Genomic DNA, 120,667 nt, shown 5'->3' with positions numbered 1-120,667 from the left:
CCTGGGAGCGGGGCAATCTTCCTGCCAAGGTCCCCGGCCCCCTAGCTGCAGCCGACGGGCTGTCCCGCCAACCCCCTGCCCTGCAAGGCCCCCGCCCTCGCTGCAGTAGGGCAAGGGGCCTGAGCCCCCCCGCCTCAGCCCTCCAGCCAGGGGCTTGAGGGCAGCTGGGGAGAGGTTATTCGCTCTCTGCTAGCCCTTGTGCTTGCTGTAGCATTAGATTAAGCCACGTTTTAAATGGACATTTCCTTGGAAAGCCTCGTCTAATTTTGACTAGACTACAGCCCGAGGTAACAAGGGTCACCACTGATAGCTAGCTTGGAGTTTGTTCTACAGCCGTTCAGGGATTAGCGGCCTAAATTTCCATCTGCCAGCAGATGGAGACGACAGCTCAAGTTTATATATGCAAACCTGTAGGATGGGTAGGCAACCTATGGCACATTTCCAGGGGCCCTCACACTGCCCGTGTCTTGGCCAGCAGTCCAGGGGACTCTGCATTTTAAATTTAATTTTAAATGAAGCCTCTTAAACATTTTAAAAACCTTATTTACTTCACCTACAACAATAGTTTAGTTATATGTTAAAGACTTATAGAAAGAGACCTTCTAAAAACATTAATGTATTATTGGCACACAATCTTAAATTAGAGTGAATAAATTAAGCCTCGGCACGCCACTTCTGAAAGGTTGCCGACCCCTGCTGTAGGAGAACATTTCAACCTTCCTGGACACACAACAGCAGATTTAAAGGTAGCCATCCTGCAGCAAAAAAACGTCAGGACCAGGCTTCAAAGAGAAACTGCTGAGCTTCAGTTCATTTGCAAATTTGACACCATCAGCTCAGGATTAAACAAAGACTGCGAATGGCTCGCCAACTACAAAAGCAGTTTCTTCACTCTTGGTGTTCACACCTCAGCTGCTAGAAGAGGGCCTCATCCTCCCTGATTGAACTAAACTCGTTATCCATAGCCTGATTCTCGCTTGCATATTTATACCTGCCTCTGGAAATTTCCACTACATGCATCCGACGAAGTGGGTATTCACCCATGAAAGCTTTTGCTCCAATACGTCTGTTAGTCTACAAAGTGCCACAGGTCTCTTTGCTGCTATTCCTCCACCAGCATACAATCGTGGGGGGTTGATTATTTCAAAGCAGGAATAATCAAAATCAAAACAGGTAAAACCTTTTTTCTCCTATCCCTGTCCAGATGCTTTGGATTTCCTATATGTTTGAGTGGCAGCCGTGTTAGTCTGTATCAGCAGAAAGAGCGAGGAGGACTTGTGGCACCTTAGAGACGAACAAATTTGTTTGAGCATAAGCTTTTGTGGGCTAAAGCCCATTTCATTAGATGCATGCAGTGGAAAATACAGTAGGAATATATATATTATATATATATATATATATATATATATATGCATACACACACAGAGAACATGAAAAAATGGGGCTTGCCATACCAACTTTTAACGAGACCAATCAATTAAGGTGGGCTATTATCAGTAGAAGAAAAAAAACTTTTGTAGTGATAATCAGGATAATACGTTTCTGTGGCCTATGGTTATACAGGAGGCAAAATGATGATAATGGGCCCTTCTAACCTTAACATCTTTGAATCTATATCAATACAAAACATTTGCTAGGAAGAGACATCATCTAAACCATCATCCCTCCATGTACACACCACAGCGATCAGATTAAAATTCTATTTCTTCGGTCTCACAGAATCAGTTCTTGTGCTAAGAGAAGAAAAATGCCCCAAAATCTGGAATAAAGAAAGTTCATGTTCTTACCAAATTGCAGTCCCCTTAAGGATATAGTTGCAATTGCTGGAAACTAAAACAAAAAGGTTTCAGAGTGGCAGCCATGTTAGTCCGTATTCGCAAAAAGAAAAGGAGGACTTGTGGCACCTTAGAGACTAACCAATTTATTTGAGCATAAGCTTTTGTGAGCTACAGCTCACTTCATCGCACGAAAGCTTATGCTCAAATAAATTGGTTAGTCTCTAAGGTGCCGCATGTGCTCCTTTTCTTAAAACAAAAAGGTTTATGAACAGGCAAACTCCTTTGATATAGGTAGTCAATCTTGACTGCTTTTCTCCTCTTGCTGTCATGAAGGAGCTATAGCCAACCATCTGGACTGATATAGAAGACAGTCAAATCCATAACAAAAAAACAAGTTTCTTAGAGATGTCCAATCCACTACCAACAGTGTTTGTGCCTTCTGTGGGTTTCTGCTAGGGGTTCTCAAACTTCATTGCAATGTGATCCTCCTTCTGACAACAAAAGTTACTACACAACCCCAAAGCCAGAGCCCCACCGCCCCAGGTGGGTAGGCTAAAGACAAAGCTCAAGGGCTTCAGCCCCAGACAGGATGCCTGTAACCTGAGCCCTGCCATTCAGGGCTGAAGTCCTTAGGCTTTGGCCCCGGGCAGTGAGGTTTGGGGTTTGGCCCCAGCAAGTCTAACACCAGCTCTGGCGACCACATTAAAAAGGGTTCGTGACCCACTTTGGGGTCCTGACCCATATTTCCACTGTGCTAGTGTAATGCTGCTGTGCCTCAATTCTGCTCTCCATAAGGAATGCTTTGGAATAAATAAGAATCCAGTCAAAATCGTTTTACATTTTGGTGTAATTTATTGGCACAAAAATATTCAAATACAACATGGCATCTAAACATGGCTACACTTCGTATTTTGTGCATTTTCTTTTATTAATAAATCATAACTTTATTTACCTTTACCCTCATGTTTAATATCCATTATTCTCCATTTCCAGGTATAATCAGTTCTCCTCCCTTCCGCTTTTTGTGCTGAGTATTCAGGTTTCCCTAATTATTTCCCAATACTGCTCTTCGGTCCGTCAGTGTGGGAAGCTTCCAAGTGGTATTCTGAGTTTACCCTGCATCCTCCTTGCCATAGATCAACCCTCTTTGAGAGGCTCTGCTTTGACTGGCTCAGAGTCTTTGATCCTGGATCTACGCCTATATCCAGATCTAGTCTGAAATGTGCTAGTTACATCTCCACTGGAGTCAAACACAAACCTTTCAACTACAATCCCCTCCCTCTGATTTTGGGTGAGTGTACAGAGGTTTGGGACAGGTGAGATACAGGCAGAAAAACTCTGCTTCTTTCTTCTTGCTCTCTACCCTCCAGCTCTGTCCCCACACTTAAATGAGGATTCTTGCATGAGTGCACTGCGTTCACTGCACCCACACCAACAGGACTGACCAGGGCAATGATTCATCTGCATATAGTTTAGTATAGTTACATTGTAAGTTATGTCAAAACCCGTATTTTGTTATTTGTAATGGGTCACCAGTTCCCCAAAGACCAAGTGAACCATGTATTTGTGGTCTAGTCAGTCTTCATTGTTCTGGAAACCCAAATCAAGTCTTATGTTTCAGACAACTTGTGTTTTTCAACAGCAGCTATGAATTGGCTTAAACCAACTTTTAATATACAATAACTCTTAATTTACATTTCAAAATATTTGACAGGCTGTATTTCAGTCCAAGATTTCAGTTTGTAGAAGAATATATCTGGAGCGCAAAAGCCTCCAATAAAGGCTGTGGATACTCTGGAATCTTCCGTTACCAAAAAGGACACCTAAAGATGGCAAAAGCAATACTTCAATAGTGCAGTCTTACCCATCGCTTCATAAAAACAGACTATGTTAAGAAGGACTGAGGTCCCCTAATGTCCAGAAGCCTTTCTATAATCACAAGGATGGGAAAGACCCATGCCTGAGCCTACTTCTTGATCCCTGATCAACACTCCTAATGTCTGAACCCCGCCCCCAAATCTTCTGGTTCCTTGAATACAATCTGCAGTTAAGAAGTCTTAAAAAGATGAAGGCATTATAAAAGTGTGCTTGTTGACAGAGTATGTAATTTCCCTATCATAACTATCAATTAGTGATATACATACAATTGGAGCATCTTATTTCAAATGAGTAAAACCTCTGAGTTGATCCTGATTTAAATAATCCCCTTTTCTAGTTATAACAGATAGGTTACCTTAGGCACTGCCCTGTAAGCAAGCAAACAAAATGGTCACAAAATTACAAGCTTAGACACAATGTCTACTCAGGCATCCTCAGCATGCTTCCTGAGGTAAGAGTAATGATATTTTACTTGACTGTTCTCCATTTGGAAGGCTAGTTTAAAGACAAACTCACCATCCAATGTAGCACTGGCAGAGATTCTCATGGGAAGTAGCTTGCTTAATAAGCAATTCTACTTGTGTGGGTACATCCAAAGTTTCATCATGAGAGAAGTCTCGACCTTTACAATTCAAGTGAAAGAAACAATGAGCAAGGCCGTAAGCCAAATTACATAGCTTGGTTTGGTTGGCAAGTTATGGAGCAATGTGAAGATGACTCTCTCTCCTCTTATAATATATATTTAGCACAGAACTGTTCAAAGAGAAAACCTCAAAAGCCACACTGAGTCTATTTTGAATCCTTTAGGACACAAGTGTTTTCGATGACCCATCAACGTCTTCTCTATCCCCACCCCCTCCTTCAAACAACAGACAAAAGTAATGTACTGTACTCCAGTGTACTGTACCTAGTCGAAGGAATCCACTGCCTAGCTACATTAAGTACCTAATTTGAGTGGTTCTTATATACATCATTAAGAGTGTAAAATGTCACATCTAAATTTTTCCAGTTGTGAAGCCAGTAAAAAGGAATCCGGTTGCTGGATATTTGATTTAGAATCATCACCTAAAAGATGAACTGATCAAATCTGATCCACATTAATTAAAATTACCTCTACATTTTCCAAATAAGATTGCCTTCCAGAATACAACTTACAAAGCCCAAATATATTAAATGGCTCTGCCCAATTAAGAAACAGGATAATTTGAAATAAAATTGATGAAGAACTAGCACAAAACTGAAATAGGATAGTGCCAGGCAAGCACTTAAACCTGAACATAATTCTAATATCTGTATTACTTTTACAATATTTTATTTTAGAAAGTATACACTTACCAGTGAGTTTATCTCGAACCCTGTTAATAATTTGAATAGCCTTCTTATTGAGAGCCTCTGGCTTCACTAACCCATCCCCTACTAGAAGACAGAAGTGCAAACAACATTTAGACTTTATTTAGACAACAATGATCAGAACACTTTGTGATGCAGTTACTTTTTTGCCATGAATAGTTGACACGCAAACTGCTGTTAGCTACTGGGTTTAATTAGAGAAGAGAGCAAAGACAGTTAACAAGTTCTTATCTATGCTGACAGAGAACCCTTTTTGCCCCACCTGGCATAGCTCTCATCTGTAGAACACTGAACGTGCTGATTGAGGAACTAGTTGCCCATAATGTAAAATGTATGAACTTTGCACAGGAACTTACTGAAGGAATGAATAGATTCAGGCACTGTGGTCCCAGTTTTCTTATGGGCTGTCTCACCCAGCTCCACATTATCCAACATTTCTAATGAGAGAGGGGAGAATATCAATACAGTCATCAAATACAAAGAAGATTGACATTTGTTTGCTTTTCAGGAGATTCTCCTGCACAGCACTTTGAACAGTGTAAAAACGTTGATTTTAAAGGAAAATTATGGCAGTATAAATATGAAGCCCAAAGGCAGATAAAGTAACATTTTTTAAGGTTCAGTTTGTAGCACAAAAAAACCTTACACTCAAGCTCAAGTATGTTGTGTAAAGCTTCTGGTTTACGTGCAGTTCTTACCACCAGGAAGTTATGTGATGGGCAACTGCACTTTTAAACTTTTTTTTATGCCAGGTCACTGCTACAACATTTGCAGAAAACAATACTTCAACTGGTCTAGACTGTACAAAAGAAAGAAGTTCTCCAATAGCATCTAAGATTACAGAAAATAAATTCTTCAATTGCCAACATGCAAGTGAATTTATTTAAAGCACTTGTTGGTGTATGTGTGTTTGAATGAGAGCTAGGAGCATCATGAGATTAAATATAACATGTTGAGCAAAATGCCTTTTTAGGACTATGCTAAAATATTTAAGTTTTCATTAAAACTGACACACAAGGAAATGGAGCATTAAATTGGCCACTGTACTTCAGTATTGCACGAGACTCAGAATATCATACTCTATATAGCATTTACCAATAACCCTTCCTCCCTCAAAGTCTTATTGGTGACTTGGATTGACTGACTTATTTTTGAAGAGCTTACTAAATTGGGGCAAAGTGTGCTGAATGCCCCCATTGCTCTGATTAAAGGGATTATAACTCAAACAGGAAAAGTATGTTTCAATCTTATGTGCTGAAAGCTGCAGTTAACCTTAAAGTACCCTTCCGTACATTTTGCTTGTTGAAAGATATTTTAAAAAGACGCACAATTAACTTAAAATAGTAGCCAAGTAACTAAGTTATTGAAACCCTACTATTTTAAACATTATAGTAGATGCTTTCCTTTAACATTTCTCCTACAGGTCCATTAGCAATGAGCTGCTAGGATTTTGTGTAACATTTGTACCACTATGTTGCTATGTGAAACGTCACTGAGCTTACTGCAGCATTACTATGCAAAACCAAGTACAGTACACATCACAGGTCATAATTACTCTGTGGGTTGCATCAACTTTTAGGTATTCCACAAAAATCCTGATGCCACATTACAATGTGAATATGACTACAAAGCAGTGGCTGCTATTCAAGCTGAGGTAGCTCAGCGGTAAATTATATACATATGTAATTATGAGAGTAAGAGGCACCAGTCAAAACTAATACTTGGTGCCTTGAAACCTAGTTTCAATAAGCAGTTTTTCCACTGTGCTTTTGGGGAAAAAAAAACAAAACAAAAAAAAAACAACTCCAATTAAAAATGATCCAAATGAATTAAATGAAATACAGTAAAACGTTATACACACCTACTGACTGACTAGCTGAATAGGAGTCTGTCCTTGTTCGTGATCGTTTATTGCCTTTTGTATTTGCTGCAAAGAAAATAAAATGCTTAAGAGTTTTTATCTTTGAACTATAGACTTTGGAAAGATCAGCTTCTCAAAGTGAATCAGTCTTTCTCTGAATGACACAGGGTTAAGTGTCCAATTGCTTCAGGCAAATGAACATCTGTGTGTGGCTTTTCAAAATAAAGATGTTGAAAAATAATTCAAAAGGACTCCAATAATTTTGCTTTTAATTGAGTTTTAAGGGCAAATGGGATTTCATCTCTGTGTTTCTTTATATTAGGGCTCTTGAACACAGTCCTGTTAACATTACTGTGTGTGCATAGACTGCAGATTTAAACCACCAAGGCCTGAGTTTGAACAGACATTTGATTTTGTGCTCCTGAATGTCTTACATTTATACAGTTTACTCTGATTTACTTCTCTCTCCAGTTCTGTTTCCCCAGATAACTTACTGTCCATCAGCCTCCAGTTCAGTAAGGGGTCATACACAAAAGCCTCTAGCACAGCCATGACACTATCTTTATGTTCTCGCAGGACTTCCATCACAGTGTGACAAGTGATTCTGTAATTACCATCTAGGCCCGTCACCTTCAGAACAGAAAGAACTGAATCAACAGTGGGGCTCCTTTTACCTTCTGACTCCAGCCCTAATCACTCCCATGGCAGGACATGCCTTATCTTGACCAGAATCCCCTTACACCATTTTCCATTTATTAAAAGAAGATACAGGTTCATTACAAGTTTAAGAGGCCCCATTATTCTGATTTACTGCCCGCTGGTGACATGGAAATGAGGTCCAGGTAACACTCATCTTGAAGCACTGTGCTACTGGGCTGTGGTTTGGTTCATGGCCAATATTTGGGATGAGAAAATATGGAGAGGCCTGGGAAATTGCAGGACCGTGTTTCCTTTTAATCAATGAAGAGTTGTTTCCATATTGTAAAGGTCACATGGGAAATCTATTTAAAGGAAAATGCAGCTGAAATATTAGCACCTCGGCTCCTTATGGAACTGGAGAGATTCAACTACAGTAGCACACACATGGATAGCTGGAAAACCGCTGACATCTTCTTCGGAACAGTCCCCTTTCCCTTTAGAAAGGTGGCTGCTAACTACCACCTACCTCCATAGCATTTGTCAACATCCTTGTAAGTCTAAATGGAATCTTTTCAGGGAACTTCTCTCTTGTCATTGCAACCTGAATATGCAAAAGAAGAGAATCAGTTAACTAATATACTAACTTTGCAGATATTTCCTTCTCCTCCTCCTTGAAAAAGCAGTTTGTTAATAAGTAAGGGACTAACTTGCCTGCTATAACTCTGAATGTTGTGGTTATAAAAAGGAAAGAAAGTGTGTGGAGGAACCAAAACGATAAAAGGTTTAGAAAACCTGACCTATGAGGAAATGTTAAAAAAACAAAAACTGGCTATGTTTAGTCTTGAGGAAAGACAACTGAGGGGGACCTGATAACAGTCTTCACATATGTTAAGGATTCTTATAAAGATAACTGTGATCAATTGTTCTCCATATCATCTGAATGTAAGACAAGAAGTTAATGGGCTTAATCTGACACAAGGGAGATTTAGGTTAGATATTAGGAAAACCTTTCTAGCCATAAGGGTAGTTAGCACTAGAACAGGCTTTCAAGGAGGTCTGTGGAATCCCAATCTTCGGAGGTTTCTAAGAACAGGTTGGACAAATACGGGTCAGGTATGGTCTAGGTTTATTTGGTCCTGTCTCTGTACAGAGGGCTGGACTTGATGACTTCTCAAGGTCTCTTCCAGCCCTACTTTTCTAAGATTCTCTAGTTGTTGGAATTTTTTTTGAGGGAAGCTGTAAACATTACTAGATAAAAGAATGTAAGAATCAAACAAAGAGTCTGTGTCTGTGCTGTTGGTATAGAGTAATGTACTCCATATTTCAATCACAAATTGGTGTAAGGATTTGTGTGAAAACCACCACTGATACTTAGCACTCAATGTCTGTAAAACAACTGTATAACTAATCTCAACATTCTGGTGAGGTAGGTGTGCATTCTCTCCATTTTACTGACAGGTAAAGTGAGGCACAGAGTAGTTATGTGATGTGCCACAAGACCATGCTGAAAGTCAGTGTCAGAGCTAAAATAATAACTCAGGAGTTCCTGAATCCTAGTTCTGCCTTTGCTGTACTAGATAACAGGGTCTTTCTGAAATATAAAAATAAACATTTTTTTTAAACAACACATTTTTAGTACAAAAGCTCACCTCAAAACAGTCCCCAAAGTCAATATGCAGGATCTTTCCACTCAGCCTGTCTAGCATCAGGTTGGAAGGGTGTCTTTGTGAAAGGAACAGGAGAGAAGCCAGAGTGACAGATCATTAGAGAGTTACAGAAAAATGTATCAAAAAATAAATCATGGCTTTGGTCTAGGACGACATTTATCTTTGCAAGTCAGAAGACAGCCAGTGATTGGAGACTTCTGATAGGGAAGCTATCTCATGATAAATAGCTTTCCTGAAGCACTTCCATCATGGTGTGATTAGCTTCTGTAATTACAACTCAGGAGTTTTCAGAAATCCTCTTGATTTTGAAGATAAATGTCCTATTAGACCAGACACTATATCACTATATTTTTGGATATGCACATTTTGGTTACATTCCTTTTATATTTAGGGTTGATATTCCACTCATTTTATAACGACTTTACATTTTTACAGCATAGGGAAATTTAATGAGCGTATTGCAAGTAAAGAGAGGAACTCAGGCTGTTATCAGAGGCAATCTTAGACTAGGAAGATGCTGGGTATTATAGTACTGTCTTTTATGCTGTTGTATTCCAGTTTTTATTTTAACCCCCACGTTTCACGGGTTTATAATTTAATTATCAAAAGTTCTAAGCGCAAGAGCAATTGATTTTATTACAAAAATGTTGCAGAAAGGTTTAGTTGTTATGTTACAGACCTCTAGTATAAAAATACCAGTTTCAGATGGATTTTTAAAGGAGTTATTCGGGCCTACTGGGACAGTAATCCACATACTAAAGAGGAAGTTTAGATTATCTTTGACTGGTTCATTGTAGTCTTCAGTTGACATACATATTTAAGTGACACCCCAATATGCGTTTGAACAACAGACTAGGAGCAGTTAGTATGAGGAAAATAATTTATGTTTTAAATATTATCTACATACATATTTAATCATATACTTCCTAGGTAGTATTTATGGACAAGAAAATCAGAATTAAGTGACACAAAGGAAACTGTATTAAAGACCTTGCTAAAAATCCATTAATATGAAGCACCTGTTTTCCCCCCAGATACGATGCCTCAAGGGAAAGAGGCACACTAGATTGATGCTGTGTGAAAGTTGTGATGGCAGCAGTGAGCTACACTTCCTGTAGCAGCTGTGATACAAGATATACTTAGGTTTAAAAAGTATTCCTCTTTAAAAAGGAAATATTGAGTGCTGTCAGTATGAATGCTCACAATCTACCAAGCACTGCACAAACAGTCATTTATCCTCTCGGAGTAACAACACTGGGAGGTTACCTCTTTTTGACAGATGGGGTAAACTGGTTAAGTGATTTATTCAAGGCCACTCAGTGAGCGTGTGGTAGGTCTGGAATTAGAACACTCAGCTCCTTAGTTGTGTGCGTATTCCTCTCAACCACACTGCCTCTTGAAAGAGAAGACACTCCTGTCATGCACTCAAGAGACGTACAAACCCTAGGGCCTGATCCTGGAACACTGAAGTAAATGGGAATAGCAGCAGGCCCTGAAAGGTGATATAATTTGGAGTTTGGAATAGCCAAAATGAAAGTGGTTATCACAAGAGAATATCCAGAATGAGCTGATGGGAGCATGACAACTATTTCAGAATGGAATCTATAAATCCTTGTAATCTGCACTTATTTCAAAGAAACTATTCCAATTTCACTTACCTGTCCCCAAGGCCCAAAATGTACCCAACCATTGACATCACAGCTAGCGAGCGGGTGTAATTAGTTCTTCTGTCAAACCACACCTGAAAAATAAGAGATGAAATTAAACAGTTCTGATTGAACTGGGTGTGCCTCAAACAAATTCAGAAAATGCATACAAGGGCACAGGCACTGGAGCTGGTTAATTATGCTAATTCAGTTTACATTTCACCATTTTAATTTCGCTAACAGTAAATTAAATCTTAGTCTTTCACCCATGAATTTTTTATCATCATATACAAAAAAATATATCAGATGCAACCCTTAGGGATCAAGGGAATAATATGCATTCAGTTGTATACCTATAAACAAAGACATGCATTTACATGCTGTGGGTACTCCATTCACAGAGAGGGCAACATATTTAGCTGTCTGCAAGAGTCATTAGTCGTGACTGAAGGTGAACATACCTCAGAGCTGGGACTTTTTAGCCACAGCAGTTTGGCCAGATCATCACCAGCAGTATTATTGACAGCATGTTCAAACACCTCCACCTTCTGCATCAAAGTCAGATGGTCGTAGTCTGGAGCCATCTAAAATAGAGAAATGTCATTCAGCAGCCACCAAGTTTTTCATAACAATTCTGAAACAACCGCAGTATGAGGAATGTGTCAATCTCTACTAGTTTACAGAGTAAAACGATGAGAAAGTGATTAAATGACCATTAATTGCTCTGCAGCACAAACCAATTCATTTTCAGGAAACTCAGCCAGAAGTCATTTGAAATGCAATACCCCACGGTGTGGCCACAAACATTCCAACAGCTACTTTTATTGTTAAGAAAAGAGCTGAGAGAGAATTTTAGTTCTGGAAAAAGATTAAGTCTTCTGGGTTATGATACCCACTCTGTTTACTGACAGAGCCAACAGTACAAGCTTCCCTATACCTCCCCCACCAATGTGCAATTTTCAGGCTCTGCCTATGCTCGTAAATATCAGCTGCAGTGGGACTGTTTGTGATGTGGACACATCTGCTGGGAGCCAGACTAATCTCTACCAACCTCATTTTAGCTGCAAGAACTTGTGGTCACTATCAACATGGAAAGTGAGAGACGAATAACTCCAAAGCCTGTCACTAATTTATGCGTGCTTTTGAATATTCTAGCATTTTTATTTTATATTAGTGCATAGTTAGAGTAATTTTAATATGAAAAGGGATCAAAAGACAGGTAAATAAATGGGAACAAGAGAGCTTGTCCCATTACTTTCACTACTCAGAGGGATATTAGCGATCTAACAGAGCAGCTAATTGTGTGCTGTCGCGCCCTTTACCCGCAGCATGATGCGATGTTCGATATTGAGAAGGATCTTTTTCTTTTCCCTGTAGTCTCGGATGAGCGCGTGCAGAGTGTCACAGTGGGGAACCCAGCCTATCAGGCCAGAGTTTGTAGACAGTGGAATAACGGCATATCTCTGGATGCTAGGGGGAGGGGGAGAGAGAGAAAAAAAAATCACGGCTCAAATTGCTGGACATTAGGAATTGGTGTATTTTCATGATGTTCAAAATCTACCAATCTAGAGCAACCCACCACCTAAATCTGGGGAATGTGATGTATCCAATTCATTACTTTATCACCCAGTCTTTTTTCAAATTAACTGGCGAACACTTCTTGATAGAGTACTACTGTTTATTCTTAAGAATAATTTTAAGCAGTTTATGTTAAGCTCACTGAGAGCTCACTTTCTGAAGCTTTGTGGTAAATGACCCACAACAATCTATTAATTGCAGAAGGCATTCTGCTCGATGTGTGTTAACATGTGAAAAACAAGGGTGCAGAACTACAGTCAGTGGCTACTTAAATTGAGCACCAGTGAGAGTATGCACTGGGTATTTTAAAATCTTCTTGCCCAGAATCCACCATTTCACAAGATTATATGTACCTCCCAAAGTAGGATTATAAACCACATTACAATATGAACAGAACAGTCACTGGACTCTCCTAAGCGAGCAAGGTTATTAAGGCTCTCAGGCTCCAGAGCCAATAACAGAAATGCCTTGAATTGCAATCATCTTGAAGATGATGAAACTCCAACGAAAGGGGTTTATTTAAAACAAAAACAAACATAAAAAAACCCTCCTTTCGACAGACATTATCTCCAGCTATTTGTTACCTAAATGTTGCATTTTGTGTTGTGTTACTGGATTTTCCATTTCTTCATCAGCTAGCAGAAAGTGTAGTGGTGTTAGGTGCATCGGCATTAATGAATAAGAAGATCCTACCAAATACCTGAGGTTTTTACGCAGAGATGTCGGGTCATTGGCCAGCAGAGTGTTGACTAGTCCAAAGAGCTGCATCACTCTCTCATCCTGGCGAAGGTCCTCATGGCCCTTCAAAAGGAATACAAACTCATGCCCATTGCTTCCTGCAAGAGAAGATACAGGGGGGTGGTGAGGTGGAGTGCAGTATCTTACATGAACAATCAGATGAAGTCTGAATCACATTTAAATGGACAGAATGACAGCAAGATTCAGAATGTTGGGTAGATATATTTTATAAACTTCCTTCTGCAAGTGGAAATTCGCTTGTTAAGGAATTATGCAACAAAACAAGGCTTGATTTCTTGGTATTCATTAAAGAAAGGTCACCAAGACTCCACTCTTTAGAAGGAGATGCAATGCTAAGATAAATAAGACAACAGGACACTGACATGACAAAATGACAAAAACTCTACTGCTTTCGCGCATTTTTGCTGTCACCTTTTGCATCTCTCTCCACACTCTCACACACAACCTCCACATCACTGTGTTCAGCCCTTCATATACACTGTAAATCAAACCCTAATCCAGTCCTCCACCCGCTTTCTTGGTCTGTATACCCCTCTTCCTTTAAGTTCTTTTTGCTCTTCCAAACTGTGTAGCCAAAGGAACTAAACTGGTGGCTTAAACATCAGTCTTATAACAACATTACTCCCTGCAGCCATGGGTTTGACTCCTGTTAAGGTCGATAGAGCCTTTCACTCTGCTGGGTTAAAGGAGTTGAGTACAATGCATTTTACTAAATGTTTTTTCAGAGAGAACATAAAAATCCAAGGGCCTGTTTGTTTGGAACATAAAATCGAAGATATTATGCTCATTATATAATTTCCCTTCCTTTCCACTTTTGCGTAGCATGCCATGGGCCAGTTGGCTGACAGCCTCCATCCCAGAGATGGCTATGGCTCAGTGTTACTTTAGCTACGTAACTGAAGCACTCTGGGATGAAAGGCACTCTATAAAAGTATTTCCCTTATCTTCCAGTTCCATGCTTGCTTCTTGATGATGAGGAGCTAGGGAGAGAGCACATATTGATATTTCCAGAAATAGGAAAGTAGGGCAATCTGAGCAGCTGGCTTGTCCTGAAAATCATTTACAGAAAGTGAAAAATCCACTTTCTAAAGGGACTTTAGTGAAGACTTTCCTGAAAAGGTATACAGTCTGAGCTAAACTCAACTTGCATTTCTCACCCATTAATGTCAATTTCCTGGGCCTCTGCTTGGACGTGATGACCTGCAGTGATGGTGCAATGGATTGAATGCGGATGATTGGCTGGTTGGGATCATATGTTCCTGGCACCGCTAATTCCAAATCCCGGCACATGAGGAGTTTTGGTGACACATACTGTAGTTCTAAGGAAGTGAGCTGCCAGCAAGAAAAAAACAAACAAAGCCAAAGTTTTATATACGTCTATGTGTCTGTCTATTTCATACCACTGAAATATGAAAAAAGCTGATGTTAGGGAGGGCATAGAACAGTTCACAGGCAACCATCAATATTTCAGTTACTTGCAAAAAGCACTGCATAAAGGTGTAAGCCAGCAGCAGGTATTTCTGGAATACCCTTGTTGAGTATTTTGGATAAACACATATGGGTATTGACAGCTTACACTGTAAAACCCTGAACTGTACCTCCCCCCTCACCTGAGGCAGCTGCTTAGAGATCCGCCTGAACACATGGTAATAGAGATCCCAGGCCTGGGTGAGGTCCTTGACATTTCCTGATTTCATGTACTTCCTGCACCATTCCTGAGCCTCCATTAAGTCTCTGCCATATGCCTGGGGAGGAAGAAGAAAAATGAACCCTTACTACAGTCTACAGAGGAACAAATGAAAAGTAAATACTTATCACTTACAAAGAGCTTCATTTATTTAATCTCAAAATCCTGTACAATCATTAACCGTTCCCAAGGTTACAAGGCAAATCAGTGGCAGGACCAAGATTAGAATGCAAGTATTTCTGGCTGTGTTGACTCTATTAGACAATGCTGCCCCACACAGATTTCACCCCCAAAAGAAACCAGAAAAGGCAGAAATACCCTTTAATGGTGGAGCTGTGGGGCTAAAGCAACAGTCACAAATTCAAATAAGCTGCTATGCTGACCGGTGGCAGCATTGACGCGGACGGTGAAGCAGTGTAACTGAGACAGAGGAAATCACTTCAAAGGAGGAGGCACTCACTCTCATAGATGCCTTTGGTGGGTATATTTTACAAAGCCCACGTAACATCTGTTAGACACTAGACTCCAAGTGCCATTTGTTTGATCAGATTACGCCCAGGTAGAATTAGAGTCCCCAAAGATCAAGAATGCAGAAATAAGTGTCGTGGAACGAAGCTAGTATAAATTATCTCAAGAGCCTCACCCTTAGCTCAATTGGTGGGATAACCCCCCACCTCTGTTTCAGAGTCTAGAACTGGGTTTGAAGCATGTTCACTCCCTGAAGCACTCTTCATTCTCAACATGCTCCTCAATCTGATTGAAAGGATGCAAACAAACAGTGAGACTGTCAAAACTCCTCCCAGGGGCCTAGAATTGGGACTCTTTGGAGGTCGGCTTTACTGTACAGCAGAGCAGTCACTCTGTCAAGCTTCCACAGTGAAAAACTGGAGTTAAAGGAAGCTTGAGAGAGAGAGAGACACATGCGCCATCCACAGCAGCCTTCCATCCAATAATAAAAAATCCATTGCCTTTTCTACTACCTTGATAAAAGGTACTGGGAATGGTTTTGAGGCAGGGTGTTCTGTTTTTTGGGGCTACAGGAAGCTCAGACTGCACTCTACTAGCAGCTACCTGATTGAAAGACGTTTCCTTGAGAGTCTGGGGCCCACGCTCCATCATAGCATGAAGTGGCTCCAGCACCTCAAACATTCCCTTCACATTCCTCTCTCCAAAGTACAGACGGGATGCCTCTTCCAGCCCTTCATGCCACATCTCATGCCAGAGGATGGCTACACGGATCAGCTCTTCACTCACCTGGATTAGGATAGGGAAGATAATAAATTCCTATGGGGGAAAAAAACTGCATGAACGCAGAGAGGCTTAAAAGTATTAGACTACTTTCACCTTGAGAATGGTTTCACCTACTCCCTGCTAGTGGCTAGAGGAAGCCACACGAATTTTTCCCAATTGTCTACTTGATAAACTTTCTCCTGTGAGTACCCCACTGGACTACTATAAACTGATTTGCCCACCTGCCAATATGTTTGCAATCACATGAAGTTTGCCTCATAATATATTCCTGCCTTTCAGTTATTCATTAAGAATTTAGCAAATCAAGATAAACCGGCCCCTTCCCCCAAAACAAGTCAGACTTGGGATGTCCTGTTTCCCTTTCTCATTAAATTAAAGTTTCTCTTTTTGGGGTCAATGATTCCCTTTCCCCATTCTCCTCACCTCCTCAGGTTCATCTGTGACAAACATCACAACCCCAATATTTAAAGGTTATGGTCCCATCACACTAGAAAGTCTCCTTGAGACTGTGTACTCTAACACTATCATTCCTTCCCAACAAATTAATCACACTCAGAATCAACTAATCTAACATTTTTAAAAACTAACATTTTTCTTTGGTTTAATGGGAGAAAATACTGCTACAAGAACAGACCAAAAAACCCCTTAATATGGCTGGTACATCAGTCCATGGAATGATTCTTTATTGACCATACACAGAGCACTCACCATCATTGCCTGCTGTACCAGAGTGTTACTGTGCTCACACATGTTTTTCAGAATCTTATTGGCAGCATTGTGGCGTGCAGTTGTGGTGGATTTAGAGGCCACAGTCAAGGGATAGATCAAAGCCTATGACACACATCACACAGTAATAATTTATAACTGCACACACATAACAGGGGCGGCATAGATCAAGAGACTAACAAGACTAAAACAAAACAAGTCCAAGTACATAGAAACCAGGTGACAAGCCTGGTTCAATATCATTCTACTAAGAAATGACAGTTTTGCGGCAGAAAAAGTAACTCATTTATTGAAATGGATAACTGAAGGATTAAACATATTTGTTTTTCCAACAGAAAGTAACATTATCTGAAACGCTTGGATTTTCACCGATCAGGTAGCAGGATAATTCCAGTGGTGACGAACTGGTGCCAAAAACTTCTAGAGGAACAGAAAATTCTCCTCCCCAGCATGCTAGGACAGATTCTCTACACCAAGGTAGGAAATGCAGCTCGTATGTTAGCAGCAGCTACTGTTCATTAACAGTAATAATTACTTAATGGAGTTAGATTTAAGGAAGCAATTTTCACCATCAGGTGTCCCAACAGACAGAGAAGACGACTTTAAATTCTGCCTGATCTCTATGCTGCATGTCCCATCTGCCCCTCATTTCCATCTTTCCTGTGAGGGGGCTGAGGGAATAAATCTTTCGGGGAATGAGTAAGCTATTCAGGAGAGGAAGCAGTAATAAAGCTCTTTTGATATAAACTATAACCAGTCCTGTGCCAGCATCTGCTCCTCACACCTTCACTCCCTAGTCACTCTCATTATAAACATCTAATAGAATAAGGAAGCTTTACTTGACCAAGACTCTATTGAGAATCTTCCTCAAGGCCACAGCTTACCTGCGGGTGATATCTTCCAATATCTGTGAGGAGCTGGTGAATAAGGCGCCCCACTAAAGGCCGAGGGGTATCGATTCTTGCAATGAGCTGAGGGATCACCTGATAGCAAAGGTGAGAAAATAAAAATCCCTGTCACACTCGCATGTATAGTTCACAAGCTGCTCAGTCCAACCAATCTCCTCAGAGATCTCTAAGGCTCTGTTTGTCCACTGCAAAGTAGCCAGAGATCCCAGCACGCATTCTACCAACTAGATACAAAGATCCAAATGGTGATATCAGAGGGACAGAACAGCTATGTGAGATGACGACTATCATGTGCAACCAGTCCCTTGTGGTAGATGTTAATTCTTGCACACAGTGATGGGTGATACCCCCGTTCCAAACTGTTGCAGGCTTCTCCCACACCTTGAACAAGGGTAAATGTAAAGCAAATAAAAAGTGGAGCCTCTTGTATGAAGTGCAGTCTATAAAGTCATCCTGAAATGGACTGAGGGTCTGGATCACAGAAGAGTAGCACATCACTGCACGTTATCTCTAACTTTAAAATCCCTCATCCTTTCTCTCTCTCTGGCACTAATCAGCTCAGACAGTCACCTGGGAATGCTGCTCCAGTTTCTGCCCAAGGTGCTTATTAAAAGAGTTACAATTCCTGCTGTGAGCACCCTGCTCTCATCAGATCACGTACAAAGGTTCCTTCGGCAGGGTGCCATTTGGGATATTACAGTCATTGAGATTCCAAAGGGCTAGGTAAGACAAAGTTAGGTCAGAAGTGGAATCTACCCCAACCCCTCCCACGCCTTACCTGCAGCCAGGTGTCTATTTGGATTGCCTTGACCCCTTCAACCAGAGCTTCATTGACATCAGGCCAGTGACCATAGTCAAACCATAGAGTAAGAACCCTGAAGAAAGAAAAAAACAGGACATTCCAGTGTCTTGTTTTCAGAACCCACAGCAGTCTCTTCTTCCCCCCAACCAAGAGCATGTAGTTATAAACAAGCTCGGACTGAATGTTCAGTCTTCAACTTGTTTAGCTGTACGTGAAAAGAGCAGGAACATGTTACAGGGAGTCCTAAAGCGAGTGAGTTCTGGATATCACTAGCAGCTTGATTTTGTTTGGTATGTGCTTTACTAGGTACCTGAGAGTATCCTGTAGATTGTTGCCTCGAGACAGAGAGATAGAGCGGAAGAAACCCTGGACAGCAGGGACTGTATACAGCAAGAGGGTCTTGGACAAATCCTGTGGGAATGAAAATAGCTGCCTTAGTTCTACAAAAGCATCTGAGGGTGAAGGATGGAGTTCCCCATGTTCTTTCCTCACCACCTCCCCTGCAGTGCAACAGCAGCTAGGGTTCTTATTATACTTGAATGTATGGGCAAAAGTTATAAAACACGAAGAAGAACTAAAACTTTCTGCTTCAAATTATACTTCCTATAATGTGTGTCAAAGGTCCTATAATGTGTGCTTCAAATTATACCTCCTATGATGTGTGTCATTAGAGACTTCCCAGACAGGAAAGTTGCTTGATATGCCTTTGAAACAATGCACCCATCAAGTGGTGCCACTCATCCCCAGCAGGCAGGCAGGGAGGGCCGTACCTCCGTGACTTTCTTTTGCACAGGAGATGGAAGGGGACTGTTCTCTGTGCTCTCTGCCTCGCTGTCGCTGTTGCTGCCCTCCGTGTTGGCACTGGTGATGCTGGTTCCACTGACATGACGCAGCTTCTTCTTCTCATCTCTGGCCTGGTTCTGATGCTTATAGTGAAGCACAGCCTCAAAGTTCATCACTGCCCAAGCGTGCCAGGCCTGACGATGGGAGAGCAGAATATCAATAGGAATCCCCAAAACGATGAAGCCTCTACGCAGGCCCCACTTTCTAGTGATTAAAGGATCCCTGCTGCAGCAGAATTAAATCATGCCCCATTCCCCACCTCATCAAAGATCAAACTGAAGAGCTAAAATTCAAGACAAGGGGAAGTATGAGGAAATGAAATATAAGGAGAGGACAATGAGGGAGAGACAGAAGGGTAGGTGCTGAGGAGCAGGCTGCCCAAGGGGCTATCTGGTCTCAAATGTATAGGAACTCCTCAAAGGAGCTTCTGGCTTCACAGTGGAAATCCTATAGAATTACAACACTTTGTGGAGCAAGTTTAAACACTTCCCCATAGATTAATTTCCGTCATTTACCTAAGGAGCCATAATTAACCCACAAGAGAGAAGATCCCAAATGTGACAGCACGGGTTGAACTGCAGTCCCGTTCCACTGGTCTGCAAACATCAGCAGTTGCATTTTGACCTGAGCTGCAGGGTCACTTACACTGGGGTCAGTGATATACCAGTGTCTAAGCTATTTTAAGAGGGCAGAAGGTTATATGGGCCGCACAATGTTGTATTGCATTGCGCTGTATTTTGGGATACAGCGCTCGTTATATTGCCTCCGCAGTTTAGTAATGAGTTCTCTCCATGGCTACCTTGTACCAGTTGCGGTCGTGCTCAGTTGAGGCACTGTAGTACTGCAGGACTTTGGGGATAGTGCTTTCATTGATGCCTTGCAGATTAAGCTGCCACTCTCCCAGTTTCAGGAAACACCTGAAAAAGCCAGGGAAATGATTAACCCTAAAACAGAACAAGCACTAAGAAATCAGACTGTCGGTTTAAAATGCAGAATTCTAGTCCAAGCTCTGAAAAGAATAATCTGGAAACCCATTCGATAAGCCACCGTTAAACACAGATGGGGAAGAGCTACACTGTAGTTAAGTAGCTCACAAGGGTCAAGACTCCAAAGGTTCCGTTTCTAAACTCTGCCACTAACTTGCTTTGATTCTGGCCAAGTCACGAACTCTCTGCACCTTAGTATACCCAGTTATACGATGAAGCTAGCAAGTGTCCACAGGGGCATCAGGAGGCTTAATTAATGTTCATAAAATGTTCTGAAAGCCTCATATGAAACTCGCAGTACAGGGGACACTGTCACCATATGAGGTGCCTGACATAATGTACTGAATGGCCGCAGATACAAGCATCACATAACCCACCCACCGCCAGCAGGCCCTGAAGGAAAGCACTATGAAAACCAGTCACTAGGGGGCATGGAGACTGGTCTTGGCCAGAGCCAAGAATCACTGTTCACTCCTGCCCTGAGGACAGGAACTAAAATATATTCATTGCAAAAGGAGGGATGCTCTGAAAGGTTTAATGCTTAGGTCCCTTGGGAAGCTTTAAGTGTCACAGTAATGCAGCCGAGTCCTTTCTACCGCTTTCGATTTTCAGTGAGTGTTACACAGGAAAAATTCAGTGCTGAACTCATCAGCACTTGCCTTTCAAGCTAGATCATGACAGGTGGTCTAGGAAGAGAATGGCTGTTATAGACCTCTCATTCTGGAAAAAAGATACAGTTAAGAAAAAATACAGGTCCTTTTTAAAGTTCCCTTCAGCAGTAAAACATCATCATCTTTTGATCATTCAGTTTCTTACTCGGACAGGAAATGATAGAATCTCCAGGCCCCAAGAACTCAGAAGGGAAACTGACATTTTTACTAGATGTATTTTTAACGTAACACTATTTTTTAAGAGGCTACCTCAAGCTGGGCACCCAATAGTCAGAAGCACAGCTGCACCGAGTGCCTGAGCTGCCAAAAGCTTGGATGCGGCCAGGCTGAGTCAGCCATGTGGAAAGTGTTTCTTTACTGCTGACTGGAACCCCCCAAAAACAAAGAATTAGTCATGCTGGGACCTCTGGCTTCTTCAATCAATCAGCCACACTGCAGGAAATATACAACCAGCTGCCTGAGACAAACACAAGCTTGCTTAAATGGTGTCTCAGTGTCATTAACCTCTGTCATTCAGCAGAGCCTCTGAATTCGCAGAAGGTTTAGCTGCTGGAATTACACACTGGACAGGCATGTGACATAACACAACTGGCCTCTATCGGCAAAATGAAGACAACTCTGGCCCTCCCCATTCTAAGTGGAATTGCTGTTCTTGTATTTTCTGCAAGGATTCTGCAACCTCAGAATCTGTGCTGGTGGCAATAACCAGGAACTGGACCTCAAAGGACACGGTACTAACCGTGCCATGAGTTTGTGGAGTTCCTGCTTGTGCTGCTGGTCTTCGGTTGCGATGGCATGCTGTGCTTGTTGCTGCATTGTCTGCACAAAGTGCTGCATATGCTGGAAGGCATCGATCTGCAATCGGATGTCGACAGTATGAATGTATGAGTTAAATACAGCTTCACAAGGGAGAAGGCTATCCATTAGAAATAAAGGTATTAATGGGAGCCAAAGCAGATCTTCATTTTCCCCTCAATGCCCTCTAACCATTTACACCCATATGGAGTAACTTTGCTTTATATGATGGATGTATAAATGGATTTATTCTATATTCTTTCATGGCACCTATCAGTCTTTAGCATGTATGAACCTTGAATCGCCACCTCACAAATTTGGCAACTGAACTGCTACTCAGGACTTAACTTCAGGGGACTCACCTTCATCTCATACATTCAGCCAAAAGCCTGGCTGTAGAGACATGCCCTAGCACTATGTTGTTAAGGCCAACAAACCCTGACTCTGGCGACCTGAAAAAGTCAACTCTACAAATGAGAACCTTTAACTGAGAAGGTCTACTGCTGGGCCTGGAAAATTTGATTTTAGGAACTGAACAAAAGCCTCTCTACTGATTTACCATAGGACATTGGGGCAAATCCCAGATTATCCAGGACGTCAATGAATGTAACCAGCACCTTGAAATTCACTTGGAAGCAAAGAGGTGGCTAATGCAGAGCACACATTCTTACGTAATCTGGTGGCCCACCAAATTTAGGAGGGATTTTGTAATCTGTAAATATGTCAGAATGGCAAGCAGATTGATGGTACCAGAGATTACGGGAAGCCCATCTAAAACACACTTTGCTTGAGAAAACTGGTTTGAGGGAAAACTGCCTAAGGAAACTCGCATCTTTTTGGGCTTCCCTGTTCTCCCCTTAGACTCCAGGCCTGGCTCATAGTGCCAGTCCTGAAGTATTGTAGATCTTTAACTAGTTGAAAGGTCCAGACTTGTCTGCAGGTTGTTTTGGAAGCCTCATAGAACAGCATATGGCTCTTTTGCTGAAGGGTTAGAGAGAGTTTAGTGCGGAAGCAACTCCTGATAGCAAGATTTGGGAAAAAATACTTTCAACTCAATGAAAAAAAATTAAAAGTACGAAAAATTGAAGTTAAAAGTCAAAAGAGGTATCTGCGCTCCACTGGAAGCAATTAAACCTAAAGCCCTTGAAATCTAAAAGGTCTCTTCAGGTCAGGAACTGCACAATGGGCTATTAAGAGGCCAATTTGTTTCTCTTCTGTCTATGGGAATGAGCATTTTTCTCATTAACGGAGCTATTTAAGAGGATGAGACAGGAGCCACCTGAATTGGAATGACTCATCAGCTCAGTGCAAATGTCAACCTTACTTTACAGCATGCTGAATTCAATCAACCATCAGGAAAAAGGGTTTTAACTGAGAGGCAGAACCTGGAAAATTGTCATGCTGCTAATCCGAACACAGGGAGAGCAGAGGGATCTTTATGTGGCTAATAAGATACCCATCCCCATCAAGTATCTGCCAGTAAAATGGTAGTACTCTTCTGCTGAATGTAATTAAGGTTTATCTAAAATGGGTGAAGACATACTTTTAAAAATCTGATGCTCCCACCTCCCATTACTACCCATGCCTGGCAATCTGCTTCCCCTGGTCACCATATAGAATAAAACTCTTCTGTTTCAATTGACATGAATTCTGAGGCAATGTACTCCAGAGTATCAAAGTGAGCAGTTTATTTAAACACGTGGATTTATAAATCAATGTGCAGTTTTGTAGTGGGAGGAATCTCTTTGTCCTGCAGTGGCTGGCAAAAGTCTTTGCTAGGAGAGGTTTTGTGGGGTTTATTCTCTCACTACACCCCCTCTCAGAGAAAAGCTAATATTAGTCTATAGGTGCTGAGTGGAAGGTCACCATCTAGACCTCATTTTGTCTTTCAGTGGATTTGGGAAGTGTCAAGTTAGAAGCAGACAGCTAACAACAGAGCAAGTTTCAGGCAAGTTATGACTTATTCCAAACCTGAGTGTGGCAGGAGAAAACTCAGCCGTCTACGACTACAGATCTGCACTAAAAGTCATACAGCCACATCGAGGTTACATGCCTGGCCACATAACATTCTACAAACAGCCATATGTCTGCATGTGTTCTATTTCATAGATTCATAACAAAAAAACAACCACCACCATTTGATCAGTTAGTCCATCCCCCAGCAATACAAGAATGTTCCCACATTTTCAGTGTTTTGTCCAGATAAACACAGGCATCCAAATTTTCTAGACTGCAGTCCCTGTCACATTGTAATCTGGCTTCTGCTAGGACAGTGCTGCAGCTGTAGCCTGCATTTCAAAAATCAAGCACTTACATTTAAAGGTGTGCAAAGAGCCTATTTAATAGTCATGGGTCTATGTCTCCAAACAGAACAGAGCTCACAACCAATGCTGAAACTTACATGCAGTTCGAATACTGTTCTTGGGATGGGGTATTGCTTACACAGCACTATAAATATACACAGAGCTTTACAAACTAGAAACAGAGAGGCATAGCCCCTGCACCAAAGAGGCTATATAATGCAATAAAGAGAGAGAACAGTTCAGGTATTGGAGGGGGTATCTCTGACCCTGTCCTCCCTCTCCTTCAGTCTTCACTGTCTTCTTCTATTGTGTCATACTGAAGCACCTTGCTCTCATAACCCTGCGTAATCTTGTCTCAGCCTCTTCCTGTCTGCTCATGCCCTCTTTCATACGCCACACAATCCTTTCTCTAGCTGCTTCTTTTACTCTCTGCACACCTTCTTTCATGCTGCTCTCTACAACTGTCCCTCACACCGTGCCTACCAAGCACCTTCTTTCGCCATCACAGATCAAGTAGAAGACTTGAAAGCATTAATCAGAGGTCCCCTTTCCCTTACATAGGCAGTCAGTGGAGATGAGACATACCTGGAGGTATGACCGAGAATGATACCATGGAAATACCTCATGGCATTTATTGAATAGAGTAGGAGACCGCTCTGGTGCAAAAGTGAGTTGCACTCTGTTCTACACATAGGCAGCTCCTTCTGCTTTTTACATTTAACGGAAGGGTGGTGAGACTAAGTGCTTGCAAATGGCACAGTCCCAGAGCTGGCAAGCCCAAAGACAGAAAAAATGAAAAAGACGTGGTAGAACATTTGAGAATAAACAGAGGCTCTAATGTATATTAAAATAAGATAAGTCATCCAGTCTAGAGCTTACTGGATTTGAGTATGTAAACTCTCTGTGTTGCAACGTTAGAACATTCATCCCAGGCTCCTCACAACCAAGTTATTCTCCTGACAAAGCCCTCGGTACTTTCCAGCTGTCTCTTGGTTGGATGTTTTCATCTGTTGAATGTTTTAATCCATACCCATCACAAAAATCTATTTTGCCTTTTCTTTATTGAGGCTGCAACCATTTTTCTTGTTTTTTTTTACTGGCCCTCACCATGGGGGTATGTGTGTGACTGACAGACCAAGAGTCCGGGGCCGCTTGTGGTGAGTGGAAAGGATTCTGAGGCTGTAAATAAGAACACGTACCTTGCGGGCACTCTTCCACATGTGTTTCATGTAGGCATACGTCACTTGGGGATGAACAGTTGGCAACGGGTGATCCAGCTGTCGAGATGGGTCTACTCCCAGGAGCAGTACAAGTGTCTTGTGGGCCAAAGCCTTGAAAGAATGACAAATCAAAAACCAGGTTACAACAAACTTGCTTTCACCTCCACACGCCCTTGTTCATAACAGTCTCTAATGACAACCACTTAAAGTGACATTGCTTCTCTGTACTAAGGCAGACATAGGCAGGTCACATCATGCAGAAAGTGCAGCTGTGCCCTGGAACATGTGCAAGGCTACACTTCCACGGTATGCCCATGTGAGTTTCATATATTGTGACAAAGTTTCTGCTCTACCTTCGTGGGTCTTGCGCTTATTGGTGGATTTGCTTGCCTTGGAGCTTCACGGCAGCCCTCAGCTTGGCTGTTTTTCTGAATTCACAGTCCAGGTCGACTCCTCCTGGTGTCTGATGATGCTTGTACACCTCAGTCCTCCAACAGTCCACGTTCTCACTCTCAGCTCCTCACACGCACACCACAAACTGAAGTGAGCTCCTTTTCAAAACCCAGGTGCCCTGATTAGCCTGCCTTAATTGATTCTAGCAGGTTCTTGATTGGCTGCAGGTGTTCTAATCAGCCTGTCTTAATTGTCTCCAGAAGGCTCCTGATTGTTCTGGAACCTTCCCTGTTACCTTACCCAGGGAAAAGGGACCTACTTAGCCTGGGGATTATATATCTGCCTTCTGTTATTCTCCTATAGCCATCTGGCCCAACCCTGTCACAATATATAACGTCTGATTTAACAATTCTGCATGGTCACTGTGGAGAAGTATCCCCAGGTCACAGAGTCTCTCCCCGTACCTGGTGTTAGTATTTCATGATTTACACCAACATTCTCAGTACAGAACCCAGTTTACAATAACTGTCAAACTAGAGGTTATGGATTGCGGCAGAGAACAGTGGCTCTGAAGCAATTTAGAACAAGCTTCTGTGCTCAAAGGCCACCTGGGACATGGAACAAGTTGTCAGAAAGTAGTAAGCAACTGTATCAATACACAGGGGAGAGGGATGTGGTTTGGTAAAACATGAGAGAGAAATGGTACCGCTGTTATCTGTATTGAGGGTTATGGAGAGATACACACTCCAGCATCCGGATTACTATTTCCTGTATTTACAAGGATAACCGCCCCATCCCCACAACAGACCATATATTTTCTCCTGGCCCTAGATGTTATGTTTTCAAGTCAGTAGCCAATAAAGAGTGGGAATTCTTTGTGGTTTATGTTTCTTTTTGGTAATAAATAGTATTGAGGTTACTGCCCAAACTAGGAGCGTAACAAGGATACTAACATAACTATTTACATAGGACTGAAAGTGCAATGTAAGAGCCACGTGTTACTAATACTAATACTATATTACATTAAAGTTTTCAGACCCAGCATGGGAACAGAACTTGGCTGTAAGTCTCTCTTAGGATGACTATTTGTCCCCTGATGACAGTGGTTTCCCACAGACTTCCGACTCACCAGTCTCCCACTCTTGCCACAGAGGCTGGCATACTTGAGCCAAGTTCTCATGTCCTCGTGAGGGTTGACAACGAGAGACCGGACCATAAGTATTCTCTGCCAGTCCTCTACAATCCGCTGGCAGCCCTGGGAAAAGAAGTGCAGACAGAACCTATTAATGTTCTCTTTTCCACAGGGACCATTCCTCCATAACCAAAGATCTGAAGAGCCTGTCCCCAAGATTAGAATGACTGCTGTACCCATATTTCACAGCAGACAGACACCTGGCACTAACTGGCTGCATTCTTAACGGCTATGTGTGAATGAGGATAAGTCCCTGAGCCTCATACTCAATAGTCAACCTCATTAGATGCCAGCTGGTTGCTCCAAGTCTAATGACATTCTCTAATGGAAAAAGGAGAGACCTTTTACAGTAGAAGCAGATCCAAAAGCAGAGCTGTTACTTCTGCACTGTCAAAACAACAAGGCAAGGATTTCACAACATTTCCGAACCCAGCTTCAAACTTTATTTTTGGTTTCAACAGTGACTAGTTCCAACATGAGAAGGTACAAAAACAAAAAAGTTCTGAAAGCTGCAAAGAGATATTTTTGTTATTGACCTTTTCCTTCCCCTAATTGCTGCTGGGTTTTTTTTTTTTTTTTTTTTTTTACAGACGCTGAAGTGATTTTGACGACACTCTGCCAGAAATTGCATTGCCAACTGCTAAAGCAGGCGTTGTCTGGTTACTGTCTACCTGTGCTGAGTGCCACAATAGCTTCAAGTCCAACAGAGCAGATAAGACAGGATCTGGCCCTGAAGTTGAAGGGTGCATGGATGCGTCCAGAGAGTTAAGTCTTGTCTACACTACAAAATTAAGGCGACCTAAATTAGGTCCAAGTACAGCCACCACAGTGGTTCATGTCCATACTTTGTTCCCTCTGTCAGCTCACAGTTGGAGCCTTCTTGCCCTGGGGCTGCCAGGCTCTTGCTGTGAGCCCCAGGGTGGTGAGAAGGGGACCTCTAGCTGAGCCCTGCACGAGGCTGACAGCCACTAGGTGACGTAAGTAACGCACTGTGTTGCACTAACTATATCGACCTACGCACTATGCCTCTTGTGGCGGTGGAGTTATTAGGTTGGCCTCGTGGGCGACTTACATCGGTGGGAGCAACGTTGCACTGTAGACACTTACAAAGTTCGGCCGATGTAAGCTGCCTTACACCGACCTAACTCTGTAGTGTAGACCAAGCCTCAGATGCAAAACTGCGGGTGGCAGTGCACTGGCCACCCACTGGGGCTTGGGCTGACTGGGTTGATCAAGTTCTTAAGGGTGGGATAGATAAGCTTTAAGAGGCCTCTAAGTCTTTATGAAGCCTCTGAAGTTTAGATGGATGCAGGACTGACTTAGACTTAATCCATCCCAGAGATCTACGGTAGACTGTGCCCACTGGAGACAAGCACAAATTTTGTAACAGCAAGGGATTCTATCTGGAAGCAGCAACACAAATCTGCTTCTTTGCAGGCAAGTCAAATGCTCAATCAGCATGTGATCTTGAAGGGAAAATCTCATACCAAGGGAAAAAAGAAAGTCTTCTCATCTCTGATTAAATAGCTAAGTACCCCACTGACTTTTCAAAACTGGGTGCACGCAAATTAGACAGAAAAGCCTGTTCCTTGCAGCCCTCCCTAATGCCCAAATCAACCTTCCACCAAATCATCTAACAGGCATTTTATAATTATTACTAAGACACAATAAAATGTACAAGAACTGTATGTACTGTTCTCAGGACCATAAACAGCTTTACTCATAGACATTACTCTCCCCATCACACTCAGCCTCTCCTCTCCAGAGGAATGTTCTCAGCTTTTCCAGACAAGAATGCAGTTTGGAAGCAAAAAGCATTGTCACAGCTCCCTAAATAGTTGAAATGTTCACAGTAGCAACAGGTAAACACCCTTCAGTGTGGGGGCCCATATAGCAGTGAGAATTCTCCCTCCAGAAGGAACACTGAAGTCCAATGCAGTTTATACACTTCATTCTGACTATAATTTCCCCCCTGAGAGGAACATCTCTCTGGACATGCTAGAAGGTACTGTATGTGTTACTTCATGTACAGGCCCACCCTCTCACAGAAAAGCTCCCTCCAGAAAGGATACCCACTCAAAATATTTAGGTGGTCTTAAATCCTAGCACGTGTCTTGGGCTTATGCTCTCTAGGCAAAAGACGCATTAGCTTTCCAGTGGAACTGGCGAAAGTTCCCTTGCTTGGGGCACTTAAAAAGGTGGACAGGACAAATCAGTGGAGAATAATAGAGGAACAATCCTGCACTGCCCAGGTGGGGTGGATAAGGTGACCTAAAATGCTAGGAAATTTCTATTAGCAAGACAAGGTGAGTGAGGTAATATCCCAGCAACGGATATTACCTCACTTCACCTTGTCTATCTAACATACTGGGACCAACACGGCTGCAACACCACTGCATACAGGACATTTCTATGACTCTTTGCACACTGATGCAGCGTCTTTTTTCTCAGTATTACTCATCCCAATCATTCCATCATGTGGCATAAACAGAATATTCATTTATATTTAACATGCAAACATGAAAATGAAAGAAGAGGAGTGGACAAGTGTAATATTCTAGCACCCGAAAGCTAGACAGAAAGTTTGTACAAGCAGCCCTGCAGGTTTCACTGAAACCTCTACTCCACTCAGATCTCTTTAGAACCTGCTTTGGAGCAGGCAAATTTGAAAGATCCTGTGCCAGGCTTTAAAATGAGCACATACACCATGGCGGTGGCCAGAGGCATTAAATACATGCTGAGGACACGTCTGTAAAGAAGAGAGAGAGCAGATTGTTATGCTGTGGGGGGACGCAGAGTCTGATTGTCAGAAGTGCTGAGCACTCACAACTCTAGCAGACATCAATGGAAGCTGTGGGTGCGCACTGCCTGAGCATCTGTGCCATCGGCAGGAGGTATACAGAGGTTTATAGCAGTCTCTGGTAGATTTACCTGCAGTCTCTCCCACCATATCTGGCGGATGATCTCGCGTCGTTCTGGTACAAGTTTATACTGGATAACCTCTTCCAGCTCTGATAGCATCTGGCAGGATACCATAGCCTGAACGAAACAATCACATTCCATCCCAATCAATGCACAGTGAATCCAGGACTAAAGATCAGCACTTGGCCTAAAAACCTTGGTGTTATCTACTGACCAAGAGGGAAAGAACAGGCAGTTGCCATTCAGGTACCTTGATAATCCACTGTCTTCTAGGTTTCCTCAAACTGCTGCAACAAAACCCCCAATTCTGATTCAAGTGAAGATTCATCTCCATCTTCACTTGAGCCTGAGCCTCCCCCACAATGCTTCTAAACGTTGACCTTAAGGATGACTTTCCACTGGGGTGTGAAAGCTGAGCTTTTCCACCCGGAGACAGAACTAACCACAAAACTTGACCAGGGCAGAGGTAAGGGTTGGTAGTGGGGTGCTGAATCCCAGTGTTCAGTCACATTTTTCTCTCTCTACTTCTCAGTGGATTCAGACCCTTTTCCAAAAAGCCACAATCCCCACATACAAGAGCCATTTAGTCTGTGGGTCCGCGTGGCCTGCATAGGCCTTTGTATTTGATACACAAAAACAGTCAGGAAGCTCTGAGCTTACATAAATAGCCTAAACTAACATGAAGGCTGCAGGTCAGATACTCACCCCATAGGCCCGACTGTAACTCTCTCCTGCCATGGCGGTCAGCTCAGCATCTAGCAGGTCTCTGGCCTTGTCAATGCACTGAAACGGAAGCTGAGACTTCAGGGGTGTGCCTTGTCCACAGACAGTAACAGTTCATACTAACGCTCAACTGTCCACTCTCTATTTTCCCACAAGGAAGGTTGGAGCCACCCCAAACTCCATCAGGCACCAGAAAAGGAGTGTCACCTATAGGGAGAATTAGCTCTAAAATGGAAACTAACAGAAAACTGGAGAATCCAACGGCGAGTATGGGGGAAAAATTGGGACTTGCATTTATAATCTAAACATGTGTCCTGTCTATGGAAGTTTGGATTTGCTAAAGCCCCTCAGACATAGACTGCGTCACCAGTGTTTGCCGTGCTTTTGACCCCAGTGTCCTTGCAAAGCCCAACTATAACATTTATAAGGGAAGGAGGAGTTGGAATTTTGGTAATAAGTGTGAAAGAACCAGTTACAGAAAAGCCTCAGGAGCTTTGTTTCTTTGATAGCGTGCAGGTATCTAAGGCCATGTCTACATTTACAAGCTTCCAGCGGCACAGCTGTATCAGTACAGCTGTATCACTGTATCAGTACAGCTGTGCCACTGTAAGAACACTTGTGTAGCCGCATGATGCTGACGGGAGAGAGCTCTCCCATTGACATAACAAAACAGCTCGACAAGTGGCAGGAGAACGTCTCCCGCCGACATAGCACTGTGCACACAAGGGTTTATGCCGGCAAAACTTGTCTCACTCAGGGAGGTGTTTTTTTCACACTCCTGAGCAACAAAAGTTTTGTTGACATAAGTGCTAGTGGAGACCTGGACTTAGATGGACTTCACAGCTCTACACGCCCCAGTAACGTCTTATGAATGTTCTAGACCCTGAAAACCCCACATCTCTCAGTACAAAGAAGACACTCTGAGTGCATGAAACAAGGCCCTGCTCTGGTGCCATTAATTATATAATCTCTCATCTGTAACTTTTCCCTTTCAAAATGTTAAAGGTTAATTACAAACCTTCATCCATTAAACACTAGGCCCGTTTTCTTGTGCATAACACTCAAGATATGTACGTGTTCTGCCAAGGCAGATTGGACCATTCCTTTATCTCATTCTGCAAGTCAGCACAGAATTCTGAGAAATACTACACAAGTTTCCTTGGAAAGTAATCTACATGCTTCACACCTGCAAAGGGAAGACGTTCCCCGTGAATTATGTCTGTCAAAGATGCACTCAGACAAACATGGCTCTGTTCAGCAGACTCTTTCCTTCCCCTTATGCCAAGTCTCAATCTAAGGGTACAGGTACATGACAATCAAAGTTGCAGCTGCAGACTGTGCAGACATAGCAAAGCTAGCTTTGATCTAGCTAGCTCAAACAACAATAGCAGGGAAGCCACAGCAGCACGGTGGCAGAATGGGTTGTATAACCCCACCCAGAGTTATGTACTCAAGTGGCTAGCCCACAGGTTCACTGCTATTGTTACTGGAGCTAGCTAGTTCAAAACTAGATTATGTACGTCTCCACTTGCTGCAGTCACACCTCTAATTGCAGTGTAGACGTACCCTCAGGATTACAAAGACTTCTCACTGCTGCAAGGAAGATCAGGTACAGGAGATGCACAAGAAGGTAAAGATGGGCCATGCACCTAAACCAAAAAGTATGGGGTCCGTTACAGCATCTGGCATTCATTAACACTACTCTGAAAAGGCTTGGCAAACACAAGAATGCACAGACTGACAAGGAGATACTGTTGTTCACGTCTCTAGCCATCAGTGCCCTTCACCGAATGCTGTCTTTTGCAGAACAATTTCCCAGACGGGATGTGTCCCATGACTTCCCTCCAGCTGCCAAGAGGACACAATAAAATAGAAACCTGAGTATGACTAAGACAACTCTTGGGCTAACGTGTCTCTACACAACTAGTGCAGTATTCCTGGAAGCACGCAACAAACTGAGCAGTCAGGGATAAGAGTTTCCACTTGAGAGAAGTTATTAGCAGTTATGGCCAACTGCTTTCAAATCGGCTCCATTGCTGCCAGGAAGGACACACAATCTCAGCGTGGGATTTACAGAAGCAAAATCATGAAGGAAGATGCTTACTTGTTGAGCCAATGAGAAGAGGTCTTGATGCAGTGCCAGCACGGCCCTGTAGAAGGCACCATCATGGGTGTCCCTTGGGATCATGCAAGTATATTCCTCCATGCTATCCCACTGACCTGAAGAGACATGGACACACTTGCTGATGCCATAGCCCTCTCTGAAACACTGCTAGAACTAGACTCCAGTGTTAAGCACGAGTACAGTGGTTAGATTCACAGTGCTATTGGATTCTGGCCAAGAGACTAATTTGGAGTCCAAAAGCACCATGTGAGGTTTCATCTACTGTTCTTTAAAGTAGCTGCCTTGAGATGGCTGAGGGAACTACAGAAAAACCTCACTTACCTGAAATCCCCTATTACCTGAAATCCCCTATTATCCAGAACTCACTTATATTTCCTCTGCCCCCATGTAGCGTTTGCATTGAAAAGTTTGAACCAACTTGATGTTCCCCTTTAATATAGATGAAGAGGATTCTATTCCAATGAGTGGCACAGAGCAGGCCAGGTGGGCAGTCATTTACCCTATCCCATAACACAAGAACAAAATAGTTGAAGAAATTAAAAAGGTAAAAAATCTAAAAGATTTAAAGGATTTTTTTAATGCACCGTGCAATTAACCCGAGGAACCTGCTACTCCAGGATACTGTTAATCAGCCTAGCAAACTTTTTAATGTATTCATCTATATGAATAAGAATACCATCTATATTAGACTAACAAGGAAAAATTACAAGAGCTATCAGTTCTGCTTCAAGGAATGAAATGATCAGAAGCTATTTCTCCCATTGTGTAATATTACACAAATAGAGATATCACAGGGGTTCTAAGACTTCCTCTGAAGCATCTGGCACTGGTTACAAATAGAGACAGGACACTGGATTAGATGGACCACCAGGCTCTTCCATGAAGGCAGATTTGTTGTTGAGAGCTAGAGGTGACTGCTTTAGGGGCTCAGCATTAATGAAATGGAGGACCCACTCGTGGCACAATGCTCCATGGTGTTTTTCTATACAGGCATCAAGTAGTGCAGTTGCTTCACAGAGATAATTTTTCACTTCTCCCCCAGTGAAAATACCGACATCAAAGCAAGCACTATGGTAATCTGTCTTCAGAAGGGACAACCAACTTCATTTACAGGTTCAGCAAACTGTAACGTGGGTGGTTTTACAAGGCAAGGTTTCATTTTGGTAGGCAAAGTTCTCGTATTCTTTGTGATAAAACAGCTGCAACATTAACATTGGGCTCTTGTGGAGGAAACTTTTTCTGGAAAGTGTGGCTGCACTTTGGTATTTCACAAAAGGGGAAGATTACTCTCATTGGATGGAGCTAGGCAGACAGCAGGCATATGCTATGCAAACTATCCCCACCTCTTTCCACTGACGCATCTCAAACAGGACTTATTTACAGAACTGTTCCACTCAGGGGCTTCTCATTAGATAACATCCTGTCAAAATAGTTAAGGGATGGATGGCTTTGCAGTTTGTGAACAACAGAAAAACTAGTAAAATCACATCAAGTTCATTTCATGTACAAATTACATTAGATTTGAAACTTAAGAACATAAGAATGGCCATACTGGGTCAGACCCAGTATCCTGTCTTCTGACAGTGGCCAATGCCAGGTGCCCCAGAGGGAATGAACAGATAATCATCAAGTGATCCATTCCTTGTCACTCATTCCCAGCTTCTGGCAGACAGAGGCTAGGGACACCATCCCTGCCCATCCTGGCTAAGAGCCATTGATGGACCTATCCTCCATGAATTTATCTAGTTCTTTTTTGAACCCTGTTATAGTCAGCAGAGGTCAAACAGTACTATATTAATCCATCTCTTTATTATTATTCAACCCTCAAAAGGTACCTTTTCATTACCTAAGGGTGCATTGGCAGCTTTTGCATAAAAGGTTACACATTATGGGCTTGAACATTAAATGACCTTTATTATTTCATGTAACCCTATAAATAAGCTTGCTCTATGTGTTTTCTCTTATCTTGTGATTCAGACTTCTTAAAAGATGTAAATTACACCCCTGAACTCTCTCCTCAATTGCTGTCTTACACCGTCCCCCAAGCACAGCTGGAAGACATACATTACCTAAGCCCCAAGCAGCAGCAGCAGCCATCCTAGCCATCTTGGCTTGAGTTTCGTTATTTACCAGCATCCACTTTTCACAGCATTGCTGATGAAGCTGCCCCCTGGGAGGAATAATTCACAGTTTCAGGTTAGTGAAAACCTCCTCAAAGGGTTCGCTGTGTGTGACAGCCACCTTCCAAGGTGTCCCTTGTACTGAGGGATCAAAGACGTTCTAAATGTCCCTTGTGTTAAGCAGGCGGGTCGTGTTTTCTGGATTTAATCTAATACCCTGTTCTAGGACGGCGCTGCCAGCTCAGTTTTTTAAATGTTTAATAGTTTCTAGGGAATAAGAACAATTTCACACCTAGATTTTTTTTTTTTTTTTTACAGGCCTAGCCCCATCAATCCTCTTTTACATAGAGGAGAAGAAGTGGGTTTACCACTTCCCTTTTGGCAAATCCACAGACATAATGTGGTTTGGTCAATGAGGAGTTATTTAGCCTCAGAACATTTCAAGAACATCTAAACCAAACCAGTGAAAAATTATTTTAAAAACGGAGCTGTCAGTTTCAGCCTAGAACAGGGTATTACATTAAATCCAGAATTCATAACCCGCATACTTAAAGCAAGGGACATTTAGCACTTTTTTGGAAACATCAGTAAAAAGGACACCTATGATGAATGGGTTCTGAACAGTTCCTGGCTCCCAGCTTTGTCAAACATTTTGGATAAACACACTATGGGGTCTGCATGCTTCAAAAAGATGAAGCTACACAGTCACAGTTACAACAAATAAGGATGAGGACTTGTCTCAATAGGTTCTTAAAGGGGATTCGCTAATCTTCACCTCTAGTAGAGAGGAACCTCCAAGATGCTTTCATCAACCTTGAATGTGTTACCTTAGAGACTAACCAATTTATTTGAGCATAAGCTTTCGTGAGCTACAACTCACTTCATCGGATGCATACTGTGGAAAATACAGAAGATGTTTTTATACACACAGACCATGAAAAAATGGGTGTTTATCACTACAAAAGGTTTTCTCTCCCCCCACAATAAATAAATTGGTTAGTCTCTAAGGTGCCACAGGTACTTCTTTTCTTTTTGCGAATACAGACTAACACGGCTGCTACTCTGAAACTTGAATGTGTTGTTGATCACATCAATTAATCTGGGTGTTGCAAGTTCAGTATTTTTCAGCCTGGAAAGTCTGTAGCAGCAAAGCAGCTGTTAACTATGAGGGAGACCAACTTGCCTTCTCATTGCTAGTCTCTAGTCCCCGTGAGGAAGATAAATTAGTCAACACGAGAATGGATGAGCTGCCACAGGCAGGACAGTCATACTGACAGCTTAATGGTCCAGGAAAAAACAGCAGCAGCGAATCAGTACCCAATATGAGCTAACACAGAAGCATGGCTCTCGCAGACATAATTATACCAGGAGACAAGTGGCTAGGTCTGCCCTGGCTGCACTTTCAAACGTCCACTGCACAGCATGCTGAGAACAGCAGCATGGTGCAGCAGCACCAATTCCAGAGGAAATGTCAGTTACTGTCAAGCACAAACAAGCAACACAAATAGTACAACACTACGGCAGAAGACAGACAGCAGGCCAAGTTGACTAAGGCACTAAATTCTCAACCTTGGGATTGACATATTATGGTCAGTGGGAAGGAGGTGGTCACATGACTGTGGCACTATTGGGTTACATGAAATATTTACTTTGTTTGATAGTGACCTAGGTGCGTTTTACCTAGAGAGCGTGCTAACTTCACTCATGGATACGGGAACATTCCTTCTGGGTAACTAGGAGCGCAATTCTGCAGTGGCATACATAGCCAACCTTGTGAAACCAACTTCCTGGATATTCTGCCACAGGAACAAAGTCTGTTTACTTTTTTCTTTGCCATAAGATCATTAACTTCTGCACTGTGACTGCATTCAGATTCAGAACCTCAGTGCTGTCCTGATGCAGGGTTTTGCTTTCGAAGATATAAATGTACAAGCTACAGCTATATTTACATTTCAAATCGTACACAGAGCGAGTCCATTCAATTTCAACATTCCATCTGAGCTCTGGAGTGGGTGTCTATCCTGCAGCAGCTGATTTATCACAAATATAAGACACCAAGAAAGGTGGGAAAATGCTCCCTACTGTGTTTATTTTATTTCAACAACAATAAAAAATAATCAGATTGTTGCTAAGTCCTTAGGCCCCAGCTTGTCCTGCGGATCACCTTGACGTGTATCCCGCAGACAGACGGCTACGATCCCATGTCTAGGTAGGTGATAAGAGGACTACAGAAAGACACGATATATAGTATCCATAGGAAGACTAGCCCTCTAGACTCCTTGGTCTCTTCCCTGCTCCATCTGCTGAAGTCTCTCTAAAGGAAGCTATATCAGGACAAAAAGGATAAAAGCTCCCTCCCTGATGCAGAAATAGTGTCCTGTTGTTTCCTTCCCAGCAGACCTTGCGAAGTTAAAAGAAATGTAGCTGCAAACTGCATTGTTTAGGAGAAATCTCACTCAGCAGAAGTAGACGTGTATAGCCAGGAAAGAAGATGGGCAATAGGAGCTGTTCTAAATTGTGAACAGGAACACACTATGATTTTATTTACTGTTCTTTAGTAAGGAAATAAAACAAAGCAGTGATCTCACACAGCCAAATGCAACCACATGATGATGCTGAAATTTCTCTAGACTTTTATCGGACGCTAAAAAAGTACCAACTGTGGAGGTGTTGCCATTCATAGATATTTAGGTCAGAAAGGACCATTATAATCATCTAGTCCGACCTCCTGCACGACGCAGGCCACAGAATCTCACCCACCACTCCTGCAAAAAACCTCTCACCTATGTCTGTGCTATTGAAGTCCTCAAATTGTGGTTTAAAGACTTCAAGGAGCAGAGAATCCTCAAGCAAGTGACCCGTGCCCCATGCTATAGAGGAAGGCGAAAAACCTCCAGGGCCTCTTCCAATCTGCCCTGGAGGAAAATTTCTTCCCGACCCCAAATATGGCGATCAGCTAAACCCTGAACATATGGGCAAGATTCATCAGCCATATCTCTGTGCATCTTGCTTCAGTGTAGTCAATTACACAGAAGAGAATCATTTTTGATTCCGGAGAACTAGATCATAGAATGACCTGGCTCTTGCTATTACATCTTCTGCAGGAACACTGTTTCCTCCCATATCTCTCCAGCACTAAAGTCTTCAAATATTGGGTCTCACTTCCCTCCCGCACCTCTCTGCCAAAACAGCAACAGTAAGGGGAGAATTACTTAAGCAGCCATGTGAAATGTAACTATAGGACAGAATGGCTGGGATGCCTGCATATCAATGGGCCGCAAGGCATTTCCTGTGCTGTCAGGACACCCAGTACACATATCGAACATTATCTGGATAGAGGGTTGGTCTCTTGTACATCAGGAAAGGGTTGAATGCAAGTCAGAACACTGGGATTCCCTCCCTTCCTACAGAATATGTCAACAGATATAGGGGTTTATAGCTTCTATAGAAAAACAAAATATTTCAGAAGAAATCTCTCCCAAATGCAGGGAAGCAGATGATTAATCAGAAAGGATGATTTTTACAGGAGGGAGAAATCCCATCAACCCCTGGTGGGAACTGCCTACTCCTTGCAAGGACAAATAAGAGACTGTCCACCAGGAGGCTCCATTCTTCCTGCTGCAAAAACTGAGGACGTAGGAGGAGAAAAATGCTGTTTGGATTTTGGACTTCTCGGCAGCCCAGCACAGTTTCCAGGCAGCTCAGTTTATGCAGCAGTGCAATGACCTCAACGGAGAGGAATCTTCTTCCTGTGTGCCGTTACATGGGTTCCTGTCAGGACTCATCAGCACACAGGCCTAGTGAGAGGAGAAGCTCAGCAGAGAGGCAGGACGTGCACAGATTTGCTGTGCCTGGAGGCAGAACTGCACACTACAGCGCACAGGGCCTGTCTTCTCTGCTTAGCCTCTTGATTCAAGGTGAGCATGGGAAACACCATAATCTGAAAATTCCAGATCATTAATGGGTCTCTCTCTGGTGGAAACAAACTCCGATGTTGTGATGTATGTGCCAAAGACCTGGACGTAATGTGGTTTCCATCAGCAAATGCCAAAAAAGACAAAAACTAATAAATGCTAAAAACAGTCAAGATGAGAAACTCGGACATCTGCAGCAGACTTGATGAAGTGGGTTTAAAATGAAAGATTTATCTGGCATAATCTCATTCAGATTGTTACCGGGAAGTAGGAAACGTTGTTGACATCTGCATAAAAAGGTCCACACGCTCCAGACAGGCATGTGAATAACGCTGAATAGGCGAGTAAAGCTAAATGAGTCATCATGGAAGAGTCTCACTTTTTGGTGGTAGTTTTGAACCATGCTGCCTAGTTATGTGTTCGCAGAACTCCTCTCTATTAATATTCTCTCTCGCTACTACGGGTGGAACAGAACTGATCAGCTGCACGTCCCCTTTCAGGTGGAACTTGGCTAATCAGATGGCTCCATCTGAAAAGACTCAGACAGGGTTGTCTAACACCTGCAACAACATGCTGCCTTGATGTGCAGGGTGAGCAGCAACTTGATATCTTCTAAATGTTAGGAAAGTACAAATAAATGGGAATTCAGGGAAGACATTTTCATCTGACAAGTAGCACGAATGGCATAATTCACCAGGTGAATAGGAAGCAGATTTCAGAAATAGCTTGCCATATTTCTGGAGCAAAATGAAACAGAGAAATAGCAAAACAGGAGAAGGCTGGGTCTGATATCAACTGAAATAGGAAAAGCTGTTTGAGGTCAACAGACTTTTCTGGATGATCCATTCTGAATTCTCTTCTTACCATTCTCCAAGTGCTTCCAGGCAACGCATACGTCCCAGCATCAGCTCAGGATCATCCTTGTTTGTGTCCATCTTCTTGTCATAGGCCACAAGGGCATCCTCCCACTCATGGAGCTTCTCATACCAGGTTGCTTGGATTTCCTGTAGGGTGGCGAAAGATCAGAAGACGCATCAGTGTTTTCTCTCTTTCTCTCTCTCACCTCTCCCCTGCCCTCCCATGACAGCTACCGTAGCTTTTCCTGGAACATGCTATCCACCTGAAATTGAAGAAATCTACACACTGTCTCCCAAAGAGTACTAGCTCTTGTTGATAGTAACACACAGGCTGTTCAGAAGGTTAGATATTAACCAGTCTTCAGTTTTTAGGTCAACTAATGCGACTCTGGATGTATGTTAGTCTTTACTCTCTTTACCTGTGCTGTTAGTTTAATAGCATTCAAGGACTTAGATCAGTGATACTCAGACTGTGGCTCGTGAGCTGCAAGTGAGTCTTTAATTTGTTTCCTGTGGCTCTTTGCAGCACATGATATTAGAATACCGTGTCATTTAATTATTAACGAATCTAAGTTACTAACCAATCAGGATGCTTTTACTATGTTATTACCCGATTAAGTTATCAACTTGCATTAAATTAACAACTTATTTGCTCTGAGAACTAAATATTGCCATCGCACTGTTTAAATATGAATAGTACTATAGTAAATGAGACAATGAATTCACATGACTGTGGCTCTTTTGGGTAATGTTGATCGTTAATCTGGCTCCTGAACCACTGAGGTCTGAGTATCACTGACTTAGATGCATGGATATACAGGAGAGTTTCCAGGTCCCAGGTAGTTGGACTGAACCTATTTTGCATACATAAATTATTGAAATTACACGCCATTATGTTTATTGTGGTTGGTAAATTGAGATCAGATTTCTTACTTGCTGGGCAAAGGGGAAAGGCAAGAAGTGCAGGTATTGAATATATACACATCAGCAGCAGTACCAGATACCTAAGAATTTTGCATCACAGGAACTCACTATGATGTCTGTACATCCATCATCTCAGCATGGCTAGTTCAGATTTGCTACCAGTTCCAGGAGAAACCGGATACAGGATATTTATCCACAGGGATCTAAATAGGCATGTCTATGGGTGGTTAAAGTGCTTATAGAGAATTCCTAACAAGACCACCAAAGACATTCAGTCTCTGGTTTGCAAGTTCCAACCTAAAATGTTTCCTCTGCCCTTAAAGATTCAAGCTTGCTAATTCTCATGGAAGTTGAATTAGTTGTTTGTCCAGCTCTGCTCGTTACACCCAGCCTTTTGTCCATATTGAATATCAGCACAAACTCTGCTATGACAGATGGAAGCTCACTTTGTGCTAGTGAGAAAGCTGTAATCCTGTATACCTGACAAACCTGCAAGACAGGAGCTAAATGCATTCGGTATGTCAGTGGGATGAATTCCAGATTTTCTTCCCACTGATTTCTACTGAAATACTAATATGAATAGTTTGGGGAGTGGGCAGAGGGGAAGCAGAAATTCCACATGGATGAATTTAAGCAAGAGGAGAAGTACTATAACCAAGAATGAAGCAGCTAACCACAAAATCTACAACTGTGCAGAATGCAGTTGGGTTGGTGCTGGGCCGTTTCGCAGCAGGGGAAGATTCTTGAGCGATGGTCTGGTCTAACCCCTACCCTTAAGGAGAAAGATTGTGGTTTGCTACGCAGGCTATAGAAACAAACCAACTGCTGAGCGTTATCTACTGCACAAACTTTTCTTCAACCTCTTGTTTCTTTATGGATTTTAATTTTCAGGAAATAAAAGTCTGCTTTGAATTCCTTGAGATTTTTTCCACACCGGATTCCCTGCCAATGTTCTTTTCTGCTCAGCCCTTGGCAGCTCTTGCTCTGGCATACGCCAAAAATGGATTTTTTTTTTACATCCATGTGGGCTGTGGGTAGGATAAACTAGACACTGCACTTCAGTGCCCTCCACGTGAGACACTAAGGCCTGTGCCTTGCCCTAGTTCGCTGTGGGTCTCCAGCTCACAACCAACTGCTTCAAGACCCATTAAAGAGCAAGAGGGAACCTCTTCTCTAGATTTATATGTTTAAAGAGATCTCATCTGAAATGTCCTCTTCACTCCTTCCCACCCCTAATCTTGAGCACTCAGGCCCACCCATTCTTTCTAGAAATTTCAGTTACAAGGACATAACAGAATGAGGCAACCTGGGGCTCTGCTCCCTCCACAAAGCAGGTACTTCAGGAAGCAAGAACAACTGTCGGGATATTCTAAAATCAGTTCTCCTCCAACACTGGGCCCCTTTTCCTATCTAGGGCCAAACTTTACATAGCGCCTCCAAAAGAGTTCGACCTAAATCAATCCCATCACTGCTGTGCTTACACCTGACCTGTATCCCATTCCCAATGGTCCCCACTAGAGGAGTCTATTTAAAAGGGGAACATGGTCCATTGCATTTCTGCTGCCGCCTCCCCTTTTGTGAAGAAAGTTGCCTTTCAGACTTCTTCCTCTGTACCAGATTAGAATGGGTGGAGGGGAGATTCCTGAATGCAAGTGAAGAGGAGAGTGTGTGTGTGTCAGTCAAACTAACTGACTGATTGAGCTGCCATTTTGAAGGGCCATTACCAAGATGCACCAGCTATTGGGTAAGCTCTTGTGCTCACTTGGGTGAAGGGAAGGTTAGAGGTACAACCCTTATTAAAATCTCTCTAGGTACATATGTTGCCCTGTCACTGCAGTAGCTGAGTGCCTACCAAAAATGTAACAGGAAAAACAACAATATATCTATCTCCATTCTGTCAAAGGAACAGACATCCAAATAAAATGGCTTGTCATTCAGAGTTCCTGAACACCTACAGTTCCCACAGATGTCAATGGCAGCTACAGGAGGTGGGTTCTTCTAAAAGACAGGTCACTTATGTAGGTGCCTAAGTGTGGATTTAAGTGCCTAATTTTAGGCACACAAGTTTGACAACTTTGGCTTTAGCCCCCACCCTGTAGGTTAGCAGTCTTCCATTTAGCCATTAGATCAAGCCCACCTACAGAAACTTGGGGGATTAGTTCAGATGGGGGCTTCCCCTGCTGCCTTTGCCTGGGTAAGTACTTCCATTGGTACCTGGTCAGGCAGCTGAGCCCAAAGCACCTATACCCACAAGCATCACCTGAATCACCCATACCTCCATAGCTGTGAAAAAACTTGGAATACTGTAAATGCAGCTAGGAGAGTGAATCCCTTCTTTGTGGGATGTGCATACTTGTAGCCAGACAGCCAGCCCCCCCCCTCAGACCAGCATTGCTGGAAACACAGGAGGAAGCCGGAACAGGGCACTTAACATATATTCCAGCACAGCCTTTGAAGCTGTGAAAGCACAGGTGTGCTGCTACAATGTGCCTCTGGGAACAGATACAACGATTAAGCTCACAGCAGGCAGAGGCCCTGTGACAGACATGGCTCTTAGCCCCTACTAAATAGCGTGATGCACACACACCAACATCCTAGGTGGGAAAATATTTACCCTGATAAAAGAAATGTCCAGTAGTCGAAACTTATTGTTTCTCTCCCTTGCAAGTGTAAACTACTCTTGCGAAAGCTGGCGTCACCCCGACAGACCAGCCTCAATTTGGCATAAGAAAGGAGAAAGAGAATAAAGGAGTACAGAGGTATAAGTCGGGGACCTACAGCACCATGATTTTTGAGTGCTTTTCACTATCTATCTGCTGGTCAGATAAGTGACAGCCTCCCAAGGCTTCTGCAGCTAAGAGGGTCCCTAAGCCTTGTCCCTTATTCGTCTTTCCGTGGAATTGAGTGACCGATCCTGGCTTGGCACCGCTGGAATCGAGAGATGCAAGGAGGGTAAGAAGCACCCACACCTGATCTCCTATCTTTAGTAAAAAGAAAAGGAGTACTTGTGGCACCTTAGAGACTAACCAATTTATTTGAGCATGAGCTTTCGTGAGCTACAGCTCACTTCAAATAAATTGGTTAGTCTCTAAGGTGCCACAAGTACTCCTTTTCTTTTTGCGAATACAGACTAACACGGCTGTTCCTCTGAAACCTATCTTTAGTGTACACATATTTTGAAATAGAGCTCTATACTTTGTTTTCTTTCTTTGGGATTGTGGCTTCAGTTTTGTAACTTGTTTGTGTGTGTAACATCTCTACATTTAAATAAGTAGGCACTAGCAATTTTGCAACCACATGATTAGAATCTAGCTTAATAAATTTTGGTAACCATTTATGCATAAGCCTGACTTGTTTTCTCTGGTTTACTGTAAAGCAGCCAACACAATTAAAGAACCTCAGCCGTTTTGGCTCTAAAGCCTGGCCATTAGGTGAGAGTACTAAGAGCCTAGCGTTGAGTTGTGCCGCCTCCACGGGGCAAACTCTTGGGGCACCTGTCAGTCAATCCTGGCTGCCCACTGCGAAGGAGCTCTGAGCTCTAGCAGTTAAAGTCACGGGTGGTTAGGACCTTGGGGCATCCGTCAGCCTAGCCCGGGCTGCCCGCCGCGAAGGGACAGTGCGTCCTAGCGGTTAAAGTCACGGATGGTATAAACAGGTATAGCTGGCACCTCACCAAACATCCTTGGCCGTCGGCTAACAATACTCCCACCGTTCTCCTTTTTATGAGGAGCATTAAAAACAAACAAACAAACGAACCAGAATAGGCCAGGATTTCTGTCTAAGAGCTTCACAGTAAGATTGTACTGCACTAATTCAGTACACTAGACAGCAGTTGACTCTCCTTTCCTTTCCCTCTGTGCTGGACAATCATGTCTGCAGTCACCCACAGACCTGGCAGATATCCTCTGTTTTCTACTTCATCACTTCTGGCATTTCATTAAAACGTGTCAGGACAAGCAGAGAGAGAGAGAACCTCAGGCTACTCTTCAGAGGCTTATTATGCTTTAATGCAAAACCCATGAGAGTTGAAGGACTGTTCTCCTGCCCACACACCCTCCTCAGCAACTAAAGAGTGAGCGGCATCATTCAGAGTAGTCACGACAGGCGAAACTCTATGTTGGTTACAAAACATGTGAAAAGTGAATGTGATGCTTTTATAATAGCACCCTTCATTCAAACAGTGATTTTCTTACAGGGAAGCAGCCAAGGAAATTCTCCCTGTAAACATTCCCTAGTTCCCAGCTACAAGTAGGTTTCCTGCCTAACCTTCCTGTTTGTTATAATTTTCTGGAGCTTGCCTTATCCTTTGATAAATATATTACAATCGTGTTCTTTACCTTGGTCTGGAGCTTTGAGACTTACATATGGCTTCTCTTGCTCTAGGAATTTCACAGATTCATAGAGTTTAAGGCCAGCGATCATCTAGTCTGACTTCCTGTATAATACAGGCCATTCAGTTTCACCCAGGTGTTCTTGTATTGAGCCCAATCATTGTCACAAACATATTGCTACAGTTCCAAAGTGCTTGGCACATTATAAGAAGGTTTTAACAGAACGGTATCACTTCACCTGCCACTGAAATATAGCCACCTTTGGAGCGGAACATAGCAGCTGATTAACAAGGTATGGCAACACTAGATGAGTATTTAGGACAGGGAGTGACCTGAAATTGCACATTGAAGGAGTCACATTTACAGGGACATGAGCTAAAGGTATTTCACAGTGAAGAGCAGAAATATGACAGAACGGGTATATGCCCACAGGGGAAACACTGAAAACATTGAGACGCTTTGGAACAGGACTATCCAAGTATCTAGACAGACTCACCAGCTCCCCAAAGTGCTTCATGGCATACTCAAGGACCCCAGCAGCTGCCTCGGGCTGCTGCAGCTTATTGTTAATGCTAGAAAGGAAAAGGAGAGAAAAAGGACATTTAGCATAGTCACTGATGTTTGGGGACCAGCACAAAATTCTCCCCAACTTTGAGAACAAATTGTGTCAGTTACAACTGCTAATGGAACACCTTCCCCGCCTTTTTTAATTTAATTTTTTTTAATTCAAAAGCTTCTTGAGTTGCTGAAAATAACAGGTATTGGACTGTGTAAGAGACACATTAACACCACATACACAAGCCAGACAATAGGTACAGCACAAACAATATACACAGTCTCAAGGTCCCTTACACAAGTGGCAATTGCATAACACTGCTGATTCTAAAAAGCAACCTACATAGAGGGGAGGAGGACAGTTGGCAACTGTTCATGAGCTAACATTTTCTCCTCTCCTCTTAAAGTACATCCTCTCAAGACTCAGAAATCCATATAGCTCCATAGAATTCAGACTCTTTGTTCAGCGCCTAAACCACACAATGGGGCTGCACTGACTGAGAATGGCTGCAATAATTCCATCACTCCCTCCTTTCTCTGCAAAAGTTCCATTCTCTCGCTTCTCCATGCAAGAGGAATCCCACACAAGCTCACAACTCGTAGGCTGAGACCCTATCTCCCACTCCAGCAGCAGGCCTGGAGGAGAGGAGACTAACTGCTCCCCTTCCTCAAGTGAGAATGGAAGCTGAATCAACAACTCATGACCCTAGTACTTCCCCATCACCTAGGAGCTTAAGACTGGTCCTGGATTGCAGAGCTCTGAATTGCACTGATTACATGCAAGGGGGGGAGGTTTAGATTGGATATTAGGAAAAACTTTTTCATTAGGAGGGTGGTGAAACACTGGAATGCGTTACCTAGGGAGGTGGTAGAAGCTCCTTCCTTAGAGGTTTTTAAGGTCAGGCTTGACAAAGCCCTGGCTGGGATGATTTAACTGGGAATTGGCCCTGCTTCGAGCAGGGGGTTGGACTAGATGACCTTCTGGGGTCCCTTCCAACCCTGATATTCTATGATTCTAAGGTATTGGCAGTTCTCAGCAGGCCAGATGGCACCTATGAACCCCACTGAATAAGATTGTGACTTGCAGGTTTAAGTCTTCATGGCTGCCTTCACTAGAACCATTTGTGGAACTGTCACACAATTAACAATGAGCCACTGTTTTGGCTTTTAAATGTCAAGAGATTGTAATGAGCAATGTTTTAAAATTTTATTTTGACATTTTTAATGAATTTCTCTGTAATGGATATGAGGCCTGACTAAAATAGGCAAAATTAGCTAAAAACAAATGGACAGGAAATACCTAAAGAGTCATATGGCACAACCTGAAAACATGCTGATGACCTGTGGGATGGCTGGTGTGCACAAGAGCTTACTGTAGGGGTTTATCAGAGGACATCTCAGTGAGGGCTCTTTTAGTTGTAACTGTGTGTTTGTGGTTGTAACTAACCTTCTGGATTCAGTGTAGGAAAAGAACCAGATCACAGGAACCCCACATTACTGCATACCTTCTTGCATTTTCAAATCACAGTTAGAGACTCCTAGAAGCATGTGTGTTCCCGAGCAGTGTTGGTAATACCAGAGTGTAACTGACTATAACCACATGGCGACTGTGCCATAAAATGTATTGCAATAAAATTGGAGTTAGCAGATTATAGCAACCGCAGGAAGGAGGGAGGGGTGGGGAAGACATATTTTCCAATATCTGTTGCTGCCTATATTCAGAATCGGGAAGTGTATTTAAAATGACTTGTCCTCCCACATTGTCCAAGATAACTGCTCACATTTTAAATTCTGGTGCTGGTAGCTTTTTAAGCTACCAATTGCCCAATTTCCCATGGTAGAGAAAGTTGACTGAAGCGGGAAACAAAAGGAAAGTCTGCAGAGACCCAAAGCCCAGTGCTAATGCTCACAGCTGCCACCTCCATGTGGGATGCTGGACGAAGACACAGCTACTCAGCTGCAGTGTTTTCACTAATGGCGAAACTCAATCAAACCCCTATTCAATGAGCAAGGGGAGACAGAAGCACAAGGAATATAGTTGTGTGCATTTTTCATATAACAAATACATTTGCAAATCAATGTGGCCTTGGCTTGGTGTTGCAAGGCTAGGATATCACTGAGTGCATGTGATTACAAATATATCTGTGGAGGAAAAGCCTGCTCCATCTGTAAAGAATCAGTGCTGTGAATGCTGGAAAGGACACTTCTGGTTTTTTGCTTCATTTAGTTCCCAGACCACCAGTTTTTCCCTCTGTTGCCACTAGATTTAGGGATTCAAATTAGATTTAGCGTAGTGACCAGCAAGAGACTTAAGCACAACTCATGTTTCTGCTTGCATATTCTATTTCTTCATTTTAATTTCCTCTGATTCACTCTGTCTTAAGCTAGGACTTTCTCTCTGGCCTTTTTCCTCTGATCCTCCTCCACATATGCAAGACCCTTTTGCCATCAAGCACCAGCTGCAGACATTCAGAGCTCCCGAGTGATTGCTGACTTTAAAAAACAAAACAAAACAAAAAAACCCAGGACCACCGATCCCTTTGAAGAACTGGATTAGCAATATGTACCAAAGAATAATCTGCTCCATAGGAACAGAGGAGAAATAATTTTATCATGTATGCACCCTTATGGGTTTTGGTGCTAGCCTGTCAAATAGGCTCTTGCCATTGCAAATATGCCCACCCTATTTTCAACTCCATCGCTTCTGTAAGCCCTTGTCTGTCTTTTCATTCACAGACTTTCAAAAGTATGAACCAGCCTTCACTAAGGAGGCTGCCACTACAGAGCGCAATGATACTGTAGTAGCAGTATGATCGCACCATATAACAGAGCAGCATCGTGTCTGTATTCTGATGGCCACTGGGCCAGGGCAACCAAAGCTGCTCATGAGCCTGGCTCTCCAGCCTAGCATGGTGCCCTTTGAAATGTTTCTATTATGTTGATTTTATAAGCTTGCAGACAGAGGGCTCAGTCAGCGCATGGGCTTTTGGTGCTCACACTGTGTGCGCCTTTGCTTAAACTCCCGTCAGGAGGAATTCATGTTTTATGGAACTCCTGGGATTTTATGAAGCCCATTTTATGAATGGTCTCTGGATCACTACTCTTTTCTTATTAATGTGGGAGATCTTATAAAGTGCAAATTGTTCAAAGCAAAGGCTCAACAGCTGAGCATTTTACAGAACACAACCCAGACCAATATTAATTCCAGCCCATGGTTGGAATGGCAGACGCATAATGTAAGAAAACCATAGAAGCCAAGAGCAAAAGAAAGACAGACCTACTAAAAGGTTCTACACGTTCTTCTCTGTTCAGACACATGGGCAACAGGCAGCATTCAGAAATGCACCCACCACCCATTACCCACAAAACAGAGCCAGGCACCTCTTCCCACTTAAAAGGCTTTCTGAATCAGCGAGGGGACAGAGAAACTAAGAGACAGGTAATAGGCCCAGCAGTGCAGGAGCAAAGACACCTGCAGAAGAAAAGAGACATGTTTCCAACTAAATGGATTTTTCTTCCACGGAAATGTCTATTTCTGTCCTTCATGAAATAGTAAATTCCCCAAAAGGATGTGATTTAACAGCACTGCAGGGCAGAACAGGCGTTTATAGGACAGCCTAGTACAAGACAAAAAAAAAAAATCGCTGTCTGTGGAAGATAAAGAAAAATAGTCCCATGCAGGGGGACGAGGGCAAGAAGAAATGGAAAGGGACATCCATTTTTCAATGGGTGGGTGTTACATACAGAGAAGTGGAAAAGCCATAGTCTGTTTCCAGACACTAGTTCCCATAGCAGTGGTTCTCTTGCAAGCCAAGGAAGTTGCAAAGTCTCAGCATTCAGCGAGATCGGGCTTGGGGAGAAGAACATAATACCTACATTGAGCATAATTTACATTCAAGCTTCCTCCAGCCCTCTCACTTAAACACTACAGTAAACAAACTAGTTAATGCAAAACTGCCTTAGACCTTCCTTGTGTGTGGCAAGAACAGCACTGGCCCTAAATAAGCCAAGCCAGTGACCACTTGGAGTCTCTTCTCTTCTGGAGCCCTATTATCCACAGTCTGCAACTCAGGGGCAGTCCTTCCTTCTCTGGCTGTGGGATTAGAAGGAAAAGCAACTCCACTGACATCTGTCTTGAGGATGGACTGGGGCCCTAGGCTTGCTACAAATCATAAATTGTACCGATGGCACATCATCACATCAAACTAACTAAAGGGGAAGAAAAAAAACCAACCTGAGTAGGAGATTCTGGTCATTCAACTGACAGCTAATCCTGGCAGCTAGAATTCTTCATGCTTAAACCTTTACCAGCAAACACTCATCTCACCAACATGTTCACTGAACTTCCATAATGGAGGTGGTTGGAAATGACTAAAATTGCCAATTCAGAGTAAAGATGGCTCCAAGTAGTACAATGTCATACACATTTATGCAGTGCTTTTAAAGTCAGTGTCCAAGCCCGTTAGAAGCATTAATTCTTACCACGTACCATCAGGAACCGAGGTGGCATATCTATTTTACAGATCAGGAAAACGAGGTACAGACACAGCACATTTTTAAATGCATCTTTCTAAATAAAATATGCATTTTAGAAGACACGAGTTGTACAGTTACCCGACCATAATGAAAGTGGGAAGCTACGTTTTCTTTTGTCTCTTTTACCAGCAGAAGAACTAATTTCAAAGACCAAAGCCATCGCCAGCCTCTCTCAGTGCTCCATGCCTCTCCCACTAAGGATTGTTTTTTTTCCCTTCAATTACAACACCCCATGAAATACAGATGTATAATGAGAATACCGAGAGAGCCTTCAGCTGAAGTGGCATTGTTCACACTAGCTGAGCTAAGGAGGCATGGGGTGACAAAGAAATGTTTCAGTAGCCTTCTTAGTGGTATAATAATTTTATTATTGAAATTTCTTTTGTGGGGAAATCTCTTTTGTGGCTAAGCCACCAGGCTCAGAGTCCGGAGGTCTGGGTTCCAGCTCTGCTTTTCCTGGCTTCATCTATAATCCTGGACCCTACATAATCTAGCCTTCGTCTTTTTGCCACTGAAATCAAACCAGTGCATCTATTTTGTAGATAAATGCTGCCAGAGAAGTCCACAATCAAAACACAGGTCCCCCTGCTGTCAGATCTGACGAGCTCCTTTCTTGTATATTATTGAAGTCCAGGTGTTCTCAATGGCTCTTCAGTAGTTAATATCCACATGCCTTCCCGGGTCTATGTACAATTTAGAGTTTCAAGGTCCATGCATGAAGCCTACTTACACCACAACCCTTAATCTGCATCATGTGTATCATGTTTCCTACACAATGAGAACTCTGTGCACCCTATGGAGCACATAGAGCCCATCTACAAGGATACCTTGGACTTCTCTACAGGCTGGTCAGACTGTTCATGCCACAGTCTAGCCTTGTAATGCTGACTCAGGAACACTACAAGAGCCGTGAAAAAGACAGGGCCTGGAATGTTTCATGCCGTTGCATACTTGAGATAGGAAGAACCCCTTTCCTAATCCCCACATTTCCAAAACACCATTAATGGGCACCAGAGAGAAATAGGTGCAAGCTTAATTCATGCTGCTCTACAGAGACCCAGCTCTGTGTCAGAGAGATAACAAATAGCGGTGCTTTATCCCCTGCCCTAGCACAGGAGAAAACCAGAAAACCAGCAGGTTGGCTCCTGTTTTGTTTGTTTTTTTAAATCCTCTACAAAGCAGTCTCCTGTGGGGCTTCTGGATGCCCAAATGGTCCAAGACCCTCCCTTCCTGCTACAGTGATTTGAAAGGGAAACATTGCAACGTAAAGCACTTGAGACAGACATTTTGGTACCATGAATGAGATTGTCACCCTCAACTTGTCCCTTATCAATTTAAGTCAGTGCAAGGCAAGGGACGGGAGATATAATCCTATACTTAATTCAGAGACGCACAAATAGCTGGGAAAGGACTCCTGGGTTCTTTTCTTGACAGTCATCGACTTCCACTATGGCCTAGGGCAAGTCAGAATGTGTCATTTAAGCTATCTGTAAAAATTGAGATCCTGAGACTTAAGCCTGATGACACAACAGTGTGGCAGATTATTGAATTAATGGCTGTGATATGCTGTGGGTGCTTTGCAAAAAGACACCAGCAGAAGTGTGAAATATTAGTGTAACGTTGTCATGGGCTCCTGATTTAGTTCTCTCACCCTGAACTCTTTCCAGCCTGGTTAAATTAGCCCAAGCTTCCGCAATGCATTTCAGATATCTAAGGAGCACACCAGATGGAGTAAAAGGTATGCCGGCCTAGTGAAGATGAGCTCAAAATGCACTGAGCTGAATTAGACACTATTGGGCTCCGTATGCACAGCTGACCACACTTCCCAGAGTTCGTCATCAAGACAGGCCAGGTTAGGAATACACCCACGTCTCAGTGGGGACAATCAAAGAACATACTGCCTCCACACTTCCCAAGCAGGAGCTAGTCAGTGCTGCATCATAAAAGTGATAAATTTCTGCCACATTTCATAGCCTGATGATTTAGAGAGCCATTGGCAGACACATCACTCCCAGCACGTAAGACAGTTAATTACTTCCAACTTTATCTTTCTTGTCAACGCTTGCTGACAAATTGGCCATTATCTTTTATTCTTTAGCAATTAGCATAGCTCCTTCGTTGACAGCGCTTGGTACGTTTTTTTTTCTTTTTTCTGTGCACGCTTCCCCTTTGCTGTCCAGAGTAGAATGAAATGTTCTGCATTCCAGACAAGCCTTAACAAGGCACAATTTGCTCTTAGCTTGAGAGGTGGGGGAGGGAGGGAGGGAGGAAAGACCTTGTTTTAGAAGTGATAAAAATTCTGGCCCACGTACGAAACAAGGGCTAAAATGGGTGGTCTTTAAAAACAAAGCTGTCAGTCAACCCAGATTACTCCTTTCTATTCATCCTCCAGGGAGGTTCTGGAACGCACTGTGGAAGGTGCTCAGGCCTGCGAGTCTATATTGGAGGTTCACTTGGCAGGAAGAAATAGAGAGGCAACCCCACGGGTCCTTCTCCCACAACTGCCCAGATGTAGACGATCCCCCCCTCCCCCAGGTGAGACTTTCCTATGGACACTAGTACAGGATGAAGTTCTAACTGAAAGGGCTCTAAGAGTGAACACTCTCAGTGCAGAATCCAGATTACTGGCATGTGCAGCCCAGGAGCATTAGCAGTGAAATAAAAACACAAAGCCTATTAAAACTAGAGGTTCATACGTGGAGAGTTTCTATGTGCTCTCTCTTTTTGTTATCCATTGCAGAAGAGAGGGGTTTCTTAAATTTAAGAGGTGACCTCTCCTCCTCATCCTCCAAAAAAGGAAATATTTCATTATTTGTTTGTTTTTTTTAATCAAGCATTTTCTCCTATAAGAATTAGTGCGATGAGAATTCCTTAAATCCAACCTGTGTGCTCAGTTGGCAAAAGCTACTAACCAAAATGTTTTCTTTACTAGAGCAGCAGACAATATTCTCATTATTTGTAATGACACCTGTTGTCACAGGACCTGGCCATCTTACATTTGTTCAAAAACAAAGACAGACCCAATTCTGATTATTTTGGATGAACAAGCAGGAAAATACGACAGAGGAATGAATGGTTCAGTTTCCAAAAATACCTTCAACTATTAGCCATTTGGGAAGGAAAAAAAGTCAAAAATATCTTTTAATTTTATTTTTATTTGAATGATTCACAGGAGAACAAAACAGGAACTCAGAGGTGTACTAAGTACAAATCAATTCTGGGCATTAAATAAAAGAGTCAAATATTACTTTGTAACATGTCCTTGGAATAATCCCAAAAGAGGAGCCTAGCTCAGATGTCATTTATATGACTGTAATGCCCAGAAGACCCAATCAGGATTAAAGTTCTGTAGTGCTAGGTGACGTAGATACAGTCCCTACCCCAAAGAGATACTGACAAGCAACAAAAGAGCAGGGGAAAGGGAGGCAGTCAGATATACAATTTTTATATATAAATAAATATGATCGGTATGAAATTACATCCTGTCTCAAAATATCTACTTCCCCATCGGACTCTCGGCCTAGCCAGCATAGGTTTGCTCATATCTTGTAGGAATTAAAACAGAAGTGGGTCTTTGGCAGGGACCCACTTGCCAAGCATGCATTGGTAGGGCCCTAGCAAATTCGTGGTCCATTATGGTCAATTTCACAGCCATAGGATTTGAAAATTGGTAAATTTCACATTTTCAGATGTTTTCATCTGAAATTTCACAGTGTTGTAACTGTGGGGGTCCCGACCCAAAAGGAGATGGCGGAGGGGTGTCGCAAACCTGTTGTAGTGAGGTAATGGGATTGCCACCCTCAGAGCTGGACAGAGTGGGGAAGAGGGGGTGCGGATCTATCTGCAGCCAGGAGAGATACCCAAGAGCAGCCCTGCAGGTAAAGAGCAAGTCTTGTCCTGCCCCAGCCCTGCCCAACTAGCAGCTAGGAGCTCCCTTTGCTGGGGTGCTCCCAGCAGCACAAGGAAGATCAGATCCAACTCCACAAGCCTCCCCCATCTGCAGGAACCGCTGGCGCTGCTGCCCAGCCCCAGAGCATCCTGCAGCAGGGGGAGGCACCCGGAGGTGGGTGTGGTCCCCCACCCCCAGTGGCTGTGCAGGGGATGGACAAGTCCTGTACCTCCCCAGCCCAGCTAGAGGTAGGAGCCCCCTTTGCTGAGGGACTCCTAGGGACAAGGGGACATTGGATTTCATGGGGAAGGGCTTATTTCATGGTCCGTGATGAGTTTTTCACAGCCGTGAAATTGGTAGGGCATTGGACAGAACAAATGTCCACAGCTTAGTGGGGAGGCTGGGCTGCATTGCTGGTGATGTGGGCTTCACCCAGAGCTGCTGTCTGGCTCTTTGGATACAGCGTCTCTTGGGAATAAAGTGGTCTCTGCACTGCTGTCTGGCAGTATCACAAAGGGAGGACAATGCTGCACTGAAGGAATGACCAAGGAAAAACAGGAAGAGAACCAGGAGAGGACTGAGTCACAAAACCTAAGGGAGGACAGAATCTTAAAGCAGGTGTCACTGAGCATCAAAAGGAGCAGAGGGTTCAAGAAAGTTGAGCATATAGTAAAGGTCCTGAGACTTACCCAGGAAAAGGTAACTGGGAGAGCTCAGTGAGATAGCAGCTTCGATGGAGCAAAGGGGGCAGAAGCCAGGCTGGAGGGGTTTCAAGATGAAGTTGATGGATAGGAATTCGAAGAACAGTTGAAAATGGTATGTCTGATGGATTCAGAGGTGAAGGCACAAAGGAAAAGGGATGGGTAGCTGGTTGGGTTTAATTGCAGGTTTGCTGACGACTGGGGAAAGCAGAATATCTTTGTATTTTGAGGGGAACAGCTGTGCCAGGATTGATGGGGCAGGTTTGCAGTAGAAGTGAGGGACAAAAGAGGCATCCAGAGGAGTTGGAGAAATATGCTAGCTATATAAATGTACTGATTATTTTATCACAATAGTGTCGGAAAGCCCAGTCAGGATCAGGATCAAGACCCCATTGTGGCAGATGCCATATAGACATATGAACACAATGACCACTGTCCCAGAGAGACTACAATTTAAGATGACAAGTGACTCATGAAGGGTAGGATAGAGGGATACAATTTTTATAGAAATAGAGATGCAAAATTTTAATTGTTAGATAAATAAGAGTGCAGCCTGGTCTTGCCCGCCTCCCAACCCATCATCATCAATTTCTTGCAGATAATATGGCCAAGGTGGGTCTCGAGGAGAGAGCTGAAGGGCTAGCTGTTTATGGATAAATGCAGGAAGGATGAACCAAGTTAGTGGGCAGCATGGAAGAAGGTGCAAAGGCATTTGTGAGAGAAGCTGGTCAAGCAGACATTCCCCACTGCATGCTTCCACCATTTCTCTTCAGTGGACAGCTCCCAAAAATGCAACACACTTACTGTGTTACTGACTTTCTGTTAAACGTTACCTAAGTATAAATAGAGGCTTTTAACCACAAAAACCTCCAACGAGGCAGGAAAAACTCACATTAATGGTGGGAGGCGGAGCAGGGGGATCCACGGGGGAGTTTCTGAGCACTGTAAGTTTGCATACTGTTCTCATTTTTGCATGCAATAGGGGATTATATGCACTGGCAGAGAAATGGAGTCGATGATTCCCATTGGTCTTTTTCATCCCTATTATGTATGACAAAGAGTAAAACAAATCCCCATAAATCATCGTGTTCCCTTTGTTAAACTGACAGGTGTAGTTTGAGTAATACATGTTACAGTTCATATTATTCTGCAGAGCATTCAATATGCTATTTCTTAAGAGCAATGAACTCTAAGCACTCTGCTATTAAATCTTACGTAGGTGAGTGGAAAATGCTCTTGTGTGTGTGGGGATAAATGGGGTTCGGCCCTATCCTGTTTGAGTCTGAGTTTCTTGTTTATTAGATGGATTTCTGCCTTCTCTCCTCCGTTGGATTCAGCTTTTCACTCACCGATTATTGAAGGCATATTGACAGCTCATGAAATCACCATTACCATAGCTGACTGGAATGTGTTTTCAAAGGGAAACGAGTCATTTAAAAACAGACTCACGCCTCTTTGGAGACTAGCTCTTTTGAGGCTGGGGGGACAGACTGTGCTTTTCCTGGAAGCCACACAGTAACATTAAAAGCAGCAGTGTCAACACCTTCAAAATGTAATTTTAAAATTAATACCAATGGAGTATTTTCTTTCCCCTCAGATTTCAAAGACTTACTGCTCTTACCCCTCTTCAGGCAGGTTCAGAGGGCCTGAGGCACTTGCCATTAATTCATTGCTCAGACACAATCTTCTAAAATTCTATTACATTCTTAAGGAATGACAAGCCTGGTTTCCAGTTATCGCTGCCTGGGACTGGACAGAGAACGAACAGCGCTAAAGCATTCAGGCACACACAGAATCCCGAGGGACTAATGTTCCAGTCAGGCAGAGCCATCAGTAGCTTTTAGTCAGTGTTGTGACTGGGATTCATAGCAATTTACTGGACTAGAATCAGATGGATATTTTCCTCGTAGTTTCCAGAGAAAGATGATCTGCAAATCTTCCAGAATAAAAAGGTGGGGAAACATGCCCGAAGGCAGAAATGGCTTTGCTGACCAACCTCAGCAGAAAGCAAGTCCCCTATTTAGCCCTCCTCTCAACAGGTCAAACGAAAACATAATACCACTATAGAAATCCATGGTACGCCCACACCGTAAATACTGCGTGCAATTCTGATTGCCCTATCTCAAAAAAACGATTAGAGGTATGGAATAGCTTCCACAGACAGATTAAAAAGTGCAGGACTATGCAGTTTACAGAAGAGATGATTGGGGGAGGGAGGTTATGATAGAAATTTAAAATCATGAACGGTGTGGAGAAAAAGTGTAGTTTACCCCCTCTACATAACACAAGAACTAGGTCACCCAGATAAATTCATAGGGAGCAGGTTTAAAACAAACATAAGGAAATGTTTCTTCACACAATGCAGACAACCTGCGGAACTTTGTGCCATGGGACACCGGGAAAGCCAAAAGTATACCTAGGTTCAAAAAAAGAATTAAATAACTTTGTGGAGGATAGCTATTAGCCTAGATGCCCAGGGATGCAACCCTATGCTCTGGGTGTCCCTAAACCTCTGACTGCCAGAACCTGGGACTGGATGATAGCAGATGGATCACTCAATTGCCCTGTTCTGTTCATTCTTTCTGAAGCATCTGGCGCTGGCCAGTGTCAGAAGACAGGATAATGGGCTAGACGGATCATTCGTCTGGCCCAGTATGGCTGTTCTTATGTCTTCACTCTGGGAAAAAAAAAAAAAAGGTACGCTCTTAATGCAAGATGTCTTCACTAGGATTTCAGCATGAGGTAGATAAGACAGTCTGTAGTTTTCACACCAGTGAGCAGGCAGACCCATCTTTTTTCATAGTGAAGACAACGCCAAGCCCATGTTAACTTTGCCTATAAAGACAGACTCAGTGGTGCATTCAATATCGGCAAAAGATTAGTGCCTTATACTCACTGCTTGTCAAGGTAAAACAGTTTGCAAATAGATCTCTGAAATTAGACTCCACCAGAGTCTTGTGTTGGTTCACTCAAATTACAGAGAAAACTCCATTAGCAATGGCCAAGTTTCTAGTATACATTGTGTTAATCTTCAGCCCGTTGAACTCAACTGAAACCTACTTCTCCTTCCTCCTTAACGTCCTCTGTATTGCAGGAGTTGTTTTGTTTTGTTTTCAAAGTGCTGATTAATCAGTTAAGTTAATAAATAACATCTGCAATGCATTTTACCAACTTCCAGTTTCCAAATTTAAATTATTTTATTTTCAGAAGAATGGCCACCATTTACATTTTCTTGAGGTTTTCTTTGAAAAAGGATGCTGCCAAGGTCCAAATTATCTTTTTTATGTGAGGGTTTCAATAGCTTGATCCAAAGTGAAAAGCAAGACAAAATAATTCCTAATTATATTTTTAATCCTATACAATTTTTTTTAAAAGTAAGGAGGAGCTGGCTCCATTATCAGCTGATTACAAGCATCATGAGGGGAGATCAAAGCTGCAGTCAGACATGGGGAGCAGCAGGAAATTTCTACAGCTCTTTTAAGGTAAGTTCTGTATTTTGTTTTAGTGTGAACATCTATGGAATTCTTCTATTTCTTACTTTAAAAGAACTCTGGAAATCTCCCACTGTTCTCTCTCTGGTAGCATTGCTGTCTTCCTGTCTGGATACATATCATTAAAATGGCAGCCCGCAGCAGGAACACAATTTGGCAATTCATAGCAATGGAAGGGATTTGATATATGTTATTTTAAAATAATGCTCTGATTTCTCTAATTTCCACAATCTGATTTCATATTTTATATGGCAATCTAAGGCAGCAGTAAAAACCACGGCTTTTTAAAATACAGACTGGAACAGTGTTTCGGTCACCACGGTTCAGAACAATTTAGATCCATTTGTGGCACCGGCTAGAATCACAGAAAAGAATGAAAACTGAGGCTAAGTGTCATCAGAAGGTGATTTCACCCTATGCGGTCTGCATACATAATCCTTAGCAGCCAGGTAAGAGCAATGAGTTTGGCAAAGAAAATCATGGATTAGTCATGGCACATTTTGATAAAGTCTAGGTTTTAATCCATGTTTCTGATTTGGCCTTGATTGTGACTGTGCAGACTCCTTCCTTCCACCCCAGTCCTGTTTGACCAGGCATCCCGGAAAGCAATTCCCTTTCTTCACACTTGTGCATAGTAGCCAGGGTGGTTATTACAAGAACTGACCAGCTAATGTAACAAGACAGAGGTTACGGGGAGGAGGCAGTGGGGCAGAATCAGTAGTCTCAAAAACTGATGCCCATGACAAATTCACTGTCCCAATGAGCAAGGACTAAATACTCAAGTCTTCAGCAAATTGTTTTTAGTGTTCCTTAAAAGATAATGCAACTAATGTTAGGTTATGAATGCATCAAACAGACACGGTATAAGAAAGCAACTTCTGTATTGTAAAGGCTTTTCAAAAAGAAATCAGACAAGGATTGGGAGTGAAAAAAACAAACCTATCAACAAAGCTGCTTCCACCAGAAGGAAAAGCACTCAAATGCTGGGCTTTCTTCTCCTCTTAGGTTCTCCTGCATACCTAATACTCAATAGAAAGATTCTCTCTCATATGCCCCTGGTAGCTTTCAAGTGCTTCCTGTTCTCTGAAGGTCACCAACAATATTGTCTGTCATTCAAAATTTATAAGACCTTTGAGAACTCAGAAGGTTAAGTGAAAGCAGACAGGATCCCTCCCTTACCTTCTCACAAGAAAAACATAAGCTTTGCTTTAACAGAAATCTTTCAGAAGGCCCAAAAATTAATCTCCCTCAGTGAGTGGAGAACACACACTTGCCATCTTGCATCAGCCAGAAAAGGTTTCAAAAGCTTGGTAGGAAAGGCACATTGCTGCATTAATGCGGATGCTCAGAGGCTATGCAAGATTAGGGAGTCATACTGAGGTCAGAGCCCTCTTCTCCTCTCCCCACCCATTGAAAGGCTCCCTTTCCCATTGTTCTGAAAGTTTCACCCATCTAAATCAAATTTATTTTTCCCTGTGCAGAAGTGCGGGGAGCTCTCCTCTGGGATTAGAAGCTGAGGGCTGAGGCTTTGTGGAAGCTTTGGGGAACACATAATCTTCTGACACAGGGAGTTGCCTTTGCTGGCCAGTTTCTCCAATTCTATGGTTTATTTGTGTTCAAACATCCCTGAATCCTTGATTCAACAAACTTTTGAAAAAAAAACCACCACAAAACATCTCCACCAAGCCACTAAAAATTATTCCCATGCTTGGGAAAAAATGTTTGTGGAAACCAATGTCAGCAAAGAGTTGTTTTCAATAATCATTGCAGTGATTGACTGTTCAGAGCCCATGCCAATCCCCCTTCATCTTTCCAGTGAAGTCTCACCGCATTGCTTACAGGCCCTGAAGTTGGCTGGATTCCCAGTGTTGATATAAAAGCCTGCACACAGCTTCCTGCTGATGTAGGGAGACGCCGTGGAAACCATAACAGAATTCTCAGCCAACCCGGTTGGATATGCTGCAGAAAGTCTCCATCTCGCTATCTTCTGCCCTTTAATAAGTGAGATTTAATAAAGGTAGAGAAGGAAAATAGCAAGGGGAAACATCTAGGGGAAAAAGGCAAGACCAGAGATACAGAGTTTTTAGGCATCAGATATGCAAGGAAAGAACACTGCCAAGGTAGTATAAATATCACATGCCATTCCAGGAGTTATACCAATGATCTTTTAAAAATCAGATCTCCCCTCACATACTTTAGTAATTAAAGCTAATAAAGGCAGTAAGTCTTTCCACATCTTAGTTTTTATTCTTAGGAACTGCATTTCTATTGTGCTGCTTTGTTTTTGCAACCATAATAATGGAATATATTTACTGGCTGAAGCAACAAAGACTGTTGAGGTATCTGTCCTTACTCATCATCAGTAAAATCAGGATGCAGTAATGGGAATAGATTTGTATCTCCCTGAAATAATTCTTCCATCAGTTTTGTGACTCCAGCCTGGAGGTCTGCAGTAGTCTATTCTCTCCTCTATTGGATACATTCTCTATTATGAGTTACGTAACCAAATCACTCCGACAGTCAACAATTCTATTTGACTTTAATAAGAAATCAGTTACTAATTGTGAGCTGCTGAGTTAAAAACAATGAACATGAGCATACTACATACAGACTTATTATACATCTGGAGGAAATACACACATCCCTAAGGATCCTTTGCTAGGGATAGATTTCCTGGAATTTGCCAGCAGTGAAGAATCTAATAAGCACCTTGTCAATCACGGTAGGCAACAACAGTGGGTTAGGTCCCTAAAAGCATTTACCAGCTGCATGTTATGTGCTCTGCAGTGACTGACTACCAATTAGCCACGGGGCACTGAGTTTGCCTTCTAGTCTTAGCTTCACCCATTTTGAACTTGTACACCTGCTAGAACAGCTCCCCAGAGGAAGGAGTAGCTTAAGCCCAACACTGATTTAATCTATCCCACCAGGTACAGGAGATAGCTACTTCTAATTAGAAAACACTAATATACTCCTAATTATGTAACACTAGCTAGTGATATAAGCCCTGTTTGCATAGGGAATGGCACCAGGCCAGATATAACCATATTCAGAATCAATTGTGGCTAACAGGATTCCAGTGTTATTTCCCTATCTGGTGTGGAAAGGGATTGGTCATCTGCTGGGCACATGGTACAGCATCATGGTATTGAATACCAGGGAAAGGGGACTGGATGGGTTAATTTACAACATGGTTTGGCTAGCAAAGATCCCTAAAACAAGCAAGCAAGCAATGCAGGGTCTATACATGTCAAGGAAATCATGCAAGAACCATGCTAGCAACAGCTACGTTTAAGCACAGCTGTAGCTAGAACATTTCTGATCACAGCGATCACAGGTGTTCTGGTCCTAGGTAAGAATTCAGGGAAAGCAAGATCAAAGCCTGAGACATGCTAAAAGCCAAATGCTTTTTTGCCCATCTGTTCAGATCTCTGCAGAAATTCTGAAGTAATTTTCTTCCTTTCATGGCTCTTTAATCTCCAGGTGATAAGGCACTAAGAACACGAAAAGTCAAGAAAGCAGAAAAAGCCAGTGATGGGAAAATTAACATTTCTGCACAAGAAGGGGATGAATACACACAGTTTGCATCAAGACCGCCCTCAGAAAAGTTGTATGTCTGAGAAGAACCCATATATCCCTCTCTCAGCTCTGAGCCTGTGTCACATGCTCTAATTATTAACTGCACTGCAGCACCAGTGAAACATGCCCAAGACCTCACTTTCCCATAGTGGAAGCTAAATATTTTTAGGAGAAAAAAATACACAGCGATCCTGTTATTCCTAACCACAAAGCACTGCCAGGTAGAACTCTCCTGAGATGGGGCCATCAGCTGGGAGTTTAGTTCTCAAGACCCTGGTTATTCTCATAGTAGGCTCACTGCATCTCCAGACATTTGCCAAAAGCCCCCACCTCTCAAGCACACAGATCTACATGCCTGACTTGTGCTTTTCTTTCATTCAAAGTACATTCAATCAATGGCTGATTCTGTTATGGGGCTTGTGCATTATCTCCTTCCGTAATCTAACCAATTAAAGGGCCATACACAAGGGCTTCTCTACAAACCAACATTTGCAGTGAAAAGGAATCCTGCTAGGAGTGTTCTTTTATGACCCGTTCTGCTAAGAGGAGGAAAAAAGGGGAAAAACCCAGTTTTAGATAAACAGATTCTCAATTCCAGTGTGAAATCTTTTCATTTTGGAAAAGAGAAAAGAATGCAACAGAACAAAGAAAATAAACCTGGAAACCGCCCAGGAGTTTGGAGAAGAGCTCCCCTCACTCATGAGTTGTACCCAGTACACTCCACACTTCCAATATACAGACCGTCTCCTCTTTATGGGATTCTCCAATAAGTGATAGTGGTACCAGCCTCTAATATACAGGATACCCCCTTGGCACTGAGCAGCAGCAGCTGCCGCTGCTTTAGAGATTGCTACTCAGTTTTTCAAACTCGTCTTTCAAATATTTACTAAGAAAGCAAGCCCAAGTAAAGTTAAGAACTGAGCTTCTCCCCTAAAAGCTCACAACTCCTGTCTAAATCTCCCTCAGATGTAATGAAGGCAATTTTCCTAGGATTGCCCTCTTCTCTGTTCTTGTCTACCAAGACTTGTTCCTTATTAGCTCCTGTACAGCATAGACACCAAAGTGCTTTAGCAAACGCAGTATCACCCCCATTTAAAGACAGGGAAACGGAATCAAAAGAGTGATGAAGTAACTTGCCACAGAGGGGAGAGCCCTGGGGCAGGACCAGAAATAAACCTAGGTCTCCTGTCTTCTAGTCTAATGCCTTCACACTGGATCAGTTTCTCCTCTGTATTAGAACTCCTGACTGAAGGCAAGAATTTGTCCGAACATTGGGTCCTTTTATTACTTCAATGCTGAAAGCAGGAGGATGTATTTCAGTGTCCCTTGGGGACTGCAAGTGCCCCTCCACTGCCTATACCCTGTCCCCAGTTTTTGAGATACATATACTGTGGTGGCCATAAAGATGTAGTCAGGAGCTAAGAGCATTTGAAAATGAAAATGAACTTCAGGGAGGCAGAACAGCAGCAAAGGTGGGCCATGTCCCTTTGTCAGAGGGTAGCACATCACTGACAGGCCTCACTTCTATTTTCAGACTGACCACCCCGATCAGCTTTCAAAACTGCTTAGAAAAAATAAAAGGCTGTTAGAATTCCAAAAGAACGCCAAGGGTTTGACCACAGCAGGGACACACGTGGGAGTGTGCTTTTTTTTTGTGTGTGTGGAGGGAGAGAGAGAGAAACAAGAACTCAGCTTACTCCACTATTGGTCTCTGCTTTTGACAAAAACGATTCTCATCACACACAGCCTGACAAGAATTTGCCCCCGGGGAAAGACAGAAGCTCTGGCTAGAAGAGGGCTCAGACAGGATTACATGCAGAACAAAAAAGTCAGGCTTTTGGTCTGCATGTGGGGCACATGCTCGTTTGTGGTATACAACACAATTTTGCTATGGAAGGCTCTTGAAATGCCAGCAACAGAAAACAAGCAACAGCCAACACACTCATGAGGAGAGGGAGCCGCTGTACTTTCAAAGAAAAATACCTGTCACTCCCAACTGACAGAGTCTGGTGTCATCTCAGGTCACTGGAAACATGTGGGAGCCTTGCCTGCTGATGCCTCAGGTGGCAGGGGTGTGCCCTGAGCACAGCACACAAAAGGGGTCAGCCACCAAGATACCCATGCTACTTGCTCAGAGATCTTTACCCCTGCTCTCGGGCGTCTGCAGCAATGTGTCACCATGCTTCATCTCTGCAAACGCTCTGATGCTTTCATCTTCCCACTTTCTGAGCCCTGCCAGGACACCATTGCTGCTTTGCTGAAAAGTTACTAGCTGGCTGGGACGTTCATCCATCCCTACAAACAAAACCTCTAGCAGTAAGTTTAACAAGGCTGAGAAGTAAAAGCTGAGTGCTGGAGCAAGTTACGTTTCCATAGGTCCAAGATGCATCAGGGACTAGTAAGGTTTTACTTAGGATAATTGCTTTATCACCATGTATCCTAGCTCTTTCTTAGACCAGCGACAGGTTTCAGAGTAGCAGCTGTGTTAGTCTGTTTCCGTAAAAAGAAAAGGAGTACTTGTGGCACCTTAGAGACTAACAGTGAGTGTCTTCCACGTGGGACAAGATGGCTCAATTGTGTCTTTCACACTTTCTTCCTACCAAGCAAAAGCGAGACTAATCTAATCGCCTTCTATGATGAGATTACTGGTTCTGTGGATGAAGGGAAAGCAGTGGATGTATTGTATCTTGACTTTAGCAAAGCTTTTGACACTGTCTCCCACAGTATTCTTGTCAGCAAGTTAAAGAAGTACGGGCTGGATGAATGCACTATAAGGTGGGTAGAAAGTTGGCTAGATTGTCGGGCTCAACGGGTAGTGATCAATGGCTCCATGTCTAGTTGGCAGCCGGTGTCAAGTGGAGTGCCCCAGGGGTCGGTCCTGGGGCTCGTTTTGTTCAATATCTTCATAAATGATCTGGAGGATGGTGTGGATTGCACTCTCAGCAAATTTGCGGATGATACTAAACTGGGAGGAGTGGTAGATACGCTGGAGGGTAGGGATAGGATACAGAGGGACCTAGACAAATTGGAGGATTGGGCCAAAAGAAATCTGATGAGGTTCAATAAGGATAAGTGCAGGGTCCTGCACTTAGGACGGAAGAACCCAATGCACCACTACAGACTAGGGACCGAATGGCTAGGCAGCAGTTCTGCGGAAAAGGACCTAGGGGTGACAGTGGACGAGAGGCTGGATATGGGTCAGCAGTGTGCCCTTGTTGCCAAGAAGGCCAATGGCATTTTGGGATGTATAAATAGGGGCATAGCGAGCAGATCGAGGGACGTGATCGTCCCCCTCTATTCGACATTGGTGAGGCCTCATCTGGAGTACTGTGTCCAGTTTTGGGCCCCACACTACAAGAAGGATGTGGATAAATTGGAAAGAGTCCAGCAAAGGGCAACAAAAATGATTAGGGGTCTGGAACACATGATTTATGAGGAGAGGCTGAGGGAACTGGGATTGTTTAGTCTGCAGAAGAGAAGAATGAGGGGGGATTTGATAGCTGCTTTCAACTACCTGAGAGGTGGTTCCAGAGAGGATGGTTCTAGACTATTCTCAGTGGTGGAAGAGGACAGGACAAGGAGTAATGGTCTCAAGTTGCAGTGGGGGAGGTTTAGGTTGGATATTAAGAAAAACTTTTTCACTAGGAGGGTGGTGAAACACTGGAACGCGTTGCCTAGGGAGGTGGTGGAATCTCCTTCCTTAGAAGTTTTTAAGGTCAGGCTTGACAAAGCCCTGGCTGGGATGATTTAATTGGGGATGGGTCCTGCTTTTGAGCAGGGGGTTGGACTAGATGACCTCCTGAGGTCCCTTCCAACCCTGATATTCTATGATTGTATGATTGATTGATATTTTTAAAAAACAGGCATCCATTGGAGCAGCCAGACTGAATCAACCGCGTGCTCCATCTATTCCGTTATCCTGCCTCCGACAGCAGCCAGGACAGATGCTTCAGAGGAAGGAGTAACAATCCTTGTGGACGACAATTATGGAATAATCTGTCGTAGGGAAAGTTTCTTCCTAATCCCAACAGCTAATGCGTGGTTTACATCCTGAACTATGAGGGTTTAATACGATTATTTTTAATCCTATATTATATATAAAACTTTGGATGCTCTACTTCTCCACATAAATGTCTAATTCTTTTTCAAAAACCTGATCGAATTCTGGCCTCAATATCAGCTCACTGGGTTAATCATATGTTGGGTAAAAAGGGAATTCCTTTTGTCATTGTTATATTTGCTGCTTTTCAATGTCTCAGAATGTCCCATGTTCTTGTATTATGAGAAAGGGTAAAAAGAGGCACATGATTTTCCTGCTCTATACAGTTATCATTCTATACACCCTCTTAGTCATCTCCTCTCTAAAGTGAACAGTTCCAAATCCTACAAGACACATACTCCAGGAATGACAGATCCTCTGGAGAGAGGAGGATTAGCTGTTTACGGGATAAAATGGCTAAAATGGTCTCTGCACCAAACCAAAATGGAAACGCACCCAAGAGATACAGCTCATGTGGAATACTTTAAATATGACTGTCAAACTAGGAGCATTCCCCACGAGAGTCACCTTGTTCAAACTGCTACAAAATCATACCTGCTAGAAAGCCCTCTCATGTCCTGGACCTCCAAGGCTGTTATGTTCTCTGACATGCCAGACTTAGTCACCGAAAGGGCTAAAACCCAAATGGAAACTCCCATGAATTCCTAGCCCTCTCACCCCACAGGGCAGAGGTGAGTGGAGGGAAGTCTCCCCCCAACCTCTTTTTTGGCCTAAGTCTGTGTTGATTTCAGCCGGTAGGCACTTGATATGAACAGATTAGCTGGGAGGGGCTAGAATGCTGTGTACAGCTGCAGGGGGGTGGAGGTACACAGGAGAAAAGATATTTAAGATGCTGAGAGATAGAGACTTCCAGAGTGCAGAGACTCCTACAGGAAAGGGCTGCAGAAGTCCCCTTTAGACTCCACCTTCACTGAGAGAGACGGGGAGAGAAACAGAGTTAGGGCACCAGCGTGCTGCAGCACTTTCTGTGTCCCTGCTGCGCTCACAGCCTCTGCAGTGGACTCAGTCAGAGAACTCCAGAATTCTCACTGCAGAGAGGGAAAATGCCAGTGAAAGTCACTATGCAACTGGCATGGCTCTGTTTTATCACCTTGTCCTTGGCCATCTACCCAGCGTGGCTGCAGAAGCCTCCCAAGAGGAGAACGACCAACGGGAACACCCAGCTCAAAATGATGGGCTGCTGCAATGAGATGAAAGAGCTCAAGCTGCAGATAGCCAATCTGAGCACCATGCTGGGGGCGCTGAGCAAGAAGCAGGAAGACGACTGGGTGAATATGGTTATGCAGGTAATGAAGCTGGAAGGGAGCACCAAGCAGATGGAGACCCGGCTTATTGATGCCGAGAGCAAATACTCCGAAATTAACAGCCAGATAGACATCATGCAGCTGCAGGCAGCCCAGATGGTCACACAAACCTCAGCTGGTAAGGATGGAGCCTCTAAGCTCCCAGATGCGCCTCTTAATGCAGAACTCCAACTAACCACCAACTTTTAACCTATGTTAGCATGTCCCATTAACACAGCTGGCGACTGTGCCTACTGACTGCCAATCTACCCAGTGCGCTTCTGCAGACACAGCAGCGCAAAAAGATGCCAGGTTTATTTGGCCAGAAATCCACAGATCCAGTTATCAGTTTGATATCAGATCTGCTCTCTGTCAAGGGTTGGGGGAGCAGAACAGATCCTGCAATTGCAGCGGGATGGACTCATTTAATACATCTCTCCCGCCAGTCCCAATCTGAACAGGCAGGCAGTCAGTTTGTGTGGGAAAGCCTCTGGCAATAATATGCCCATGTCATCCAGAACACTGGTAGGGGATTAGGGGTTAGTTAAACAACTGGAGACACTTTTAACCACCCCTGCAGATGCAATACCATCTTTACGCCTGTCTGAGCCGGAAGCAAATAAAAAAAAAAAAGACATCTTTTGAATAATAATTCTCAGAAATCCAAGGTTGTAGATTATGCAAAATCCCCGATATAACACATTTCAATGGCTTAAAATTTTCCCTCCTTCCCTGGTATAGCGACGCAGGAAAGTTTCACAGCACATTTGCTTTGGATATCCTGAGGAAAGTCTACTCCAAAGGGAGACCATTCCAACAAGGCTAAACTTCCCTATAAAGACGGCTATTGCCTGGGGTGATCGTATGTACTAAACACTTTCATTCTGGGTCTGTTTTGCAACGGGAAAAAAAAATAAATCTTAAACCATCAGCGTTTACTAAGTTCTGCTTAAGGAAAAGGTTTAACGTCGTTTGTTTGGAAACATTGCTCACTATTTATATTGTCTTAAATAAACGGAAAGGTTTTACCGTAATGAGTCTCATCAGGGGTATAGTAACGCCGCAATGTGATTCTGTAAAATAAAGCAGCACACAGAGAAAGCCAGCCAAGCAGGGACTTGAGCAGCCAGATGCAGGGAATTCATGTCACCAGGTGAAAGTCATTCACCCTGCAATATACTGAAAAAACTGTCAGGAGGGATAAAAATCCTTACCCCGGCTAGCTTCTCTCCCCTCCCATAAAAGCAGCTGTGTACACCACCTGCCCTCAATCAGCTCCTATCCAGAGAGGAAGGGGGGCTGGCAAGACTGAGATTCAATTGAGCTAAATGCCACCCCTCCGCCCCCATCGCAAACCGTGATACAGAAACTATTGTGCAATGTGTTTTATTCACAAACTTAGCTAATCTGCCCCATCACATGGTCAGAGCAGGCAGCTGGCCTGGCCATTCTGTCAGATAGGGACCTGTGTATGAAGGGGCAACGAATGTACACGCTCATTCCCCAGCATGGAACTTTTATTCACACACTGGTAATTTTAATAGAAAATAGAAATGGCTGTGAAGGCTGGAGCTTTGTGTACTACAGTAAGAGGTTAGGAGACTATGAAGGTAACAGGCAATGGATACTGTTTTGATTCTGCTAGTTATACATACAAGCCATTAGTTTCCTGTACAGCACAGCATCTCTGTCCTTTACGCTTAGCTCTTTCCTCCCCAGATCCATAATAGAGCTTTTCAGAGCTCCCCATTTTAGTCTCCCTCACCCTACCATCATCTGGGCCCCGAGGCTGTGGCCTCCACGCAAGGGCTTCAGGCACAAGGAGCCCCCCCCGATTCACTTTGGGGCAGGCCAGAGGGGTCGCTATTGAGCGCCTGACACTTCCTCCCTCTCAGAAGTGCTGCTTTCAAAGTACCCCCACTGCCTGATGGTTGGGAGAAGAAAAAGGCAAGACTGCAAGCTGTAAAGTGTGACCGCTGCCCCCCAGAGCCAAGCACAAAGCCACTTCCTTGTATATTTTATAACCAAGACAGAGATGACTAAATTACATTCAGCATTCTTTCCGGTGTGCTAGAATTAATACCATACCTAGCCCTATACATGGGGCTTTGCAATTTGCTTCAAGGCCTCATAACCACCCATCCAACACCAGCCTGACCATCTCTCTCATTTTTAACAAGTGCAGTCTCATTTCATGGGCTTTCGAGTTCCTATGAGGAGTATTTTCTGTTTGGGGGCTGAAGACAAAAGGCTTAGCAATCCCACAGAAAACACCTCACGTCCCAACGCTGCCACCTCTCTGTCTCACATGCAAACCTGACCAGCACCAATACTGAGGCCATACAGCTCATCGATAGGTGAGCTGAGCTGTTCCATGCACACATCACACCCCAGGCAGATTCTTCTCCACTCTTTCGCAATTCACTGGAGATGCAACAAAATGGCCCCTTTGAATGTTTATCTCAAGAACTGCGTTAAAGCCTTTGAGGACACACATCCGCAGTAGGTGGTCCTTCTCCTGTTCAGCATCTTACTTCCTGTGTTTGATTCAAGCAGATGCTGTCTATGACTGCTCATCTCTTTACCAGAAGAATTACAGAATCTCCGGGGTTTACAAGCTGCCACCTGATGAATTCTTGGGGAGCCCCGACCTAGAGGTGAGGATGCCATGCATACAAAGTGCACGCCTTTGGTTCTAACAGAGCTTCTTCAATACTGTACATTCTGAAAACACTTATACTGAAGTCCAGTTTTTATAGTGTCGGAGGGAGGGAGATGGCATATTACATTTAAAGTCCCTACAGGATCTTATATTGTAGGGATGGAGAGGGTATATTAGAGAGAAAGGTTCAGAGCAAATCAGTTTTTCGGGACTCTTTGCACAGGCCAACAAACTCCCTTGACAGATGGGGTTTGGTGCAGAGAGTGTCCTGCCCCGCTTCGTGATCTTGTATACAGTGAAATTGGAAGTGGGACCCTGTAACCCTTGTGACTGGTTAGCACTGCATCCTCTCTTGCTCCAGGTGCACTGCGACATGGAGACAGACGGTGGTGGCTGGACCATCATCCAGAGGCGCAAAGTTGGCCTGATCTCTTTCAACAGAGATTGGAAACAATACAAGGAAGGATTTGGCAACATCCGGGGAGATTTCTGGCTAGGGAATGAAAATATCTATCGGCTCTCCAGACGCCCGACCATGCTGCGAGTAGAGCTGGAGGTAATTCACAGGTTCTCACTTCCAGCAGTAAAAGCTTCTAGTGCACAGTGGTTCTTTGATAGAAAGTACAATCTCCTAACAGCAATGGAGGGCTATAGGATTCGCATATTTAGATTAGAGAGACTAATGCGAGAGAGACCCGACACAACAGAAGCATATTCCCCAGTGTTTACTATTGGTGTAATAGAACCTTCATGGGGCTACAGATTGGATCTTGGGTGAGCCACAGACTCTAAAGGATTCTCAGATGAATTTTGCCCATCACTGAGGTGAACAAGGGTCATAGCCCAGGGCACAGGGATTATGCTGCTGACCATTTTATAGGGATATCCAACTACAGATTGGAGGGACTCAAGCTCACTCCTTTGGGCAGGAGTGCTCCTGAGACGGCACATGGGGAGGAAGGAGTGCTTTGCATTAACCAACAGCAACTTCTCCTGTCTATTAATGGCTGGTGAGTTAGTAATCAGGCCAGGTCATGGCTGGAAGAATGGCAGCTGTAAGCATAGGGCCTTGGGAGATGGGCATGGGGTAATCGACAAAACGGTGGTTTGTGGGGCTTCCATAGAATCTAAACTCCACTTCCTGAGGGAGGAAAAACCAACTTGAGTTAGCCCACATTTAAGATAAGGCTGTTGGATAGAAGGGAAGCGTATCAGATTTCTGCATATAGAACTTAATGTCAATGCAGACCACCTAGCAAACATGATGCCTTGGTAATTCACCAGCCTGCTATGCTAAGTGAAAATTTGTTTATTCCAGTTTGCCTTAGTCGAGTTCCTGCAGTCTAGTCTGTAGTCTCTATTTTAAGAGAGACATTACCGTTGAAAACTCAGCTAACATTCCTGTCCGGAGAAGAGGCATGCATCCCAGGTAAACACAGCTGCCAAAGTCTGCCTAGCACCCTTTTTTTAAAAAACAATCTGTTTCCTCTTCACCCCTCTAATCCCCTGTGGCAGGACTGGGAAGGCAACATCCGCTACGCACAATATAACCACTTCACCCTGAGCAATGAGTTGAATAGCTACCGCCTTTTCCTGGGGAACTACACCGGCAACACAGGGCACGACTCCCTAAGGTACCACAACAACACAGCCTTCAGCACCAAGGACAAGGACAACGACAAGTGCGTGGATCACTGTGCCAAGTTCCGTAAAGGTAAGGCGCAGATTCCTCCTCTACAAGTGTTTGAATGAACCACGCTATGCAACATATGGATGGCGTCATGGTTACAGAGTGAGACTAATCAATTGTTTTAAGTTGTTAACATTCTGATGGCAGATCAGTGAACTGATGACTGTTTCTGGAATATGCATATGTCAGTTACCTGGCCAATTGGAGAATTGAAATGGGATCTACTCAGAGCCACAATGTGTGTTATAGACATTAGTGGTCCCATTGCACTTTCCACAGGAATCAGGGTTTGCCCTGGTGTTTTTGGCCAATATTTGATCTACCTACACAGTTACGTGTACTGTGCATCAATTATCTGCTTGGCTATCCCAGAGGTGGGTGAAATTATCCCTGTGTATTTTTTATATTCAGTTACAGATGGAAGGTACTAAATAAATGTAAGATTATATATAAAATATGGCTGCAGTGACTTGTAGAATTATTTTTATCTGGAGGTTCATGCACCTTGAGCTCTACTCCGTTTATGTTGTAATGAGAGTCTCTAGATGGAATATTCTATTCAGCTTTTTATATTGTGCTCATCACCAAGGTAACTGAGTGCTTTTGAACTCACTGCAACTCACTCTTTTATTTTAAATGTCTTAATACAGCCCCAATATATAGAGGGATGAGCTTCACCTCTGTAGGCTGTATGGTGAAGCAATTATAGCCCCTAAGGGAAATGTTTCTGAATTCAGCTGTTATACTTTACTGTTGCTTCAGTTGCAAAGTAAACCCTCAGACAAATTGCATTCAGATGCATACCAGAGCCAACCAGCTAAGAACACTGAACAGTGTCCTCTGCTGACCTTTTGTTTTCAAAAAGGGAGAGAGGGAAGAAATGGAGAGGAAACTTTCAAAGGTGCATCAAGTGCCTCAGATAAGAACTTTAACAAAGAGACACTGGGCTTATTTGGCTACATCACCTTGGTGATTTGCCCTGTTCACTGCATGTCTGAATTCTTCAAAGAAGTGCTCACCAGTCAGTGTGTCTTGAATTTAGCTCCTTTCCCAATGTAATGAGAGCTGCCAAGGGCACAGGCTCCCAGAATGAATTCCGCACCTGGCCCCTCTCCCACTCCTTCCCTGCAGAGGGACAATTGTTCACATCATGAACACAGAATACCAGCATGAACTAAATGGTGGACAAAGGCTTTCTCTGTTTGTTTCCTGCAAGGTGGATACTGGTACAACTGCTGCACAGACTCCAACCTGAATGGGGTTTACTACCGCAAAGGGGAAAATACCAAAAACACGGATGGAATCACCTGGTATGGCTGGCACGGCTCAACCTACTCCCTGAAAAGAGTCGAGATGAAGATCCGGCCAGAGGATTTCAAACCCTAGGGGGAACCAACACTCAATTGTAAAGCTACGGTGACACTGCTGCCCTGAGGGGAAACAGCCTGGAATCTCAAAACCAGCCACTGAAATGGTTTACTTCATGTAGAAAGTGTGCGAATGCAAGGGCTATATACTCTGACTATGCATCACACATTAGTTCTGAGGCAGACATGGGAGAGAGGAAAGGCACCAACATTACCATAGCTCAGCCCAGTTCTGTTCTCTTGAGGCACTCTCTCCTCAACAGGATTCACGCAATGTTAGAATAGGCACATCCTGCAGTAGCAGCATCTTCAGGAAGGAGATGTTGTGGTTACACTAGCACCGGGACTTACCGTGCCTTATTGATTGACCAGTTAGAGTTTAGGAAAAATGCAGCTTTTACCCTCCTTTTTGCCATCTCTGTAGCGTTTAGATTCATTGAGGGTGAATACAAATCTTGCCAAGGAAGATAGTTTCCATTAAGACCCAAGAAACAGAGGAAAGGGGCTTTTATGTCAGACCCTTCAAACAACGTAGAAATATCCACAATGAGATGTTCCTCCACTGCATGTTAATTGCCCCGTTCTCCCCATACAGGAAAAGCTAGGTTGAAGCTTTAGGCAATTGCATGTTGCTCCTGCCCTTTCCTCAAGTCTCATCACCACCTTCTGGCCACTAGTCACAGGAAAACACCCATGCAAGACTATACTCCCAGGAAGAGTGCTTTCTGGGAGAGACCTCAAGTCCCATCTGCTCTAGGCTATGTGGAGGTAGGAGATCTATACTAGAAAGCACATGAGGGACTGGGATGCAACTCTCTGAGTTGCAATGAACTGATTTTCAACTTTACTAGTGTTCCTCTTGGAACACAGAAGGGCCATTTTGTGCCACCTCATCATACTATCAGCAAGACCAGGAGCGAACAGGGAGCAAACATAGCCAGAAGCTTTTTAACATTGACACTGTAGTCCAAAACACAAGTGGGGGGGAGGGGAAGGGTCTTTTAATGTTTAATTGGAAAAAGGCATGTTAATGGAAGTGCTAATAAACAAGGGATCAAATAATAGAGATTATGTGTGGCTCTAACACAGCAAAGGATCCTGGAGAATATTATGCACTAAGAGAAGCAATCTCGAGTGGTTTGTGTTGTCACTGGGACTCAAGTTGTATTTAAAAGCTTTACTCCATCGAATCTCTATTTTATGATGCTTGATCCTGCACCTCCAGATGCTTTTAACTTTCTGTTTTTACTTAAAGAGAAGCCAGATGTGGGAAATATTTAACACTCTGCTTTATGGTTTACAAGCATAGGATTATTCACCTTAGATCAGACTGCTAGTCCATGAAGAACACAGTATTGCCACTAGCTTTGACCAGTATTCGATGCTTTAGAGAAAGGCAAAATACACCAGAAGAGGCACCTAGTAAAATTTACAGCGCTGCCCACATGTCAGGGGTGGGGTGGGAGAGAAGGAGCACATTATTCCTTTCATTACAGTATTGAATTACAGTGCGGGGGAGGGATAGCTCAGTAGTTTGAGCATTGGCCTGCTAAACCCAGGGTTGTGAGTTCAATCCTTGAGGGGGCCATTTAGGGAACTGGGGCAAAAATTGGGGATTGGTCCTGCTTTCAGCAGGGGGTTAGGCTAGATGACCTCCTGAGGTCCCTTCCAACCCCGATATTCTATGATTCTATGAAAGTTCAAAGGAATGCATCTGGGAGCAGAGCTCTAAGGGAAGCCAGAGAATCCTCAAGTGCCAAGGGAAATTAGAAATGTACAAAACCCCACACTTGCTGGTGGGATGCCATACCCGGGAATTTCCAGGTGTGTTTTGTAGGGTTATTTTTTTGTAAGCACTGCCTAAAAGTTCCACATTGAAAATCAGCACATTCCATTTGCTTACCTAAGAGTGTCTTGAAAAAGATGGTTAAAAAAGGGCAGCCACACCATTGCTTGAATATGTAGAAAAAGATGGTTATAGTTAATATATCTATTTTTATTCACTTTAAAAAAACAGAGCTTGAGCCTAATTTAAAATTTTCTGTTTTATGCGGAACAGGAGATAAAGGTTTCCTGGGAAATGCCTTATATATGTTGACTATTCATACTGCACATTGGAACAGCATTGTATACAAATATGCAGTCTGTGTAATGGATTTTTTTTATACCAAATTTTCCATATCTGTAATAGACTCATTTTTAAACCTGTTTTCTTCAAGTCTTGCTCTTTAACTTGCTGTTTGATACAAACACTCTTACAGACAGAGGGATTAAGGTCAGGAAAGGGGAACTGAAGTTCTGAAGCATCCTAGGGGATGCAAGAGAGGCGAAGGGATGAAAGCAGATTGCAGAGAGGGCAAAAATAGCCCAGCATGATGCATAGAAGCAAATATCTGTAAGGTAAACAAAGGTGAAAGCATAAATCTAAAAGCAAGCATCTTCAGAGAGCTTAAAATTCCACCGTATAAAGACCAAAACAACTTGTTCAAGAGGCTGTGCCCTTCCTCACACCACAGAGAACTTCATACATTGATTGAAGAGAGAGAGAGAGAGAGAGAGAGAGAGAGAGAGAGAGAGAGAGAGAGAGAGAGAGGTATATACCAATTCAATGGGAAACATTCCTCCTAGTCCAAGCCAATGTGGAATTCTAACATACACGACTCAAAGCTACAGACTCCTTGCTATCCTTTATCCTTGTGATGACAGTAGCATTCACAATGTGCTATATATTGCTCGCCCATATAGGAAAACAGTAAGTTCCTTTAAATGAATAATTGTTTAATAGCATATTGCAGACTTGTACCCTTCTGTCCCACTGAAAGCCCTACAACAATCCATTTCCCTCATCTCCCCACCCTTGAGTGATCTCTTGAAGGCAGATTTAACAGAGTTCAGTAAGAAACCTGCTCATGCTTGTGTCCTTGACTCTGATTCTCCCCAGGGAATAAAAGAGCTCAGCTCCTTGTTTCCGACAATGATCTGAACACGGTTGCAAAGGCAGATACTGCTCTTCACAAGTGCCGGAGCCTTTAAACCCAAGACTCTAGTTGTTAGGACGCAGCCTCAGCACAAAGAATAGGAACCAAGTGAATAAAATTAGTTATCGATTTCAGTGAGGCAGGCAGGGAAGGAACTAGCATTCACTGATTAACAAAGAGTTATGTATCCCCAGGGAAAGATCCTTTCACAGGAATGTCCACATCTCACATTGAAATGATTGTTTGGCTGGCTCGGAGCAGTATACTTGACAAGTTCAGTAATCTGAAACTCTCAACAGCTGAATCAAGCTCTACACAAGCTAGGAAGGAAAAATATGGAAGCTAATAGAGAGAAGGACGTGCTGCTAAGTTGTGACTCAAATCCTGGCCATTCTCTGGGAAGTAACTTACAGTAGAACACACGGCCAGGTGTACACAGCAGGTAGGGAGGCTGGAAGGCTCGCTGTCCCACTACTTCACAATTGGGAACAGAAGGCTGGTGCAAATGGTTTTGCATTATGCTCTTATTCTACTTTGCCTTCCATTTTGCAGCAAGGCAACAAAACCTTCAGTTTGCAGCTCGAGCCCGGAGAGTTGCTGCATCGCTCTGCCCACCCCTATCTGCCACAACAGCATTTTCCACCTGGAGGGCAAGAGCCAGGATGTTCACCCCAAAGCTGCACCTCCAAGCCTTGTCCAACTCTGGTTATTTCTTCACCAAAAGAGCCTTGACTCCTGAAATGTTTAGGAAGTCTTCACCCTCCCACTCCCAAAGCATCACTCAAGGCACTGGACAGAGGGTTCAAATCTAATGAACATGTAGAACAGACACATTAGAAGGCCAAGCAAAGTCACATTAACAAACAAACAAGGAGTGGGGTCTGAATGCAGGAGAAGACACCGATCATGCTAACATCTCTAAGAGTGGAGAGGGATAAACTGAGTGGACATGCCAGGGGCACTCTTTGCTGCTTCAGGAATGGTTCTGAAAGGCAAAAAGAAGCTGGGGTTTTTAGGTGACCTCCTCTTGGATGTGCCATGATCACCACTGCAGAGCAAGATGGCCACAACGCCTGCAAACCGGGTGTTGCAATGGCATCGACCAATTTGCATTCGAAAGAATTTGCACCAGCTTTTCACCTGTCCCTCTTTTCCCTTACACCTCTACCAGAGCCTGATAGAGACATCTCCAGATATTCACCACTATAGTACAGCTATTTCTTCCATCCTCATCACAAAGGGCCTGCCATTGGCACCTCACCAAACCCTGCTCAAGAGCCATAAATGCTCAAATAAATTGGTTAGTCTCTACGGTGCCACAAGTCCTCCTTTTCTTTTTGTGAATAGAGACGAACACGGCTGCTACTCTGAAACCTGAAATAAATCCCTAGGTGTTTTATAACCCCCTACAGTTACAGTGCCTTTGAGCACTGTACTTCACAAGCTAGAGTCAAACAGCGCTGCAGAAATACAGCCATCTGTGGAAGGTGGCACCAACCAGTGGACAGCACATGGCACAGCAATTTTCTGGGAGGTGAGGACAGATAGATTTTGGCCTCCAAGTTATACCTCTTACAACCAGTGCCATGGACTTTTAATATTCCTGCAGTGCAGACAAGAGGTCTGCTTGCAAGATCCTGTTTAAGAGACTCTCCCTTTGCCCAACCCACATTAACTTATCCCCCTCACAAGGTAGATGGACCAAGCTAACCCATCCAGGATCTGAAGCTGTGATTTCAAGGAGTTTCGATTTCAAGCAAGATAGGTCGATCCCTGATCCAGCCTCTTTGGTTATAGAGCCAGGACACGTGCTACAGCAGGCATGGTGGTACACGGGGGGAGAAGTGGTGCTTATTTGGGGAATTCCAGACATCTCCCCTCTGTATTTATCTAGGGCCCTGCAACTTCAGTTTCAATCTTAAAAAAAAAAGCCACGTTTAACCATGTCAGGACTTTCAGACAGCTCTGGAGGGTGTGCCCTGAGAGTGAACAACACTTCATCTGGCCTCTCTGTACCAGTCCTCCGGAGTCAGCCTTTAGAGTCCTAATGGAGAGAGATGTGCCCGTGCTATGAGAATGGAAATCACAGACAGTCAAGGCTGCCCATTGCCGGGCCTTCCTGCTACAGCAATAAAAGCTGCAGCCTCTCTGGTTTTGTCACTAGCATTTTAGACGTTTCATTTCTGACAGTTTTCAAGCTGACAATTTGTTGCCAGCTGGCAACGACTGAACTGCAGCCAGTACAAAGCTGGAACCAGAACAGAGAGGGCCAAAAGATTGCACCCCACCCCAATTCCAGCACATAAAGCAAGCCAGGTAGTTATAAATTAGACAACCGATCCTAGGCATAATGGCTAAAATCTACTGAAAAATAAGTCAATCATGAGACACTAATAGGACCTTGGGGAATAAAAGCATTTGACAATATTACCTAGAAATTATTGCTGTCTGGGCGGATATGAAATGAGAAAAATCAGGGAGGTGCTTCCTAGAGCTGTGCATTCTCAAGACAACACTTCAAAGGTAGCCTGGCCCTGCCAAGCTAACATAGTTTAGCCAGAGCTCTCATGAAATTTTACTAGCCTAGACACAAAATCTTTTCTGCCACCCATGTGATATGATATTTTATTTGCCCATCCAAAAAACAGAAGTTATTTGTGCTGGACAAGCAGAATTTTGAAAAGCTGAGCCAAGCCCAGCTCTGAACCTTTCCAGGCAGTGAACAGAAATGCAGTCCTGCACAGCTGAGCACACCCCCTGGGGCTGCAGCCTGAAACTGCCCTTTGCAGCCAAAGAGTCAAAAGCCTTAGTAATATTTTTGCTCAATATAATCTAATTCCCCAGTTCAAATCCAACCCAAGTCAGCTATAAACAAAAGCTCCTGGTTCCCAGTCCTCTGCTCACCATGAGAGTACGCATCTCTTTAATAGGCCATCTGTGTTGGCCTCGCATTCGGTTAACTTTACCGCAGCATTTCCTAAATGTAGGACACAAAATACCACAGGAAGGTCAAGTACTACAGCAGAGTAAAGGTGACTGATAAATTCCCTTTTCATTGGCTGCCTCTAAAACAGCAGAACAAGTGTCATAAATCATGTTTTTTTAAAGTAATGCAGCCGTGGCAGATTTCCCCCCCCGCCCTCCACTAACGAACATGTGCTCTGGAAAATTCCTCACCAACGAACAGTTTAAACAGTACCTCTAATTATTCAAGCTTAAGAGTGCAGAAGAAAAATTCAGCAGGGTATGGGTGTTACATGTTCTGTTACAATAGCAGCTTTGGGTGAGATATGAGCAAAACCAGCAAGTCTGTAGAAAACTTTGGCAAGATCTGTGGAATTTATATTGTACTTGACCTCAGGCATTTCAACAGCAGATGGTATTTTAAGATGCAAGGAGGGTCAATTACAAAGATATTTATTACCTTGTTATACTGAATTGTCTTTTGCGGCTACAACCAGGCCAAGTTATACAGAAAATGTGCTCATCCCAAACACAACACTACTGGAGTCCATGCAGTTCATTAATGGATATGGCCATTTACTTTCCTCCTAATATGTCTTTTCAAAAACACGAGCAAAGGTATCATGTCCCCATATAAAGAATATTCTATTAACTGTTTGCAAACACAGCAACATTATTTATGTGGAGCCTTTCTTTCAAGTGAATGGGAGGTTTGAGTAAAGCAGGTACATCTAGTCTAGAGAGAAACTTTTGCATCACGGCATTTTGATGCTTCCACCGTGATGACGCTGCCATGGCATGTTCCCCCAGAGTGACCCTTACATCATCACAAAACAGGATGTCACACATGGACTCCACAAGCTAGGCTTGCAGGGCACGATCCTGTAAAACCAAAGGTGCAGCAACATTACTCCAGCCACACTGCAAAATGCAGTGCTTGGTTATTCCAGTAGGACAATCACAAATGAAATTGTTAATGTTGGCACTTAAGTAACAATAGTAAGACCACAAAAGGTACCATCCATTGTGATGGCTGGATGAACTGGTGGGAATTCAGACTTTTCTGTGGCATATTTCACTTTGACTGGCTGCAAACTTGCACAACAGCACTTGATTTCATGATCAAAACCCTTCAGAATCAGAAGGGTTGAAAATCCCTTGTTGTGGGGGAGACACACCATAATTCCTGCCTTTTCCTTAAACCCAGTAATTCCTGCCATCTCACTGATAAACACCAATTTAGCACAATTTGAAATACTCAGCTACAACAATAGATACAAATAAAGGCCAAGTTCATTTCCCAAAAGCTTTCTGCTCAGCTGCTGAGCTTCAGGTTCACTGACTGTGTTTCCTTTAAGGTACAGAAACACTTTTCATCTAAGTTTCAGCCACTCCCTGGGGACTCGACCTAACCAGGGAACATCAAAGGACTCTGACTGATCTGCTTCTGTAACTGTGTCCTGCAAAACTTCAGCAGATTACAGCTCATTGAGAGAGGGAAATAAGCAACTCCAGGATGCTGGCTCACACCAGAATTTTTACTGCACAGAAAGAGAAATGAACTTGACAGGTGTGAATGTGCACAGTCTGCAAGCTACAAATGCCCCCTTGAAAGCAAACAATCTGTGAATCTACACATCAGACCCCACGGCTGACACTCTGGATCACCAAAGGGCTTTTTTTTTGCTGCCTGAGAACGGAGTGGGTCTACTGTAAATGACAACAGCGGGCAGGGGAAATTTGATGGAAGTCAGGCACAACCAGAACTGATGAGAGTCACGCTACCTGATAAGAGACTCCAGAATAGCTGGGGTAGGGCCCTTCTGAAACTCCAGCTCTTTGTAGTGTAGGGCCTTAGCATAGGCACGGCATTTGGCAGCTCGTTCCCCCAACAGGACAATTCCATTATCATCTCTTAATGGCAACGGACCCTGGAGAGGAACAGGTCAGAATCAGAAATCAAGTGGGTGTGCAGGAGAGGAGGACAGCATGTAAGGATAACCACCCCCGCCCCACAACAAGGGGCTCTCTTTTACCTTGTCACTGTGCTCCATGAATTCTGCCAGGTTCAGCAGGGTCTGAGTCACCTCTGCAATATCCTGAGAAGTGAGGGCCAACTCAATGCTTCGGATCAGCTCATCCTGTTGGTCTTCATTCAGCTCAGACCAGCAGGAAACGAAGGCAGCATTGAAGAGATCTCTGAGGATGGAGGGAAAACAGGATTAGAGGTAGGAATTAACCATTAACTGTAAAACCAACTTCTGTTCTCCTGCTGTGGGCTGAGCTCCTGTGTTCTGCTATGCGGAAGCCAACATGACGACAAAACTGAGGTCCTGGCCACTTGTGGTCACTGAAGATGCCCTGGCTTTTTTTAAATAAGAGATTTTAACCCTGCCAAATTCCAAACACAGATAACTGCACTATGCCTCTTTCGATTCCCTTTGAAGTTTGATAGATACGGAATTCTTCACTGCCTTTCCTAAGTCATTGTGTAGTACTGCCAGGCACTAAATATCTACTCTGTTCCACCCCAGATGTAATGACATTTCAGTACTACACTCAGTGATTTCCGTACTGTATATAGGCTGAGCGATCTGTCTGTAATGCACTTCAGAACCATGTGGGTGAGAGATACTGTACAAATATAAGGTCATTTGGGAACAGGATTTCAGTCTAACACTTAGAACACAGCTCTTCAGTTCAAATCCCAGCTCTGGCAGTTTCTTTCTGTGGCCTTGGACAAGTCACCTCTTCCTCAGTCTCCCTTCACAGGAGGGAGTTAGGATGCTCATATGTGCTCTGGAGATATATTTGGAGACAATTATTTATTATGAGTGGACCAGAATATTTTAAGTAATTTTACTTTTGTCTTTAGATGAGGAGTGAAAATGAGGATGGAGTCCTTTCTAGTTCAGCAGATTGAGCCTCAGGCCATGGCCCAACAAGAGGTTTTACCAACCCTTTGCACCATCCTAGGATAGAGTTCCACATAAAACTGGCTCTCCAATATGAGGCTTATCACTTGCTGCCTCAGCATTCTGCCTGCTGCTGAAACTATATCAGAGGTTCTGTAGAGAACCAAAGTATTTCTTGGATCATTATGAAGCTTAAAAGCTAGAAGAATCTTGCTGAGGTACTAGAAATCAGAAACCAGACTCACAAGAGAACAGATGATTAAAGCACTGACAAATGCAACCTCAGCCTTCTTTCTGTAGTTGATTCTAAGTGCGGTTATGTGGGGACACACTACAAGAACATATTAAACCTTAAGACTAAAATGCATAACTGGGGAGGCTCGGGCTTTCACTGTCTTAGTACCCTTCCCACAATTAGCTGCTTTATTCATTTTTAATGCAGAGAAAATAGGATATAAAATGAATATAAATAAGTTTATCTTGAAATTCCTGGTATTATCTATATTAAATATTACCTTACATTTACACAGTGCCTTTCAGCACAAAGGTTTCCAACCTGCTTTACGAACCACATGTAGAAAAGTCATTGCAGTTATCACTGGGGGTGGAGGACAGTAACCTGGCAGCCAGCTACTACGCAGCCTGCTGCACAACAGTGAGGGGTGGGAGGTTTTTGGCCAAGCGGAGGGATTCCTGATCTTTGAAAAAGCATGACAGGATGTTTGACACAGAACCTCTGCTTTGAAGATCTAACTCAAGAGGCTCACACACAAGTTGCAGAGAATTTACTTTACCTACCTGAGTGGGACAAAGGGCTGAATAAATGCAGCCAGGATTAAAACATGTGGTTGCAAGGAGTCTTGTTATTCCAAACACTATGCTTAGACCTCAGAACCACAAGAGATCTTAATGGCTTAAGCACTGGCTTTGAAACACTTTATTTTCCTTCTGTGCAGAGTCCTGCAATTCATGCTGGTATGCACAGGAATGAGAAATTCTTGTGTTTATTTCTTCAGCACAAAATACCCAACAAGATTAAATTTAAAAAATAAAATCTTTTAAAGCAATATGATTATAGTGGACTGGAATAGCAGGGGTGTGTCTATCCTTTCTGCTCTGAATACTGTATCTGGGCTCCAGCCTGAACTAGTGAGGCAGGGAGAATGTCCCTTAGTATTTTTACTGGACATGTATTGACATCACGAAGTTATCCCATAGGCTGTGCTCACTACAGAATGGAACTGGGGCATAGCAGGGGTTGCTGCAGGGAGGATTAAGTGCACGGGCAGAGCTCTGTGTGCACGTGGGGTGGGGGGGAAGATGGGGGCACTCTGAGTGGGGCTAGAATAGCAGGGAAATACAAAAGGACAGACCTGAGATGCATTTGCAGAGCTGTAAAGGACACCTGCACAACATTTGCCCACACAGCAAGCCCCAAACTTTTGCCATGCTATCAGCCTTTCCATTACATGCGTGCTACGATTCACTTCTATCACAAAAGCAAAACTAGAAACGAGTGGCACTCTTGTGACAACAGTATCAGGTTCCCGCCCAGTGAAGTGACAATTATGTGCCACAGGGAAGAGACGAACGGGCGGCTGCTCACGAAAACTAAGTCGCCCTAGACCTACTGGTTACAATGCTATTAAATCACAGCAGTTTATTCCACCTTACCTGAGATGCTGGGCTCTACAAACTATTTTCTACTTTCCTGTTTTTCCAGCTTCACTTTTATTTTCCTTCTATTATTCTGGAAAGAGCAGCAGGCAGAATCATATTGAAAATTCTCCTCCCACTCAAGATCGCCCCTTGAGGAGCTGCCAGTCAGGAATGCCAACCATTTTATTCCCCTTCCCCCAGCAGTAGGCAATTCTATGTAAAATTCAGCCGCTTTTATGTGAGTTTCCATTCCCTCACCATTTATTTGGCTTGTGCCTGCTGCTGCAAGCATATTAAGGAGAGGCAGGAAATACAGAATGACTGTACCTGGCCATAGGATTATAGGCCTGAGCCAAGGCCCAGCAAGAGCGCAGGGATGGCGACGAGGAATCTTTCAGTAACTCCAAGCTCAATCGCCGCAGCCATTCCAACCAGTCATCTTTGGAGACTCTTCTTGCTGCTCCCCAGGCCTGAAACACAAAGCAAGACAGCTCAGCTGCTGAGTGCGGTGCCAGGACGTGAGCCCGAAGTAGAGGATAAGAGGCTTCAGCAAGAGAGGTTTCTACTCCATAGCTCTACATCTCATCTGGTACGATCTGTTCTTCCATTCCCTGCTGGGGTTCTCCTTCCACAGGGCCATTTGCAACAATCCAGCCTCACTTCTAAGCAACCCACCCAAAGCATGTTCCCATCACTCATGATAAATGTTTAACAAGCAAGACCTGCAGCCATTCTCTCTCCTTTGCAAAACACACCCAATGTCACATGTCAATGTGAAGCATCAGCTTTGAAATACCTACTAGCGTGTGTCTAGAATTAGAACAGCAGGGTCAGCTTAGCCCCTCATCCTGCTGAGGAGAGGGAGTGTCACAAATACACCCTTTTGAATCTAGCCTCATGATCAAACACTGCTCACGTGACCAATCATAATTGTGCTATTGCCCTCCTAAGAGCAGCTGGAGAACACCCAGTGCAAACACCCAGAGGCTGGCCAAAGTGCTCCAATGCCTCCTGTTGGGAAGAGGTGCCAAGGATAAGCATGATGATTAGTGGAGCGGTAGCCATGAACTTGTCGTAAGTAAAACCCAGTTCCTTCATTGCACTTACTGCTTTAAGCAAAGGGCTACATATCAAAGTCATTATGGTCATTCTTGGCCAATACTTTCCTGCTATTTCCCTCTGAACCAGTCACTATTTAGCTTTGGTCTAAATAGTCTCACATGTACAAATACCTACACACGCATCCATGCACAGAACTGGAAAGCACCACAGGGAGTTCATTTGAACAAGACTAACTCTAACATGGAACAGAGAGCACTTTACAGTTGCCTTTAATAATGGGCTATTCCGAAGGACAGTGAGGGTAGAAAAAAACATTACAATGGAGCTGAAGTAGTTAAATCCAGAAGTAAATGGTAGACCATTCCAAGGCTCACTCCTTAGAATCAAGGAGTCTTGTGAACACTTCAGAGACAGGGAAAGAGCCCTTAGTATTACTACAAGGCCCCTTTCAATCCAGCATCTGAACTGCTCGCAAGACATCCTCTAAAACCAAGAGAGAACCTCAAAGTTGCTTATAAACTCAGAATTCTAAAGGAAGCCCCCTGACACCAGACAAGTCTACTCTTGTGGCTGACAGCTGGCAATGGAAGAGAGCCCTGAAAATGTTCAGATGTTCCAGACATAACTCTTTGATCAAGGAACCGACAGCCCCCAACTTTCTGCAGCAAGCTACTGTGGGAAATCCATAACTTACCTTCTGCAGGTTGATGGTGCTGACATGTAATTTCTTCATAGGCCCTGTTTCCACAGGGCCACTGGTCAGCATCTCTCCCTGGCTGCTTCTCAGCATTCGGTGCTGATAAATCAGGGGATCCTCCTCTTCATCAGCAAGGGTGTAGCCCTGCAATCAATGGCTCAGAATAAAGGCCAGGTGTACCACTATTAAGACCTCCTTTAACGTGCACAGTCCTTCCCTCTCCATCTCTCCCCTCCCACTTTCTGCTCAAGGCTACCAGTCTGCGTGAAAGGAAACTCAAGAAGTTCCCAACTGTTAAGCTACATTTGGGGTAGGGGGATGATCTTTCAGAATAATATATTACATCTTCGGCATCTGTGAGCTCAGGTCATCCCAATCCCATAAGCACTAGCTGCCAAGAAATCTTGGCTCCCAACACTCGAGGGTGGAGAAGCTAAACTCAGTCATATCATTGTGAAATAATACACCAAAAACCCAGCCTCTTTTCCCACTGTCTTCCAGTTGTCTCAGTGAGAGCTGCAGAAAGACATTGTGCTAGTGACAGAAGAGGGCATAATAATGGAATTATGTTGAGAAATATGGAGCAGTTCCTGACTTATGAACCATGGGACCTACTGTAGTCAACTGGGATTGGGCGGGAGAATCCTTCCTTGGTCCTAGGGTGGAAATGATGAAGAAGATACATGAGAGAGAAGGAAAGACACCAACTACTATGGTAGATCCCTCCTAGACATTTCAGAGACTTTTCTATGGGGAGCCCAAGTTTTACACGGCAGATAAGTTTTCCAGTTTCAGTCTCAAAATACCCAACTGTATTATGTCTGCTATACAGAACATGGAAACAGTTACTCTGCATGCAACAGCGAGAAGCCTATACGGTGTCTTCTGCTGCAGTAGCTTCAGTACAGAACCCACCTGAATCCAACTCTACACAGATGGCTGCATTCATACAAGCCAGCTCACCTTCACAATCCTGCAGATGAGAACATCATACCGCTGGTGATTTATTCGATGACGCACCAGGACCTTGTTCACCATTGGGATAAAAATCTGGTACTATATGGGAGAAGAAGGAGTCAAAAGCCAGTTAGTCAGTCTCACCAAGACTAAAATATACCCACTGATTTCATCTTCAATTCATTGAGCAGCTAGAAGCAGAATCTGAAAGAGCTTGATTTGAAAAACACATGCTACCAAAAGCTATTGGTGGGGCAGGAAGGGGAGACACTGTAAGGGGCAAACCCACTGCAATACACAATTGTTGACTGGAAAGACTGCAAAACTGGGCATTGTCTCTCTAAAATCGAGGTTGACTACATGTTAAACCCTCCCATTTTAAAGCCATGAAAGAAATTCCCTCCTCTCTGGGAGCTGTCACACTTAAAAAGGAAATTACCTTCTTCCCTAGCTGGAAGACCAGAGAGGACAATGTATCCATGGCAGTTGGCCGTAGCTCAGGGCTTAGATCTAGGGTCCGCACGATGGGGTGAATAATCCGTGAAGCATAATCAGTGAAATCCAGGGATTCTGTCAGGCGGTCCACAGTCTCCAAAGCAGCTCTGAAACCAGAGCAGAAAGAGGGGAGGACTGTTTCATTGATGGCACAGGATAGGAGGAGAAGGCTGATTATAAAGATACAACGGATCTATGTACATATGTCTCAGCCATCAGCAACAATAGAAATAGACATGGCAGTTTAGTGGGCTTTTGGTGACAACACTTGCAAGACTGCTTGAATATGGCAACGACTTAGACAATGGCAGGTGAAAGCTAGGATTTATCAGTGCATCTGAGAAACAGAGCACTAGCACTGAGGCAGTCAACTAAATAAAGTAACAAGTACTACGTGCATCTGATTATCGAAAACCTAGCCTGTAGAGGGACTAATCAGCAATCTGTGCCATGTAGGACCACAGCAGCTACTGAGGAACACAGACGAATGGAGGCAGAGTGGAGGAGAGAGGACAGAGTTGGCAGATACTTACTTGCGAGCCACCAGTGGGACGTCTGGGGCATCAAACAGCTTTACAATGGGAGGTAGTAACAAATGCAGGTAGTCATCCAAGTTAGCTCCAAACAGCTGGATCGCATTCAACAGCTGGAGGGAAAGATGATCCAATACCACCCAGCTTAATAAAGTCATGAAACAGCAACATTTTAAAGTAACCCTATCTCCAGTTAGAAGCTGCTCTGGCACAGAGCATTCACCTGAGCATTGACTGAACCACTTTATCCCACGCTATTACTGCAGTAGGGCTATTCCACCCCTCCTGCTTCAGTGTAGCCAGACGTGGTGCCCATGGGACTATGCTCCTGGACAGGCAGTACCCAACATGTCACCTCACAGGCTGGATCACTCACCTTGACAGAGACGTTGCGTCCTGGGCTACTGTCATGCATGAAGACCCGTAACATGTGAGGAATGAGCTGAGGCAGATAGAGCTTGAACTCGCCCCCAAGAGCCACCACAATTTGCTCAATAAGTAGGATAATTGTGCTCTGTATAGAATTGTTCATGACCCAGAAGTCCTGGAGGAGAAAGATAAAAAAGGTTCTCTATAGCTGAGCTGCATGCAGTACGGGACCAGGAGACAGCATAAGGCTAATGCTAGATACAGTGAAACTTGCAGAGAGAATTTCTCCTCCATTAGGCAACCCCCTGATTTAAGCAACTTAATAAAAAACAAAACACCCAAGCCACCTATTTAACACTGCTTATTACACCAGCTTTAGGGCAACAGGCGAATCATTGGTTACAATCACAATGCTCCAGCTTCCATCCCATGCTGTTCAGCAGTAGTTGGCAAAGCCCAGGCTCAATCCTACCAAAGAAGAGGATGGCACGTACCCTCCACTGGAGTAACACCTCTGAGGCTGGATTAGAAGAAGAAACTATTATTGTAATATTAAGTGAGATTTTATTAATCAATATTTTTCTCCATTCATTAATAATTTCCCTGCCTTTCACAGCTGCAAAGGTTCGTTAATCTCCCCTGATCTCTCTTTCTAGGTGGATAGGTACATTGTGACTGTGATATTCCCTCAAGAATGACCCCACCTGCTCAATAAAGGAAAGCAGAATTAACCACCTTCCAGGATACTGGGGTTCAGGCTAAGGGTTGTACTCACTCTCATAAGGGTGACAATTTCATCCATATAGGGTCGAATATGGCTCCTCACAAAAGACACCAACATTCCTAGCTGCTGGAACAGGAACTGAAAGGAAGAGACAGATAAGTGCTCAATGCTGCTGTCCAAATGCCCTCACAAATCAGGGCAAATCTGATTTCAAAGGCTAATCGCAAGCACCTTTAAAAACTAAACAACATGCACATCTATGAATGCTGGAAGTCTGGGGCCAAATTCTCTCTCTCAGCCTCAACCCAGAGTTGGTATTTTTATCCACTGCTGTGAGTATTTAAAACTTTGGATACGCATGCACCAAAGGGATTCTACGCACGCAAATTGATTAGGTGTTTAAACAACAGACTCGCAAGTCTGAACCCAGAGTCTGAAATATCACATCGCTTCATACATTCAGATCTGGAGGCTGCTTCCGAAAATGTAGCCCCAATCTCTTGCCCCTGACTACTGGCCAAACTCACCCACATTTTAAGATACTTTGCTCTATATTCTCTCTCTCTCCCCACAGAGGCATATTGGTGGAATATTACAGGACAGATTGCAGTACTTGCCAGGTTAACAGTTCATTAGAAAGATGGCTAATTGTATCCTGGGAGTATTGTGACCTAGACCATTCTACGGTACATTTGCTGTGTCTGGTTCATGATTCACTTTGATCAAGCAAAACAAAATCATGCGCAACTATCCACTGTAACGATTTTACTTTTGAGTTTGGTGTGAAATAACGTAACAATTTGGGTGAGCACCCCTGGTCCACAAATGCTTATTTAAAACCAAAACAAAAAAACCAATAACATTTGTATCATTTTCTATTACGTTTCACAACGTAAAACTTGTGGCGTAGATTGTAATTGGTGTTCGTAGCAAATACAGGTCAATGTGCTCCAAATCACAAGTGGAGCTCAGAAGAATAGATTATGGGGTTTAATGAAAATCAGGTAAGTGGACAAGGGATAAAAACCAGCCTCTTTGGCTAGGGCAACACATACATGTTTACTGAAAAATAACCCAGAGGTCTTGTAGAGTTGCAAGAGGATGTTTACATACAGTGCAGGGAACTGCCTTGTTTGTGCTTTGTACCCACCTCAGCTCTTCTCCCCAGTACACTTTCACCATCTTCTTTTACCTGAAAATTTTTAAAGAGAGTGTGCAAAACTGCAGAGCTTTCAAGCAAGTTAGGTCAGTCATGTCTAGGCACTCGGCAACCCCAGAGCGCTAGGGTTTTTCATTCCAATCTGAGCAGTAATTCAGTCTGGTAGAGGACTGCCAGTGGTGACTGTGGTTCTGTAGCAGGAATGGGGGTAATTCTGTTGCTCCCATCCCACATGTAAAACACAGTTCCAGTATCTCATGCAAGTTCCCCATTACATACACTCTTGAGGAGGAGCCAGCCATTTTAGGTCAGATGCAGCTGAGGCCCATTCTTCTGATTCAATTTTACATTTAAGTGAAAATTGCTAGTTAAATGAGAAAGAAGTGAGGTGCTGTGGAATCACTGTCCACTCAGCTGTGAATGTCAAGTGACTGCAGCAAGTCAAATTCCTTGCACAGGAGGATGAAAGCACACCGCTTTGCTAGAGGTTTAAGACGCTACATGCAACATGTAAAGACACACTATGCAGCAGGGCATAAAACTGCAGAGGCCACTGAAAGCTGTGGGACTTGCACAGGATGGCTTAAGAAAGAAGCAGAACTGAGAGCTGGCCATTTTTGGGGGGGTGGTGGAATGTTTGGTAGCAGATGTTTCAATGGAGAGGGAGAATGTTCTGATCAATGCCCAGAGGAGAGAGAAAGCAAAGCTGGTAGCTCACTTTCGCAGCATGCTTGGCAGCAACACTCAGTGCAGGAGCACCCAAAGCCAGTCACATTCTCTTTACAATGGATTCTTGTTTTGGGAAGGGGGAGCAAATTCCTAGCACTCACCTCTCGGATGGCACCATCACAAACCCGAATTACATTGAGAAACGTTGGCATGACCTGGGGCAGGAACTGCACACACTTCAGCCCGAGGGATTTGAAAATAAAGGTGATGGCTTGGACGACCATAGTGTGATGGTGGGACAAGGACTGGTCTCGGAAGATTCTCATCAGGGCTACCATGGAGACAGCAGGGTAGAACTCATCCAGAGGGAGGTTTCCCATGTTCACTAACATCTCACTGGTGCTGTAATCAGCTGGGAAAAGGTAAGGAAGAGTCACTTACATGTGTACACACAATACACACCAATGCTGCACTTCAGACACAGCTGGCTAATGGGGGGGAAAAGAGGAATTTACATTAACAACATGCTCAGAGGAGATGACCAGTCCGTGGGAACTTAAACCAAAGCCCTGAGACCCTGAAAGTTGTATTCCTAAATTTAGAGGACAGAAAAAAACTTGGCTGCATGGATATCTCAATTTTTGCACCAAAAGAATAAGAGAAGGGGAGGGGCATCTTTAAGACATTGCACCCCAATCTGCCCACTGCACTTGCTTCTTTGCTGAGACTCTGTTTATAGAAAGAGCCCAGAAGCTTTCAGGGTAGGAACAGGTGGAAGAGGAGAGGTATGATCTCCAGAGTATTGGCCCCTACAGAGCCTGGACACTTCTTCCATGCATGGGGTAATGTTGCTAAACAGTCAGAGGGGAACCCAGGCAATGGTATTGCAGACGTGCTACTGAGGAAGACAGAACGGTATAGCAACACCGACTTGGCTCACTGCAGAAGAAATCCCCAGGATTCTGTCAGGTCACCAGGATTTATGGGGTTGGGTAGAGGCACAGCTCCAAGATTAACAGTCCCCTCTCTCCAAAATTTCTTCTGTCACAAGAGCTTGGGGGAAACAGGTGAAATGAGCAGAGTTTTCCTGCTCCCCTCCCATGCTCTTTGTGCAGGAGAGGGGAGTCTGCCCCCAGAAAACTAAAAGCTATCACTAACCATACAGCTTTAACACTCGTGGTTCTGGCCTAGCTACCGGTCATCCTTCTCAGCTGCAGTTCTTCAACACAACAACAAGAGCTAAGACTAGTGTCTCAACAATAACACGATCTGCCCTTTGATTGCTCGTTACACCACTGCTCGTCCCTGGTGGCCACCTAAGAGGAAAATTCATGATCCCACTCTGCTTTTGTAAAAAAATGAAGGGACAACTCTGCCATTTTGGCCAACGTTCCTCTCCTAGGGACACACTTACTCATGCCCAAAGGTGTGAGTGCGCCAGAGCCTAGCACATGTCACCTAAGACGTTTGCCTCCATGGCTGGATGCACTGCAGTGACTGACCGTCTGACTTTGTAAATCACTTTTAAATAGCTGGAGCATGACAGACACTGGCTCTCACATCCCATTTATATAATATTCTGCAATACAAACCTCTCCTGGGAATAAGCTACATTTGATTGATTGCCTCTTCCTCTCTCTCTTTAAAGATGAAACATTCCCTTCCTTCTTTTCCCATCTAATCAGGTATTTAAAATATGGTAAGCAGTATGCTAATTTGTAGCTATCGGGTAAAATTTTCTCAAGTGCCTCAGTCCCATTTTCAAATGTGGCATTAACATTCAGAGGGATTTAGGCTCATAAGTCATTTGGGACTTGTCTACACTTGGAAATTTACCAAGAGAACTATTCTGGAATATGAGCGTATCCACACAGAGTTACTCTGGAATAGGTACTTTGGTAAATTTCCAAGTGTAGACAAACCCTAAGGGCCTTTTGAAAATTTACTCAAACGTCTGTATCACCATATATCGCTCTACTACAAAGAAACCACATTCCGTTTGCACTCTCATCCCTCTCTGTTTGTATTAGTATTTGGAAACGAATTTAAATGGTATTTTTTATTCCATACCTAGACTTCATTCACACTAGTGGAAATCCAGCAGAGCGCCACTGAATTCTTTGGATTTCATAAAAGAAAACCTTGCCAATGGCTGAGTGGACATGTCAATAGAACTATTTCCATCCCGGGTGTTTATTTTTTACCTGTAACTTAATGTAAAGTCAGTTATAGTGAATTTCACATCTGGAGATGCTCATAATCTGGCTACTTATTTTTGTTCTGTTCTCTTATTTTGTTTATAGTGAAATTCATGCACACACACACAAATCAGTTTCACAGCTGAACCCAGGGAGCTTTTTACTGCCTTACAAGATGCTATATTGAAAGTGCTTAGAAATCTATTTGAATTCAGGGACAGTTTATCACGCTCCATCTGGTATTATATTTTTTATTGTAACAGTTGAAAGTGCCAATAAAAATTCCTACTAAAACCAAAGTACTGTGACGCCAGTTTGATGGTTTCATTTAAGCAAACACCTGGCAAACAGCTGCCTGTCTATGTCCCCGCACCATCGCCAAGCAATTCAGGATAATTGCTCTCTGTTCAGGAAATGGGTACACAACATGGGTAACTGCAGACAGGGAGCGAGGGACGTGGGCAGAACTTTGTGCTGAAGCAACCACATGAACTTCTACTTACGTTAGCACCAAAATTCAATGATAAAAGTAAGGGGGTAAAACTACTGATATCCTCAGTTGTAGGAGTTTGACATACTCCATGGACACCTACTTGGAAAGTGTTTTGGTTAGATGGTTTCAGCGTTTTATTTTGATTGCAAGCTCCGCAGGGCAGAGGGCTGTGTAATTTGTCTGTCAGACACCATGCACCCCCAGGGAGTTACAGAAATAAAGGCCTAAAGCACTGAACTGTGCAATGGACAGTAAAGCCTGTGCTCCTGAAACAAAGCTCATTCTAGTGCAAGAATACGTAATGGAACAGGTTAGAAGGTACTTTGAGAGAGAAAAACTAGGTTTAAGCTGGTAATTGTTTAAAAAGTCTTTCTGGTTGATCTTCATTCTCAGAATAAAACCACTGTATTCTGCATTCCCTTGAAAAGGAGAGAAGGGGAACGGGGAGAACTTTCAAAGGAGTCAAACAGTTCTTGGGGAGTGGTGCTGTGACCTTGTAGACAAGCAGTCCTAGGTAAACCCTGTCAACTAAATGTAACATTTTTAAGGGGACACCATCAGCTTAAACAATTCCCCACACATTTGCCTGAAATTTATAGACTATTGCTGCAAGTAGCACCCAAGATCATTACAGATAAAAAATTAGAGGAGATTTTTCTCTATTGGTCATTTTATTGCACATTTGACCACATCATGTGTATTCAGATTTCCCCTATATAGGCAGTCTCCCATTTCCGTTAGCCTTTCACACAGCAACAGGGAAGAGAAAGACATTTTATAAGACAGGAAGGTGCAATTGTAAAACCTCAAAAATTGGCAGGGAGATATGTGACAGGTGAATTTGACTTTCACCTCTAATTCTAGTCAACAGGAACCCTCTAGTATCAACAAGTTAAAAAAAGGAGCTTGGCATGGAACCCTCAAAGTATTTTCTGTTTCATGCATACGAATGCTAATACTGTGTGCTTTCCATCCATAGATCTCTACGCATGTCACAAATGCAGGTCAGTATCATTAGCTCTTTTTTAACAAATGATGAAAGAGGTATTGAGATGTGACTCACCTGAAGTCTCAAAGGCAGAGCTGTGGAAAAAACTAAGGTCTCTTGACACTCTGTCCTATGCCCTGGCTACAGATAATGCTGCCTTTTCGTAGCTTAAGTCATTTCATTTTTGAGTGAAAATCCTGGTTATGTGTAAAGCCCATGGAGTTTTTGGGAAACACTATTGGTTAGTATCCATCTAGCCCACCTCTCAGTACTGAGGAAACCACCAAGATGCTGTATTACGTCACTTTCATCTTTAGTTCCTGTGCGGGATGTAAAAACCAAGGCCCCTTTCAAACTAAACAGTGCAGGGTGCACACTCTTTCCCCAGTCTCCCTCTGCTTACAAGAATCCTGGCTGGATTTAGACTCCGACAGGCTGACAGCCGAAGCGTCTCGTGACTGGTCAATCATGCCAATATTCACTTTGTGCTTGTAAGGGTCCAAAGCCCCCAACAGTCCCAGTACACGGATAGCCTAGCAAGGGAGAAAAATCAAAAAAGAGAAGGCATGTCAAGGCATATCACCCATGCTAAGATCAAAACATTAAATGAAGCCTGAACCCAGGGCTCTGGGTAGCTGGAGGAGGGAAGGGGAAGAAGATCGGGTGGTGGGAGAGACAGTCCCATCATATTCCAAATAGAGTGTACTGATTCTTCCCATCCACTGAAGTGAGCAACTTAACTAGCTTCCATTCACAGCCCCTTTAGAGTCCTGCCCATTATGCCAAACTATTCCTCAATCAACCCCAACAACAAATCAGTCGTTCGTTCAGAAGGTTAGCATGACTGACCTCGCCTTCTCATGGAAGTATGCAGAAGAAGCTGCCACTGGGAAGTGAGCTTTGAGTTCCTACCTCTCTCCGAGTGCCCTGGTTCTGCTCGGTCTTCAAGAAATTCAGCAGCACATCCAGCAAGGTTGGGTATTTCCTGTACGGCTCCACCACATAACCCGTGCTGGCCACCAGTTGTCCCAGCGTCCACAGAGCCACCTGGAACAAATATAGCCCCAAATGGTTAGTTATGACCAGGCCAAGCAGCAAGTTACTAGTTGTCCTGTCACACCAGAGTCATTTTTCTTCTTTTAAAACATCTCAACTTCTGATTGCCTTCCATAGGCCTTGACACTGGAAGCCTCCACAAACAGGGTCTCTTTGTTAAGGGAAGGTGAAAAGTCAATTAACACCTGGCAACCTACAAACCTCAGGCTTATACAACACACACCACACCACTTGGAGATATGACGTTTTTCTCCATCTCCTTCAGTCAGTGTTGGAAACGTCTCTGCAGCACTGAGCCTGATGCCAGTGTCTTCCACAAAAACTACTGACCTACGCTGGGTTCTCCAGCCATGGGGCAGAACACCCTGGTCACGAGACAGAGTGGCACTACAATTTCCATCAAGAACGGACTCGGCGCTCCAGGAGAGACTGATATTCTGAGCGAACGGTTTTTAGTAGCTCTCATTGCGCGCACTGACATTTTACTGTATGCTTCTGGTCACAGAGGACAGCATGGCTTAGGGCAGGTGTCATATACGCACCTGTCTTTTCGCCAGCAAGGAGGAGTCCTGGAGCATGTCCATGATTATGATGAAGAGCTCATCCACCCACTTCCTCATCTCCAGCCCACTGACCTGTAGACAGAGGAAGGAAGGGCTCTCATCTAGAACGGTTACAGGATTAGGCAGCAATGATAATGCCTCCACATAAAGCTGCAATACCCTTACCTGTGCCAGCTCCCCTATGGTGGCCAAGACATTATTAATCACCCCTGGATTTGGATCTGGGTCAGGATCTTTCAGTTTCACAATCAATGCCTGTTTGATGACATACAAAAAGTTAGACTCCTCTGAGAAACTTCTCCCCCCTGCCCTGCACTGAGCAATCTCTTCCCTGACTCCTGCACTGGAAATGCCAGTAAGACAAAGCCCTTAACAGATGCTCATCGGTGCCAACGTATGTTTCAAAGATTTACAACATATTTCTATTACACCTTTCGGGTTTCTGCACATCCAATGTCTATCCAGATCAAGCAGCTGCACACACTCAGGATTGTAGTAGGGACCACACTCCGGGTTGTAGTAGGGACCACACTCCAGTCTGGTTATTATGCCATTACAGAGCAATGAAAATGGTGCTGCTCATGGTCACAGTTATTGTGTGATACACCTGTGTGCCAAAAGATCTCCTCCACCTAAAGTCAGCAGGAATTTGAAGAAGGCCCTACCTTAAGGATGGGCTCCATATACGGACGAATGAGTCGTGGGGCATTGGAAACCAAGTGACCCAACATCCTGGCGCTCTGCTCCTTTATTCTGCCAACACCACTGTGTTCCAGCTCCGTCAGGATCTGCACAAAGGACAAACCAGATGCATTCAAGCAGAGCGAAGGCTGGAGAGCCAGCGTTTCCACATAAGGCAGCAAACAACGGAAGAGAGCAAAATAACAAGACTGATCCCATCCTCCTCCACAACTCAAGTGTCAAATGAGAAAGCAATCTCAGAAGCTGTATACACGGGATCAGCCAAAGGTGCCCAAATGAGGCCATGGCTAATTTGCATAAAATGGAATGGAGTGCAACCAGACCCAACCCTAATGGGGAGGGAAAGCCTGTGGGATTATACTCTTGGGCATGTGATACTACACCTCAGTCCGAACAGAAGGCCCCTCCACTCAAGGCAAAAAGCGTTGCCCATGCTGGGACCTGAAGTTACTACTGTCCTCTCCACCCTAACATGGAAGTTGGTGACTGCAAACCGCATAGAATTCTGAGGGCCGCTGGTGCAAATAAATAAAATGAAGATGTCAACACTCACTAGGAAAGCATTGTCTTAGAAGTATCAAGCTGGGTTATTAATGGCCTTCCAGAAAGGGAGACCAACACTGCACTGCAGCTGTTCTAGAGCTGGACAGTCTGAATTCTTTAATGCCACCATCCCCACCTCAGTTAATAAGGACTCCATCCCCATCCTTAGCTCCCTGTCTCTGTTACCTGTATTAACATCTTGCGCAGGAAAGGCATGACAAAGGCAGGGTTCATGCTGCTCAGCCGGCCCACGGTGCAGATAGCCAGCTCTCGGATTTCAAACACCTGATCGTTCAGGGCCACAAAGAGAGCCTGCAGATTTTCTGCCTGGGCAAGATGGGCATCAAACCTCTCATCCAAGGAGGCCAACACACAGTAACGGATATCGGGGTCTGCAAGAGCATGATCACTTGTCTTCGCTCATGTTCAACTGCTGTTCTGACACAATCTTGACAGACACACTAAATTACATACCACCTTCTTTCACCGGAGAGCTACTGTTAATGAACAATCCTGCCAAAACCTTGGAGCATGTGTACAAGGACCCCAATGAGCGAGACCCCTGAAGAATCTACCCAATGGTGTCTCACTATTACTCTGTGCTGCCAAACAAGACACCCAGGTTTCATGTCCAAGACAGTCTGTTGCTCCTAAAGCTAGTGTGACTGGAAGCACCATGGAGAAAGGGCAAAGCAGCCCCAGGTGACCACTCAGGTGACCATTCAGCCATTAACAGAATCCACCCAGTAAAAGGGGAAAAAGAGAGTGAGGTTCAACAAAAGGAGCTGGTCCCTCCTGAGTAATAACAATTGAGACTGTGATGTGGGACAGGCTCATACAACAAGGCAAGAGGCGGGAGTGAAATTCTGAGGCCTCCACCTAGAACAGAGAATCTCTGGGGTTACATCACTCTGCACTTGCTCTCTGCTAATACTCCCAAATCTGGGGATGGATTCAGAGGTCTGGAATCCATTTTATTTAGAAAAAGCGATTGCCTGGGTTATCGGAAAACAAGCCTGAACACAACCACAACCCTCTGTCCAGGCTCAGACAGCTGTATAGTGGCTAACCCAACACATTACCTGGGTCTGTTATCCCAACCACGAGCAGTTTGCTGAGAACGTCTGCCACCACCTGCACTGCAGTCTGGCTGACCACATGGGCATGACCACTGATCAAGTGGATGGAGGGCGTGAGAAGGCGAGAGCAGGTGCGGGCCGCCTCCATCCGGATCTCCTTGTGCTCACTGTTCAGGAAGTGATCCGCACAGTGCCGGACAAACTGGGTCAGAGAATGGCCTGGATGGGAGTGGGGAAAAGAGAGATTGGTTCTCACACAGGTTTACACCTCAGAGATTGGACTTTCCAGGGATACAAACATGGAGCTGCAGACTGAGTGTGAGGGACACAGTTACTGTTGGGTTTAAAGTCTCTCCTCCTGTAACAGAAGCAGCTGTGTAGATGGAGTCAGCCAGAGCATGAGCTAGGTCAGCTCTTCTCTTCTGTGCCAGCTAGGGAAAAGGCAAGTCCTTCCTTAGATGCTTTTAAATCCATTTCTGGATTGTAATTCTAATTACAGTATATACATATTTTTGTTACTGCACACCCTCAACAGGTGACGCTTTCCAGAAGACTCCCAAAACTCTGCAGTGAATTCAGGTGTGGGAACATACGCAGGCCATGGATATTGTTCTGCAACCTTAATTACAGCGTCCGTAGCCTGCAGCGACAATACTGACATGCACGCTTTCTGGGAGAGCCCTAACGCCTCTCACATCCACCCTGCTGCTTGCTTCACACCTTACCTTCGAACTCGAAGCTGCCCAGTGTGCGCAGGGCGAGGGTGATGCTGCCCACGTCGCTGGCCTCAGGGATGTTGGTGAGGCTGGGAGAGGCCAGCTGATGGGCAAGGCCCTTGGGCATGCCTGGGTGCCGGAGAGGTTTGTGCATTAGAACGAGAGAGAGCATTTTCAGCAGTCCGTCCTGGATGTCCTTCTTCAGCTGGGGGATCTGGCGACTCAAGTCATAGAGCACAGCGGTCAGAGCAGGGCTGAGGGTGATAAGCAGGCAGACACTCATTAGGACAGGAACAAGAATAGTTTCATGTTTTGGCTTCTCATTCATGACTGTAACTTTGCCCATGAAAGCATCACCTGGGGTGTTTATAATGTCACAGCAACACCAACTATCGCAGCACAGCTGCCTTCGTGCTAACACCAGAGCTAACAAACCAACTGCTTGGATTCTAGCCCACACTGTTGTGTTAGGCGGTACCAGGAATTATCTGCATGGTGAAACTCTAGAGGAGAGTCGTGCAAGGCACTCTGCATTGGGCTACCTTTGAACACTGCTCTGATGTTTCACAGAGAGCAGAATGCAGCTGCAGGTTTATTTTAGTAGCACCTGCTGTGTTGGGTGCCTCATTCCTATACTCTGTAGGCAAAGGCTACCAATTCACGTCCAGGAGTTCACTTTAGTCTATGAAGCACTGTGCAACCTGGGAGCTAGCTGTTTGAAAGACTGCTTTTATCCGTATCCGCCATCCTGGCTGAGGGGAGATAAGCTGGGACACTTGTGTTAGGAGTCCCCAGATATGAACTCTGAAGGTGGGGGAAGGCTAGAGGTAGGATAGTCAGACGTCGAATTCACTTCCCCTGTGGGTCTGACACAGCTGGAATGCGTTGGCCTTCAAGGTTTTCCTGTTTGCCCACGTTTTTGCCTAAAAGGAGTGTGAGTGCTGGGAAGCAGGGGAGTCTGCTCTTGACTTTGCTTGGACTAGTTATTTTATAGAGCAATTCTTTACATGATGACACGTTCTCAGAACCCAAGAGACATCTCACACTGAAGACAAATTGTGGCTTGTTGCCTTCTCAGAGGAGTAACCTCCTCCCAGCAGAATGTGTACGCACTGACAGTGGTGGAGGAGTCGAGCTGGCAGCTCCAGGCATGGCATGGGAAGCTCAGCACAGCAATGCACGCACATGCTGAATTTCAAATGCTGGCCCTGACTTCCAGACATGGGTAAGTGCTGAGCTTGAATAACCAGAGCAGCAGAAAGACACATATATCCATTTTACACACCTAAGTGTAACCATGGCTGGATTTGGTCACGGGATAAAATTACCCGTGTTTGAAAATCGTGTCTTTTCTGGTATGTTTCACTTTTGAGGGGAGTGTGCGAATTAGCTGACTCGAATGCACACCCTCACCCCAGCTGCCATCCCAAGAGCTGAAGGATTCCTTCTCAAGAAAAGGGAATAGCTTCTGGCGTATTTATACTCCATAAGAAGTTGGTTTTTTGGCTCCTTGGATCTAAAGATTAGTTCTCACCCCTTATCTCAAAAAGAATTAAATTAGTAACACCCCAGTGTTATTTTCATCCTGGTATTTGGCTTCTCAATGGCATGGGTGGAATGTCTTAGGAATTTCCCTAAAGCAGGACACTCAGGGAACTATTTCCTGCAACTCAGGAAGGCAGACAACAATATAGTGTTTGCTAAGGGAAAGCATTTGACAGGCTTTTCTCTGAGGCTGATTAAGAAATCTGCCTGCTGGAGTTTCATAACTCACTTTTATACATACAGTGATCACTGTTGCTCATGGCCAACAATGCCACCCAGTGGCTAATGGAAAAACTCCCTAACATATCTTATATCTACCTCAGTCCCACGGCCAACATGGGTTCCAGAAGCTCTTTGATGTCCTGCTGGATGCAGGGTCCCATAGCTCGTGCCAGCATGCTGATGCAGGTGAAGACTGTAGCATCCACCTGCATGGACTTCTGCCTCCTGAAAACAGACACCATAAGAGCTATTTATCTCAGAGTGCAATCCTGCGTATCTCTTCAACCCTCTCACTTATCAAAGTCTCATGGGAACACCTATCAGTTTAATAAGCTGTCACACCCAAAATTGCATGATCAGCAGGTGTCTATCCAAGATCCTCTCTAACCTTCACACACTCACTTGTGGGCAAAATCTTTTGGTGGGAGTGCTGCTTTGATGATTTCAAGGACCTTGGACAAGTAGGCCTGGAACTCAGACCTCACGGCCACAGAAAGCAATCCCAAGGCTTGGAAGGCTGCTGTTCGTTCCTTCTCCTTCTTCACACAGCTCAGGATGTGGTTCATTGTGTCCGGAAGGTATTGATCAGCTGATCACAGGAGCAGAACAAGACAATCAATGAGTTCATTTGGCCTCATAGAGGGAAGCAAACTTTGAGATTATGAGAAACCAAATTCCTAGTGGCCTGTGTGGCTAAAAGCTCAGTCGTCCCTTTCATACGGTCCCCACTACAGAAACAGTGTAAGAGAGAACCTGGCAATAGTCATTAAAAGACGCTTCCCGTAAGCAAGATTCCAAGGAGTTTATTACTTGTTACTGCAGTGACCGACTAGGATTTGGAGGTGAAGAGAGACACTAATAAAGCTTTAAGGTAAGTCCAGTTAGAGCCATATTGACAGTGCTCCTCCAACTCCAACTACTTTGGTTGTTCTCAGCACTTTGAGTGATTCAACTTTTGAAAGGCCAGCTGGGATTTTCTGTCATCCACAGACGGGAAATCCAGATTGGACGTGGCTGGTAACTGGGATATAAGTGAAGGGAGGAAGAGGGTACAGATCAGCACGGAACATGGCATGCTGAGGGTGCATGAAAATGAGGTACTGTTTTGATTAAGGCCCTCAACATGGAGTCCAGGCAAGGGCTTTCACTCTGCCAGCTTTACAAAGCAGCAAGCTCCCACCGGATACCAAGGACTACTATCCAGAGGACAGTAACTCTCACTACTTAAAGTAGGAATCAAAGTGCCTGTCTGTACAATGCCAAACACCAGGATTTCTGCTGCTGCATTACCTGTACATAGGTCAACGGGACCACGTGAGCTAGAACCTCCCCAACTCACCTTCAGCTGCACCCCCAGCTAAAGCCCAGCTGCAAGACCCCTCACCTGTGAAGGCAGAAGGCCGGAAAGCAGCCAGCCGTGGCAGTAAATTGAGGATTGTCATCTGGATCAAAGAGTTCTTGCTGGTTCTGCACTTCAAAACCCAGAGGCACACCTGAAACCAGAGGGGTTGGGCTTTAAAGGGTGCCCTGTCATCCTTGCCATGTGGAGATCGCAAGGTTTTCCACTGTCATTCTGCTGCATCACTCCTCAGGAAGGGTTATAATTATACCTGTGCCACAGAGGACTACACTGAGGCACAGAGAAGTTAAGTAGATCACTCCAGGACACACAGGAAACCAGCATCAGAGCCAGGAATATAGTTAATGGGTTGTAACCATGAACCAACTATTGGGCCATATTGCCTCCCAGCAAAGGGAATGGAAGGAAGTCACACTAAGAGTCTGGCCTCTCTGCAGGGGATTTGGGGAGGCCGCTAGAGAAAAGCCCACAGCTCACCTGATCAAACTTCTCCTCCATCAGATCCCGACAACATCGACTCTCAACCAACGTTGACTTTGCTGGGACAGGCGAGGCTCCAAACCCCATGATTCCTTGATGGGGGCTGTACCCCAGGAGCCCCACCAAGGCGTTCGACTGTGGGGGCTGTACAGACTGGAAGCTGGTGAAAGGGGTGATGTGCCGAGGCTTTGTACCGAAGCCCAGCAGGTCTTTGCAGTATTTGTCGTGCACCATCTGCTGCTGCGTGATCTCCTCCATCTCCTCTCTAAGGCGCTGGGCACAGAAAAAAAACACTTTCAAAGGCAGTTAAACAGAAGAGGACACACACAACAAACAAACTCATGGACCCCACACCAAAGGGGCTGTCTAGCACGGACTGAACTGCAAACCAGACGTGACATCCAGGGACCTTCCATGCAATAGATTTTCCTGCCAAGTGGCCAGCAGTGACGCAGCATGGGCAAAGAATTCTCTTTTTGGCTTCAGAGTGGGAAAGAATCAGGGTCACGCAGTGAAAGTCACTGAACAAGGCAGGCTAGGTATGGCAGTGGCCCTAACTCTCGTGGGAAATGCTGTTCCCTTTGGTTGAGAAGACAGTGGATGCAGGGTTGGAAGTGGTGGGGATAGCCTAGATGATGTCTCGAGGTCCCTTCTAGCCCTACAGTTCTGTAATTCTGTGAATTCACAGTCTAGCAGGAGTGTGCTGAGTTTCACACGATTAAACAGTACTGGGCACTAACCTGACCCTCACTTCCAACACATTCAACCACTTCCTATGAACCCACCAGTCCCTACAAAAACACCTTCATTTCAAATTTAATTGGTGCCAAGTTACTGCTTAAATTAAACACTCCATATAAGGTTAGAACCTATCAGGCGACCATCCTATAGCACACACATAGAACAGATAGTGAGGTATCTGTCCTACCACATACGGTCACAGGGCACAGCATAACGCAAGAAAGGTTTGAAGCTACAACTGGGAAAAGATTGTGGAGGAGTAATTGAAACTAAAGAGGGAGAGAGACCTATTCACGCACCTTGTCCATCCCAAGGGACGGAGGCAGAATTGTTCCCTGAAGGACATTCTCTAGTGCTTTTTCTAATCTAATTTTAAAAGTCCCAAGCAATTGGGTTTTCACCCTTTCTTTTCCCTTGGGAGACTGCCCAACCTCTCATTTAATTTACTGCCAGGAAGTGTTCCCACTTTCTCTGGCTATACCCTCCTATAACACCCTGCACAATTCCTCTCTTTCCTTTGTGCTTATATCCCACAAATATCTGTACTTGCTGCCCTACACATCCAGTTGTCTCTTAAAGCTATTTAATGTCACTTTCCATCATGAATGAACCCTCCTGTCCCTAAACATTTGTTACTGTTCGACTAATTCCCTTCACTTTGCCACTGTGTTTGTGACAATGAAATGCCCTAGACCCCAGTTGCTTGTGAACTTCTCCAGCTCGATCAACCCATTTCCAACCCAAGTGGATTAGTCGCATCTGCCCCACTTTATTAAACTGAATGAGGAGACACCTCCGTTCAGCCAACCATAGCACCAGACTGGTTGCCATCTTGATAAGTTACTCACCTCGCCCTCCATGCTGCTGATTCTCACTAATTCATTGAGGATCAGTAAGGCACCATGGATTCGGTCGTCACGATTCATACCCTTCTCCTTGGCCAAAGTCTCATCAAAACCTCTCTCTGCCTCTTCGTATGTGTGCTGAAGATAGATAATAGCAGCCTTAACAGAGACCAAGTCCCCCACCAATGTAGAACAAGGGAATACAGCAAGTCAGTAGTTACTGGGAGCCCATAAGTCCCAGGAACGGCTAAAACCTCAGCTGATTGACACTAGAATGGAGCGCTGGATAGTTCTGACCCAGTCTACTCTGGCAACCAACCTGTTTTCAACAGAAGGAGTGGACAAGGAGACCTGCATCTTCCATCCTCTCTTAAAAGCACACCATTACCACAGTGCACATGGGGATTATGTGAAATGTGTGTTGAGGCCTTTCAGTACTTAGCACCCTGGTCATGTTGCCAGTATAACGTGTGCTCAGGTCTCACTGTGTCAAAGTAGTTTGATCGCATTGTTCAAGCCTCACCTGTGGATTTAGAACTCCACACTGTCAAATAAGAACAACCCCTGGCTGCAGTGTTGTAACCTTGCCATTGCTGACGGGCTCTTTGATCACTGATGCTGAAGATACTTTGAGGTAGCAGAACCTAGAAAATCTGCATGTGTCCTAACTACTGAGCATTCTGTTCTACTCTTGGCAACAAGTTACAGAAAGTACAGTAGATCCCTGGTGGAATGGAGTGTCTCACACACTTTTGTAGAGGGTAGTGTAAACAGTTTGGTTCAGCATGCTCTAGAGGCCAAACCATTTTCAATCCTGATTGAGAGAGGCCAACACCTACTGACATATGGGGATCAGTCTCTTGGCTTTTGGCGTGGACGCTGAAGCTTTTCTGAACTCTGGAGGAAAGCTGTTCCAAGATTAAGGGATTATTTCCTTACTCTGTACCACTGTGGCTTCTGCATCTCTTTTGGCTCCCGCTGGGTGGTGAGGATAAGGCAGGCTCGTAAGGCAGACACGGCTCCCTCTCGGATGGCCTGCTTGGGATCCCACACAGCAACAAAGATGTTATCGAAGAACGGCTGCACCTGCTGGAAGAAGAAGGTGGGCACGCTGATCGCCAGCTCACGTAGGACCAGAACCTGGAGAGAGGGAGAGAGATGGTGGCGTTAGGCACAGATTGGAATTCAGAGACTGACCCCTTCCCTGTGTCTGTTTAGTCTGTAAGCGTTTGGGGGGCAAGGACTATCTGCTCTGCATTTGTACAATGCCTAGCATAATGGGGCCTCATTCTTGGTTGGTCCCAAAAGACTTTCATAATGAACACGGTTTATGGCAGACCAGCTAGCCAGCATCACAGCTTCTCAGATATACAATTGTAGCCATTCCAGTCCCTGGCAGCTCTCATTCACTGCATCTGCCCATCTATATACATCGCTCCCATCACCACTACTCATGAGCAGCCAGCCCTTTCCCAGGAAGGCTGAAGAGGAGTACGTACAGCCGCGTGTCTTCGACCTTCATTCCTATCAGCTCCCAGCCACTCCAGAGCCCGTTTCACCTCGAACTCCACATATTCCGCCGTGAAGGTATCACCTGCCAGAGCAAGGCGCCCGATGGCCTTGGACGCCATCTCCATGACAACAGGATCATTGGAGGGGAGGAGGTTCCGAAGGTAATTGGCAAACCTGCCGATGCGGGTGGCATTGCCTCCCTCAACGCCGATAAGGCTCGCTGGGGAGAGGGAGAACAGGAGTGAAAGCTCTGTCACTGAGTCAGCTTGCCCGACAGTAGGGTAGTCCCTGGAGAAGAGTTAGCATTCCCTATCCATTCTTTAGAGACTCCCATTCTCTCTTCCTAAACCAAAAATCCACCAGAGAAATCAAGCAGTAGGAAAGGGTCACCAGCCTTTTAAAGTCAGAATTTGTTTAGTAAACAGGGAAGTTTATCAAGTCCTTTCCACAGGTCACAGCTTTTCCACCCTGGGATCGTGGGCCCATTCCCAATCGACAGGCATCCACATGCAACCACTACAACTGGCCCCCTTCTTGAGAGTCTCAGTAGAGGCGCCAAGGACTGAACGGACTAAAGAGACTGAATGCTCCTTCACCCCTCGCGATTGTCCCTCCAGGTCAAAGTTGAGGCACACTGACAGAGGGCAGTGTGGCTGAAGTTTGCTCTGCTGGTGCCTGGGTTGTGCCTGCTCTGTAGATAAAGAGGCCATCAGTGTCCAGGGTTGTCAATCCGGCACCTTTCAACAGCACTAAATTCACAGAAACAATTTTAAAGTGATACTGTCGGCTTCGAAATCAGATGCGGTCAACAAAGATTTCTTTTCCTAAGTTACTTCCACCACCTCCAGACACCTTGGGGTTGGTTTGGTTATGGCTGGTGAAATCAACCCACAAGCAGTTTCTGCGTCGTTAACAAAAGGCAAATGCTAAGGCTACGGGGTATTTTGTTGGAAGGGTGTGTTTTTATACAAGTTACCTGCATCCTTGTGCGTCACAGCATTTGGGAAGCTTTGCCATGTAAGAATGAAAGCACAACAGGGCAAATGAGGGAGACGCTAAACAAAATGAAGGCAAAAGCCATTTAGATCCCTCCACAGGGATGGGGGCTGCTGCCCTTGAGCCAGGTGACTTTAAACAAAAAAGAATGAATGTTCTCAGGCAACAGGGAGTCCAGAGGCTTTGCCTCTTGTGACCACCAGTAAAACTGGACACGATGAGAAGTATTTTCAGAAGAGCTCAGGGCCAGATTTTCAAGTGCTCAGCACACACATTGGGGTCAGATTTTCAAGTGCTCAGTTTCCAAGGAGGCACCAAAAGGGCCAGATTTTCAGAAGTGCTCAGCATCCAGCAGCTCCCATTATGACACCTACGGTCAGAATTTCAAAAGAGCTCTATATTCCATACACACTCAGTGCACTGAACTCTCTTAAATATACCGCGCATCTCTTGTGAGCACAGAGTTCTCTTGCCAATCTGTCCCGATAGAACAGCAATGTGAAGGGGAAGTTCACCAGAGGCGCTGAAGTCCTTCACTCACCTATAGCCAGAATGCCTCCTTTCCTCTCATTTGCATCAGAGCTAGAGACCAGTTCAAATATGTGGTGATTCAGCTGATCGTAGAAGCGGGTAGATTCCTCCTGGCTCATCTGCACAGGTAACAAATTCAGATCAATTTACCACCTCTCCTCCACTACATATGCCCCAGATAAAGAAGGGCAACACCACTTTTCAGGGCTCCCAAACTCAAAGGCAGTAAATTAACTGTGGGATCCAAACCCAGAGGAAGCAATTACATCTGCTGCCTGTGCCCCTGCCCGGTTAACCCAGCCCCTTTCTGGTGCCTGCTTGTGCCCATCCCACTCTAGTACCTACCTCAGCATCCCAAATCTCTACCGCCCCAAGCATCCTAGCGACACACCTCACTCCCTAGCCAAATGGCACAAACGTGTCTCCCCAGCTAAAAGCTGCTGCTCCCATATCTGCAGCACTCACCTCACGGAGCTCCATGGTGACATAATGCTGCAAGTCCTTGGCGGCTTTTGCCCTGATTTCTTCATTGCGGCTCTTCAGCCCGCTGGCAAATTGCTGAAGGATGGACACGGTGCTGGACATGATGGCGGCGAGTCAGGACTTGGGGCATCAAGTCCAGTGGATCCTTTAGAAGAGAAAACCTGTTTATGGCTTTTAGCTAGTACAGAAGCCAATCACAGCTCCATCCACCACATGGCTCCAATTTACTGCTCCCAAATATACATCTCATGAGAAACAGAGGGCTTTCAGATGGCATAATAGCTACAGAACCCCATCAGATATATGACAGGGGTACAGGCTCCTTGGATTCCACAGACCTAGGCAGCTTTCAAGAGTTCTGGCTCGCACGGTCCTTCAGCGCACCCTAAACAAACCAGCCCCAGCTCAGCCTCCTGACTCCTGCACTCTCAGCACAAAGCGTTCATGGGCACATGTGACATGCCCAAATCAAATCCATGCCCAAATACCAAGACGGGCTTGTGCTTCAGAGGCGTTCCCAGTCAAGCAAAGTGACAAGGAGGGTAAGGACCGCTTGGTGTGCATGTCGATGTCGTTACTTCAGTTTGCTCCTCTACAACCCCTTTCATCCAAGAACCTCAAAGTTCTTTACAAGCCTCAACGCTCCTAGGGGCTGGTAAGCGCTATAACCTCCAATGCGTATTTGTGCCAGCAACAGCCATTGTAATGGGATATTTAATGTTGTACATGTGTAGAGACCATCTTGATGGGTGCACTTTTTTTTTTTTTAAAGTTTAAAAATAACCATTTTAGAAAGGAGGAAACCGACGCAGGGGTCTTCAAGTACGTTGCTGCAAGGCAAACAGCAGGTGAGGGGCGGAACTAGGCCTAGAACCCGAGGAGTCCTGGGTTCCTATTCCTCACTTGCCACTACTCCGCCTCATTAAAATCCCGGGGTACAGCGGATGCCCCTGAGGAATCAGGAGATAGTGTGGGATCTTTCCTGCTACCAGCATCTCCCGGAGAAGCCAGGATCAGCTCCCCAGGCTGGAAGAGTAGCCTAAACAGGCCTCTTCTGCCCTGGTGAGGGAAACGCGTTCGCAAGGAGCCGGGCAAAGGGGCGATCGCAGCCTGTCTATCCAGGGCAAGCAGGGCCTGCGCGCACCGCCCAGGGCAGAGGCCTTGCCTGCATCAGTGGGGGGCACAGATTCAACGAGCCGCGCTGGGAAAGCCGGGGCAGACCCAAGGCCAGGGTCCCCGCCACCCACTGCCCGGCCCAGGGCGGGGAGGCCCCGGGGGTGGAGCGGCGGCCGCCGGCCTGGCTGACAGCTCCGGGCACCGCTCCGCCTGGGGCACGGGAAGGGAGTGGGCAGCGGCGGGCGCTAGCCCGAGGGGAGTCGGGCACCTCCCGTGCTGCGGCCGGGGGGGTGGCCGGGGGAGGGACCCGCGGGAGGCCCCCTGCCAGCGCGGCTCGGCTCACCGGGCAAGCCCCCAGGGCAGCCCCCATCCCCGCTGCCGGGGCTGAGGCTGCCGGGGGGCCTGAGCCAGCCCGGCCGGCGAAGGCGCGGGGAAGGGGACGCAGCCTCCATAGGCCCCGCACTGGGGAGCCAGGCCGGGGTGTCCCTACTGAGGGGGAGGGGGGGATCCCCTCCCGGCGCCGGATCGGGGCCCCAGCACTCACCGCCTCCGGCCGGCCCAGCCGCGCCGGCCCCCTTACGACCGGCTCCCCAGCTTGGGCCCCCGCGTTTCCCCTCCCCCACTGCTGTCGCCGGGCCGGCGAAGACGCGCTAACCAATCGGCGCTGAGGGGAATGTGACCAGCGGGTGGGGTAGCCAATAGCTTTAGGAGTGAGGAGGGGTTCCTAGAGGAGCGTGTCCCCACCCCCAAATAACTGCCGGGGGCGGGTGCGGTCGGTATTGACCAATCAAAGGACATATGGTGATTTACTGACACATAGCTGCGCCAATGAGAAGTTGGGCGCTGCACGATTGCTTAGAATTCAGAGCTTGCCCCGCCTTTGGAAAGCCACATTGCTTCCGCCCTCTCTGAAGCTGCACGGCGTTGTGCGCATGCGGAAATTGATTTTTTTTTTTTTAAAAAAAAACTATTGAGACGGTAGGAATTTTTCGCCGCGTGAACGCTTGGTCCTTCTATCCCCTCCAGCTTCTCGACTGCTCTGGGTGCAGCCTGTCCTGAAGAGCACCAAGGGCAGAAGAAAGGCTCTGTTACCGTAATGGTACGTATAGAAGCTAGCCACTTCTGTGACCCCTACTTTGCCTAACAGTGGAAAATAGCTATTAGCGATGATAATCGACACAAAACATTCAACGTCTATGATTTACCGGTAATATGAATGGTTAAGGGTTCATATAAGCAGACTTGTTATTGATACTAATGATTAGATGTTAATATTCACTAATAGTTAAATATTAATTGATAATTTAATAACAGTGGCTCAGATTAACTTTCCAGGCTTTCCCTGTGGCACTTCTTACCAGATGATCTGAGTCGCCCCCACATATTAATCCCTGTGGATTGTTATCCCCATTTTGCAGATTGGGGAAACGGAGGCTCAGAGCGGGTCAGGCTCTGACCTTGCAAGCCGTGGCAGGGATAGGCTCGTCCGTTTGCAGGAGTCTATGGGGCGGCGTGTGCATGCAGCACCCCGAACGCCAGGGTCGCAGGGCTGGGGACAGGGGAGTCTATTCTCTGGGGTTGAAGAAGGGGGATGGGGCTCAGGACTCCTGGGTTCAATCCACAGCTCTGCCACGGACTGGCTGAGTGACCCTACGGGAAGGCACCCCCCCCCTCCGGGTATTACTCGTATTCTGGGGCTCTTCCCTATCCTTCCCCCTGGGCCCCACCCGGCTGCTCCCCCGCCCCGGCCCAGGGCTCCCCTCAGCAAGCGGAACCTTGGCGAGCAGCGCCCTTGTTTCCGGAGGGGCCGGCCCTGGCTGGGGCCCACGCGGGCTGGCGGCCGGGGTCCCGCGAGAGCCGGCTCGCTCGTGAGCGGAGCCGGAGAGGCCTCCCCGGGACCCGGCTCCGCAGCAGGTGAGGGGGCCCCGGAGCCGCCCCATGCGACGGGAGAGCAGAGTCCGCCCCGCCCGGGGCTGGGAGCCGCCGCCGCGCCCCGCCCGGGGTGCTCCCCCTACCCGGGGGCCTTTCCCTCCATCAGGGGATGCGGAGGTCGCGGGGGCTGAGGCGCCGCACGGAGAGGAGGAAGCCGGGGAAGGACCCCGCTTCTCCGCCGGTGCCCGGCATGGGAGGGGACCCGCCCCTCGCTCTCCGCGCCGTGGGGCCCCTTCGCTGGGGGGTCGCCGCTGCCGCGGTTCGCGTCGCGGGTGTCGCCGGCGGCTCTCCCCGGGGCTGGGTGTGTCCCTGGCGAGGCCCCCGGGGCTTTCCCTTTCCTGATGCAAACTCCCCCTCCTTTCCCAGGTCTGCCACCGGCGCCTTCTCCTGAGTCAGCCGCGTGAGGAGCATGGAGTCTGAGGCTCGGAGTGAGAAGATCAGCATCAGCGCTGAGAGCCCCAGAGGCGGTGACGTGGGGGAGCTGGGCATCGGGCTGCCCAGCTCTGCCAAGAGCCGCCCAGGCACCTGGAGGCAGAAATGTGCCGCCTACGTTCTGGCCCTGCGGCCCTGGAGCTTCAGCGCCTCTCTGACCCCAGTAGCCCTGGGCAGTGCCCTAGCCTATCGGTCCCATGGATCCCTAGACCCAGGGCTGCTAGTGGGCAGTGCAGTGGCTGTGCTGGCTGTGCATGGAGCAGGTAACTTGGTTAATACCTACTATGACTTCTCCAAGGGCATTGACCACAAGAAGAGTGATGACCGGACATTGGTGGACCAGATCTTGGAGCCTCAGGATGTGGTCCGGTTTGGGGTCTTCCTCTATACCCTGGGCTGTATCTGTGCTGCCTGCCTCTACTGTCTCTCCACTCTCAAGCTGGAGCACCTGGCCCTGATCTACTTTGGGGGACTTTCCAGCTCCTTCCTTTATACTGGAGGTAAGGACTGTACTTCATACTCTGAGGCAGGAATTGTGTGTGAAATGTACATCTGGTGTATGTCAGCTGCTTTGGTTCATTATCTGTGTTCTCTTCTCCATGGATGGAGCTGAGTTTGTATTATCTGAACAGTTCCTCATTTGTTATTAGCCAGATCTAGTTTAAACTGAAAAGTAAACTAAAGAGGTGTTTTAAGAAATGCACCCAAAATTAATGAGTAACACTGATGTAGAGTAGGAACGTGAAATTTTTTTATGGGACTTATGAAGATAAAATGTGTTTTGCTTCTTCAGTTCTGCTGCTGGGTGGTTCAAGAAACACCCAGTGTGTTGCTATAGATAAGATTAAGCAATTTCTAGGGCTTGGAGGATATCATTTGAAAGATGTAGCAGCTGATAGTTTAACTTGATGGTTGCATGTGTTCAGGGCCAGATTCTAACATCTGTACTCATAGGAACATAAGAATGGGCCTACTGGGTCAGACCAAAGGTCCATCTAGCCCAGTATCCTGTCTTCCGACAGTGGCCAATGCCAGGTGTCCCAGAGGGAATGAACAGAACAGGTAATCATCAAGTGATCCATCCCCTGTCGCTCATTCCCAGCTTCTTGGCAAACAGAGGCTAGGGACACCATTCCTGCCCATCCTGGTTAATAGCCATTGATGGGCCTATCCTCCATGAATTCATCTAGTTCTTTTTTTGAACCCTGTTATGGGGTCTTGGCCTTCACAACATCCTCTGGCAAGGAGTTCCACAGGTTGACTGTGCATTGTGTGAAGAAATACTTCCTTTTATTTGTTTTAAACCTGCTGCCTATTAATTTCATTTGGTGAACCCTACTTTTTGTGTTAAGGAAGTGTTGTTTACTACTTCTCATACCTACTTTCTCCACACCAGTCATGATTTTTATAGACCTCAATCATATCTCCCTTTAGCTGTCTCTTTTCCAAGCTGAAAAGTCCCAGTTTTATTAATCTCTCCTCAGACGGAAGCCATTCCATACCCCTAATCATTTTTGTTGCCCTTTTCTGAACCTTTTCTAATTCCAATATATCTTTTTTTGAGATGGGGCAACCACATCTGCATGCAGTATTCAAGATGTGAGCATACCATGGATTTATAGAGAGACAACATGATATTTTCTTCCTATTATCTGTCCGTTTCTTAATTATTCCCAGCATTCTGTTCACTTTTTTGACTGCCGCTGCATATTGAGTGGATGTTTTCCGACAACTATCCAATGATTCCAAGATCTCTCTCTTGAGTGGTAACAGCTAATTTAGACCCCATCATTTTATATGTATAGTTGGGATTATGCTTTCCAGTGTGCATTACTTTGTATTTATCAACATTAAATTTCAAATTTGTTAGTCTCTAAGGTGCCACAAGTACACCTTTTCTTTTTGCGGATACAGACTAACATGGCTGCTACTCTGAAATCTGCCATTTTGTTGCCCAATCACCCAGTTTTGAGAGATCCTTTTGTAGCTCTTCACAGTCTGCCTGGGTCTTAACTATCTTTAGTAATTTTGTATCATCTGCAAATTTTGCCACCTCACTGTTTTTTGCCATTGGGTAGCACTTTACTGCATGTGTAATCCCATGGACTTCAGTGTGACTGCTTGTGGAATAAGGTATTCCAGATGGGTAATGAATCTGCCCCTTAATCTTTGCTCACTGGTTGAGACTGGAGAATTGCAGACATGTTTGCTTTATTATCTTTGGAAAGGGAGAATAATAATCAGTTCTGGGGCAATAAAAGAGCATGTGTGTAGCCCTGCCCTAGCTGTGTTTTGTGTTGGCTGTTTTACAGCATTTTTTAGGTGCTGCTGATCTGTTTGAGTAACATCTATTGTCCTCCATAAAGTGAATTTCACTTGGTAACACTTGTTTTCCTCTTGTTTCTTGCCACAGGAATTGGATTTAAATATGTTGCACTTGGCGACTTGGTGATCCTCATCACGTTTGGGCCCCTGGCTGTCATGTTTGCCCATGCAGTGCAGGTTGGCTATCTGTCTGTCTCACCCCTGCTCTATGCTGTCCCACTAGCCCTCAGCACTGAGGCCATCCTGCACAGCAACAACACACGGGACATGGAGTCTGACCGGCAGGCAGGCATTGTCACCCTGGCTATCCTCATCGGCCCCACGTTTTCCTACATGCTCTACAACACACTGCTCTTCCTGCCCTACCTGATTTTCTGCGTCTTGGCCACACGTTACACCATCAGCATGGCGCTGCCACTACTCACCATTCCTATGGCCTTTTCACTGGAGAGGCAGTTCCGGAGCCAGAGCTTCAGCAAAATTCCCCAGCGGACAGCCAAGCTCAACCTCCTGCTGGGGCTCTTCTATGTTTTTGGTATTATACTGGCACCAGCAGGCACGCTGCCCAAACTGTAATGGCGAGAGCTGCTGTAGCCCCATGACTTGAGTGTTAGTGCCTGAGCTCAGGGTGCAAGTGGGAGGTTTGTTATGGATGGTGGCCAAAGCAAGAAGGCTGACTCGAGCCAGTGACCCCATGTGAATTTTATGGGCTTTGGTCTTGTTGAGATAAGCGGTTTCTCTTGTACTAGAGACTTCCGATGGTGTCTTAGGAAGCTCTTCTCTGGGAAGAGGGTTGAATTGACCATGTGGCTCTGGTGTTCTCTCGGTGCTTATTGCAATTCATCATGTGAGCAGACAGACATTTCAAGGACTTGATGCTACTGCCATTGAATTCAAAGGGACTTTCGCTATTAACTTCAATAGGAGTAGGGTTGAACCTTAAATTTGAACTCTCCCTTCCCCTGATCTGTGAATCATCCCCACGCAACATGAAGGGGATTCAGCAGCTCCACTCCTATGCTGTAGCATGTGCAAGTTACCACTGAATGCTTTATTTTTGTCAGCAGCACAGTAAAACAGATGCTGCTACTTCCCTCCTCTCCTGTTCAACTTCATCTTCACCACCTGGTCTGGTTCCTCCCCCTCCCACCCCTTTGCCAAATCTTGAGTATACACTTCCAGATGTCCTGGCTATATGAAATGGGGCATGGGGTGTCCATTAAGAACTGCTGAGTTATGGAAGACAGCAGCTTCTGATGCTCCCACTGCTAGTTCCTCTCTACCTAGGCATTTCTAAAGCACCCATTGCAGTGGTATATAGGTGCTGAAATGGAACACAGCTGGTCCATTGCACTGAGCTTTAAGCCAAAAACAGTGAACTTCCACTCCTCCCTCTTTAAGTAGCTGGGGGCCAGAACTGCAAGTTGTACAGCTAAGAAGCTCACAAGACTTGGTAGGATGAAAAGTTCTGTTCTTGTTAAAATTTTCTCATGCCCAGACCCGTCTACCTGAGACGAAAGGCTCTTCTTAAAAGAAGAAGTGTTAAAAAAGTGTTAAAAGAAGCTGTCAGGCAGGGTGACAAAGCTCTGTAGACAGATGGATATTGACTAACAGACGCTGTGGTAGCCAAGTCTCTAATAGCGAAGCATTTTCTAATTGTCATCCTCCATATCTGTTGTCTACTTAAAGTCACTTGTCACCCTATTGTAAGGAAAGCTGGTGGCAGCAAGGGAGAAAGATGGGGGCATTGTAAAAAGGAGTCTGAATTTCTGCCATGACTTTGCACAGACATCAGGATAGTGAATTCTTCTTCTCGCTGATAGGTTCCTATTCCCATTTCCAGTGGGGACCAAGGTTTTGATGACTCCTGTGATGCAATGGTCAGTTTTGATGTTCTAGATCACTCCTCAGGATGATATCCTCATTGATACTGGATATTCTTCCTGCATATCCTTCCACTCCAATCCCTGCTCTCCTGTAAGGATACTAATATAGCCTTCTGGATGAGTGCTGTTCCTCACAACAGATAGTGGTGTGAAACACGCAGAGCCAAACACAGCTATGGGGATACTCCATTGACTCCATTAGGGCACAACAGGGTGAATTTGGCTCTCTCATATTTTCCCATGGTCACTGAACCCTGTTCTTCATTGGGAAATATTTTTGTTCCCTGCGTGAAATGGCAAGTGTTGATGTAAAAGCTCTTTGCAGGACTCCCTTGAAATGTCCAGATTGAATTGATCTGGACCTTGTTCTAGAACTCCAACTGCCAGGAGCACAGTGTTCCTGAGCCAGAGGGGAGGATGTTAACCAGGGCACAACGAGCCTTTTAGTTACGATCAGTAAAGTCCAGCAGGGTGTGCAGTGCTGCATATCCACCTTGGGCGTGTTGTGACAATGAGAGGTTATTCACCTGAGACTGGTGGCTGCTGTTCAGTGCTGCATGTAATGGAGGGATTATGACAACTATAAAATGGAACTGGCACAGAGATGTTATTTAGGTGGCAACAAAGTGTTCAAATGGTTTCTGGTGACTTAGCTGCCCGTTGTGATTGCTTCACAGCTGTACTCGGTTACTCAGAAGCAATCTCAGCAGGCAGGTGACAGCTTTCACCAGGCTCAGGTTCAGTTATTAAAATAAGGCGATGCCTGGATTAGACTGTCTTTCCAGGCTGCCCAGGGAAAACTACAAGGCAAGACTGATTTAAGCAGCCAGTCTGCTGCTTTGTACAGTAGAGAACTTGGCTTTGGATAGAAACCCAGTCAGAACAGGTTGATCTCTGCTGGAGGGAGAGCAGCATCTAGCAATACTTGGCAATGATTTTCTGGGTGAATGTACACTTCTTGTTTTCGGTTGCTGGCTTAGAGCTCCAGCGGGCTAGTGATGAGCATTTGTCAAAGAACCAACTCTGTCTTCTGCCAAGCACATGCTGTCTCAGAGACTGAGGAGTGGAAGTGATGGCGAAATCAACCCCAGTGGTAGAGAGAACTATTTCCTAACAGAGCCCATTCTGCAAGATGGAATGGGTTGATCCAATTAATCCCAGGGTTGTATTGTTTGTTGGTCTCTCAGCAGATACATCCTGTGCCCTATTCTTGTTTGTTATGATAATATGTCTAGCTCTTGCATAGCTATAGTTTAATGGGGGTTGATGTGGCAATTTTTTATGCATGTATCCTAAGCCATGTTGCTTCTGACAGGCAGAATGTGAATAAGAAATTCGAGAGCTGTAGCTCTTATGGTGAAGGAGGGTGAAGAGTCTAGGAAATGGCCCTCAGTGGAACAGCAACACATAACACTACGGTTGATCCCTTCCTTACAAAAAGGGAAAAGACTCCTGGTTAGAAAGTCTGCCTGCTAGTGGGAAAGACCAGTGCTATTGCTACAGAGCTGGAGTGAGAGGTGACCCGTTTCATGCGTTCGTAGCACAATTTCCTTGGGCGCTCGAAGTGATTTACAGATGCAGGGATTAGAAGAAAACGTGTCCAGACTGCTTCCATTCATAACCAGAAGCATACACAGCAGACTTTGGAAGTCTTGGGGGTGTGGGGTGCTCTGTGGATGGTAAGGGAGCTGGAAACGCCTGGATTATAATCATAACCATCTCCTTTGTTTGCCCCCAGTGGCCTTGGGCAAGCCACTTAATTTCTCTGTGCCTTGGTTTTTCCACCTATAAAATGGTGCTTACTGTTGCCTACCTCACTGGGTGTTGTGGGGTTAATGTCATTTGATAAAGAGCTTTGAAAGTAAGAAGTGCTGTGCTGGGTATTTTCTCAGGCATTCTGCTTCTCAGGCCTTACTTATATGGGAAGATCTTTTTGGTATAATACAAGTTGTGAATTTAAACCAATAAAGTTATACCAGTATTGCACCATGTGTATGATCTTATTCTGGTATGAGAGGCCCCTTCTTGGTTTTATTTATGTTGCTTGGGACAGGATCTAAGCTAAACAAAAGCCATGCTTGTATGTCCAGATGGGGATTTATACTAGCATCACTGGTAAAACTTTCCATATAGACAAACCCTAAGGCAACCTGTCTTGTGTTACAGGGTCTGCGCTGAGGATATTGGGTGTCCAGCACCTCTTCTGATCATAGGCCTTTTCAGTTTTGATCAGGCCACTTGCAATAAGCTGTATTGCTGCATGCTGAGTCTCTGCTGGGAGCTGAGCAGACCTGTAGCACATCTGGCCATCTTATATATTAAATGGCCTCCTGACCTCTCCTCTCGCCCAGGTAGTGGTTCAGTGAAGTGTCTATAAACGTTCCATTTTTAACAAGCCATGGTTAATCATTTTATATGGCTCCGTGTTGTGTTTCTGGGCTTGGATCAGAGTGGTCTTCTGGGAGAACATGTTTCCTATGGACACTCCTCTGCACAGCTTTGGAGTGGAAGCACTGGAAAGCACACACCCTAGGTATGCATGCGGTAGGCTCCTTTGACCGTAAGAGCCCTCTTGTGAACCAGGCAGCCCTGTCCTTGTATGTCGAGGGATAATCCGTTCAATTGAAAGGGCAAACGTATGTTTTAGGGCAGACGTTAATAGGTTTTGGTGATCTAATCTATCAGAGTCTTCTTTGGAATACACCTTTCTATGCAGGGCACTGTTGAGCCTGAGCATTTGTAATTCTGAGACATACTTCAATTGAACTTTGTCTTTTTAATAAAGATAAACTTGATTATCAATACATGGGTGTTCTCCTGCTTTTCCTGTGTCAGAGTCCAGACTCCTGACTTCCTTGCAACTTTTTAGATGGTTGCATTTGCGCCGCAGGTCCTTGGCAGCATGCTGCCCCCACCGGTGTTTCATCTGGGCCATAAACCAGGGTAAAGGATTATTGGGAAGCTTTCTGGAGTAGCTGTGGTCACTAATGCCTGCCTAGTGCACAGGAAAGTTTGAGCCTCTTCAGTCTTATTTTGCCACTCAAATCATATTTCTCCTGCCTGGTTGCCTTGCTCTCTCATTTACACAGGGCTGAAGCTATTGGGATGCAGGGCTATGGCCAGAATGGGAGGTCTGTGGGATAGGGGGAATTTGTTCATTTATATTTTATATTTTTCCTTTTGTGGATTCTGGTTTAAAGTGCCTCCAAGTTCCATCCTTTGTTACATGTATCTGCAGCAGAGCCCAGGAGCTATAAACCCTTGTGGCAGGGAAAACTGCCCCAAGGGACTAACGTTTTTACCTGCAGCATAATGCCACTGTTAAATGCTTTGGAGTGATTCACAGTCTGACTTCGCAGCCTATAAATAACTGTTTTAGCAGATTATAAAAGGCGCGGGCTGATCCCTTATTTAGGCCTCAAGAGACAGCATGGTGTAGAAGGAGTTTGGGACGAAGAGTAAGAACTGCATACTGGTGCTGATTTGCTGTGTAATTCTAGGCACAACTCTTTGCAGTTGCTTCCCTTAGATATGAAAAGGGGCTAATCTGCCTGATGTCTTTCAAAGGGCTGTTTGGAGGCTTGCTCTGTGTACAGCACTAGGAAGATGCAAAGCACTATTAATGCTAAGCTTTACTATTGCCTCTGTCATTGTGAGGGATCATGAAGTGCTTTGTGGATGCTGGGCCAAATGAAAAGGTGTTTCTAAACAGTGGGGATCAGGGTGTAATTTACCTGCCTGGGGCAGAAGGCAGATTTGTAGCTGGGGTGGAGACTGTTTTTTCTCCTGTTGGCTACTGTCTCTACTTCACCCCTGATCTCCAGCCCTCTTAGCCTGGTGACAGCCCCATGGTATCACACTCACTTTTGCTAGCTCGGTTAAAGTTTCACCCACATTCACTGACTTATCTCTGGCACCATTTGATCTGCCTCTGAATTGTGAATTCACCCCTTTCTGGGTCTTTAATGATCATGTGTGGGCAAACCTAACTTTTTTACAAGAAGGTTGTGGCATCATATCCTTCTCAGCCCATGCTGGGGCTTGCAGCTCAGCTCTGTCTTGGAGGAAATAGTACTCCCCGTGGGCAGGTCTACACTTAAAACGCTGCACCAGTGCAGCCGCACCATTGTAACGCTTAAGTGAAGATGCTCCTATGCCGATGGGAGATGGGTTGGTGTAGTTAATCCACCTCCCCAAAAGGCAGTAGCTATGTCGACAGGAAAAGCTCTCCCGTTGACAGAGCACTGTCTATATGGGGGGGTTAGGTTGGTATAACTGTCGCTCAGAGGTGTGGATTTTCACACCTCTAAGCAACTTAGCTAACTGATATAGGTCTGTAGTGTAGGCCTGACCTATGGAGTCACTAAGCAGGTAGAAGAAGGCTCTTCTTCCTAATTCTTTTGTTTTTAATAGCTAGATTGCTGACTGAGTTCCTCCCCCGCCTCCCTGCAAGGTTATTTAATCCTCTAATGGCCTTGAAATGAGACTGCTCTGCTCTGTAATAAAGAGCTGTCAGGCACCTTCCTCCATCAGTGGTGGCTTGTCATCCTTTTCGTTAGAAGGTCTTTGCTCCTCAGGCAGATGTGACTGTGTGCCTGAGGTTGAACTTAGCAAAGTCTGAGCCCGTGACGTTTTACACGCTTCTAAGCATGGGGGGCTAGATTTTTGTCCACGTTGCTCCTAAGACAGCAAAAAATGTGTGCGTACCTTATCTATTAGGCTTGGCAGATTTCTATTTTTTTTTAATAATTTTGACTGATATCCAGTTGTGCAACATTATGGGTTTTAAGCACTCTTTAATTTTTACTGATTTAAATGTTCATGGTTGCAGGAAATTATGGGGGGTAAGACAATGGTAGGGAGCCGCACAATAATTATTTAATGATAGCAGCCATTGAAATTCAAAAACCAGTAAAACACACATTATCAACATCACATGTAAAATATACAAAACATATACCCTCAAATAACTCTCTAAGAAATTCTCAAACAGTATTTTTCGTTCTTTGCCTATCTGTAAATTTAGGTGATCATCTATGGAAATACGTATTGTCGGTTTGTCTGTGTATGGTGAAATCGACTTTTACCAACATTTACTGATAAAAATCTAACTTGTCCAAGCTTACTTATCTGTCCATCCACCTGCTTGTGAATATGGGCCTGATACTGCTGTCTTGAAAGTTACTGGGAGTTTTGTCACGGACTAAGGCCTCATCTACATTCGACTTGCATGGGTTTAGTTAAACTGGGGGCTTGCTACAATTCTACTACTACAGTGGGCTTAAACCCATTCCTAATGGATTTAAGATAAACTGAAAAAATCCTAGTTTAAACTGAAGACTGTCTACACAGCCTCTTGCACAGGGTTTAAGATCACACCTTAAGTTAAACCAATCTAACTGCATCATACAGATGAGCCCTTTCATTGGGGTCAGGATCGGGACCTTTCTGCTCCTGTCTCTCACCAATGACTTTGCTTTTTTCCAGAGAAGGGTTGGTGAAAGACCAAGTTTAATAGAACTTCTGCTGTAATACCATTTACAGAACATCTTCTTACTGTGTATTAATCACTGTATGTGCAATACAATAATTCCTATTGGGAGAGGTTTAAATGACTTATAAAACAGAACCTTACTAGGCCCAAGACTGATGGGAAGCAAGCAGAGAGCATATTTGGTTTCTTTTTCCTTGAACTGTCTAGGTAACTATATGGCCACCATCCCCACAGTAGCTGGATTCTGCACCGGTCATTGCTGTTATGACTAGGTCAGCTACAGAATGCAAGAAGTGAATATGGATGCCAACTAAACTATACAAAGCGAAAGGAATGGAGATAGGAAGCATTTTTTAAAAAACAATATTAGTGGCTTGAATCTTCTCATTAATTTCATGGGCATCTGGAGAAACAGCCCCCATAAAGGCATGACTTAAGTATTGGGAGGGGCCAGAAAAATCAAATGTGCCACCGGGCAGGCTAACCATGCAATGGCTGTAAGGAGATGGCTGAAGAGAACAGGAATTCAGGAATAGGGTTTGCACTACTTTTGCCACTAGGGGTTCATTTACACTAAAGTCTTTTT

At 44.6% G+C, this 120,667-nt stretch overlaps 3 protein-coding genes across 7 annotated transcripts; 2 read left to right on the top strand and 1 right to left on the bottom strand.

Moving 5' to 3' along the window:
* Nucleotides 1-2,607: 2,607 nt before the first annotated feature.
* MTOR (mechanistic target of rapamycin kinase) lies at nt 2,608-108,636 on the bottom strand. 3 transcript variants are annotated; one of them, XM_073316890.1, is made up of 59 exons: nt 108,557-108,636; nt 106,879-107,041; nt 106,424-106,532; nt 104,874-105,106; nt 104,314-104,514; nt 103,378-103,512; nt 101,786-102,061; nt 101,333-101,441; nt 100,351-100,537; nt 100,045-100,173; nt 98,191-98,435; nt 97,469-97,684; nt 96,573-96,778; nt 95,807-95,929; nt 95,307-95,396; nt 95,121-95,213; nt 94,435-94,569; nt 93,926-94,055; nt 90,005-90,255; nt 89,166-89,207; nt 88,067-88,153; nt 87,299-87,466; nt 86,923-87,035; nt 86,334-86,496; nt 85,901-85,993; nt 84,935-85,081; nt 83,506-83,648; nt 80,641-80,803; nt 80,390-80,535; nt 45,346-45,421; nt 39,602-39,741; nt 34,773-34,873; nt 32,683-32,798; nt 30,561-30,638; nt 29,865-29,972; nt 26,871-26,996; nt 25,328-25,459; nt 21,770-21,885; nt 20,173-20,290; nt 19,301-19,507; nt 18,841-18,941; nt 18,507-18,603; nt 17,705-17,803; nt 16,803-16,925; nt 15,915-16,097; nt 14,767-14,901; nt 14,314-14,488; nt 13,098-13,233; nt 12,142-12,289; nt 11,281-11,403; nt 10,832-10,914; nt 9,156-9,228; nt 8,033-8,107; nt 7,362-7,497; nt 6,868-6,933; nt 5,363-5,443; nt 4,992-5,072; nt 4,173-4,278; nt 2,608-3,601 (listed from the first exon to the last, which is right to left on the bottom strand). In XM_073316890.1, the coding sequence occupies exons 2-59, from the start codon at nt 106,996-106,998 to the stop codon at nt 3,586-3,588; spliced, it is 7,608 nt and encodes a 2,535-aa protein (XP_073172991.1). In that variant the 5' UTR covers nt 106,999-107,041; nt 108,557-108,636; the 3' UTR covers nt 2,608-3,585. The 3 variants fall into 3 exon arrangements, with proteins under 3 accessions (XP_073172991.1, XP_073172992.1, XP_073172993.1); XM_073316891.1 differs by lacking the exon at nt 89,166-89,207; XM_073316892.1 differs by lacking the exons at nt 104,314-104,514; nt 104,874-105,106; nt 106,424-106,532; nt 106,879-107,041; nt 108,557-108,636 and having other exon boundaries at nt 101,786-102,081; nt 103,378-103,460.
* On the top strand, nt 66,488-74,880 carry ANGPTL7 (angiopoietin like 7). 2 transcript variants are annotated; one of them, XM_073316676.2, is made up of 5 exons: nt 66,488-67,082; nt 69,497-69,600; nt 69,967-70,161; nt 71,121-71,319; nt 72,512-74,880. In XM_073316676.2, the coding sequence occupies exons 1-5, from the start codon at nt 66,704-66,706 to the stop codon at nt 72,679-72,681; spliced, it is 1,047 nt and encodes a 348-aa protein (XP_073172777.1). In that variant the 5' UTR covers nt 66,488-66,703; the 3' UTR covers nt 72,682-74,880. The 2 variants fall into 2 exon arrangements, with proteins under 2 accessions (XP_073172777.1, XP_073172778.1); XM_073316677.2 differs by having other exon boundaries at nt 66,489-67,082; nt 69,500-69,600.
* Nucleotides 108,637-108,990: 354 nt separating the features above from the next.
* Nucleotides 108,991-116,573, top strand: UBIAD1 (UbiA prenyltransferase domain containing 1). Of its 2 annotated transcripts, none has more exons than XM_073316894.1 (3): nt 108,991-109,111; nt 110,311-110,876; nt 112,790-116,573. In XM_073316894.1, the coding sequence occupies exons 2-3, from the start codon at nt 110,354-110,356 to the stop codon at nt 113,275-113,277; spliced, it is 1,011 nt and encodes a 336-aa protein (XP_073172995.1). In that variant the 5' UTR covers nt 108,991-109,111; nt 110,311-110,353; the 3' UTR covers nt 113,278-116,573. The 2 variants fall into 2 exon arrangements, with proteins under 2 accessions (XP_073172995.1, XP_073172994.1); XM_073316893.2 differs by lacking the exon at nt 108,991-109,111 and adding an exon at nt 109,797-109,926.
* Nucleotides 116,574-120,667: the final 4,094 nt, after the last annotated feature.

The sequence above is a fragment of the Lepidochelys kempii genome, chromosome 18 (assembly GCF_965140285.1).
Source record: "Lepidochelys kempii isolate rLepKem1 chromosome 18, rLepKem1.hap1, whole genome shotgun sequence".
In the NCBI taxonomy this organism is placed as follows: domain Eukaryota; kingdom Metazoa; phylum Chordata; order Testudines; family Cheloniidae; genus Lepidochelys; species Lepidochelys kempii.
Note: the sequence above shows the minus strand (reverse complement) of the source record. Positions and strands in the feature narration are given on the sequence as shown.

What these genes read in the sequence shown, in the direction of transcription:
- MTOR (XM_073316890.1), bottom strand. Translation starts at nt 106,998, where the DNA reads ATGTCCAGCACCGTGTCCATCCTTCAGCAATTTGCCAGCGGGCTGAAG. An exon ending in AGAAGCCACAGTGGTACAGA is followed by an intron (nt 103,513 to 104,313) that starts GTAAGGAAATAA and finishes ATCTATCTTCAG; the next exon opens with CACACATACGAAGAGGCAGA. An exon ending in TAAATCCAGCCAGGATTCTT is followed by an intron (nt 90,256 to 93,925) that starts GTAAGCAGAGGG and finishes ACCTTTTCCCAG; the next exon opens with CTGATTACAGCACCAGTGAG.
- UBIAD1 (XM_073316894.1), top strand. Translation starts at nt 110,354, where the DNA reads ATGGAGTCTGAGGCTCGGAGTGAGAAGATCAGCATCAGCGCTGAGAGC. An exon ending in CTCCTTCCTTTATACTGGAG is followed by an intron (nt 110,877 to 112,789) that starts GTAAGGACTGTA and finishes TTCTTGCCACAG; the next exon opens with GAATTGGATTTAAATATGTT.
- ANGPTL7 (XM_073316676.2), top strand. Translation starts at nt 66,704, where the DNA reads ATGCCAGTGAAAGTCACTATGCAACTGGCATGGCTCTGTTTTATCACC. An exon ending in TGGGGAGCCCCGACCTAGAG is followed by an intron (nt 69,601 to 69,966) that starts GTGAGGATGCCA and finishes CTCTTGCTCCAG; the next exon opens with GTGCACTGCGACATGGAGAC. An exon ending in CTGTGCCAAGTTCCGTAAAG is followed by an intron (nt 71,320 to 72,511) that starts GTAAGGCGCAGA and finishes GTTTCCTGCAAG; the next exon opens with GTGGATACTGGTACAACTGC.